This window comes from Somniosus microcephalus, unplaced genomic scaffold (genome assembly GCF_052327205.1).
Source record: "Somniosus microcephalus isolate GS21.2 unplaced genomic scaffold, FLI_Smic_1.0 unresolved_chr1, whole genome shotgun sequence".
NCBI classification, from domain to species: domain Eukaryota; kingdom Metazoa; phylum Chordata; class Chondrichthyes; order Squaliformes; family Somniosidae; genus Somniosus; species Somniosus microcephalus.
The window spans coordinates 22,756,153-22,899,202 of NW_028225179.1; the positions used below are offsets into that span (position 1 = coordinate 22,756,153).

Consider the following 143,050-nt stretch of genomic DNA (forward strand, 5'->3'; position numbering starts at 1 on the left):
TGAAAGAAAGTCCACTTCACCTCTTATCCTGCCCATGCACACAGATCTACAATGTTGAAAATGTACAATCAGCTTAATGTAAGCAAAAGGCCTTCCGCTGCTTCAGTTGAGGGACTGTCAAAAATGGTCGGTTTGAAGCCAGATTCAGAACAGAAAAAGTGTCGCCGAGTTAATTGAACGACCGCGGCAGGACTCGAACCTGCAATCGTCTGATAACTGAAATACCTCGTAACCGAAGTCAGACGCCTTATCCATTAAGGCCACGCGGCCACTGATGCGGCTGTATCTCTTTTTATGGGGAGAATTGTGATCAGATTCAATTAAAATGCTCGCCAAAAAGAAACGGATTGAGGAAAAGATAAACATATTTTAACTGAATGAACAGGACTTCTGCGAGCTGGGTTTGCACCAGCGCAGGGAATCGCAATGCAACTTGAAACATAACATCGGCGGCTCGTTGGTCTATGGGTATGATTCTCGCTTAGGGAATTTCTGTGGCTTAAAATGCGAGAGGTCCCGGGTTCAAATCCCGGACGAGCCCCTGACACATTTAGTTAAACTCAACACCTCAGTGATGAAAGCTGAAATCGCTCTACGTTAAAAAAAACGGAATGATCCGGGACTGTGAGCTCTGCCATTTTAAACAGACACAGAATGATCCGGGACTGTGAGCACTCCCGGTTTAAACAGACCCAGAGTGATTAACAACTGATCACGACCCATTCCATTAAAGACAGGCCTGATTTTCAATGCTTATGAAATCGATGGCAACATAAATCGGACTGTTTCTATAATAGGCGGCCGATTACAATGCCCGCTCTTCTGCTGGACGACAAATTGAAGGTTTACTCCATTATAATTTTTCCATTTATCTCCGTCATTTCTCTCCAGCCAAATGAACTGAGTGTAGGTGTCAGCCGTGGCTCAGCGGCAGCAAAGTCAATCAGCACTCCAGAGACTTGAGCACATAATCCAGGCTGACACTCCAGTGCAGTACTGAGGTAGTGCTGCACTGTTGGTGCCCCCGTCTTGCTGGTAAGACGTTAAACCGGGCCCTCCGATCCCATGAGAGTATGCCGAAAAGAACGAGGACTTCTCGCCCATTATTTAGCTCTCAACCAAAGACACTAAAACAGAAAATCTCTTCATTCAGGTTGATAAATATTTTTGAAATTACATTGCCTCCTAAAGGAGAAATTTATGTTTCTGCTCCCTAAACATTTGCCTCTGGTCCCGCTAATCTTTCATTCGGTGACAATCTCAGCAGAAGAAAGGAGGAGTTCGACAATCTCCGAATCACGATCACTGCTCCACATTCATTCAAGATGTTGAAGAATTGCAGTGGTCTCTTTTAATATTAACAAGATATGAGTAATGCATGGGGCACAGACCAGGAGCACCAGGGCGATTCTGACGAAATTGCATTTGAAAGTTTATTTTAGGCAATTTTCAGTTAAAAGCTCGGAAAGGGGACCAGTATCAAACGTAATAACGACGAGGATGGGATCCGCATTCTCGATTAACAGTCCATCGCCTCAACCTCTCGGCCACCTCGTCTCAACCATGCACTGCTCTCAGCCATTCCATTTCCTGGTTTTTGCATCTAAGCAGAAATACCCTGAAAGAAAGTCCACTTCACCTCTTATCCTGCCCATGCACACAGATCTACAATGTTGAAAATGTACAATCAGCATAATGTAAGCAAAAGGCCTTCCGCTGCTTCAGTTGAGGGACTGTCAAAAATAGTCGGTTTGAAGCCAGATTCAGAACAGAAAAAGTGTCGCCGAGTTAATTGAACGACCGCGGCAGGACCCGAACCTGCAATCGTCTGATAACTGAAATACCTCGACAAACGAAGTCAGACGCTTTATCCATTAGGCCACGCGGCCACTGATGCAGCTACACCTCTTTTTATGGGGAGAATTGTGATCAGATTCAATTAAAATGCTGGCCAAAAAGAAACGGATTGAGGAAAAGATAAACATATTTTAACTGAATGAACAGGACTTCTGCGAGCTTTGTTTGCACCAGCGCAGGGAATCGCAATGCAACTTGAAACATAACATCGGCGGCTCGTTGGTCTAGGGGTATGATTCTCACTTCGGGAATTTCTATGGCTTAAAATGCGAGAGGTCCCGGGTTCAAATCCCGGACGAGCCCCGACACATTTAGTTAAACTCAACACCTCAGTGATGAAAGCTTGAAATCGCTCTACGTTAAAAAAAACGGAATGATCCGGGACTGTGAGCTCTGCCATTTTAAACAGACACAGAATGATCCGGGACTGTGAGCACTCCCGGTGTAAACAGACCCAGAGTGATTAACAACTGACCACGACCCATTCCATTAAAGACAGGCCTGATTTTCAATGCTTATGAAATCGATGGCAACATAAATCGGACTGTTTCTATAATAGGCGGCCGATTACAATGCCCGCTCTTCTGCTGGACGACAAATTGAAGGTTTACTCCATTATAATTTTTCCATTTCTCTCCAGCCAAATGAACTGAGTGTAGGTGTCAGCCGTGGCTCAGCGGCAGCAAAGTCAAGCAGCACTCCAGAGACTTGAGCACATAATCCAGGCTGACACTCCAGTGCAGTACTGAGGTAGTGCTGCACTGTTGGTGCCCCCGTCTTGCAGGTAAGACGTTAAGCCGGGCCCTCCGATCCCATGAGAGTATGCCGAAAAGAACGAGGATTTCTCGCCCATTATTTCGCTCTCAACCAAAGACACTAAAACAGAAAATCTCTTCATTAAGGTTGATAAATATTTTTGAAATTACATTGCCTCCTAAAGGAGAAATTTATGTTTCTGCTCCCTAAACATTTGCCTCTGGCCCCGCTAATCTTTCAATCGGTGACAATCTCAGCAGAAGAAAGGAGGAGTTCGACAATCTCCGAATCACGATCACTGCTCCACATTCATTCAAGATGTTGAAGAATTGCAGTGGTCTCTTTTAATTTTAACAAGATATGAGTAATGCATGGGGCACAGACCAGGAGCACCAGGGCGATTCTGACGAAATTGCATTTGAAAGTTTATTTTAGGCAATTTTCAGTTAAAAGCTCGGAAAGGGGACCAGTATCAAACGTAATAACGACGAGGATGGGATCCGCATTCTCGATTAACAGTCCATCGCCTCAACCTCTCGGCCACCTCGTCTCAACCATGCACTGCTCTCAGCCATTCCATTTCCTGTTATATGCATCTAAGCAGAAATACCCTGAAAGAAAGTCCACTTCACCTCTTATCCTGCCCATGCACACAGATCTACAATGTTGAAAATGTACAATCAGCATAATGTAAGCAAAAGGCCTTCCGCTGCTTCAGTTGAGGGACTGTCAAAAATGGTCGGTTTGAAGCCAGATTCAGAACAGAAAAAGTGTCGCCGAGTTAATTGAACGACCGCGGCAAGGCTCGAACCTGCAATCGTCTGATAACTGAAATACCTCGTAACCGAAGTCAGACGCCTTATCCATTAGGCCACGCGACCACTGATGCGGCTGTACCTCTTTTTATGGGGAGAATTGTGATCAGATTCAATTAAAATGCTCGCCAAAAAGAAACGGATTGAGGATAAGATAAACATATTTAACTGAATGAACAGGACTTCTGCGAGCTGGGTTTGCACCAGCGCAGGGAATCGCAATGCAACTTGAAGCATAACATCGGCGGCTCGTTGATCTAGGGGTATGATTCTCGCTTAGGGAATTTCTGTGGCTTAAAATGCGAGAGGTCCCGGGTTCAAATCCCGGACGAGCCCCGACACATTTAGTTAAACTCAACACCTCAGTGATGAAAGCTGAAATCGCTCTACGTTAAAAAAAACGGAATGATCCGGGACTGTGAGCTCTGCCATTTTAAACAGACACAGAATGATCCGGGACTGTGAGCACTCCCGGTGTCAACAGACCCAGAGTGATTAACAACTGACCACGACCCATTCCATTAAAGACAGGCCTGATTTTCAATGCTTATGAAATCGATGGCAACATAAATCGGACTGTTTCTATAATAGGCGGCCGATTACAATGCCCGCTCTTCTGCTGGACGACAAATTGAAGGTTTACTCCATTATAATTTTTCCATTTTTCTCCGTCATTTCTCTCCAGCCAAATGAACTGAGTGTAGGTGTCAGCCGTGGCTCAGCGGCAGCAAAGTCAAGCAGCACTCCAGAGACTTGAGCACATAATCCAGGCTGACACTCCAGTGCAGTACTGAGGTAGTGCTGCATTGTTGTTGCCCCCGTCTTGCTGGTAAGACGTTAAACCGGGCCCTCCGATCCCATGAGAGTATGCCGAAAAGAACGAGGATTTCTCGCCCATTATTTAGCTCTCAACCAAAGACACTAAAACAGAAAATCTCTTCATTAAGGTTGATAAATATTTTTGAAATTACATTGCCTCCTAAAGGAGAACTTTATGTTTCTGCCCCTAAACATTTGCCTCTGGTCCCGCTAATCTTTCATTCGGTGACAATCTCAGCAGAAGAAAGGAGGAGTTCGACAATCTCCGAATCACGATCACTGCTCCACATTCATTCAAGATGTTGAAGAATTGCAGTGGTCTCTTTTAATTTTAACAAGATATGAGTAATGCATGGGGCACAGACCAGGAGCACCAGGGCGATTCTGACGAAATTGCATTTGAAAGTTTATTTTAGGCAATTTTCAGTTAAAAGCTCGGAAAGGGGACCAGTATCAAACGTTATAACGACGAGGATGGGATCCGCATTCTCGATTAACAGTCCATCGCCTCAACCTCTCGGCCACCTCGTCTCAACCATGCACTGCTCTCAGCCATTCCATTTCCTGGTTTTTGCATCTAAGCAGAAATACCCTGAAAGAAAGTCCACTTCACCTCTTATCCTGCCCATGCACACAGATCCACAATGTTGAAAATGTATAATCAGCTTAATGTAAGCAAAAGGCCTTCCGCTGCTTCAGTTGAGGGACTGTCAAAAATGGTCGGTTTGAAGCCAGATTCAGAACAGAAAAAGTGTCGCCGAGTTAATTGAACGACCGCGGCAGGACTCGAACCGGCAATCGTCTGATAACTGAAATACCTCGAAACCGAAGTCAGACGCCTTATCCATTAGGCCACGCGGCCACTGATGCGGCTGGATCTCTTTTTATGGGGAGAATTGTGATCAGATTCAATTAAAATGCTCGCCAAAAAGAAACGGATTGAGGAAAAGATAAACATATTTTAACTGAATGAACAGGACTTCTGCGAGCTGGGTTTGCACCAGCGCAGGGAATCGCAATGCAACTTGAAGCATAACATCGGCGGCTCGTTGATCTAGGGGTATGATTCTCGCTTAGGGAATTTCTGTGGCTTAAAATGCGAGAGGTCCCGGGTTCAAATCCCGGACGAGCCCCGACACATTTAGTTAAACTCAACACCTCAGTGATGAAAGCTGAAATCGCTCTACGTTAAAAAAAACGGAATGATCCGGGACTGTGAGCTCTGCCATTTTAAACAGACACAGAATGATCCGGGACTGTGAGCACTCCCGGTGTAAACAGACCCAGAGTGATTAACAACTGACCACGACCCATTCCATTAAAGACAGGCCTGATTTTCAATGCTTATGAAATCGATGGCAACATAAATCGGACTGTTTCTATAATAGGCGGCCGATTACAATGCCCGCTCTTCTGCTGGACGACAAATTGAAGGTTTACTCCATTATAATTTTTCCATTTCTCTCCAGCCAAATGAACTGAGTGTAGGTGTCAGCCGTGGCTCAGCGGCAGCAAAGTCAAGCAGCACTCCAGAGACTTGAGCACATAATCCAGGCTGACACTCCAGTGCATTACTGAGGTAGTGCTGCACTGTTGGTGCCCCCGTCTTGCAGGTAAGACGTTAAGCCGGGCCCTCCGATCCCATGAGAGTATACCGAAAAGAACGAGGATTTCTCGCCCATTATTTCGCTCTCAACCAAAGACACTAAAACAGAAAATCTCTTCATTAAGGTTGATAAATATTTTTGAAATTACATTGCCTCCTAAAGGAGAAATTTATGTTTCTGCTCCCTAAACATTTGCCTCTGGCCCCGCTAATCTTTCAATCGGTGACAATCTCAGCAGAAGAAAGGAGGAGTTCGACAATCTCCGAATCACGATCACTGCTCCACATTCATTCAAGATGTTGAAGAATTGCAGTGGTCTCTTTTAATTTTAACAAGATATGAGTAATGCATGGGGCACAGACCAGGAGCACCAGGGCGATTCTGACGAAATTGCATTTGAAAGTTTATTTTAGGCAATTTTCAGTTAAAAGCTCGGAAAGGGGACCAGTATCAAACGTTATAACGACGAGGATGGGATCCGCATTCTCGATTAACAGTCCATCGCCTCAACCTCTCGGCCACCTCGTCTCAACCATGCACTGCTCTCAGCCATTCCATTTCCTGGTTTTTGCATCTAAGCAGAAATACCCTGAAAGAAAGTCCACTTCACCTCTTATCCTGCCCATGCACACAGATCTACAATGTTGAAAATGTACAATCAGCATAATGTAAGCAAAAGGCCTTCCGCTGCTTCAGTTGAGGGACTGTCAAAAATGGTCGGTTTGAAGCCAGATTCAGAACAGAAAAAGTGTCGCCGAGTTAATTGAACGACCGCGGCAGGACTCGAACCTGTAATCGTCTAGATAACTGAAATACCTCGTAACCGAAGTCAGACGCCTTATCCATTAGGCCACGCGACCACTGATGCGGCTGTACCTCTTTTTATGGGGAGAATTGTGATCAGATTCAATTAAAATGCTCGCCAAAAAGAAACGGATTGAGGATAAGATAAACATATTTAACTGAATGAACAGGACTTCTGCGAGCTGGGTTTGCACCAGCGCAGGGAATCGCAATGCAACTTGAAATATAACATCGGCGGCTGGTTGGTCTAGGGGTATGATTCTCGCTTAGGGAATTTCTGTGGCTTAAAATGCGAGAGATCCCGGGTTCAAATCCCGGACGAGCCCCGATACATTTAGTTAAACTCAACACCTCAGTGATGAAAGCTGAAATCGCTCTACGTTAAAAAAAACGGAATGATCCGGGACTGTGAGCTCTGCCATTTTAAACAGACACAGAATGATCCGGGACTGTGAGCACTCCCGGTGTCAACAGACCCAGAGTGATTAACAACTGACCACGACCCATTCCATTAAAGACAGGCCTGATTTTCAATGCTTATGAAATCGATGGCAACATAAATCGGACTGTTTCTATAATAGGCGGCCGATTACAATGCCCGCTCTTCTGCTGGACGACAAATTGAAGGTTTACTCCATTATAATTTTTCCATTTTTCTCCGTCATTTCTCTCCAGCCAAATGAACTGAGTGTAGGTGTCAGCCGTGGCTCAGCGGCAGCAAAGTCAAGCAGCACTCCAGAGACTTGAGCACATAATCCAGGCTGACACTCCAGTGCAGTACTGAGGTAGTGCTGCATTGTTGTTGCCCCCGTCTTGCTGGTAAGACGTTAAACCGGGCCCTCCGATCCCATGAGAGTATGCCGAAAAGAACGAGGATTTCTCGCCCATTATTTAGCTCTCAACCAAAGACACTAAAACAGAAAATCTCTTCATTAAGGTTGATAAATATTTTTGAAATTACATTGCCTCCTAAAGGAGAATTTTATGTTTCTGCCCCTAAACATTTGCCTCTGGTCCCGCTAATCTTTCATTCGGTGACAATCTCAGCAGAAGAAAGGAGGAGTTCGACAATCTCCGAATCACGATCACTGCTCCACATTCATTCAAGATGTTGAAGAATTGCAGTGGTCTCTTTTAATTTTAACAAGATATGAGTAATGCATGGGGCACAGACCAGGAGCACCAGGGCGATTCTGACGAAATTGCATTTGAAAGTTTATTTTAGGCAATTTTCAGTTAAAAGCTCGGAAAGGGGACCAGTATCAAACGTTATAACGACGAGGATGGGATCCGCATTCTCGATTAACAGTCCATCGCCTCAACCTCTCGGCCACCTCGTCTCAACCATGCACTGCTCTCAGCCATTCCATTTCCTGGTTTTTGCATCTAAGCAGAAATACCCTGAAAGAAAGTCCACTTCACCTCTTATCCTGCCCATGCACACAGATCCACAATGTTGAAAATGTATAATCAGCTTAATGTAAGCAAAAGGCCTTCCGCTGCTTCAGTTGAGGGACTGTCAAAAATGGTCGGTTTGAAGCCAGATTCAGAACAGAAAAAGTGTCGCCGAGTTAATTGAACGACCGCGGCAGGACTCGAACCTGCAATCGTCTGATAACTGAAATACCTCGAAACCGAAGTCAGACGCCTTATCCATTAGGCCACGCGGCCACTGATGCGGCTGGATCTCTTTTTATGGGGAGAATTGTGATCAGATTCAATTAAAATGCTCGCCAAAAAGAAACGGATTGAGGAAAAGATAAACATATTTTAACTGAATGAACAGGACTTCTGCGAGCTGGGTTTGCACCAGCGCAGGGAATCGCAATGCAACTTGAAGCATAACATCGGCGGCTCGTTGATCTAGGGGTATGATTCTCGCTTAGGGAATTTCTGTGGCTTAAAATGCGAGAGGTCCCGGGTTCAAATCCCGGACGAGCCCCGACACATTTAGTTAAACTCAACACCTCAGTGATGAAAGCTGAAATCGCTCTACGTTAAAAAAAACGGAATGATCCGGGACTGTGAGCTCTGCCATTTTAAACAGACACAGAATGATCCGGGACTGTGAGCACTCCCGGTGTAAACAGACCCAGAGTGATTAACAACTGACCACGACCCATTCCATTAAAGACAGGCCTGATTTTCAATGCTTATGAAATCGATGGCAACATAAATCGGACTGTTTCTATAATAGGCGGCCGATTACAATGCCCGCTCTTCTGCTGGACGACAAATTGAAGGTTTACTCCATTTTAATTTTTCCATTTCTCTCCAGCCAAATGAACTGAGTGTAGGTGTCAGCCGTGGCTCAGCGGCAGCAAAGTCAAGCAGCACTCCAGAGACTTGAGCACATAATCCAGGCTGACACTCCAGTGCAGTACTGAGGTAGTGCTGCATTGTTGTTGCCCCCGTCTTGCTGGTAAGACGTTAAACCGGGCCCTCCGATCCCATGAGAGTATGCCGAAAAGAACGAGGATTTCTCGCCCATTATTTAGCTCTCAACCAAAGACACTAAAACAGAAAATCTCTTCATTAAGGTTGATAAATATTTTTGAAATTACATTGCCTCCTAAAGGAGAATTTTATGTTTCTGCCCCTAAACATTTGCCTCTGGTCCCGCTAATCTTTCATTCGGTGACAATTTCAGCAGAAGAAAGGAGGAGTTCGACAATCTCCGAATCACGATCACTGCTCCACATTCATTCAAGATGTTGAAGAATTGCAGTGGTCTCTTTTAATTTTAACAAGATATGAGTAATGCATGGGGCACAGACCAGGAGCACCAGGGCGATTCTGACGAAATTGCATTTGAAAGTTTATTTTAGGCAATTTTCAGTTAAAAGCTCGGAAAGGGGACCAGTATCAAACGTTATAACGACGAGGATGGGATCCGCATTCTCGATTAACAGTCCATCGCCTCAACCTCTCGGCCACCTCGTCTCAACCATGCACTGCTCTCAGCCATTCCATTTCCTGGTTTTTGCATCTAAGCAGAAATACCCTGAAAGAAAGTCCACTTCACCTCTTATCCTGCCCATGCACACAGATCCACAATGTTGAAAATGTATAATCAGCTTAATGTAAGCAAAAGGCCTTCCGCTGCTTCAGTTGAGGGACTGTCAAAAATGGTCGGTTTGAAGCCAGATTCAGAACAGAAAAAGTGTCGCCGAGTTAATTGAACGACCGCGGCAGGACTCGAACCTGCAATCGTCTGATAACTGAAATACCTCGAAACCGAAGTCAGACGCCTTATCCATTAGGCCACGCGGCCACTGATGCGGCTGGATCTCTTTTTATGGGGAGAATTGTGATTAGATTCAATTAAAATGCTCGCCAAAAAGAAACGGATTGAGGAAAAGATAAACATATTTTAACTGAATGAACAGGACTTCTGCGAGCTGGGTTTGCACCAGCGCAGGGAATCGCAATGCAACTTGAAGCATAACATCGGCGGCTCGTTGATCTAGGGGTATGATTCTCGCTTAGGGAATTTCTGTGGCTTAAAATGCGAGAGGTCCCGGGTTCAAATCCCGGACGAGCCCCGACACATTTAGTTAAACTCAACACCTCAGTGATGAAAGCTGAAATCGCTCTACGTTAAAAAAAACGGAATGATCCGGGACTGTGAGCTCTGCCATTTTAAACAGACACAGAATGATCCGGGACTGTGAGCACTCCCGGTGTAAACAGACCCAGAGTGATTAACAACTGACCACGACCCATTCCATTAAAGACAGGCCTGATTTTCAATGCTTATGAAATCGATGGCAACATAAATCGGACTGTTTCTATAATAGGCGGCCGATTACAATGCCCGCTCTTCTGCTGGACGACAAATTGAAGGTTTACTCCATTTTAATTTTTCCATTTCTCTCCAGCCAAATGAACTGAGTGTAGGTGTCAGCCGTGGCTCAGCGGCAGCAAAGTCAAGCAGCACTCCAGAGACTTGAGCACATAATCCAGGCTGACACTCCAGTGCAGTACTGAGGTAGTGCTGCACTGTTGGTGCCCCCGTCTTGCAGGTAAGACGTTAAGCCGGGCCCTCCGATCCCATGAGAGTATGCCGAAAAGAACGAGGATTTCTCGCCCATTATTTAGCTCTCAACCAAAGACACTAAAACAGAAAATCTCTTCATTAAGGTTGATAAATATTTTTGAAATTACATTGCCTCCTAAAGGAGAAATTTATGTTTCTGCTCACTAAACATTTGCCTCTGGTCCCGCTAATCTTGCAATCGGTGACAATCTCAGCAGAAGAAAGGAGGAGTTCGACAATCTCCGAATCACGACCACTGCTCCACATTCATTCAAGATGTTGAAGAATTGCAGTGGTCTCTTTTAATTTTAACAAGATATGAGTAATGCATGGGGCACAGACCAGGAGCACCAGGGCGATTCTGACGAAATTGCATTTGAATGTTTATTTTAGGCAATTTTCAATTAAAAGCTCGGAAAGGGGACCAGTATCAAACGTAATAACGACGAGGATGGGATCCGCATTCTCGATTAACAGTCCATCGCCTCAACCTCTCGGCCACCTCGTCTCAACCATGCACTGCTCTCAGCCATTCCATTTCCTGGTTTTTGCATCTAAGCAGAAATACCCTGAAAGAAAGTCCACTTCACCTCTTATCCTGCCCATGCACACAGATCCACAATGTTGAAAATGTATAATCAGCTTAATGTAAGCAAAAGGCCTTCCGCTGCTTCAGTTGAGGGACTGTCAAAAATGGTCGGTTTGAAGCCAGATTCAGAACAGAAAAAGTGTCGCCGAGTTAATTGAACGACCGCGGCAGGACTCGAACCTGCAATCGTCTGATAACTGAAATACCTCGAAACCGAAGTCAGACGCCTTATCCATTAGGCCACGCGGCCACTGATGCGGCTGGATCTCTTTTTATGGGGAGAATTGTGATCAGATTCAATTAAAATGCTCGCCAAAAAGAAACGGATTGAGGAAAAGATAAACATATTTTAACTGAATGAACAGGACTTCTGCGAGCTGGGTTTGCACCAGCGCAGGGAATCGCAATGCAACTTGAAGCATAACATCGGCGGCTCGTTGATCTAGGGGTATGATTCTCGCTTAGGGAATTTCTGTGGCTTAAAATGCGAGAGGTCCCGGGTTCAAATCCCGGACGAGCCCCGACACATTTAGTTAAACTCAACACCTCAGTGATGAAAGCTGAAATCGCTCTACGTTAAAAAAAACGGAATGATCCGGGACTGTGAGCTCTGCCATTTTAAACATACACAGAATGATCCGGGACTGTGAGCACTCCCGGTGTAAACAGACCCAGAGTGATTAACAACTGACCACGACCCATTCCATTAAAGACAGGCCTGATTTTCAATGCTTATGAAATCGATGGCAACATAAATCGGACTGTTTCTATAATAGGCGGCCGATTACAATGCCCGCTCTTCTGCTGGACGACAAATTGAAGGTTTACTCCATTTTAATTTTTCCATTTCTCTCCAGCCAAATGAACTGAGTGTAGGTGTCAGCCGTGGCTCAGCGGCAGCAAAGTCAAGCAGCACTCCAGAGACTTGAGCACATAATCCAGGCTGACACTCCAGTGCAGTACTGAGGTAGTGCTGCATTGTTGTTGCCCCCGTCTTGCTGGTAAGACGTTAAACCGGGCCCTCCGATCCCATGAGAGTATGCCGAAAAGAACGAGGATTTCTCGCCCATTATTTAGCTCTCAACCAAAGACACTAAAACAGAAAATCTCTTCATTAAGGTTGATAAATATTTTTGAAATTACATTGCCTCCTAAAGGAGAATTTTATGTTTCTGCCCCTAAACATTTGCCTCTGGTCCCGCTAATCTTTCATTCGGTGACAATTTCAGCAGAAGAAAGGAGGAGTTCGACAATCTCCGAATCACGATCACTGCTCCACATTCATTCAAGATGTTGAAGAATTGCAGTGGTCTCTTTTAATTTTAACAAGATATGAGTAATGCATGGGGCACAGACCAGGAGCACCAGGGCGATTCTGACGAAATTGCATTTGAAAGTTTATTTTAGGCAATTTTCAGTTAAAAGCTCGGAAAGGGGACCAGTATCAAACGTTATAACGACGAGGATGGGATCCGCATTCTCGATTAACAGTCCATCGCCTCAACCTCTCGGCCACCTCGTCTCAACCATGCACTGCTCTCAGCCATTCCATTTCCTGGTTTTTGCATCTAAGCAGAAATACCCTGAAAGAAAGTCCACTTCACCTCTTATCCTGCCCATGCACACAGATCCACAATGTTGAAAATGTATAATCAGCTTAATGTAAGCAAAAGGCCTTCCGCTGCTTCAGTTGAGGGACTGTCAAAAATGGTCGGTTTGAAGCCAGATTCAGAACAGAAAAAGTGTCGCCGAGTTAATTGAACGACCGCGGCAGGACTCGAACCTGCAATCGTCTGATAACTGAAATACCTCGAAACCGAAGTCAGACGCCTTATCCATTAGGCCACGCGGCCACTGATGCGGCTGGATCTCTTTTTATGGGGAGAATTGTGATTAGATTCAATTAAAATGCTCGCCAAAAAGAAACGGATTGAGGAAAAGATAAACATATTTTAACTGAATGAACAGGACTTCTGCGAGCTGGGTTTGCACCAGCGCAGGGAATCGCAATGCAACTTGAAGCATAACATCGGCGGCTCGTTGATCTAGGGGTATGATTCTCGCTTAGGGAATTTCTGTGGCTTAAAATGCGAGAGGTCCCGGGTTCAAATCCCGGACGAGCCCCGACACATTTAGTTAAACTCAACACCTCAGTGATGAAAGCTGAAATCGCTCTACGTTAAAAAAAACGGAATGATCCGGGACTGTGAGCTCTGCCATTTTAAACAGACACAGAATGATCCGGGACTGTGAGCACTCCCGGTGTAAACAGACCCAGAGTGATTAACAACTGACCACGACCCATTCCATTAAAGACAGGCCTGATTTTCAATGCTTATGAAATCGATGGCAACATAAATCGGACTGTTTCTATAATAGGCGGCCGATTACAATGCCCGCTCTTCTGCTGGACGACAAATTGAAGGTTTACTCCATTTTAATTTTTCCATTTCTCTCCAGCCAAATGAACTGAGTGTAGGTGTCAGCCGTGGCTCAGCGGCAGCAAAGTCAAGCAGCACTCCAGAGACTTGAGCACATAATCCAGGCTGACACTCCAGTGCAGTACTGAGGTAGTGCTGCACTGTTGGTGCCCCCGTCTTGCAGGTAAGACGTTAAGCCGGGCCCTCCGATCCCATGAGAGTATGCCGAAAAGAACGAGGATTTCTCGCCCATTATTTAGCTCTCAACCAAAGACACTAAAACAGAAAATCTCTTCATTAAGGTTGATAAATATTTTTGAAATTACATTGCCTCCTAAAGGAGAAATTTATGTTTCTGCTCACTAAACATTTGCCTCTGGTCCCGCTAATCTTGCAATCGGTGACAATCTCAGCAGAAGAAAGGAGGAGTTCGACAATCTCCGAATCACGACCACTGCTCCACATTCATTCAAGATGTTGAAGAATTGCAGTGGTCTCTTTTAATTTTAACAAGATATGAGTAATGCATGGGGCACAGACCAGGAGCACCAGGGCGATTCTGACGAAATTGCATTTGAATGTTTATTTTAGGCAATTTTCAATTAAAAGCTCGGAAAGGGGACCAGTATCAAACGTAATAACGACGAGGATGGGATCCGCATTCTCGATTAACAGTCCATCGCCTCAACCTCTCGGCCACCTCGTCTCAACCATGCACTGCTCTCAGCCATTCCATTTCCTGTTATTTGCATCTAAGCAGAAATACCCTGAAAGAAAGTCCACTTCACCTCTTATCCTGCCCATGCACACAGATCTACAATGTTGAAAATGTACAATCAGCATAATGTAAGCAAAAGGCCTTCCGCTGCTTCAGTTGAGGGACTGTCAAAAATGGTCGGTTTGAAGCCAGATTCAGAACAGAAAAAGTGTCGCCGAGTTAATTGAACGACCGCGGCAGGACTCGAACCTGTAATCATCTAGATAACTGAAATACCTCGCAACCGAAGTCAGACGCCTTATCCATTAGGCCACGCGGCCACTGATGCGGCTGGATCTCTTTTTATGGGGAGAATTGTGAGAAGATTCAATTAAAATGCTCGCCAAAAAGAAACGGATTGAGGAAAAGATAAACATATTTTAACTGAATGAACAGGACTTCTGCGAGCTGGGTTTGCACCAGCGCAGGGAATCGCAATGCAACTTGAAGCATAACATCGGCGGCTCGTTGATCTAGGGGTATGATTCTCGCTTAGGGAATTTCTGTGGCTTAAAATGCGAGAGGTCCCGGGTTCAAATCCCGGACGAGCCCCGACACATTTAGTTAAACTCAACACCTCAGTGATGAAAGCTGAAATCGCTCTACGTTAAAAAAAACGGAATGATCCGGGACTGTGAGCTCTGCCATTTTAAACAGACACAGAATGATCCGGGACTGTGAGCACACCCGGTGTAAACAGACCCAGAGTGATTAACAACTGACCACGACCCATTCCATTAAAGACAGGCCTGATTTTCAATGGTTATGAAATCGATGGCAGCATAAATCGGACTGTTTCTATAATAGGCGGCCGATTACAATGCCCGCTCTTCTGCTGGACGACAAATTGAAGGTTTACTCCATTATAATTTTTCCATTTATCTCCGTCATTTCTCTCCAGCCAAATGAACTGAGTGTAGGTGTCAGCAGTGGCTCAGCGGCAGCAAAGTCAAGCAGCACTCCAGAGACTTGAGCACATAATCCAGGCTGACACTCCAGTGCAGTACTGAGGTAGTGCTGCACTGTTGGTGCCCCCGTCTTGCTGGTAAGACGTTAAACCGGGCCCTCCGATCCCATGAGAGTATGCCGAAAAGAACGAGGATTTCTCGCCCTTTATTTAGCTCTCAACCAAAGACACTAAAACAGAAAATCTCTTCATTAAGGTTGATAAATATTTTTGAAATTACATTGCCTCCTAAAGGAGAAATTTATGTTTCTGCTCCCTAAACATTTGCCTCTGGTCCCGCTAATCTTTCATTCGGTGACAATCTCAGCAGAAGAAAGGAGGAGTTCGACAATCTCCGAATCACGATCACTGCTCCACATTCATTCAAGATGTTGAAGAATTGCAGTCTTCTCTTTTAATTTTAACAAGATATGAGTAATGCATGGGGCACAGACCAGGAGCACCAGGGCGATTCTGACGAAATTGCATTTGAAAGTTTATTTTAGGCAATTTTCAGTTAAAAGCTCGGAAAGGGGACCAGTATCAAACGTAATAACGACGAGGATGGGATCCGCATTCTCGATTAACAGTCCATCGCCTCAACCTCTCGGCCACCTCGTCTCAACCATGCACTGCTCTCAGTCATTCCATTTCCTGGTTTTTGCATCTAAGCAGAAATACCCTGAAAGAAAGTCCACTTCACCTCTTATCCTGCCCATGCACACAGATCTACAATGTTGAAAATGTACAATCAGCATAATGTAAGCAAAAGGCCTTCCGCTGCTTCAGTTGAGGGACTGTCAAAAATGGTCGGTTTGAAGCCAGATTCAGAACAGAAAAAGTGTCGCCGAGTTAATTGAACGACCGCGGCAGGACTCGAACCTGCAATCGTCTGATAATTGAAATACCACGCAACCGAGGTCAGACGCCTTATCCATTAGGCCACGCGGCCACTGATGCGTCTCTACCTCTTTTTATGGGGAGAATTGTGATCAGGTTCAATTAAAATGCTCGCCAAAAAGAAACGGATTGAGGAAAAGATAAACATATTTTAACTGAATGAACAGGACTTCTGCGAGCTGGGTTTGCACCAGCGCAGGGAATCGCAATGCAACTTGAAACATAACATCGGCGGCTCGTTGGTCTAGGGGTATGATTCTCGCTTCGGGAATTTCTGTGGCTTAAAGATGCGAGAGGTCCCGGGTTCAAATCCCGGATGAGCCCCGACACATTTAGTTAAACTCAACATCTCAGTGATGAAAGCTGAAATCGCTCTACGTTAAAAAAAACGGAATGATCCGGGACTGTGAGCTCTGCCATTTTAAACAGACACAGAATGATCCGGGACTGTGAGCACTCCCGATGTAAACAGACCCAGAGTGATTAACAACTGACCACGACTCATTCCATTAAAGACAGGCCTGATTTTCAATGCTGATGAAATCGATGGCAACATAAATCGGACTGTTTCTATAATAGGCGGCCGATTACAATGCCCGCTCTTCTGCTGGACGACAAATTGAAGGTTTACTCCATTATAATTTTTGCATTTATCTCCGTCATTTCTCTCCAGCCAAATGAACTGAGTGTAGGTGTCAGCCGTGGCTCAGCGGCAGCAAAGTCAATCACCACTCCAGAGACTTGAGCACATAATCCAGGCTGACACTCCAGTGCAGTACTGAGGTAGTGCTGCACTGTTGGTGCCCCCGTCTTGCTGGTAAGACGTTAAACCGGGCCCTCCGATCCCATGAGAGTATGCCGAAAAGAACGAGGATTTCTCGCCCATTATTTAGCTCTCAACCAAAGACACTAAAACAGAAAATCTCTTCATTAAGGTTGATAAATATTTTTGAAATTACATTGCCTCCTAAAGGAGATATTTATGTTTCTGCTCCCTAAACATTTGCCTCTGGTCCCGCTAATCTTTCATTCGGTGACAATCTCAGCAGAAGAAAGGAGGAGTTCGACAATCTCCGAATCACGATCACTGCTCCACATTCATTCAAGATGTTGAAGAATTGCAGTGGTCTCTTTTAATTTTAACAAGATATGAGTAATGCATGGGGCACAGACCAGGAGCACCAGGGCGATTCTGACGAAATTGCATTTGAAAGTTTATTTTAGGCAATTTTCAGTTAAAAGCTCGGAAAGGGGACCAGTATCAAACGTAATAACGACGAGGATGGGATCCGCATTCTCGATTAACAGTCCATCGCCTCAACCTCTCGGCCACCTCGTCTCAACCATGCACTGCTCTCAGCCATTCCATTTCCTGGTTTTTGCATCTAAGCAGAAATACCCTGAAAGAAAGTCCACTTCACCTCTTATCCTGCCCATGCACACGGATCTACAATGTTGAAAATGTACAATCAGCATAATGTAAGCAAAAGGCCTTCCGCTGCTTCAGTTGAGGGACTGTCAAAAATGGTCGGTTTGAAGCCAGATTCAGAACAGAAAAAGAGTCGCCGAGTTAATTGAACGACCGCGGCAGGACTCGAACCTGCAATCGTCTAATAACTGAAATACCTCGCAACCGAAGTCAAACGCCTTATCCATTAGGCCACGCGGCCACTGATGCGGCTGTACCTCTTTTTATGGGGAGAATTGTGATCAGATTCAATTAAAATGCTCGCCAAAAAGAAACGGATTGAGGAAAAGATAAACATATTTTAACTGAATGAACAGGACTTCTGCGAGCTGGGTTTGCACCAGCGCAGGGAATCGCAATGCAACTTGCAACATAACATCGGCGGCTCGTTGGTCTAGGGGTATGATTCTCGCTTAGGGAATTTCTGTGGCTTAAAATGCGAGAGGTCCCGGGTTCAAATCCCGGACGAGCCCCGACACATTTAGTTAAACTCAACACCTCAGTGATGAAAGCTGAAATCGCTCTACGTTAAAAAAAAACGGAATGATCCGGGACTGTGAGCTCTGCCATTTTAAACAGACACAGAATGATCCGGGACTGTGAGCACTCCCGGTGTAAACAGACCCAGAGTGATTAACAACTGACCACGACCCATTCCATTAAAGACAGGCCTGATTTTCAATGCTTATGAAATCGATGGCAACATAAATCGGACTGTTTCTATAATAGGCGGCCGATTACAATGCCCGCTCTTCTGCTGGACGACAAATTGAAGGTTTACTCCATTATAATTTTTCCATTTATCTCCGTCATTTCTCTCCAGCCAAATGAACTGAGTGTAGGTGTCAGCCGTGGCTCAGCGGCAGCAAAGTCAAGCAGCACTCCAGAGACTTGAGCACATAATCCAGGCTGACACTCCAGTGCATTACTGAGGTAGTGCTGCACTGTTGGTGCCCCCGTCTTGCTGGTAAGACGTTAAACCGGGCCCTCCGATCCCATGAGAGTATGGCGAAAAGAACGAGGATTTCTCGCCCATTATTTAGCTCTCAACCAAAGACACTAAAACAGAAAATCTCTTCATTAAGGTTGATAAATATTTTTGAAATTACATTGCCTCCTAAAGGAGAAATTTATGTTTCTGCTCCCTAAACATTTGCCTCTGGTCCCGCTAATCTTTCATTCGGTGACAATCTCAGCAGAAGAAAGGAGGAGTTCGACAATCTCCGAATCACGATCACTGCTCCACATTCATTCAAGATGTTGAAGAATTGCAGTGGTCTCTTTTAATTTTAACAAGATATGAGTAATGCATGGGGCCCAGACCAGGAGCACCAGGGCGATTCTGACGAAATTGCATTTGAAAGTTTATTTTCGGCAATTTTCAGTTAAAAGCTCGGAAAGCGGACCAGTATCAAACGTAATAACGACGAGGATGGGATCCGCATTCTCGATTAACAGTCCATCGCCTCAACCTCTCGGCCACCTCGTCTCAACCATGCACTGCTCTCAGCCATTCCATTTCCTGGTTTTTGCATCTAAGCAGAAATACCCTGAAAGAAAGTCCACTTCACCTCTTATCCTGCCCATGCACACGGATCTACAATGTTGAAAATGTACAATCAGCATAATGTAAGCAAAAGGCCTTCCGCTGCTTCAGTTGAGGGACTGTCAAAAATGGTCGGTTTGAAGCCAGATTCAGAACAGAAAAAGTGTCGCCGAGTTAATTGAACGACCGCGGCAGGACTCGAACCTGCAATCGTCTGATAACTGAAATACCTCGCAACCGAAGTCAGACGCCTTATCCATTAGGCCACGCGGCCACTGATGCGGCTGTACCTCTTTTTATGGGGAGAATTGTGATCAGATTCAATTAAAATGCTCGCCAAAAAGAAACGGATTGAGGAAAAGATAAACATATTTTAACTGAATGAACAGGACTTCTGCGAGCTGGGTTTGCACCAGCGCAGGGAATCGCAATGCAACTTGAAACATAACATCGGCGGCTCGTTGGTCTAAGGGTATGATTCTCGCTTCGGGAATTTCTGTGGCTTAAAATGCGAGAGGTCCCGGTTCAAATCCCGAACGAGCCCCGACACATTTAGTTAAACTCAACACCTCAGTGATGAAAGCTGAAATCGCTCTACGTTAAAAAAAACGGAATGATCCGGGACTGTGAGCTCTGCCATTTTAAACAGACACAGAATGATCCGTGACTGTGAGCACTCCCGGTGTAAACAGACCCAGAGTGATTAACAACTGACCACGACCCATTCCATTAAAGACAGGCCTGATTTTCAATGCTTATGAAATCGATGGCAACATAAATCGGACTGTTTCTATAATAGGCGGCCGATTACAGTGCCCGCTCTTCTGCTGGACGACAAATTAAAGGTTTACTCCATTATAATTTTTCCATTTATCTCCGTCATTTCTCTCCAGCCAAATGAACTGAGTGTTGGTGTCAGCCGTGGCTCAGCGGCAGCAAAGTCAAGCAGCACTCCAGAGACTTGAGCACATAATCCAGGCTGACACTCCAGTGCAGTACTGAGGTAGTGCTGCACTGTTGGTGCCCCCGTCTTGCTGGTAAGACGTTAAACCGGGCCCTCCGATCCCATGAGAGTATGCCGAAAAGAACGAGGATTTCTCGCCCATTATTTAGCTCTCAACCAAAGACACTAAAACAGAAAATCTCTTCATTAAGGTTGATAAATATTTTTGAAATTACATTGCCTCCTAAAGGAGAAATTTATGTTTCTGCTCCCTAAACATTTGCCTCTGGTCCCGCTAATCTTTCATTCGGTGACAATCTCAGCAGAAGAAAGGAGGAGTTCGACAATCTCCGAATCACGATCACTGCTCCACATTCATTCAAGATGTTGAAGAATTGCAGTGGTCTCTTTTAATTTTAACAAGATATGAGTAATGCATGGGGCACAGACCAGGAGCACCAGGGCGATTCTGACGAAATTGCATTTGAAAGTTTATTTTAGGCAATTTTCAGTTAAAAGCTCGGAAAGGGGACCAGTATCAAACGTAATAACGACGAGGATGGGATCCGCATTCTCGATTAACAGTCCATCGCCTCAACCTCTCGGCCACCTCGTCTCAACCATGCACTGCTCTCAGCCATTCCATTTCCTGGTTTTTGCATCTAAGCAGAAATACCCTGAAAGAAAGTCCACTTCACCTCTTATCCTGCCCATGCACACAGATCTACAATGTTGAAAATGTACAATCAGCATAGTGTAAGCAAAAGGCCTTCCGCTGCTTCAGTTGAGGGACTGTCAAAAATGGTCGGTTTGAAGCCAGATTCAGAACAGAAAAAGTGTCGTCGAGTTAATTGAACGACCGCGGCAGGACTCGAACCTGCAATCGTCTGATAACTGAAATACCTCGCAAGCCGAAGTCAGACGCCTTATCCATTAGGCCACGCGGCCACTGATGCGACTGTACCTCTTTTTATGGGGAGAATTGTGATCAGATTCAATTAAAATGCTCGCCAAAAAGAAACGGATTGAGGAAAAGATAAACATACTTTAACTGAATGAACAGGACTTCTGCGAGCTGGGTTTGCACCAGCGCAGGGAATCGCAATGCAACTTGAAACATAACATCGGCGGCTCGTTGGTCTAGGGGTATGATTCTCGCTTCGGGAATTTCTGTGGCTTAAAATGCGAGAGGTCCCGGGTTCAAATCCCGGACGAGCCCCGACACATTTAGTTAAACTCAACACCTCAGTGATGAAAGCTGAAATCGCTCTACGTTAAAAAAAACGGAATGATCCGGGACTGTGAGCTCTGCCATTTTAAACAGACACAGAATGATCCGGGACTGTGAGCACTCCCGGTGTAAACAGACCCAGAGTGATTAACAACTGACCACGACCCATTCCATTAAAGACAGGCCTGATTTTCAATGATTATGAAATCGATGGCAACATAAATCGGACTGTTTCTATAATAGGCGGCCGATTACAATGCCCGCTCTTCTGCTGGACGACAAATTGAAGGTTTACTCCATTATAATTTTTCCATTTATCTCCGTCATTTCTCTCCAGCCAAATGAACTGAGTGTAGATGTCAGCCGTGGCTCAGCGGCAGCAAAGTCAAGCAGCACTCCAGAGACTTGAGCACATAATCCAGGCTGACACTCCAGTGCAGTACTGAGGTAGTGCTGCACTGTTGGTGCCCCCGTCTTGCTGGTAAGACGTTAAACCGGGCCCTCCGATCCCATGAGAGTATGCCGAAAAGAACGAGGATTTCTCGCCCATTATTTAGCTCTCAACCAAAGACACTAAAACAGAAAATCTCTTCATTAAGGTTGATAAATATTTTTGAAATTACATTGCCTCCTAAAGGAGAAATTTATGTTTCTGCTCCCTAAACATTTGCCTCTGGTCCCGCTAATCTTTCATTCGGTGACAATCTCAGCAGAAGAAAGGAGGAGTTCGACAATTTCCGAATCACGATCACTGCTCCACATTCATTCAAGATGTTGAAGAATTGCAGTGGTCTCTTTTAATTTTAAGAAGATATGAGTAATGCATGGGGCACAGACCAGGAACACCAGGGCGATTCTGACGAAATTGCATTTGAAAGTTTATTTTCGGCAATTTTCAGTTAAAAGCTCGGAAAGGGGACCAGTATCAAACGTAATAACGACGAGGATGGGATCCGCATTCTCGATTAACAGTCCATCGCCTCAACCTCTCGGCCACCTCGTCTCAACCATGCACTGCTCTCAGCCATTCCATTTCCTGGTTTTTGCATCTAAGCAGAAATACCCTGAAAGAAAGTCCACTTCACCTCTTATCCTGCCCATGCACACAGATCTACAATGTTGAAAATGTACAATCAGCATAATGTAAGCAAAAGGCCTTCCGCTGCTTCAGTTGAGGGACTGTCAAAAATGGTCGGTTTGAAGCCAGATTCAGAACAGAAAAATTGTCGCCGAGTTAATTGAACGACCGCGGCAGGACTCGAACCTGCAATCGTCTGATAACTGAAATACCTCACAACCGCAGTCAGACGCCTTATCCATTAGGCCACGCGTCCACTGATGCGGCTGTACCTCTTTTTATGGGGACAATTGTGATCAGATTCAATTAAAATGCTCGCCAAAAAGAAACGGATTGAGGAAAAGATAAACATATTTTAACTGAATGAACAGGACTTCTGCGAGCTGGGTTTGCACCAGCGCAGGGAATCGCAATGCAACTTGAAACATAACATCGGCGGCTCGTTGGTCTAGGGGTATGATTCTCGCTTCGGGAATTTCTGTGGCTTAAAATGCGAGAGATCCCGGACGAGCCCCGACACATTTAGTTAAACTCAACACCTCAGTGATGAAAGCTGAAATCGCTCTACGTTAAAAAAAACGGAATGATCCGGGACTGTGAGCTCTGCCATTTTAAACAGACACAGAATGATCCGGGACTGTGAGCACTCCCGGTGTAAACAGACCCAGAGTGATTAACAACTGACCACGACCCATTCCATTAAAGACAGGCCTGATTTTCAATGCTTATGAAATCGATGGCAACATAAATCGGACTGTTTCTAAAATAGGCGGCCGATTACAATGCCCGCTCTTCTGCTGGACGACAAATTGAAGGTTTACTCCATTATAATTTTTCCATTTATCTCCGTCATTTCTCTCCAGCCAAATGAACTGAGTGTAGGTGTCAGCCGTGGCTCAGCGGCAGCAAAGTCAAGCAGCACTCCAGAGACTTGAGCACATAATCCAGGCTGACACTCCAGTGCAGTACTGAGGTAGTGCTGCACTGTTGGTGCCCCCGTCTTGCTGGTAAGACGTTAAACCGGGCCCTCTGATCCCATGAGAGTATGCCGAAAAGAACGAGGATTTCTCGCCCATTATTTAGCTCTCAACCAAAGACACTAAAACAGAAAATCTCTTCATTAAGGTTGATAAATATTTTTGAAATTACATTGCCTCCTAAAGGAGAAATTTATGTTTCTGCTCCCTAAACATTTGCCTCTGGTCCCGCTAATCTTTCATTCGGTGACAATCTCAGCAGAAGAAAGGAGGAGTTCGACAATCTCCGAATCACGATCACTGCTCCACATTCATTCAAGATGTTGAAGAATTGCAGTGGTCTCTTTTAATTTTAACAAGATATGAGTAATGCATGGGGCACAGACCAGGAGCACCAGGGCGATTCTGACGAAATTGCATTTGAAAGTTTATTTTAGGGAATTTTCAGTTAAAAGCTCGGAAAGGGGACCAGTATCAAACGTAATAACGATGAGGATGGGATCCGCATTCTCGATTAACAGTCCATCGCCTCAACCTCTCGGCCACCTCGTCTCAACCATGCACTGCTCTCAGCCATTCCATTTCCTGGTTTTTGCATCTAAGCAGAAATACCCTGAAAGAAAGTCCACTTCACCTCTTATCCTGCCCATGCACACAGATCTACAATGTTGAAAATGTACAATCAGCATAATGTAAGCAAAAGGCCTTCCGCTGCTTCAGTTGAGGGACTGTCAAAAATGGTCGGTTTGAAGCCAGATTCAGAACAGAAAAAGTGTCGCCGAGTTAATTGAACGACCGCGGCAAGGCTCGAACCTGCAATCGTCTGATAACTGAAATACCTCGCAACCAAAGTCAGACGCCTTATCCATTACGCCACGCGGCCACTGATGCGGTTGTACCTCTTTTTATGGGGAGAATTGTGATCAGATTCAATTAAAATGCTCGCCAAAAAGAAACGGATTGAGGAAAAGATAAACATATTTTAACTGAATGAACAGGACTTCTGCGAGCTGGGTTTGCACCAGCGCAGGGAATCGCAATGCAACTTGAAACATAACATCGGCGGCTCGTTGGTCTAGGGGTATGATTCTCGCTTAGGGAATTTCTGTGGCTTATAAATGCGACCGAGACTCCAGGATGGTATGTTGCCTCCCTGGTGCAAGGGTCAAGGATGTCTCGGCGCGGGTGCAGAACATTCTGGAGGGGGAGGGGGAACAGCCAGTTGTCGTGATACATGTTGGTACCAACGACGTAGCTAAAAAAAGGGAAGAGGTCCTACAAGTAGAATTTAGGGAGTTAGGAGCCAAGCTAAAAAGTAGGACCTCGAAGGTAGTAATCTCTGGATTACTACCAGTGCCACGTGCTAGTAAGAGTACAGAGAACAGGATAGTTAGGCTAAATACGTGGCTTGAGCAGTGGTGTAAGAGGGAGGGTTTTATATTTTTGAGGCATTGGAACCAGTTTTGTGGTAGGTGTGACCTATACAAAAGGGACGGTCTACACCTGTGCAGAGATGGAACTGATGTTCTCGGGGTAATTTTTGATAAAGCAGTTCGGGAGCATTTAAACTAGTATGGCAGGGGGCTAGAAACCTATGTAGTGAAATAGAGGAAAGTGAAAGGCAGACAGAAATAAATGGTAAAAGGGTGAGGAACAAAAAACAAAGGGCCAAACTAATTCATAAAAAATGTGAGCATAAAAAAAGCCTGAGGGTTTTATACCTTAATGCGAGAAGCATCAGGAACAAGGTAGATGAATTAGCTGTGGAAATAGAGGTTAATAATTATGATCTAATTGGGATTACGGAAACATGGTTGCAGGGTGAGCAGGGCTGGGAGCTTAACATACAGGGGTATTCAGTATTTAGGAAGGATCGACAAAAAAGAAAGGGAGGAGGGGTAGCATTGCTAGTAAAAGAGGGGATAAATGCAATTGAAAAGAAGGATATTAACTCAGTTAATACAGAATCTATATGGGTGGAGCTAAGAAATAGCGAGGGGCGAAAAACATTAATAGGAGTGGTATATAGGCCTCCAAATAGTAAAATAGAGGTTAGGGAGGGCATCACGAGGGAAATTAGAGAAGCGTGCAATAAGAGCACAGCTGTCATCATAGGTGACTTTAACTTACATATAGATTGGACTAGCCTAATCAGTAAAAATAATGAGGAGGAGGAATTCCTTGAGTGTTTAAGGGATGGTTATCTGGATCAATATGTCGAGGAACCAACTCGGGAACAGGCTATATTGGACTGGGTACTGTGCAATGAGAAGGGACTAATCAGTAATCTTGTTGTACGGGGACCCTTGGGTCAGAGCGATCATAACATGATCGATTTCTCACTCGAAATGGAGAGCGAAGAAATTGACTCAGAGACTAAGGTCCTGAATTTAAACAAGGGGAATTATGATGCCATGAGACGGGAACTGAGTAGGTCTGATTGGACAACGTTCCTGGGAGGACTGGAGGTAGATAAACAATGGCAAACATTTAAAGATAGAATGACAAAATTGCAAAAATTGTTTATACCAATCTGGCATAAAAGGAAATCTAAAAGGGTGACTCAACCGTGGATAACAGGGGAAATTAGAGACAGCATAAAATCCAAAGATAGGGCGTATAAAATAGCCAAAAAAAGCGCCAGAGCGGAAGATTGGGAACAGTTTAAGATAGAGCAAAGGAGGGCAAAGGGCATGATCAAGAGGGGCAAAATAGCTTACGAAAACAAGCTGGCGGAAAATATAAAAACTAACTCCAAAAGCTTTTATAAATATATCAAAAGGAAAAGACTGGTGAAAACCAAAGTTGGTCCATTGCAGTCAGATACGGGGGAATATATAATGGGAAATAAGGAAATGGCAGATCAACTAAATGCATACTTTGGGTCAGTCTTTACGAAGGAAGACACAAAAAACCTCCCTGGGATATCGGGAAAAATAGGGACATTGGCAAAGGAGGAACTGACGCAAATCAATATCTCTAAGGATATGGTGTTAAGGAAGCTAAAGGGATTGAAGGTGGACAAATCCCCAGGGCCTGATAACATGCATCCTAGGGTACTGAAGGAGGTGGCCCTAGAGATAGCGGATGCACTAAGGATGATTTTTCAGAATTCATTAGACTCGGGAACAGTGCCGATGGATTGGAGGGTAGCTAACGTTACCCCACTATTCAAAAAGGGGGGTAGGGAAAAAGCAGGTAATTACAGACCTGTAAGCCTTACATCAGTTGTGGGCAAAATGCTGGAGTCCATCATTAAGGATGAAATAGCGGAGCACTTAGCAAATGGGGACAGGATAGGACAGAGTCAACATGGATTTACAAAGGGTAAATCGTGCTTGACTAATCTATTGGAATTTTTTGAGGGAGTAACTGGTAGAATAGATGGGGGAGAGCCAGTAGATGTGGTGTACCTGGACTTCCAAAAGGCCTTCGATAAGGTCCCACATAAAAGATTAGCATGGAAAATTGAGGCTCATGGGATAAAGGGGAAAGTTTTGGCGTGGATAGGGAACTGGCTGTCAGATAGAAAACAGAGAGTTGGAATAAACGGCTCATTTTCTGAATGGCAGGCAGTAACAAGTGGGGTACCACAGGGATCTGTCCTGGGCCCCCAGCTGTTCACAATTTACATTAATGACCTGGATCAGGGAGTCGGATGCAGCATTTCCAAATTTGCAGACGACACTAAACTAGGAGGGGGGGGTGGGCTCAGAGGAAGAGACCAGGAAGCTCCAGAGCGATTTGGACAGACTGGGCGATTGGGCGGATAAATGGCAGATGCACTATAATGTGGACAAGTGCGAAGTTATCCACCTTGGGTGCAGGAACGGGAGGGCAAATTATTATTTAAATGGCAATAGATTGGGAGAGGGGGAAGTACAGAGAGACCTGGGTGTTCTTGTACACCAGTCACTGAAGGCGAGCATGCAGGTGCAACAGGCGGTCAAGAAGGCAAACGGTATGCTGGCCTTCATAGCAAAAGGGTTAGAATACAGGAACAGGGATACCTTGCTGCAGCTGTACAGGGCACTGGTGAGACCACACCTCGAGTACTGTGTACAGTTTTGGTCGCCTCATCTGAGGAAGGATGTTCTTGCCATGGAGGGGGTGCAGCGGCGATTCACCAGGCTGATACCAGGAATGGCGGGAATGACCTATGAGGAGAGACTATGTAGTTTAGGGATGTACACACTGGAGTTTAGAAGATTGAGAGGGGATCTCATGGAAGTGTATAAAATTCTGACAGGTCTAGACAGACTGGATGCAGAAGGAATGTTTCCCTTGGCGGGTGAGAACAGAACTAGAGGACATAATTTAAGGATAAGGGCTAAACCATTTAGGACAGAGATGAGGGGGAATTTCTTCACTCAGAGAGTGGTGAACCTGTGGAACTCATTGCCACAGAGGGCAGTGTACGCCAGCTCATTAAATATATTTAAGAGGGAATTAGATATATTTCTACGGGCAAAAGGGGTTAAGGGTTACGGAGAGAAGGCGGGGACGGGATACTGAATTAAAGGATCAGCCATGATCTCATCGAATGGCGGAGCAGGCACGAAGGGCCGAATGGCCTACTCCTGCTCCTATCTTCTATGTATCTATGAGAGGTCCCGGGTTCAAATCCCGGACGAGCCCCGACACATTTAGTTAAACTCAACACCTCAGTGATGAAAGCTGAAATCGCTCTACGTTAAACAAAACGGAATGATCCGGGACTGTGAGCTCTGCCATTTTAAACAGACACAGAATGATCCGGGACTGTGAGCACTCCCGGTGTAAACAGACCCAGAGTGATTAACAACTGACCACGACCCATTCCATTAAAGACAGGCCTGATTTTCAATGCTTATGAAATCGATGGCAACATAAATCGGACTGTTTCTATAATAGGCGGCCGATTACAATGCCCGCTCTTCTGCTGGACGACAAATTGAAGGTTTACTCCATTATAATTTTTCCATTTATCTCCGTCATTTCTCTCCAGCCAAATGAACTGAGTGTAGGTGTCAGCCGTGGCTCAGCGGCAGCAAAGTCAAGCAGCACTCCAGAGACTTGAGCACATAATCCAGGCTGACACTCCAGTGCAGTACTGAGGTAGTGCTGCACTGTTGGTGCCCCCGTCTTGCTGGTAAGACGTTAAACCGGGCCCTCCGATCCCATGAGAGTATGCCGAAAAGAACGAGGATTTCTCGCCCATTATTTAGCTCTCAACCAAAGACACTAAAACAGAAAATCTCTTCATTAAGGTTGATAAATATTTTTGAAATTACATTGCCTCCTAAAGGAGAAATTTATGTTTCTGCTCCCTAAACATTTGCCTCTGGTCCCGCTAATCTTTCATTCGGTGACAATCTCAGCAGAAGAAAGGAGGAGTTCGACAATCTCCGAATCACGATCACTGCTCCACATTCATTCAAGATGTTGAAGAATTGCAGTGGTCTCTTTTAATTTTAACAAGATATGAGTAATGCATGGGGCACAGACCAGGAGCACCAGGGCGATTCTGACGAAATTGCATTTGAAAGTTTATTTTAGGCAATTTTCAGTTAAAAGCTCGGAAAGGGGACCAGTATCAAACGTAATAACGACGAGGATGGGATCCGCATTCTCGATTAACAGTCCATCGCCTCAACCTCTCGGCCACCTCGTCTCAACCATGCACTGCTCTCAGCCATTCCATTTCCTGGTTTTTGCATCTAAGCAGAAATACCCTGAAAGAAAGTCCACTTCACCTCTTATCCTGCCCATGCACACAGATCTACAATGTTGAAAATGTACAATCAGCATAATGTAAGCAAAAGGCCTTCCGCTGCTTCAGTTGAGGGACTGTCAAAAATGGTCGGTTTGAAGCCAGATTCAGAACAGAAAAAGTGTCGCCGAGTTAATTGAACGACCGCGGCAAGGCTCGAACCTGCAATCGTCTGATAACTGAAATACCTCGCAAGCGAAGTCAGACGCCTTATCCATTAGGCCACGCGGCCACTGATGCGGCTGTACCTCTTTTTATGGGGAGAATTGTGATCAGATTCAATTAAAATGCTCGCCAAAAAGAAACGGATTGAGGAAAAGATAAACATATTTTAACTGAATGAACAGGACTTCTGCGAGCTGGGTTTGCACCAGCGCAGGGAATCGCAATGCAACTTGAAACATAACATCGGCGGCTCGTTGGTCTAGGGGTATGATTCTCGCTTCGGGAATTTCTGTGGCTTAAAATGCGAGAGGTCCCGGGTTCAAATCCCGGACGAGCCCCGACAGATTTAGTTAAACTCAACACCTCAGTGATGAAAGCTGAAATCGCTCTACGTTAAAAAAAACGGAATGATCCGGGACTGTGAGCTCTGCCATTTTAAACAGACACAGAATGATCCGGGACTGTGAGCACTCCCGGTGTAAACAGACCCAGAGTGATTAACAACTGACCACGACCCATTCCATTAAAGACAGGCCTGATTTTCAATGCTTATGAAATCGATGGCAACATAAATCGGACTGTTTCTATAATAGGCGGCCGATTACAATGCCCGCTCTTCTGCTGGACGACAAATTGAAGGTTTACTCCATTATAATTTTTCCATTTATCTCCGTCATTTCTCTCCAGCCAAATGAACTGAGTGTAGATGTCAGCCGTGGCTCAGCGGCAGCAAAGTCAAGCAGCACTCCAGAGACTTGAGCACATAATCCAGGCTGACACTCCAGTGCAGTACTGAGGTAGTGCTGCACTGTTGGTGCCCCCGTCTTGCTGGTAAGACGTTAAACCGGGCCCTCCGATCCCATGAGAGTATGCCGAAAAGACGAGGATTTCTCGCCCATTATTTAGCTCTCAACCAAAGACACTAAAACAGAAAATCTCTTCATTAAGGTTGATAAATATTTTTGAAATTACATTGCCTCCTAAAGGAGAAATTTATGTTTCTGCTCCCTAAACATTTGCCTCTGGTCCCGCTAATCTTTCATTCGGTGACAATCTCAGCAGAAGAAAGGAGGAGTTCGACAATCTCCGAATCACGATCACTGCTCCACATTCATTCAAGATGTTGAAGAATAGCAGTGGTCTCTTTTAATTTTAACAAGATATGAGTAATGCATGGGGCACAGACCAGGAGCACCAGGGCGATTCTGACGAAATTGCATTTGAAAGTTTATTTTAGGCAATTTTCAGTTAAAAGCTCGGAAAGGGGACCAGTATCAAACGTAATAACGACGAGGTTGGGATCCGCATTCTCGATTAACAGTCCATCGCCTCAACCTCTCGGCCACCTCGTCTCAACCATGCACTGCTCTCAGCCATTCCATTTCCTGGTTTTTGCATCTAAGCAGAAATACCCTGAAAGAAAGTCCACTTCACCTCTTATCCTGCCCATGCACACAGATCAAAAATGTTGAAAATGTACAATCAGCATAATGTAAGCAAAAGGCCTTCCGCTGCTTCAGTTGAGGGACTGTCAAAAATGGTCGGTTTGAAGCCAGATTCAGAACAGAAAAAGTGTCGCCGAGTTAATTGAACGACCGCGGCAAGGCTCGAACCTGCAATCGTCTGATAACTGAAATACCTCGCAACCGAAGTCAGACGCCTTATCCATTACGCCACGCGGCCACTGATGCGGTTGTACCTCTTTTTATGGGGAGAATTGTGATCAGATTCAATTAAAATGCTCGCCAAAAAGAAACGGATTGAGGAAAAGATAAACATATTTTAACTGAATGAACAGGACTTCTGCGAGCTGGGTTTGCACCAGCGCAGGGAATCGCAATGCAACTTGAAACATAACATCGGCGGCTCGTTGGTCTAGGGGTATGATTCTCGCTTAGGGAATTTCTGTGGCTTATAAATGCGAGAGGTCCCGGGTTCAAATCCCGGACGAGCCCCGACACATTTAGTTAAACTCAACACCTCAGTGATGAAAGCTGAAATCGCTCTACGTTAAACAAAACGGAATGATCCGGGACTGTGAGCTCTGCCATTTTAAACAGACACAGAATGATCCGGGACTGTGAGCACTCCCGGTGTAAACAGACCCAGAGTGATTAACAACTGACCACGACCCATTCCATTAAAGACAGGCCTGATTTTCAATGCTTATGAAATCGATGGCAACATAAATCGGACTGTTTCTAAAATAGGCGGCCGATTACAATGCCCGCTCTTCTGCTGGACGACAAATTGAAGGTTTACTCCATTATAATTTTTCCATTTATCTCCGTCATTTCTCTCCAGCCAAATGAACTGAGTGTAGGTGTCAGCCGTGGCTCAGCTGCAGCAAAGTCAAGCAGCACTCCAGAGACTTGAGCACATAATCCAGGCTGACACTCCAGTGCAGTACTGAGGTAGTGCTGCACTGTTGGTGCCCCCGTCTTGCTGGTAAGACGTTAAACCGGGCCCTCCGATCCCATGAGAGTATGCCGAAAAGAACGAGGATTTCTCGCCCATTATTTAGCTCTCAACCAAAGACACTAAAACAGAAAATCTCTTCATTAAGGTTGATAAATATTTTTGAAATTACATTGCCTCCTAAAGGAGAAATTTATGTTTCTGCTCCCTAAACATTTGCCTCTGGTCCCGCTAATCTTTCATTCGGTGACAATCTCAGCAGAAGAAAGGAGGAGTTCGACAATCTCCGAATCACGATCACTGCTCCACATTCATTCAAGATGTTGAAGAATTGCAGTGGTCTCTTTTAATTTTAACAGGATATGAGTAATGCATGGGGCACAGACCAGGAGCACCAGGGCGATTCTGACGAAATTGCATTTGAAAGTTTATTTTAGGCAATTTTCAGTTAAATGCTCGGAAAGGGGACCAGTATCAAACGTAATAACGACGAGGATGGGATCCGCATTCTCGATTAACAGTCCATCGCCTCAACCTCTCGGCCACCTCGTCTCAACCATGCACTGCTCTCAGCCATTCCATTTCCTGGTTTTTGCATCTAAGCAGAAATACCCTGAAAGAAAGTCCACTTCACCTCTTATCCTGCCCATGCACACAGATCTACAATGTTGAAAATGTACAATCAGCATAATGTAAGCAAAAGGCCTTCCGCTGCTTCAGTTGAGGGACTGTCAAAAATGGTCGGTTTGAAGCCAGATTCAGAACAGAAAAAGTGTCGCCGAGTTAATTGAACGACCGCGGCAGGACTCGAACCTGCAATCGTCTGATAACTGAAATACCTCGCAACCGAAGTCAGACGCCTTATCCATTAGGCCACGCGGCCACTGATGCGGTTGTACCTCTTTTTATGGGGACAATTGTGATCAGATTCAATTAAAATGCTCGCCAAAAAGAAACGGATTGAGGAAAAGATAAACATATTTTAACTGAATGAACAGGACTTCTGCGAGCTGGGTTTGCACCAGCGCAGGGAATCGCAATGCAACTTGAAACATAACATCGGCGGCTCGTTGGTCTAGGGGTATGATTCTCGCTTCGGGAATTTCTGTGGCTTAAAATGCGAGAGGTCCCGGGTTCAAATCCCGGACGAGCCCTGCCACATTTAGTTAAACTCAACACCTCAGTGATGAAAGCTGAAATCGCTCTACGTTAAAAAAAACGGAATGATCCGGGACTGTGAGCTCTGCGATTTTAAACAGACACAGAATGATCCGGGACTGTGAGCACTCCCGGTGTAAACAGACCCAGAGTGATTAACAACTGACCACGACCCATTCCATTAAAGACAGGCCTGATTTTCAATGCTTATGAAATCGATGGCAACATAAATCGGACTGTTTCTATAATAGGCGGCCGATTACAATGCCCGCTCTTCTGCTGGACGACAAATTGAAGGTTTACTCCATTATAATTTTTCCATTTATCTCCGTCATTTCTCTCCAGCCAAATGAACTGAGTGTAGATGTCAGCCGTGGCTCAGCGGCAGCAAAGTCAAGCAGCACTCCAGAGACTTGAGCACATAATCCAGGCTGACACTCCAGTGCAGTACTGAGGTAGTGCTGCACTGTTGGTGCCCCCGTCTTGCTGGTAAGACGTTAAACCGGGCCCTCCGATCCCATGAGAGTATGCCGAAAAGACGAGGATTTCTCGCCCATTATTTAGCTCTCAACCAAAGACACTAAAACAGAAAATCTCTTCATTAAGGTTGATAAATATTTTTGAAATTACATTGCCTCCTAAAGGAGAAATTTATGTTTCTGCTCCCTAAACATTTGCCTCTGGTCCCGCTAATCTTTCATTCGGTGACAATCTCAGCAGAAGAAAGGAGGAGTTCGACAATCTCCGAATCACGATCACTGCTCCACATTCATTCAAGATGTTGAAGAATAGCAGTGGTCTCTTTTAATTTTAACAAGATATGAGTAATGCATGGGGCACAGACCAGGAGCACCAGGGCGATTCTGACGAAATTGCATTTGAAAGTTTATTTTAGGCAATTTTCAGTGAATAGCTCGGAAAGGGGACCAGTATCAAACGTAATAACGACGAGGTTGGGATCCGCATTCTCGATTAACAGTCCATCGCCTCAACCTCTCGGCCACCTCGTCTCAACCATGCACTGCTCTCAGCCATTCCATTTCCTGGTTTTTGCATCTAAGCAGAAATACCCTGAAAGAAAGTCCACTTCACCTCTTATCCTGCCCATGCACACAGATCAAAAATGTTGAAAATGTACAATCAGCATAATGTAAGCAAAAGGCCTTCCGCTGCTTCAGTTGAGGGACTGTCAAAAATGGTCGGTTTGAAGCCAGATTCAGAACAGAAAAAGTGTCGCCGAGTTAATTGAACGACCGCGGCAAGGCTCGAACCTGCAATCGTCTGATAACTGAAATACCTCGCAACCGAAGTCAGACGCCTTATCCATTACGCCACGCGGCCACTGATGCGGTTGTACCTCTTTTTATGGGGAGAATTGTGATCAGATTCAATTAAAATGCTCGCCAAAAAGAAACGGATTGAGGAAAAGATAAACATATTTTAACTGAATGAACAGGACTTCTGCGAGCTGGGTTTGCACCAGCGCAGGGAATCGCAATGCAACTTGAAACATAACATCGGCGGCTCGTTGGTCTAGGGGTATGATTCTCGCTTAGGGAATTTCTGTGGCTTATAAATGCGAGAGGTCCCGGGTTCAAATCCCGGACGAGCCCCGACACATTTAGTTAAACTCAACACCTCAGTGATGAAAGCTGAAATCGCTCTACGTTAAACAAAACGGAATGATCCGGGACTGTGAGCTCTGCCATTTTAAACAGACACAGAATGATCCGGGACTGTGAGCACTCCCGGTGTAAACAGACCCAGAGTGATTAACAACTGACCACGACCCATTCCATTAAAGACAGGCCTGATTTTCAATGCTTATGAAATCGATGGCAACATAAATCGGACTGTTTCTAAAATAGGCGGCCGATTACAATGCCCGCTCTTCTGCTGGACGACAAATTGAAGGTTTACTCCATTATAATTTTTCCATTTATCTCCGTCATTTCTCTCCAGCCAAATGAACTGAGTGTAGATGTCAGCCGTGGCTCAGCGGCAGCAAAGTCAAGCAGCACTCCAGAGACTTGAGCACATAATCCAGGCTGACACTCCAGTGCAGTACTGAGGTAGTGCTGCACTGTTGGTGCCCCCGTCTTGCTGGTAAGACGTTAAACCGGGCCCTCCGATCCCATGAGAGTATGCCGAAAAGACGAGGATTTCTCGCCCATTATTTAGCTCTCAACCAAAGACACTAAAACAGAAAATCTCTTCATTAAGGTTGATAAATATTTTTGAAATTACATTGCCTCCTAAAGGAGAAATTTATGTTTCTGCTCCCTAAACATTTGCCTCTGGTCCCGCTAATCTTTCATTCGGTGACAATCTCAGCAGAAGAAAGGAGGAGTTCGACAATCTCCGAATCACGATCACTGCTCCACATTCATTCAAGATGTTGAAGAATTGCAGTGGTCTCTTTTAATTTTAACAAGATATGAGTAATGCATGGGGCACAGACCAGGAGCACCAGGGCGATTCTGACGAAATTGCATTTGAAAGTTTATTTTAGGCAATTTTCAGTTAAAAGCTCGGAAAGGGGACCAGTATCAAACGTAATAACGACGAGGATGGGATCCGCATTCTCGATTAACAGTCCATCGCCTCAACCTCTCGGCCACCTCGTCTCAACCATGCACTGCTCTCAGCCATTCCATTTCCTGGTTTTTGCATCTAAGCAGAAATACCCTGAAAGAAAGTCCACTTCACCTCTTATCCTGCCCATGCACACAGATCTACAATGTTGAAAATGTACAATCAGCATAATGTAAGCAAAAGGCCTTCCGCTGCTTCAGTTGAGGGACTGTCAAAAATGGTCGGTTTGAAGCCAGATTCAGAACAGAAAAAGTGTCGCCGAGTTAATTGAACGACCGCGGCAGGACTCGAACCTGCAATCGTCTGATAACTGAAATACCTCGCCTTATCCATTAGGCCACGCGGCCACTGATGCGGCTGTACCTCTTTTTATGGGGAGAATTGTGATCAGATTCAATTAAAATGCTCGCCAAAAAGAAACGGATTGAGGAAAAGATAAACATATTTTAACTGAATGAACAGGACTTCTGCGAGCTGGGTTTGCACCAGCGCAGGGAATCGCAATGCAACTTGAAACATAACATCGGCGGCTCGTTGGTCTAGGGGTATGATTCTCGCTTCGGGAATTTCTGTGGCTTAAAATGCGAGAGATCCCGGACGAGCCCCGACACATTTAGTTAAACTCAACACCTCAGTGATGAAAGCTGAAATCGCTCTACGTTAAAAAAAACGGAATGATCCGGGACTGTGAGCTCTGCCATTTTAAACAGACACAGAATGATCCGGGACTGTGAGCACTCCCGGTGTAAACAGACCCAGAGTGATTAACAACTGACCACGACCCATTCCATTAAAGACAGGCCTGATTTTCAATGCTTATGAAATCGATGGCAACATAAATCGGACTGTTTCTAAAATAGGCGGCCGATTACAATGCCCGCTCTTCTGCTGGACGACAAATTGAAGGTTTACTCCATTATAATTTTTCCATTTATCTCCGTCATTTCTCTCCAGCCAAATGAACTGAGTGTAGATGTCAGCCGTGGCTCAGCGGCAGCAAAGTCAAGCAGCACTCCAGAGACTTGAGCACATAATCCAGGCTGACACTCCAGTGCAGTACTGAGGTAGTGCTGCACTGTTGGTGCCCCCGTCTTGCTGGTAAGACGTTAAACCGGGCCCTCCGATCCCATGAGAGTATGCCGAAAAGAACGAGGATTTCTCGCCCATTATTTAGCTCTCAACCAAAGACACTAAAACAGAAAATCTCTTCATTAAGGTTGATAAATATTTTTGAAGTTACATTGCCTCCTAAAGGAGAAATTTATGTTTCTGCTCCCTAAACATTTGCCTCTCGTCCCGCTAATCTTTCATTCGGTGACAATCTCAGCAGAAGAAAGGAGGAGTTCGACAATCTCCGAATCACGATCACTGCTCCACATTCATTCAAGATGTTGAAGAATTGCAGTGGTCTCTTTTAATTTTAACAAGATATGAGTAATGCATGGGGCACAGACCAGGAGCACCAGGGCGATTCTGACGAAATTGCATTTGAAAGTTTATTTTAGGCAATTTTCAGTTAAAAGCTCGGAAAGGGGACCAGTATCAAACGTAATAACGACGAGGATGGGATCCGCATTCTCGATTAACAGTCCATCGCCTCAACCTCTCGGCCACCTCGTCTCAACCATGCACTGCTCTCAGCCATTCCATTTCCTGGTTTTTGCATCTAAGCAGAAATACCCTGAAAGAAAGTCCACTTCACCTCTTATCCTGCCCATGCACACAGATCTACAATGTTGAAAATGTACAATCAGCATAATGTAAGCAAAAGGCCTTCCGCTGCTTCAGTTGAGGGACTGTCAAAAATGGTCGGTTTGAAGCCAGATTCAGAACAGAAAAAGTGTCGCCGAGTTAATTGAACGACCGCGGCAAGGCTCGAACCTGCAATCGTCTGATAACTGAAATACCTCGCAACCGAAGTCAGACGCCTTATCCATTAGGCCACGCGGCCACTGATGCGGCTGTACCTCTTTTTATGGGGAGAATTGTGATCAGATTCAATTAAAATGCTGGCCAAAAAGAAACGGATTGAGGAAAAGATAAACATATTTTAACTGAATGAACAGGACTTCTGCGAGCTGGGTTTGCACCAGCGCAGGGAATCGCAATGCAACTTGAAACATAACATCGGCGGCTCGTTGGTCCAGGGGTATGATTCTCGCTGCGGGAATTTCTGTGGCTTAAAATGCGAGAGGTCCCGGGTTCAAATCCCGAACGAGCCCCGACACATTTAGTTAAACTCAACACCTCAGTGATGAAAGCTGAAATCGCTCTACGTTAAAAAAAACGGAATGATCCGGGACTGTGAGCTCTGCCATTTTAAACAGACACAGAATGATCCGGGACTGTGAGCACTCCCGGTGTAAACAGACCCAGAGTGATTAACAACTGACCACGACCCATTCCATTAAAGACAGGCCTGATTTTCAATGCTTATGAAATCGATGGCAACATAAATCGGACTGTTTCTATAATAGGCGGCCGATTACAATGCCCGCTCTTCTGCTGGACGACAAATTGAAGGTTTACTCCATTATAATTTTTCCATTTATCTCCGTCATTTCTCTCCAGCCAAATGAACTGAGTGTAGATGTCAGCCGTGGCTCAGCGGCAGCCAAGTCAAGCAGCACTCCAGAGACTTGAGCACATAATCCAGGCTGACACTCCAGTGCAGTACTGAGGTAGTGCTGCACTGTTGGTGCCCCCGTGTTGCTGGTAAGACGTTCAACCGGGCCCTCCGATCCCATGAGAGTATGCCGAAAAGAACGAGGATTTCTCGCCCATTATTGAGCTCTCAACCAAAGACACTAAAACAGAAAATCTCTTCATTAAGGTTGATAAATATTTTTGAAATTACATTGCCTCCTAAAGGAGAAATTTATGTTTCTGCTCCCTAAACATTTGCCTCTGGTCCCGCTAATCTTTCATTCGGTGACAATCTCAGCAGAAGAAAGGAGGAGTTCGACAATCTCCGAATCACGATCACTGCTCCACATTCATTCAAGATGTTGAAGAATTGCAGTGGTCTCTTTTAATTTTAACAAGATATGAGTAATGCATGGGGCACAGACCAGGAGCACCAGGGCGATTCTGACGAAATTGCATTTGAAAGTTTATTTTAGGCAATTTTCAGTTAAAAGCTCGGAAAGGGGACCAGTATCAAACGTAATAACGACGAGGATGGGATCCGCATTCTCGATTAACAGTCCATCGCCTCAACCTCTCGGCCACCTCGTCTCAACCATGCACTGTTCTCAGCCATTCCATTTCCTGGTTTTTGCATCTAAGCAGAAATACCCTGAAAGAAAGTCCACTTCACCTCTTATCCTGCCCATGCACACAGATCAAAAATGTTGAAAATGTACAATCAGCATAATGTAAGCAAAAGGCCTTCCGCTGCTTCAGTTGAGGGACTGTCAAAAATGGTCGGTTTGAAGCCAGATTCAGAACAGAAAAAGTGTCGCCGAGTTAATTGAACGACCGCGGCAAGGCTCGAACTTGCAATCGTCTGATAACTGAAATACCTCGCAACCGAAGTCAGACGCCTTATCCATTAGGCCACGCGGCCACTGATGCGGCTGTACCTTTTTATATGGGGAGAATTGTGATCATATTCAATTAAAATGCTCGCCAAAAAGAAACGGATTGAGGAAAAGATAAACATATTTTAACTGAATGAACAGGACTTCTGCGAGCTGGGTTTGCACCAGCGCAGGGAATCGCAATGCAACTTGAAACATAACATCGGCGGCTCGTTGGTCTAGGGGTATGATTCTCGCTTCGGGAATTTCTGTGGCTTAAAATGCGAGAGGTCCCGGGTTCAAATCCCGGACGAGCCCCGACACATTTAGTTAAACTTCAACACCTCAGTGATGAAAGCTGAAATAGCTCTACGTTAAAAAAAACGGAATGATCCGGGACTGTGAGCTCTGCCATTTTAAACAGACACAGAATGATCCGGGACTGTGAGCACTCCCGGTGTAAACAGACCCAGAGTGATTAACAACTGACCACGACCCATTCCATTAAAGACAGGCCTGATTTTCAATGCTTATGAAATCGATGGCAACATAAATCGGACTGTTTCTATAATAGGCGGCCGATTACAATGCCCGCATCTTCTGCTGGACGACAAATTGAAGGTTTACTCCATTATAATTTTTCCATTTATCTCCGTCATTTCTCTCCAGCCAAATGAACTGAGTGTAGGTGTCAGCCGTGGCTCAGCGGCAGCAAAGTCAAGCAGCACTCCAGAGACTTGAGCACATAATCCAGGCTGACACTCCAGTGCAGTACTGAGGTAGTGCTGCACTGTTGGTGCCCCCGTCTTGCTGGTAAGTCGTTAATCCGGGCCCTCCGATCCCATGAGAGTATGCCGAAAAGAACGAGGATTTCTCGCCCATTATTTAGCTCTCAACCAAAGACACTAAAACAGAAAATCTCTTCATTAAGGTTGATAAATATTTTTGAAATTACATTGCCTCCTAAAGGAGAAATTTATGTTTCTGCTCCCTAAACATTTGCCTCTGGTCCCGCTAATCTTTCATTCGGTGACAATCTCAGCAGAAGAAAGGAGGAGTTCGACAATCTCCGAATCACGATCACTGCTCCACATTCATTCAAGATGTTGAAGAATTGCAGTGGTCTCTTTTAATTTTAACAAGATATGAGTAATGCATGGGGCACAGACCAGGAGCACCAGGGCGATTCTGACGAAATTGCATTTGAAAGTTTATTTTAGGCAATTTTCAGTTAAAAGCTCGGAAAGGGGACCAGTATCAAACGTAATAACGACGAGGATGGGATCCGCATTCTCGATTAACAGTCCATCGCCTCAACCTCTCGGCCACCTCGTCTCAACCATGCACTGCTCTCAGCCATTCCATTTCCTGGTTTTTGCATCTAAGCAGAAATACCCTGAAAGAAAGTCCACTTCACCTCTTATCCTGCCCATGCACACAGATCTACAATGTTGAAAATGTACAATCAGCATAATGTAAGCAAAAGGCCTTCCGCTGCTTCAGTTGAGGGACTGTCAAAAATGGTCGGTTTGAAGCCAGATTCAGAACAGAAAAAGTGTCGCCGAGTTAATTGAACGACCGCTGCAAAGCTCGAACCTGCAATCGTCTGATAACTGAAATACCTCGCAACCGAAGTCAGACGCCTTATCCATTAGGCCACGCGGCCACTAATGCGGCTGTACCTCTTTATATGGGGAGAATTGTGATCATATTCAATTAAAATGCTCGCCAAAAAGAAACGGATTGAGGAAAAGATAAACATATTTTAACTGAATGAACAGGACTTCTGCGAGCTGGGTTTGCACCAGCGCAGGGAATCGCAATGCAACTTGAAACATAACATCGGCGGCTCGTTGGTCTAGGGGTATGATTCTCGCTTCGGGAATTTCTGTGGCTTAAAATGCGAGAGGTCCCGGGTTCAAATCCCGGACGAGCCCCGACACATTTAGTTAAACTTCAACACCTCAGTGATGAAAGCTGAAATAGCTCTACGTTAAAAAAAACGGAATGATCCGGGACTGTGAGCTCTGCCATTTTAAACAGACACAGAATGAGCCGGGACTGTGAGCACTCCCGGTGTAAACAGACCCAGAGTGATTAACAACTGACCACGACCCATTCCATTAAAGACAGGCCTGATTTTCAATGCTTATGAAATCGATGGCAACATAAATCGGACTGTTTCTATAATAGGCGGCCGATTACAATGCCCGCTCTTCTGCTGGACGACAAATTGAAGGTTTACTCCATTATAATTTTTCCATTTATCTCCGTCATTTCTCTCCAGCCAAATGAACTGAGTGCAGGTGTCAGCCGTGGCTCAGCGGCAGCAAAGTCAAGCAGCACTCCAGAGACTTGAGCACATAATCCAGGCTGACACTCCAGTGCAGTACTGAGGTAGTGCTGCACTGTTGGTGCCCCCGTCTTGCTGGTAAGACGTTAATCCGGGCCCTCCGATCCCATGAGAGTATGCCGAAAAGAACGAGGATTTCTCGCCCATTATTTAGCTCTCAACCAAAGACACTAAAACAGAAAATCTCTTCATTAAGGTTGATAAATATTTTTGAAATTACCTTGCCTCCTAAAGGAGAAATTTATGTTTCTGCTCCCTAAACATTTGCCTCTGGTCCCGCTAATCTTTCATTCGGTGACAATCTCAGCAGAAGAAAGGAGGAGTTCGACAATCTCCGAATCACGATCACTGCTCCACATTCATTCAAGATGTTGAAGAATTGCAGTGGTCTCTTTTAATTTTAACAAGATATGAGTAATGCATGGGGCACAGACCAGGAGCACCAGGGCGATTCTGACGAAATTGCATTTGAAAGTTTATTTTAGGCAATTTTCAGTTAAAAGCTCGGAAAGGGGACCAGTATCAAACGTAATAACGACGAGGATGGGATCCGCATTCTCGATTAACAGTCCATCGCCTCAACCTCTCGGCCACCTCGTCTCAAGCATGCACTGCTCTCAGCCATTCCATTTCCTGGTTTTTGCATCTAAGCAGAAATACCCTGAAAGAAAGTCCACTTCACCTCTTATCCTGCCCATGCACACAGATCTACAATGTTGAAAATGTACAATCAGCATAATGTAAGCAAAAGGCCTTCCGCTGCTTCAGTTGAGGGACTGTCAAAAATGGTCGGTTTGAAGCCAGATTCAGAACAGAAAAAGTGTCGCCGAGTTAATTGAACGACCGCGGCAGGACTCGAACCTGCAATCGTCTGATAATTGAAATACCTCGCAACCGAAGTCAGACGCCTTATCCATTAGGCCACGCGGCCACTGATGCGGCTATACCTCTTTTTATGGGGAGAATTGTGATCAGGTTCAATTAAAATGCTCGCCAAAAAGAAACGGATTGAGGAAAAGATAAACATATTTTCACTGAATGAACAGGACTTCTGCGAGCTGGGTTTGCACCAGCGCAGGGAATCGCAATGCAACTTGAAACATAACATCGGCGGCTCGTTGGTCTAGGGGTATGATTCTCGCTTAGGGAATTTCTGTGGCTTAAAATGCGAGAGGTCCCGGGTTCAAATCCCGGACGGGCCCCGACGCATTTAGTTAAACTCAACACCTCAGTGATGAAAGCTGAAATCGCTCTACGTTAAAAAAAACGGAATGATCCGGGACTGTGAGCTCTGCCATTTTAAACAGACACAGAATGATCCGGGACTGTGAGCACTCCCGGTGTAAACAGACCCAGAGTGATTAACAACTGACCACGACCCATTCCATTAAAGACAGGCCTGATTTTCAATGCTTAAGAAAGCGATGCCAACATAAATCGGACTGTTTCTATAATAGGCGGCCGATTACAATGCCCGCTCTTCTGTTGGACGACAAATTGAAGGTTTCCTCCAAGATTGAGAGGGGACCTCATAGAAGTGTATAAAATTCTGACAGGTCTAGACAGACTGGATGCAGAAGGAATGTTTCCCTTGGCGGGTGAGAACAGAACTAGAGGACATAATTTAAGGATAAGGGCTAAACCATTTAGGACAGAGATGAGGGGGAATTTCTTCACTCAGAGAGTGGTGAACCTGTGGAACTCATTGCCACAGAGGGCAGTGTACGCCAGCTCATTAAATATATTTAAGAGGGAATTAGATATATTTCTACGGGCAAAAGGGGTTAAGGGTTACGGAGAGAAGGCGGGGACGGGATACTGAATTAAAGGATCAGCCATGATCTCATCGAATGGCGGAGCAGGCACGAAGGGCCGAATGGCCTACTCCTGCTCCTATCTTCTATGTATCTATGTATTATAGTTTCCCAGAGTGATGAACAACTGACCACGACCCATTCCATTATAGACAGGCCTGATTTTCAATGCTTATGAAATCGATGGCAATATCAAACGGACTGATTCTATAATAGGCGGCCGATTACGATGCCCGATTTTCTGTTGGACAACAAATGGAAGGTTTTTCCATTTTAATTTTTCCCTTTATCTCCGTCATTTCTCTCCAGCCAAATGAACTGAGTGTTGGTGTCAGCCGTGGCTCAGCGGCAGCAAATTCAAGCACCGCTCCAGGGACTTGAGCGCATAATCCTGGCTGACACTCCAGTGCTGCACTGTTGGTGCCTCCGCCTTTCTCGTAAGACGTTAAATCGGGCCCTCCGATTCCATGAGAGTATACCGAAAAGAACGAGGATTTCTCACCCATTATATATCTCTCAACCAAAGACGCTAAAGCAGAAAATCTCGTCATTAAGGTTGATAAATATTTTTGAAATTACATTGCCTCCTAAAGGAGAAATATAATTTCTGCTCCCTAATCATTTGCCTCTGTGCCCGCTACTCTTTCATTCGGTGACAATCTCAGCAGAAGAAAGGAGGAGTTCGACAATCTCCGAATCGCTATCTCCGCTCCACCTTCATTCAAGAAGTTGAAGAATTGCAGTGGTCTCTTTTAATTTTAACAAGATATGAGTAATGCATGGTGCACAGTCCAGGAGCACCAGGGCGGTTCTGACGAAATTGCATTTCAAAGCTTATTTTAGGCAAGGTTCAGTTAAATGCTCGGAAAGTGTACCAGCATCAAACGTAAAAACGACGAGGATGGGATCCAAACCCTCGCGTACAGAGCACAATGGATTAACAGTCCATCGCCTTAACCTCTCGGCCACCTCGTCTCAAACATACACTGCTCTCAGCCAATCCATTTCCTCCCTTTTGCATCTAAGCAGAAATACCCTGAAAGAAAGTCCACTTCACCGCTTATCCTGCCCGTGCACACAGATCTACAATGTTGAAAATGAACAATCAGCTTAATGTAAGCAAAAGTCCTTCCGCTGCTTCAGTTGAGGGACTGTCAAAGATGGTCGGTTTGAAGCCAGATTCAGAACAGATAAAGTGTCGCCCACTTAATTAAACGACCGCGGCAAGACTCAAACCTGCAATCTTCTGATAACTGTAAAACTCACAATTGACGTCAGACGCCTTATCCATTAGGCCACGCGGCCGCTGATGATACTGCGCCTCTTTTTAAGGGGAGAATTGTGAGCAGATTCAAAGAAACTGCTCGCAAAAAGAAGTCATTAACAACTGACCACTCATAACTCTTGTGCCAAAGCCTATTGCATTTAAAACAGACATTTTTTTTTTTATTCATTGATGGGATGTGGGCGTCGCTAGCTGGTTGGCCTGCATTTAGTGCTTATCCCTAATTGCCCTTGAGAAGATGGTGGTGAGCCGCATTCTTGAACCGGTACAGTCCATATGGTGTAGGTACTCCCACAATGCTGTTCGGAAGGGAGTTCCAGGATTTTGGCCCAGCGGCAGTGAAGGACCAGCGATACAGGTCCAAGTCCGGATGGTGTGTGGCTTGGTGGGGAACTTGTAGGTGGTGATGTTCCGATGTGTCTGCTGCCCTTGTCCTTCTAAGTGGTAGAGGTCGCGGGTTTGGAAGGTGCTGTTGAAGGAGCTTTGGCGAGTTGCTGCAGTGCATCTTGTAGATGGTACACACTGCAGCCACAGTGCGCTGGTGGTGGAGGGAGTGAATGTTGAAGGTGGTGGATGGAGTGCCAATCAAGCGGGCTGCCTTATCTTGAATTGTGTCGAGCTTCTTGAGTGTTGTTGGAGCTGCACTCATCCAGGCAAGTGGAGAGTATTCCATCACACTCCCGACTTGTGCCTTACAGATGGTGGAAAGGCTTTGGGGAGTCAGGAGGTGAGACACTCGCCGCAGAATTCCCAGCCTCTGGCCTGCTCTTGTAGCCACAGTATTTACATGGCTGGTCCAGTTCAGTTTCTGATCAATGGTAACCCCTAGAATGTTGATAGTGGGGGATTCAGCGATGGTAATGCCATTGAATGTCAAGGGGAGATGGTTAGAGTCTCGCTTGTTGGAGATGGTCATTGCGTGGCAGTTGTGTGGTGCGAATGTTACTTGCCAGCCCAAGTCTGAATGTTGTCCAGGTCTTGCTGCATATGGACACGGACTGTGTCAGTATCTGACGAGTCTCGAATGGTGCTGAACAGTGTGCAATCATCAGCGAACATCATCACTTCTGACCTTATGATGGAGGGAAGGTCATTGATGAAACAGCTGAAGATGGTTGGGCCTAGGACACTGCCCTGAGGAACTCCTGCAGTGATGCCATGTGATTGAGATGAATGACCTCCAAGAACCACAGCCAACTTCCTTTGTGCTAAGTATGATTCTAACCAATGGGGAGTTTTCCCCTTGATTCCCATTGACTTCAGTTTTGCTAGGGCTCCTTGATGCCACACTCGATCAAATGCTGCCTTGATGTCAAGGGCAGTCACTCTCACGTCACCTCTTGAGTTCAGCTCTTTTGTCCATGTTTGGACCAAGGCTGTAATGAGGTCAGGAGCTGAGTGGCCCTGGAGGAACCCAAACTGGGTGTCAGTTAGTAGGTTATTGCTGAGTAAGTGCCGCTTGATGGCACTGTCAAGGACACCTTCCATCACTTTGCTGATGATTGAGAGTAGACTGATGGGACGGTAATTGGCTGGGTCGGATTTGTCCTGCTTTTTGTAGACAGGACATACTTGGGCAATTTTCCACATTGCCGGGTAGATGCCAGTGTTGTAGCTGTACTGGAACAGCTTGGCTCGGGGCGCAGCTTGTTCTGGAGCACAAGTCTTTTGTACTATTGCCGGAATGTTATCAGGGCCCATAGCCTTTGCAGTATCCAGTGTCTTCAGCCGTTTCTTGACATCACGTGGAGTGTATTGAATGGGCTGAAGACTGGCATCTGTGATGCTGGGGACCTCAGGAGGAGGCCGAGATGAATCATCCACTCGGCACTTCTGGCTGAAGATAGTTGCAAATGCTTCAGCCATGTCTTTTGCACTCACGTGCTGGGCTCCACCATCATTGTGGATGGGGATATGTTTGGAGCCTCCTCCTCCTGTTAACTGTTTAATTGTCCACCACCACTCACGACTGGATGTGGCAGGGCTGCAGAGCTTTGATTTGATCCGATGGTTGTGAGATCGCTTAGCTCTGCCATCTCCTATACTGCAGCTATATGTTCCTCCAAGGCAGCCACTTTAACTTTCTGCTGGTTGTCTACCTCGGTCGCCCATCTGATCAGTTCATCAAAGGTCTGCATGGTGACCAATCCAGTTTTCAGTGTGGCCTGATGGGCACCACACAGCCCTTCCTTGTACATTTAACAACATGCCAAATTGTCTTGTTGTGGTGCTATTATGCCTGAGTGGGCTACAAAACTAGTCCACTTCCGTTCTCCATAGTCATGGGCGGACTCCCCTTTCCCCTGACTAATTCCAATGACTTGTCCCTAGTTTACTGGTACTAATCCTAAAACGTGCGTAACAGCGGTCCTAAATGCTGTATAATCCATATCTCGTTGCTGCTTTGTAGGGGCTACATTTTGATACCATGTTCCGTCCCTATATTGTTGAGTTAATTGACCCCACATATCTTCACTCATTTTTGCCCTCACTACTCCATCAGCATCCCGGTTTTGGAAGTTCTGACCTATTCTCATTTCTCTTAGTTTCTGTCAGAATATGGCATTACTCTGTCGGGGTTTAGTTCCGGCAGTATTTGAAGCAACTTTAATTTATCTCCTGGGGAGAAAGGTACGTAAGTGTTTTTTATCTGAACTGGTACTGCTGGGATGGTAATGGTGCCTGTGGATGCCCCTACCAGTGTAGGCACCGCCGGGGTGCCCGGAATAAATTCCACCTTAATAGGTGCCGTTTTTACGTCGTCATATGGGGGCGGGATATCCTCATCATTACAGTCGAGGTCATGTTCAGCCCCTTTTTGGCTTAGCGCATCCCAGTCTATCCTGTCCTTGAATACTCTTTTCACCTCTGATGGCGCTACAGGATCTGGTGCCATTACTGGTACTTCGGTACAATTTTCGCGCCCGTTTTTGGTCCAAATTCGAGCACGGCTACTCAACTCATAATATGCGTGAGCCACTAAAATGATGGCCTTTTCTTCATTTAATTTTGTTTCTTTAGCTTACCATTCTCTTTGTTTCGCCGGTGGGTCATTCGGTTGCCAATCCTTATTAACAATTTTGTCAATTAATCTTTTATATTTGTCCGCTAAATAGCGTGTCAGAGACCCCACCGGTCCCCACTCGAGTTTTTCACTTTCCATGGTTAATTGTTGTCAGCAGTACGTCCCGTACTTTACTCTCGCAGAGTGAGACAGTACTTGCAACCACAGTTGTCAGAGTTACCATCTTTGCTTTACTCTCGCAGAGTGAGATGTTACTTGCAACCGCAGTTCTCAGAGGTATCTCCCTTATTTACTCCCACAGAGTGAGTCCATCCTGGCAACAATTTTGTTCGGGTAATTTGTTGTCAGATGTATTCTGAGCACTACTTTCAACTGGAGTTGTCAGAGGTATGTTTTAGACTTTTTCTCCAAAGTTAACGCACTACTTGCAACACATACCACGCCTACACTTCCGCGCATTTCACCTGCACCCCAAGACCGCTTGACTTATCGATTCAAATATTTTATTTCTTTGATTCAAAAGGGGGCGGTGGACATGAGACGGTGTTGCCTTGCCCTAACTGTATGTGGCTTTTTAAAGTACTCACGTTTTTGGCTCAGCTTCACTCGCCCATGCTTCCCGTCCGTGAGGATCCTGTTCGTGATGCCAATTGATGTGGAGCATTTTAAACAAACACTTGACACAAGGTTTTCGGATCGATAATCAAGTCTTCTTTATTACACTGGTGGGGAGACAATCTGCTCTGTCTTAGCCAGACTTCACCAAATTGGTACAGCAAACACTACATTTTTATACATTAAAACACATATGTCCTGCTCGCTCAGAATTCATTCCTGCCACCTGATTGGACCTTGGCCATATGCATCTTCACTGATTGGTTGCCTATGCTGCATAACATTAAAGTACCACTTTTATTATCGTAAACCTTTATGTCCGTTATCCCCCACGCTGTTGTTGCACCTATGATCTTTGCTTATGCCAGATAGGGCCTCATCAACATTGTACTTCTGACTCATTGTCCTCCTTTCCTGCCTCTCTAGGCCTCTTTAATTCCAACTCATTGTTTTACTTTCCTGCTAGAACAGAACTTACATCCTCTAGGCCTCTTATGGTTTCCACATCTGACTATTTGCAATTGTCTGTAAGTGACACAGTCTGCAGTTCTAACACTGCCGCTTAGGTTATCTCAACTGCCAGTTCAGCAATTTAGAAAAAGCTTACTACTGCAAAGACTTATTAGATTATTTTCTTTATTACACCATTCAGTGAAACTGCCAGCGAAGTCACTTTTACTCTTTCCCCACTGCAGAAGGAACCATTTATTTAATATCAACATTTATAAACGGGCCATGCTGGGACACCCTGGCAGGATCTGTGGGGAGAGGAAGGCAGAGTTAAGGTTTCAGCTCGATGACCATCTGTTCCTACAAATAAACATCATGCATATGTTAGTAGTTTTTAAACAGTAAAAAAGAGAACTTGCACTCCTATAGCACCTTTCACGACCGTCGGACGTCCCAGTTGCTCACCAATGCTCAGTTTGAGTCCCGACAGGACCACTAGGTTCCAGACCACATTACAGCCTTGATTCTAACATGGACAAAGGAGCTGAATTCTAAAGGCGAGGTGAGAGTGATTGCTCTTAGCAGCAAAACAGCATTAGACCAAGTGTTGCACCAATGAGCCCGAGTAAAATTGAAGTCAATGGAACTTGTGGGTGGACACAGGGGAAAGTCGACTGTTGGAGACATACCTAGCATAAAGGAAGATGCTTGTGGATGTTGGAGGCGAATCATGTCAGCACCGGGACATCACTGCAGGAGTTAATCTTCACCTGCTTCATCAATGACCTTCCCTCTATCATAAGGTCTGACCTGGGGATGTTCAGTGATGATTGCACAATGTTCAGTTCCATTCTCTTCTCATCAGATAATGAATCAATCCTGGCCTGCATGCAGCAAGACCTGCACAACATTCAGGCTTGGGCTGATATGTGGTAAGCAACCATCGCGCTACACAAGTGCCGAAGCTTCTTCCACAGCACCTCCCAAAACCGCGACCTGTACCTCCTAGAAGGACAAGAGCAGTTAGCGCATGGGAACACCACCAGCTGCAAGTTCCCCTCCAAGGCATGCACCATCCTGACTTGGAAATATATCATCCTTCCTTCATTGTCGCTGGGTCAAAATCCGGGATCTCCATCCCTAAAAGCAACGTGGGTATCTTCACCTCACGGACTGCAGTGTTTCGAAAAGGCGCTCATCACCACCTTTTCAAGGGCAATTAGGGATGTGCAATAAATTCTGATATTGCCAGCGACACCCACATCCCATCAATGGTGATTTTTTTTAAATTGCTTTACAGAAAATGAAATACTTTTTGAAGCATAGTCACTGCTTATAATATAGGAAAACACGGCAGCCGATTTCTGCACAGCAAGATCCCACTGTGATGTTGGCTGTCGGACACAGCTATGCCCAGGACACCTAGGAGAACTCAGTACCTCTTAGACTCAAAGAACATTAGAAATTTACAGCACAGAAGGAGGGTGATAGGCTCTGGCTGAAAGACCGACCCAGCCTAATCCCACTTTCCAGCTATTGGTCCGTAGCCTTGCAGTTTACGGCACATCAAGTGAATATCCAAGTACTTTTCAAATATGACGTGGGTTCCTGTTCTACCACCATTTCAGGTAGAGAGTTACAGACCCCCACCACCCTTTGGGTGAAAAAAATTCTCCCCAACTTCCCTCTAATTCTTCTACCAATTACTTTAAATCTATTCCTCCTTGTTATTAACCTCTCTGCTAACTGAAATGGATGCTTCCTATCCACTCTAGCTTGGCCCCTCATTATTTTATACACCTGAATTAAGTCTCAACACCGCCTCCTCTGTTCCAAAGAAAACAACTCCAGCCTATCCAATCTTTCCTCAGAGCCAAAATTCTCCAGTCCTGGCAACACCCAGAGGACAACAGTCGAAATGTAATTGGCAAAAGAACCAGAGGGGAGATGAGGAGTTTTTCTTTTTTACATTACGAGTTATTATAATCTGTAATGCTCTGCCTGAAATGGTGGTGGATGCAGCTTCAATAGTAAGTTTCAAAAGGGAATTGGATAAATACTTGAATTGGAACATTGTGCAGGGGTATGGGGAAAGAGCTGGGAATAATTGGATTGCTCTTTCAAGAGCACGACGGGGCAAATGGCCTCATTCTGTGATGTATGATTCTGTGATTCTCTGAAAGGTTTTATTAAAGGATTCATCTAAATGAGGCGGTTATTTGCCGGCTCCACTATCTCATTTTATTGCTGTATACAAGTATCTGTTCTGTTTTCCCTCAACCTCAACTCAAGCTCTGAGTACTGCGCGGTGGTCAAGTGGTAAGGCGTCCGTCTCATAAACCAAATATCACCCCCAACTGTGCCTGGGAGAGTTTTATCATATTTAATTTGACATTTTTAAGGTTTCTCCTTTTTTATCTCTATCAAAACCATTCTTAATTTTGAACATATCTATCAACAATCTTCTTGACATTCACTGCTCTAAGGAGAAAAATCCCAGCTTCTCCAGTCTCTTCGCATAAATGAGGTCCCCCATCCCTGGTACCATTCCAGTAACTCTATTCTGGACTCTCTACAAGGCCTTGAGTTCTTTCCTAAAGTGTGCTGCCCAGAATTGAACCCAATACTCCAGCTGAGGCTTCACCAGTGCTTTATACATGTTTAGCATAATTTCCTTGCTTTTATGCTCTATTCATCTATTAATAAAAGAAAGGACCCTAATCATTTCTACCATCCTTCTCGCCTTGTCCTGCCACCTTCAAAGGTTTGTGTGCACACACCCAATGTCTCCCTGTTCCTGCACCCTCTTTATAATTGTACCATTTAGAGCTGGTTAATACATTGCAGGGGAGAGCATTCTGAGCAATTTAGGGGCCAGTGATCTCCAGAGGGAGCCGATAAAAGGAAATAATCGGCCCCATTAAATTAGTACCATTTAATTTATATTGCCTCTCCTCATTCTTCCGACCAAAATATATCCATTTGCACTTACCTACATTAACTTTCATCTGCCATGTGTCTGCCCATTTCACCAGTCTCTTTCTGTTCATACTCCCTCTTTGTAGCTCTTACTATCTGCTCTTACTATCTGTGCTTTGTATCTTTCCCATTCGTCAGGATCTGTGCTATGTTTAGCTTTTTTGTATGCTTTTTATTTTATTTTACCGCTGTCTATCTCTTACCTCTTTCGTCGTCCATGCCTGTTTTTTTGTCCAGTAGAGTTCTTGCCCCTCAGGGGTATAAACTGATTCTGTACCATGTTAAATTTATTTTGAACACCTCCCACTGATCTTCTGTCATTTTACCTATTAACAGATTTGCCCAGTTTAATGTGGACAGTCTCTCCCTCATCCCGTTGAAGTCGGCCCCACCCAAATCTAGAATCTTAGCAGTTGTTTCGCGTTTCTTCCTTTCAAACACTATGTTGAACTCGATCATGTTATGATCACTATTAAATAAATGTTCATGCGCCTTTAGTCTGTTGAATAAATGTGACTCATTACTCATTGCTAAATCAAATATGGCCTGCCCGCGTGTTTTTTCTAAGGCATATTGTTGTAGAAAACTATTCCGGACGCACTCAATAAATTAATTAACTATCTGACAGGTGCTAGTCTGCTTATCGCTATCTATAGGAAAATTTAAATCCTCCATTAAAACCACTCTGCTTTTCCTACACGCTTGTCTAATTTCTGCATTTATAAAATCTAACATTTCACAGCTGCGACCAGGGGGCCTCTACCCAACTTCCACTACAGTCTTAAATCATTTCCTAGCTCTTAATTCTACCCATAAAGTCTCCATAGCCTACTTATCTCTCATTATGTCCTCTCTTAGCATTGTAGTGATTTCATGCTTAATCACGAAGACTACGACTCCCCCTGTACCATTTCCCTATCTTTCCTGTTGACTTCCAGCAGAACTTCCACCACTCTGTATTACCGCCAACTTGATATGAAGGCTACAATTCCATGAACATTTCATTTTATGTTGTACCTGTCCAGTAGTTTAAAGGAATTACTCTACGTTAAGTTTTAATATTTTCTGCTCCTCCAGAGTTCCTAACTCCTCACCTTTTTGAATAGACTCTGATTTGTATTACTCAGGTCTAAAGTGGATGATCTCACAGTTCTCCACGTTGAACTCCATCGGCCACAGTTTTGCCCACTCACTTAATCTATCAATGTTCCTTTGGAACTTTCTGCTCTCACCTACACTACTTACTGTGCCACCTAACTTAATGCCATCAGCAAACTTGGTTATAGGATGGACCTCATCGAAATGTGAAAGAGGTCTGGGAATGGGAATAGATCTGCGGGCTGAGCAGACAGGACATTGGAATTCAGAATGTATAAAGTGCAGTCTCCAATGCTCCACTTATCTAAATCAGACTGAAAGTAATTTGTAATACATCATCGATCCATATTGGTCGCTGTAACCTGAGGTTGTAGCTCGGTGTTTCAGTTTGGAAAGGGTTGTCTCTGTGGCACAATCGGTTGACAAGGTCAGCTGTCAGCTCAAATAATTGATGGTTCCATTAACGATCGAGTAATCTTTATCTTATTGTCTCATAGTTTCAGTTTTCAACGAATGAACACAAATGTGATGCAAACATTGCCAGCTGGGACCGGTTGATATTCCCAACATTTACCCTGCGGTCGGATAGCACGCACATCAAAAATATATAGAAGCCTGAGACTGGCTTCACGGAAATCAGAATTCATCTCAGCAGACTAGGCCCCGAAAGGACGGATGGGAGGCCGCACTGGTTGCAGGAGAGCTGGTTCGCTGTGACATGGATGTTTCCGCAGTGAGCCACACCAGACTCTCGCCATGTTTCTACAATGAATGTCACACAGTTTATTTTGGAAAAGCAAAATGATATTCACATTCTCACTGGTTTCAGTTGATTTGTGAGAGATCATTATAAGATCCTGCAGGGCTGCCTCGGTTAATAATAACTGTTTTAAGCTGAATTTGAGACACGGCAGCAAATCTATCATTTTGTTGCTGTTTTCCAGAGCCCAGAATGAGTGAGGCCGTGAAAAGCAGCTCTCTTCAATAACCCGCTGCTGGCAAATAGCAGCGAATGTGGCATCAGACAGCGCATTACAGCCCATCTCTGGGGAACAAGATACCGCTGAAGCAGAGTTGTGCAGAGCTTTACATCTCACGCCTATAGATGACGCCATGGAGATCGATATCATAGAATCATAGAATGATAGAATATTACAGCACAGTAGGGGGCATTCGGCCCATCGAGCCTTTGAAAGAGTGAACCACTCCCCTGCGGGTTCCCCATAGCCCAGCATATTTTTTTATTTCCAAGTGTTTATCTAATTACCTTTTAAATGTTAGTATTGAATCTGCTTCCACTACCCCTTCAGGCAGTGCATTACAGATCATAAAAATTCACTGTATTAATGTTTCCTCCTGTCACTTCTTTTTCCGTTCCAAATACCGTAAATCTGTGAATTCAGGTAACTCACCCTCTGGTCACTGGAAACAGATTGTTCTTCTTAACTCTCCCCAAATCCTTCAAGTTTTTAATCACCTCCCTCAAATCTCCCCTTAAGCTTCTCTGCTCTAACGAGAACAACCCAGCTTCTTTAGTCTCTGCACATAACTGAAGCCTTTGATCACTGGTACCATTCTAGTAAATCTCCACTGCACACTCTCTGAGGGCTTGACATCCTTCCTCATGGTGCTGCCCAGAATTGGCCACAATACTCCAGCTTGGGCCTAATTAGGTTTTTATGAAGTTTGAACATAAATTCCTTGCTTTTTTGCTCTATTCCCCGATTTATAAAGTCAAGGACCGCGATGCCCTCCTTGCAGCCTTCTCAACTTGTTCTACCACCCCCAAATACTTGTGACCGTACACCCCCAGGTCGTTCTGTTCCTGCACCCACTTTAAACGTAACACGTGGTTTATTTTCACTCTCCTGATACTTCCTACCAAAATTAATTCGTCAAATTTCATCTGCCATGACCATTTCGCCGGTCTGTCTATGTCCTCCTGAAATCTGCCAATAACATTCTTGTGGCGGTTCCACCGGGTGTCCCTTACCTATATTATACATAATTCACTTTAACATACTTATGTATGTATATAACTTACCTCTTTGGGCCGTTACCCCTTTAACATACCTGTTTGGGCCGTTGCCACTTTAAGGATGCGACATAATGCACTGACGTTACATCCCGCAGCACGTGACACACCTAAACGCGTCGGCCGCCGGCCTAGTTCGGCCGTCCGCTCCCTCGACGGTCACAACAGCCGGCAACAGTGCCGGGTGCCTCTCGCGCTCGGACTTCGGCCGCAACGGCCAGACTCAGTGCTGGGTAAACGCGCCGACGTATCGGCGCAGATCATGTGACCGCCCCAAGCGCGGGCGAACGCTCTGACGTCACGACGCGGTCCCGTGACGCCCGAACCGCGGGAAAACACTGCCGAGCGTGATGACATCATCACGCAACCCACAGGACTGCGGACTTAGTCCTCGTGGTGTCCCCGCTGGGTTAAGACCTACCTACCGGCTCCCCTGCATCCAACTCCATTGTCTGCTGTATAACATCTGTTTCCTGCATTAAATAACTTATTGATTGTTCTCCTGGCGTCCAACTCGATTATTTAGCAGTCATTCATTCAATACCTACCTAGGTGAACACGAACTGCTGCATTGGTGACCCCAACCACGAAGACCCGTTCCCTGCCGACGATTCACCAGCCCGTCAGCCTGCTGGTTGTGTGACCTACCACACTTTTCAGCGAGGCGGAGAAGCGTGCCGCCCTCTCGGCAGTTTTTCCACAAAGTCAACAACAAAAAGCGTTGCCATCCTCCAGGCAGTTTACCGCTACCGAAATTCACAACAACCCGGACTGTTGCCGTCCTTTCTCCAGTTTTCTCCTTAACAAACGCAAACAGCTACTGACGCTGCAAACATCGAGGACTGGTCCAACGGGCATCCCGCGGCCATGATCTGCCATGGGAAAGTTGCTGTTTTCACCGATCACTGATCAACGCAGCAACTTTTCACCCTCCGTTGTGTTATCGTCGTAGCACTATGGCACGCACCGTTCTGTGTGTTCCAGCCTCCCGAACGATACGCTCCCCTGTCGGCGAGTTCACCGACCTCGCCTGTCAAGTCCTTCTGGATCGATCATTTGGCGTTCCTGCAGAGTTTGTCAGAACAAGGACTTGTTTCAACATCAACGGAGACATCGCCCACGTCCGCCCAACCTGCCCGTCACTCTGATAAGGCCGGCTGTTTCGCACGTCTCCATGGTCCTTCGCCTGATGGATATGTTTTATTTGCGACAACATGCGTAAGGATCAGCTTATGACCAGCATCTTCAAACCTGGCCTGCCAAGTCGAGACAGCATGCCCGCCGAGACCACTAGCTCATCAGACCATCTCATCCTTCGGCTTTCGTTAAAGTGAATTCTGGTGGGGGTGCATGTGGCGGTTCCAGCGGGTGTCCCTTACTATGTATATACATAATTCCCTTTAACTTACCTTTGTATGTGCATAACTTACCTGTTTGGGCTGTTGCCCCTTTAACGTACCTGTTTGGGCCGTTGCCCCTTTAAGGACGCGTCCTAATGCGCTGCCGTCACGTCACGCATCACGTGACGCATGCGCGGCAGCCGCCAACCCGGCTCGGCCTCCCGTGACGGCAGCCGGCACAGCTCGGCCTACCGCGCCCGCGACTTCGGCCGCATCGGCCAGTTGCAGCGCCGGGTGTCACAGAGTCATAGAGTTTTACCCCACAGAAAGAGGCCCTTCGGCCTATCGTGTCTGCGCCGTCCATCAATCCCTGTCCAGTCTAATCCCATTTTCCAGCATTTGGTCCATAGCCTTGTAGCAATGGCATTTCAAGTGCTCATCCAAATGCTTCTTGAATGTTGTGAGGGTTCCTGCCTCTACCACCCTTTCAGGCAGTGAGTTCCAGATTCCAACCACTCTCTGGGTGAAAAAGTTCCTCCTCAAATCCCCCCTAAATCTCCTGCCACTTACCCTGAATCTATGCCCCCTTGTTATTGACCCCCCTAATAAGGGGAAAAGTTCCTCTTTATCTACCCTATCTATGCCCCTCATCATTTTGTACACCTCAATCAGGTCCCCCCTCAGCCTTCTTTGCTCCAAGGAAAACAACCCCAGCCTGTTTCGCCTTTCTTCATAGCTGAGGCGCTCCATGCCAGGTAACATCCTGGTGAATCTTCTCTGCACCCTCTCCAAAGCAATCACATCCTTCCTATAGTGAGGCGACCAGAACTGCACACAGTACTCCAGCTGTGGCCTCAACAGCGTTTTGTACAGCTCCATCATAACCTCCCTGCTCTTATATTCTATGCCTCGGCTAATGAAGGCAAGTATCCCATATGCCTTTTTAACCACCTTATCTGCCTGTTCCGCTGCCTTCAGGGATCTATGTACATGTACACCAAGGTCCCTCTGACCCTCTGTACTTCCTAGGGTCCTACCACTCATTGTGTATTCCCTTGCCTTATTTGTCCATCCAAAATGCATCACCTCGCACTTTTCAGGGTTAAATTCCATTTGCCACTTTTCGGCCCATCTGACCAACCCGTTTATATCGTCCTGTAGCCTGAGGCTTTCCTCCTCGCAATTTACCACACCACCAATTTTCGTGTCATCTGCGAATTTAGTGATCATACCTGTTACATTCTCATCCAAATCATTTATGTAGATCACAAACAGCAAGGGACCCAGCACCGATCCCTGAGGTACCCCACTGGACACAGGCTTCCAGTCACAAAAGCAACCTTCGACCATCACCCTCTGCCTCCTGCCACTCAGCCAGTTTAGGATCCAATGCGCCAAGGCACCCTGGATCCCATGGGCTCTTACCTTCTTGACCAGTCTCCTATGCGGGACTTTGTCAAAAGCTTTACTGAAGTCCATGTAAACCACATCCACAGCATTCCCCTCATCCACACACCTAGTCACCCCCTCGAAAAATTCAATCAGATTGGTCAGACATGATTTACCCTTGACAAAGCCATGCTGACTATCCCCAATTAATCCTTGCCTCTCCAAGTGGTGACTAATTTTGTCCCTCAGAATTTTTTCCAATAATTTCCCTACCACAGATGTTAGGCTCACTGGCCTGTAATTCCCTGGTTTATCCCTGCTACCCTTCTTGAATAATGGTACTATGTTAGCTGTTCTCCAGTCCTCTGGTGCATCCCCTGTGGCCAGAGAGGTTCTGAAAATTTGTGTCAGAGCCCCTGCAATCTCCTCCTTTGCCTTACAAAACAGCCTGGGATACATCTCGTCCGGGCCTGGGGATTTATCCACTTTTTGGCCTGCTAAAAACGCTAGTACCTCCTCCCTCTCGATGCTAATATGTTCAAGTATGTCACAGTCCCCTTGCCCGATTTCTATGCCTACATCGTCTTTCTCCATATTGAACACAGATGCAAAACATTCATTTAAAACCCCGCCTGCATCATCTGGCTCCACACACAGATTGCCACTTTGGCCCCTAATCGGCCCTACCCTTTCCCTGGTTATCCTCTTGCCTTTAATAAACTTATAAAACATCTTAGGATTTTCCTTTATTTTGCTCGCCAGTGTTATTTCACGGCCCCTCCTCGCCCTCCTAATTTCTCTTTTAAGTATGCCCCTGCACTTTTTATACTCTGTCTTTAGTCTTTTGTAACTGCCAAATGCCCCACTTTTTTTGCTAATGCATTTTTTTATATCCCTTGTCATCCAAGGTTCCCTTTGCTTGTTGGTCCCACCCTTGACCTTTACAGGAACATGTTGGCGTTGTACTCTCTCTATTTCCCTTCTGAAAGTCTCTCACTGTTTTGACGTGGATTTTCCTATAAGTAGCTGCTCCCAGTCCACTTTGGCCAGATCCTGCCTTATCATATTAAAATCGGCCTTCCCCCAATTTAGAACCCTTATTTCCGGGCCGTCTTTGTCTTTTTCCATGACCACCTTAAATCTCACCGAATTATGGTCACTGTCGCCAAAATGCTCTCCTACTGACACTTCCACCACTTGCCCGGCTACATTCCCTAGAATTAGGTCCATTACCGCCCCCTCTCTTGTAGGACTTTCCACATGTTGGCTCAAAAAGCTCTCCTGGATGCACTTTAAGAATTCTGCACCCTCTAACCCTTTCACACTCTGACTATCCCAATTAATATTGGTGAAGTTGAAATCCCCCACTATTATTACCCTATTATTTTCGCACTTCTCTGAGATTTGCCTACATATCTGTTCCTCTATCTCCCCCTGACTGTTTGGGGGCCTATAGTACACTCCCAGCAAAGTGCTTGCCCCCTTTTTGTTTTTAATTCTACCCATATGGCCTCATTAGAGGAACCCGCTAATTTATCGTCCCTCCTTACAGCAGTAATTGACTCCTTAATTAATATTGCAACACCCCCTCCCCTTTTACACCCCCCTCTGTCTCGCCTGAAGATTCTATACACCGGAATATTGAGCTGCCAGTCCTGACCCTCCCTCAACCATGTCTCCGTGATAGCAACAATATCGTACTCCCATGTTTTCAACAACAACTTCAGTTCATCCACCTTATTTGCAAGACTCCTTGCATTAAAATAAATGCCTTCCAGCCCTGCCATATTCCCTTTTGCCTTTACATATTTGCTCTGCCTTCCCAGCTGACTTGTTTTTTCCTCCGTATTTGGCTGTAAATCACCCCCTACTATAGCTCCACTCTGTATCCCATCCCCCTGCCAAGTTAGTTTAAACCCCCCCCAGCAGTGCTAGCAAACCTCCCAGCAAGGATATTGGTTCCCCTCTGGTTTGGGTGTAAACCGTCCGACTTGTACAAGTCCCACCTTTCCCAGAAGCAGACCCAGTGATCCAGGAAACTAAAGCCCTCCCTCCTGCACCATCCCTTTAGCCACGCATTCATCTGTTCTATCTTCCTATTCCTATACTCACTAGCACGTGGCATCGGGAGTAATCCTGAGATTACAACCTTTGAGGTCCTGCTCTTTAATCTTCCACCTAGCTCCCTAAATTCTTGCTGCAGGACCTCATCCCTCTTTTTACCTATGTCGTTGGTACCAATGTGGACCACGACCTCTGGCTGTTCACCCTCCCCCTCCAGAATGCCCTGCAGCCGCTCAGTGACATATTTGACCCTGGCACCAGGGAGGCAACAAACCATCCTGGATTCACGTCTACGGCCACAGAAACGCCTATCTGTTCCCCTTACTATAGAATCCCCTACCACTATTGCTCTCCCACTCTTTTTCCTCCCTTCCTGGGCAGCAGGAGCACCCCCAGTGCCAGGAAGTTGGCTGCTGCTGCCTTCCCCTGGTGAGTCATCCCCCTCAACAGTATCCAAATCGGTATACCTGTTTGAGAGGGGAATGGTCACAGGGGTCTCCTGCACTACCTGCCTGCTTCTATTGCTCCGCCTGGTGGTCACCCATTTCCTATCTTCCTGTGCAGTCCTTACCTGTGGTGTGACCAACTCACTAAACGTGTTATCCACGACCCTCTCAGCATCGTGAATGCTCAACAACCCATCCACCCGCAGCTCCAGTGCCTCAATGCGGTCTGCTAGTAGCTGCAGATGGATGCATCTCCGGCACACGTGGTCATCAGGGGCACCGGCAGTGTCCCTGAATACCCACATAGAGCAAGAGGAGCATATCACGGGGCTGGGCTCTCCTGGCATGTCCTTCCCTTTAATTAATTTAAATTAATTTACTATCACCAATTAAAGATATCTCTAAGGCGCTTGTATAGTCTACCAACAGTCCCTGCTATACCAGAAAAGAACCTAGTAACTATAAACTACAGAGTTAAAGTTTAAAAAAGAGAAATACTCACCAACCAATCACTTACCTGCTCCCTGGTGACGTCACACTCTGATTACTTTTTACCTCTCTCCCCCGCTGCTGAGTTGGTATGCCTCAACTCCCTGTTCCGTGCTCCGAATGGTCTCGGGCCTCGCTGGTCGCTGGTTTTTATACCGGGCTCCGCACCTCCCTGCTCTATGTTCCGACTGGTCTCGGGCCTCACTGGTCGCCGGTTTTTATTCCGGGCTCCTCACCTCCCTGCTCCGTGCTCCGACTGGTCTCGGGCCTCGCTGGTCGCCGGTTTTTATACCGGGCTCTCAAGGGACCGAAGGACCCGGTTTAATGTCTTACTAGAAAGACGGAGGCACCAACAGTGCAGCACAACCTCAGTACCGCACTGCAGTGTCAGCCTGGATTATGTGTTCAAGTCTCTGGAGTGGTGCTTGACTTTGCTGCCGCTGACCCACGGCTGACACCTACACTCAGTTCATTTGGCTGGAGAGAAATGACGGAGATAAAGGGAAAAATTATAATGGAGTAAACCTTCAATTTGTCGTCCAACAGAAAAGCGGGCATCGTAATCCGCCGCCTGTTATAGAAACAGTCCGATTTATGTTGCCATCGATTTCATAAGCATTGAACATCAGGCCTTTCTATAATGGAATGGGTCGTGGTCAGTTGTTAATCACTCTGGGTCTGTTTAAACCGGGAGTGCTTACAGTCCCGGATCATTCTGTGTCTGTTTAAAATGGCAGAGCTCAGAGGCCCTGATCATTCCGTTTTTTTAAAAGTAGAGCGATTTCAGCTTTCATGACGGAGGTGTTGAGTTTAACTAAATGCAGAAGGGCTCGTCCGGGATTTGACCCCAAACTTCTCGCACTTTAAACCACGGAATTCACTAAGCGAGAATCATACCCCTAGACCAAGGAGCCGCTGATGTTTTGCTTCCAGTTGCATTGCGATTCCCTGCGCTGGTGCAAACCCAGCTCGCAGAAGTCCTGTTCATTCAGTTATAATGTTTATCTTCTCCTCAATCCGCTTGTTTTTGCGAACAGTTTCCTTGAATCTGCTCACAATTCTCCACATAAAAAGGAGCTTACCACTATCAGCGGCCGCGTGGCCTAATGGATAAGGCGTCTAACTTCGGCTGCGAGTGTTTTAGTTATCAGAAGATTGCAGGTTCGAATCCTGCCGCGGTCGTTTAATTAACTGGGCGACAATTTTTATGTTTTGAATCTAGCTTCAATCCGACCATTTTTGACAGTCCCTCAACTGAAGCAGCGGAAGGCCTTTTGCTTACATTAAGCTGATTGTACATTTTCAACATTGTAGATCTGTGTGCACGGGCAGGATAAGCGGTGAAGTGGACTTTCTTTCAGGATATTTCTGCTTAGATGCAAAAAGCAGGAAATGGAATGGCTGAGAGCAGTGTATGGTGGAGACGAGGTGGCCGACAAGCTAAGGCGATGGACTGTTTATCCATTGCCGATCTGTATGTGAGGGTTCGGATCCCACACTCGTCGTTAATTACGTTTGAAATTGCTGTACTTTCCGAGCATTTAACTGAATTTTGCCTAAAATAAGCTTTCAAATGCAATTTCGTCAGAATCGCCCTGGTGCTCCTGGTCTGTGCCACATGCATTACTCATAACTTTGTTAAAATTAAAAGAGACCACTGCAATTCTTCAAATTCTTGAATGAAGGTGGAGCAGTGATCGGGTTTCGGAGATTGTCGAACTCCTCCTTTCTTCTGCTGAGATTGTCACCGAATGAAAGAGTAGCGGGACCAGAGGCAAATGATTAGGGAGCAGAAACATAAATTTCTCCTTTAGGAGGCAATGTAATTTAAAAAATATTTATCAAACCTAATGAAGAGATTTTCTGTTTTAGTGTCTTTGGTTGAGAGATAAATAATGGGCGAGAAATCCTCGTTCTTTCCGGCATACTCTCAAGGGATCGGAGGACCCGGTTTAACGTCTTACTAGAAAGACGGAGGCACCAACAGTGCAGCACTACCTCAGTAGCGCACTGGAGTGTCAGCCTGGATTATGTGCTCAAGTCTCTGGAGTGGTGCTTGACTTTGCTGCCGCTGAGCCACGGCTGACACCTACACTCAGTTCATTTGGCTGGAGTGAAATGACGGAGATAAAGGGAAAAATTATAATGGAGTAAACCTTCAATTTGTCATCCACCAGAAAAGCGGGCATCGTAATCGGCCGCCTGTTATAGAAACAGTCCGATTTATGTTGCCATCGATTTCATAAGCATTGAAAATCAGGCCTGTCTATAATGGAATGGGTCGTGGTCAGTTGTTAATCACTCTGGGTCTGTTTAAACCGGGAGTGCTCACAGTCCCGGATCATTCTGTGTCTGTTTAAAATGGCAGAGCTCAGAGGCCCGGGTCATTCTATTTTTTTAAAAGTAGAGCGATTTCAGCTTTCATGACGGAGGTCATATAGTCATAGAGTCATAGATTTATACAGCACAGAAAGAGGCCCTTCGGCCCATCGTGTCTGCGCCGTCCATCAATCCCTGTCCAGTCTAATCCCATTTTCCAGCATTTTGCCCATAGCCTTGTATGCAATGGCATTTCAAGTGCTCATCCAAATGCTTCTTGAATGTTATGAGGGTTCCTGCCTCTACCACCCTTTCAGGCAGTGAGTTACAGATTCCAACCACCCTCTGGCTGAAAAAGTTCCTCCTCAAATCCCCTCTAAACCTCCTGCCCCTTACTTTGAATCTATACCCCCTTGTTATTGACCCCCCTACTAAGGGGAAAAGATTCGCTTTATCTACCCTATCTATGCCCCTCATCATTTTGTACACCTCAATCAGGTCCCCCCTCAGCCTTCTTTGCTCCAAGGAAAACAACCCCAGCCTGTTTAGTCTTTCTTCATAGCTGAGGTGCTCCATCCCAGGTAACATCCTGGTGAATCTTCTGTGCACCCTCTCCAAAGCAATCACATCCTTCCTATAGTGAGGCAACCAGAACTGCACGCAGTAATCCAGCTGTGGCCTCACCAGCGTTTTGTACAGCTCCATCATAACCTCCCTGCTCTATGCCACGCTAATGAAGGCAAGTATCCCATATGCCTTTTTAATCATCTTATCTGCCTGTTCCGCTGCCTTCAGGGATCTATGTACATGTACACCAAGGTCCCTCTGACCCTCTGTACTTCCTAGGGTCCTACCACTCATTCTGTATTCCCTTGCCTTATTTGTCCGTCCAAAATGCATCACCTCGCACTTTTCAGGGTTAAATTCCATTTGCCACATTTCCGCCCATCTGACCAACCCGTTTATATCGTCCTGTAGCCTGAGGCTTTCCTCCTTGCAATTTAACACCCCACGAATTTTCGTGTCATCTGCGAACTTACTGATCATACCTTTTACATTCTCATCCAAATCATATTTATGTAGATCACAAACAGCAAGGGACCCAGCACCGATCCCTGAGGTATCCCACTGGACACAGGCTTCCAGTCACAAAAGCAACCTTTGACCATCAAACCGCGAGTACCTCCTTCCTCTCGATGCTAATTTTTTCAAGTATGTCACAGTCCCGTTGCCCGATTTCTATGTCTACATCGTCTTTCTCCATAGTGAACACAGATGCAAAAAATTCATTTAAAACCCCGCCTACATCATCTGGCTCTACACACAGATTGCCACTTTGGTCCCTAATGGGCCCTACCCTTTCCCTGGTTATCCTCTTGCCCTTAATATACTTATAAAACATCTTAGGATTTTCCTTTATTTTGCTCGCCAGTGTTATTTCATGGCCCCTCCTCGCCCTCCTAATTTCTTTTTTAAGTATGCCCCTGCACTTTTTATACGCCTCTAGGGCTTCCTCCGTCTTTAGTCTTTTGTAACAGCCAGAAGCCCCCCTTTTTTTCCTAATGCATTTTTGTATATCCCTTGTCATCCAAGGTTCGTTTTGAATCTAGCTTCAATACGACCATTTTTGACAGTCCCTCAACTGAAGCAGCGGAAGGCCTTTTGCTTACATTAAGCTGATTGTACATTTTCAACATTGCAGATCTGTGTGCACGGGCAGGATAAGCGGTGAAGTGGACTTTCTTTCAGGGTATTTCTGCTTAGATGCAAAAAGCAGGAAATGGAATGGCTGAGAGCAGTGTATGGTGGAGACGAGGTGGCCGACAGGCTAAGGCGATGGACTGTTTACCCATTGCTCATCTGTACATGAGGATTCGGATCCCATCCTCGTCGTTACTTACGTTTGAAACTGGTATACTTTCCGAGCATTTAACTGAATCTTGCCTAAAATAAGCTTTCAAATGCAATTTCGTCAGAATCCTCCTGGTCTGTGCCCCATGCATTACTCATATCTTGTTAAAATTAAAAGAGACCACTGCAATTCTTCAAATTTCTTGAATGAAGTTGGAGCAGTGATCGCGATTCGGAGATTGTCGAACTCCTCCTTTCTTCTGCTGAGATTGTCACCGAATGAAAGAGTGGAGGGACCAGAGGCAAATGATTAGGGCGCAGAAACATAAATTTCTCCTTTAGGAGGCAATGTAATTTCAAAAATATTTATCAACCCTAATGAAGAGATTTTCTGCTTTAGTGTCTTTGGTTGAGAGATAAATAATGGGCGAGAAATCCTCGTTCTTTCCGTCATACTCTCAAGGGATTGGAGGACCCGGTTTAACGTCTTACTAGAAAGTCGGAGGCACCAACAGTGCAGCACTACCTCAGTACCGCACTGGAGTGTCAGCCTGGATTATGTGCTCAAGTCTGTGGAGTGGTGCTTGACTTTGCTGCCGCTGAGCCACGGCTGACACCTACACTCAGTTCATTTGGCTGGAGAGAAATGACGGAGATAAATGGAAAAATTATAATGGAGTAAACTTTCAATTTGTCGTCCAACAGAAAAGCGGATATCGTAATCGGCCGCCTGTTATAGAAACAGTCCGATTTATGTTGCCATCGATTTCATAAGCATTGAAAATCAAGCCTGTCTATAATGGAATGGGTCGTGGCCAGTTGTTAATCACTCTGGGTCTATTTAAAACGGGAGTACTCACAATCCCGGATCATTCTGTGTCTGCTTAAAATGGCAGAGCTCACAGCCCCGGATCATTCCATTTCTTTTGAAGTAGAGTGATTTCAGCTTTTATGACCGAGGTGTTGAGTTTAACTAAATGCGGCGGGGCTCGTCAGGGATTTGAACCCGGGACCTCTTGCATTTTAAGCCACAGAAATTTCCTAAGCGAGAATCATACCCCTAGACCAACGAGCCGCTGATGCTTTGCTGCAAGTTGCATTGCGATTCCCTGCGCTGGTGCAAACCCAGCTCGCAGAAGTCCTGTTCATTCAGTGAAAATGCTTATCTTCTCCTCAATCCGCTTCTTTTTGCGAACAGCTTCCTTGAATCTGCTCACAATTCTCCCCATAAAAAGAGGCGCAGCGATATCGGCGGCCGCGTGGCCTAATGGATAAGGCATCTGACTTCGGTTGCAAGTTTCTCAGTTATCAGAAGATTGCAGGTTCGAGTCCTACCGCGGTCGTTTAATTAACTGGGCAACAATTTTTATGTTTTGAAGCTAGCTTCAATCCGACCATTTTTGACAGTCCCTCAACTGAAGCAGCGGAAGGCATTTTGCTTACATTAAGCTGATTGTACATTTTCAACATTGTAGATCTGTGTGCACGGGCAGGATAAGCGGGAAGTGGACTTTCCTTCAGGGTATTTCTGCTTAGATGCAAAGAGCAGGAAATGGAATGGCTGAGAGCAGTGTGTGGTTGAGACGAGGTGGCCGAGAGGTTAAGGCGATGGACCCTTAATCTATTGCCGATCCATACGCGAGAGTTCAGATCCCATCTTCGTCGTTATTACGTTTGATACTGGTACACTTTCCGAGAATTTAACTGAATCTTGCCTAAAATAAGCTTTCAAATGCAATTTCGTCAGAATCGCCCTGGTGCTCCTGGTCTGTGCCCCATGCATTGATCATGTCTGGTTAAAATTAAAAGAGACCACTGCAATTCTTCAACTTCTTGAATGAAGGTGGAGCAGTGATCGCGATTCGGAGATTGTCCAACTCCTCCTTTCTTCTGCTAAGATTGTCACCGAATGAAAGAGTAGCGGGACCAGAGGCAAATGGTTAGGGAGCAGAAACATAAATTTCTCCTTTAGGAGGCAATGTAATTTCAAAAATATTTATCAACCTTAATGACGAGATTTTCTGTTTTAGTGTCTTTGGTTGAGATATAAATAATGGGCGAGATATCCTCGTTCTTTTCGGCATACTCTCATGGGATCGGACGGCCCGGTTTAACGTCTTACTAGAAAGACAGAGGCACCAACAGTGCAGCACTTCCTCAGTACTGCACTGGAGTGTCAGCCTGGATTATGTGCTCAGGTCTCTGGAGTGGTGCTTGACTTTGCTGCCGCTGAGCCACGGCTGACACCTACACTCAGTTCATTTGGCTGGAGAGAAATGACGGAGATAAAGGGAAAAATTTTAATGGAGTAAACCTTCAATTTGTCGTCCAACAGAAAAGCGGATATCATAATCGGCCGCCTGTTATAGAAACAGTCCGATTTATGTTGCCATCGATTTCATAAGCATTGAAAATCAGGCCAGTCTATAATGGAATGAGTCGTGGTCAGTTGTTAATCACTCTGGGTCTATTTAAAACGGGAGTGCTCACAATCTCGGATCATTCTGTGTCTGTTTAAAATGGCAGAGCTCACAGCCCCTGTGGTGTATGTGCCTTTAAGAGCAATTATGGTGTTTGTGCCTTTAAGAGCCCCAGGTGTGCGTAATGCCGGTAATTGCCACTTGGGCTATATAAGCCTGTGTATTGTGTATATCCTTTAGAAACACCCCCCCCCAGACTTGCTTAGTAAATACCTGTGAACCAACTCCTGTCTTCAGTGTCTTTATCTACACACGGACACTACAATGGTGACGAAGTGGAAACGGACTTACCTGCAATTCGGCAGCACCTCAAGGACATCGATTCCTCCAGCGTCCAGAAGACTCAAGGAAGTAAGAGAAACTGTGGTTTCACCAGCTGGCCAAGCTGGTGACAGGTACTGTGCTAATCCTTCCTGGGCGTCCGGCTGGAGTTCCAGCGGCGGGCTCTACAGCTGAGACAGGCAGCGAAAGCGGAGGCAAGCAATAACGGACTGGGAGGGTGCACTCGCGAGACGGCCGGCGCGGCAAGCAGGTCAGCGTTTAGACCTCCGTCGGGAACGAGTCTCCAACAGTGAATAAACGGAAACCACAGTAAAACAGCGTTGTTATCGGTAGCAGCGGCGGGAAAGCGCGGGAAGCGCCATATCGTTGCTACAGAGAGAAAAAAAAAGCGCGGGAAGCGCCATATCTTTTCTGAAATGCCTAAATCTGGTAATATTGAGGCTTTTGATGGCGAAATAGAAGATTGGACCACATAACTGGAAAAAGTAGAGGTTTATTGCACTGCAAATGGAATAACAGATGAAAAAAAAGCTTCAGTACTTCTGAACTTAATGGGCGCGAAGACATACAGGCTGTTACGAAATTTAATCACTCCAGCCAAACCAAAGGACAAGACTTTTAAAGAAATTGTTGATACCCTGCAGGAGCATTTAAACCCAACACCGCTGCTGATAGCGGAACGATTCAAGTTCTTCAAGAGAAATCAACACAAAAATGAAAGTAATGCTGATTACCTAACCGAATTAAGAAAGCTATCAAAGTACTGCCAATTCGGAGCAGGACTATCAGATTATCTTCGAGGCAAATTCGTTTGCGGTCTCTTAAGTGAAGGAACACAAAAAAGGCTGCTTTCTGAAAAAGATTTAACATTGGACAAAGCTTCCAGTATGGCTGTATCATATGAAGCAGCAGCAAAAGGAGCTGCAGAGATACAACAAGAGACACAGGACTTCGGCACCCATAAAATGACACAGGAGTTCGGAAGATGTTATCGCTGCGGCAGATCCACCCATAACCAGAGGGACTGCTGGTTCAAGGGCAAAGCATGCAGGCAATGTGGTAAGATTGGACACATTGCACGGGTATGCCAATCTGGACAAAAAAGATCCACTGACAGAAAACAAAAAATCAATAAAGAAAAGTACAGGAAGGTACAAATGATGACGGACAATAGCTCCGAAGACCAGAATAGCGATAGCGACTCCAGAAACAAGAGACTAAGTTGTCTCAAATTACATAATGTACTTGCCAAAGAGGATTACCAAACCATTTGGGTTACCCTCACAATAGCAGGGTCCCCAGTTAAAATGGAGCTAGATACAGGATCAGCTCTAACCGTAATAAATCGATGAGATTACGAGAGGATATTTTTGCATATACCTCTAAAAGACACATCCATTATCTTAAAAACATATACGGGGCAGAAAGTCTACCCCAAAGGAAAAATTAGGGTGCCTGTGGTATACAACGGCAAAGAAATACAAAAGTTGTATTTATACATTCTACAAGATGGTGGTCCACCGTTGTTGGGACGTGAATGGATAAGGAAGATACGTTTAGACTGGCACTCCATTCAGGCACTGACGGTGACCAGTAAGGAAAAAAACAATGATGACATCATACCTGAACGATTAAAAGACATCTTGGCCAACGCCAAAGAAGTGTTTCAAGAGAAACTAGGAACCTTGAAAGGCATCACCGCCTCAATAAAAGTGGAAGATACAGCAATTCCAAAATTTTATAAGGCAAGACCGGTGCCATAAGCAATACGTCCGGCAGTCGAGGCAGAGCTGAAGAATTTGGAAAAGGCAGGCGTATTATCCAGAATAGATTGGAGCGAATGGGCAACACCCATCGTTCCAGTCATGAAAAAAACATTGAAAAATAACTCTGAGGAACAGAAAAAAATTCGCATCTGTGGGGGCTTTAAGGTGACTGTAAACCCGGTCCTTCACACGGTACAGTATCCTCTTCCGAGGATAGAAGATATTTTCGCCTCACTATCCGGAGGGAAACGTTTCAGAAAAATTGACTTGGCACAGGCATATCTACAGATGGAGGTTGAGGAGACCGCTAAAAAATATCTCACAATAAACACACACAAAGGCCTGTACCAGTACAATCGACTGGTTTTTGGAATAGCATCAGCTCCAGCTATCTGGCAAAGAGCTATGGAGCAAGTCCTGCAAGGGATTCCGGGGACTCAATGCTACCTAGACGACATCCTTATAACAGGAGAAAACGACAACGAGCACCTTGCCAATTTGGAGCAGGTGCTCACTAGGCTGAAAGAACGGGGCCTACGAGCAAATCGCCCCAAGTGCGAATTTTTCCAAAATCAGATATCATATTGTGGCCACATAATTAATAAGGAAGGGTTGCATAAGTCACCTGAAAAAATTGAAGCAGTTATAAAAGCCCCAGCACCTGAAAATGTTTCACAATTAAGGTCATTCCTGGGATTAATAAATTACTATCATAAATTTTTACCGAACTTATCAACTATTCTATACCCTCTTAATGATCTTCTACAGACAGGAGTGATTTGGAAATGGAACGAAGACTGTAAACGTGCCTTCCATAAATGTAAAGACTTAATCACATCCGAGAAAATTTTGGCTCATTGCAACACATCACTACCAATCAGATTGGCGTGCGATGCATCCCCTTATGGCACAGGAGCGGTATTGTCCCATAGATTCCCTGATGGCTCGGAACGGCCGATAGCTTTTGCGTCACGCTCATTGAACTCAGCTGAGCGTAACTATGCCCAGATGGACAGGGAAGCACTCAGCCTGGTATGGGGAGTGAAGAAATTCAACCATTACCTACACGGACAAAAATTTACCTTGCTGACTGACCATCGACCCCTCATCTCCATATTCAACCATAAAAAAGGTGTCCCCATTATGACGGCACAAAGACTACAGAGGTGGTCCCTTTTCTAGGGGCACACCAATACAACATTGAATACAAAGGGTCAAAACAGCATGGGAATGCTGACGGTTTATCACGCCTACCGTTGCCAACGATAGAAGAGGCACCTACAGTAGACCCAGTAGAGATATTCCACTCTACCATCTTGGAATGTCTACCGGTGACAAATTCTGCCATTGAAAGGGAGACAAGAAATGACCCTACTCTCTCACGGGTCTACGATTTATCAGTGAAGGGATGGCCAGCACATGGCGAACCACTGTTGCCAGCATTCTCGCAAAGAAGAGTACAGCTGTCAGTGTGCCGAGGAACCTTGATGTGTGGATCCAGAGTGGTGATTCCACCCAAACTCCAGGATAAAGCGCTAAACGAGCTTCACGAGGGGCATCTGGGTGGAGTGAAAATGAAGAACCTAGCTAGGGCGTTTGTATGGTGGCCAGGTATCGATGGAGACATCGAAGACATGACCAAGAGCTGCCTAGGATGCCAGAAGGTCCAAAATGCTCTGCCACAGGCCCCTCTACATCCATGGGAGTGGCCCTCATCTCCCTGGCAAAGGGTGCACATCGACTTTGCTGGTCCATTTATGGACTCAATGTTCTTAATCGCAGTTGATGCACACTCCAAGTGGCCGGAGGTAATAAAGATGTCCTCCACCACCACGGAAAAAACCATCACAGTATTAAGGACCTTATTTGCCAGGAATAGGCTGCCGGAGCAGATTTGTTCTGATAATGGACCGCAATTTGTGTCCGAAGAATTCAGAAAGTCTTAAAGAACAATGGGGTAAAGCACTACACGTCCGCCCCATACCATCCCGCCACCAATGGATTGGCTGAAAGGTTTGTCCAGACCTTCAACAAGGCCATCAAGGCCATGGGTAATGAAGACATAAAACTTCAGCACAAGGTGGATAACTTCTTATTTGCATATAGGAACGCAACGCATATGGTTACTAACCAAACTCCCGCCATGATGTTCTACAATAGAAACCTAAGATGCCGGCTGAATTTGGTCAAGCCCAACATCCGAAGGGACGTGGAGAACCGGCAGTTTCAGGGAATGAATGAAAGGCCAACTAGGGCCTTCCAGATAGGCTAACCGGTTTTGGCCCGGGACTACCGTACCGAGAAATGGCAGCCTGGAACTATCTGCACACGATTAGGACCACTGATGTATACCGTGGACATCGGAGGCAGCATAATAAGGCGCCATGCTGACCAAATCATCAAGTCATCCGAAAAGGGACAACCTACACCACCACTCTATACATCTAACGATGAAGTAGAAATACCCATATCTACCTCCGATCAGGTGATACTGGAGCCCGATGAACCCGACACTGGCCTTCAAGCCGAATCAGCCTTGCCAGAAGAACCTACGACACCACCAGAAACTACTAAACCCCCGAGGCATTATCCGGACCGAGTCAGGAAGCCTCCTGAGAGACTAACTTATAATTAATTAATACAGCAATGTATATTATTTTGCATATAACATGTAATTACTTAAAATATGATGTACTAGTTAGCTGGAAGGGGAGGAATTGTGGTGTATGTGCCTTTAAGAGCAATTATGGTATATGTGCCTCTAAGAGCCCCAGGTGTGCATAATGCCAGTAATTGCCACTTGGGCTATATAAGCCTGTGTATTGTGTATATCCTTTAGAACCCCCCCCCAGACTTGCTTAGTAAATACCTATGTACCAACTCCTGTCTTCTGTGTCTTTATCTACACACGGACACTGCAGCCCCGGATCATTCCGTTTATTTTTGAAGAAGAGCGATTTCAGTTTTCATGACCAAGGTGTTGAGTTTAACTAAATGCGGCGGGGCTCGTCTGGGATTTGAACCCGGGACCTCTCGCATTTTAAGCCACAGAAATTTCCGAAGCGAGAATCATACCCCTAGACCAACGAGCCGCCGATGCTTTGCTGCAAGTTGCATTGTGATTCCCTGCGCTGGTACAAACCCAGCTCACAGAAATCCTGTTCATTCAGTTAAAATGTTTATCTTTTCCTCAATCCGCTTCTTTTTGCGAGCAGTTTCCTTGAATCTGCTCACAATTCTCCCCATAAAAAAAGGCTCAACACTATCGGCGGCCGCGTGGCATAATGGATAAGGCGTCTGAATTCGGTTGCGAGTTTTTCACTTATCAGAAAATTGCAGGTTCGAGTTCTGCCGCGGTCGTTTAATTAACTGGGCGGCACTTTTTCTGTTCCGAATCTAGCTTCAATCCGACCGTTTTTGACAGTCCCTCAACTGAAGCAGCGGAAGGCCTTTTGCTTACATTAAGCTGATTGTACATTTTCAACATTGTAGATCTGTGTGCACGGGCAGGATAAGCGGTGAAGTGGACTTTCTTTCAGGGTATTTCTGCTTAGATGCAAAAAGCAGGAAATGGCATGGCTGAGAGCAGTGCATGGTGGAGACGAGGTGGCCGACAGGCTAAGGCGATAGACTGTTTGCCCATTTGCCGATCTGTACGTGAGGGTTCGGATCCCATCCTCGTCGTTATTACGTTTGATGCTGGTACACTTTCCGAGCTTTTAACTGAAACTTGCCTAAATTAAGCTTTCAAATGCAATTTCGTCAGAATCGCCCTGGTGCTCCTGGGCTGTGCCCCATGCATTACTCATATCTTGTTAAAATTAAAAGAGACCACTGCAATTCTTCAAATTCTTGAATGAAGGTGGAGCAGTGATCGCGATTCAGAGATTGTCGAACTCCTCCTTTCTTCTGTTGAGATTGTCACAGAATGAAAGAGTAGCGGGACCAGAGGCAAATGATTAGGGAGCAGAAACATAAATTTCTCCTTTAGGAGGCAATGCATTTTCAAAAATATTGATCAACCCTAATGAAGAGATTTTCTGTTTTAGTGTCTTTGGTTGAGAGATAAATAATGGGCGAGACATCCTCGTTCTTTTCGGCATACTCTCATGGGATCGCAGGGCCCGGTTTAACGTCTTATTAGAAAGACGGAGGCACCAACAGTGCAGCACTGCCTCAATACTGCACTGGGGTGTCAGCCTGGATTATGTGCTCAAGTCTCTGGAGTGGTGCTTGACTTTGCTGCCGCTGAGCCACGGCTGACACCTACACTCAGTTCATTTGGCTGGAGAGAAATGACGGAGATAAAGGGAAAAATTATAATGGAGTAAACCTTCAATTTGTCGTCCAACAGAAAAGCGGGCATTGTAATCGGCCGCCTGTTATAGAAACAGTCCGATTTATGTTGCCATCAATTACATAAGCATTGAAAATCAGGCCTGTCTATAATGGAATGGGTCGTGGTCAGTTGTTAATCACTCTGGGTCTGTTTAAACATGGAGTGCTCACAGTCCCGGATCATTCTGTGTCTGTTTAAAATGGCAGAGCTCACAGGCCCGGATCATTCCGTTTTTTTAAAAGTAGAGCGATTTCAGCTTTCATGACCAATGCGGCGGGTCTCGTCCGGGATTTTAACCCGGGACCTCTTTCATTTTAAGCCACAAAATTACCCTAAGCGAAAATCATACCCCTACACCAACAAGCCGCCAATGTTCTGCTTCATGTTGCATTGCGATTCCCTGCGCTGGTTCAAACCCAGCTCGCAGAAGTCCTGTTCATTCAGTTAAAATGTTTATCTTCTCCTCAATCCGCTTCTTTTTCCGAACAGTTTCCTTGAATCTGCTCACAATTCTCCCCATAAAAAGAGGCTCAGCAATATCAGTGGCCGCGTGGCCTAATGGATAAGGCGTCTGACTTCGGTTGCGAGTTTTTCAGTTATCAGAAGAATGTAGGTCCGAGTCCTGCCGCGGTCGTTTAATTAACTGGGCGGCAATTTTTATGTTTTGAATCTAGCTTCAATCCGACCGTTTTTGACTAGTCCCTCAACTGAAGCAGCGGAAGGCCTTTTGCTTTCCAAGCATTAACGCTGAATCTTACGTGAAATGCAATTTCGTGAAAACTGCACTGGTGTTGCTGGTCTGTGCCCCTGCATTGCTCATATCTAGTTAAAATTGAAACATTCCACTGGAATTCCTCAACTACCTTGAACGAAGGTGGAGCAGAGACCGCGAATCGGAGAATGAGAACCCTCCCTTCCTTCTTCTGAGATTGGCACCGAATGAAAGACTAGCGGCAACAGAGGCAAATGATTAGGGAGCAGAAACATAAATATCTCCTTTGGGGGCAATTTAATTTCAAAAATATTTATCAAACTTAATGACGAGATTTTCTGTTTTACTCTCTTTGGTTGAGATATAAATAATGCGCGAGAAATCCTCGTTCTTTTCAGCATTCTCTCATGGGATCTGAAGCCCCAGTTTAACGTCTTCCTAGAAAGACGACACTGCAGCACTACCTCAGTACTGCACTGGAGTGTCAGCCTGGATTATGTGCTCAAGTCTCTGGAGTGAGGCTTGAGTATGCTACCGCTGAGCCACGGCTGACACCTAAACTCAGTTCATTTGGCTTGAGTAAAATGACGGAGATAAAGGGAAAAATGATAATGGAGTAAACTTTCAACTTGGCGTCCAAGAATAAACCTGGCATTGTTATAGAAACAGCGAGATTAATGTTGACATCGATTTCATAAGCATTGCAAATCAGGCCTGTCAAAAATGAGCGGCGTCGTTATCAGTTGCGAATCATTCTGGGTCTGTTTAAACCGGGAGTGCTCACAGTCCCGGATCATTCTGTGTCTGTTTGAAATGGCAGAGCTCACAATCCTGGATCACGCCTTTTTTTTTTAGAAATGGAGCGATTTCAGCTTTGATGACCGAGTTGTTGAGTTTAACTAAATGTGGCAGGGCTCGTGGGGGATTTGAACACAGGCCCTCTCGCATTTTAAATCGTCAAATGCTTAAAGCGAGAATCATACTCCTAGACCAACAAGCCGCTGATGGGCATTTCTACTTAGATGCAAAAAGCAGGAAATGGAATGTCTGAGAACAATGCGTCAGCGAGACGAGGTGGCCGAGAGGTTAAGGCGATGGACTGCTAATCCATTGCGTGCTACACGTGTGGGTTTGAATCCCATCATCGTCATTACTGTGTTACATGTTTGTTGCTGATGCACTTTGCTGATGCACTTTGCTGGTGCAGTGCATCTTGCAGATGGTACACACTGCAGCCACAGTGCACCGGTGATGGAGGGATTGAATGTTGAAGGTGGTGGATGGAGTGCCAATCAAACGGGCTGCTTTATCCTGCATGGTGTCGAGCTTCTTGAGTGTTGTCGGAGCTGCACTCATCCAGGCAACTGGAGAGTATTCCATCACACTCCTGACTTGTGCCTTGTAGATGGTGGAAAGGCTTTGGGGAGTCAGGAGGTGAGACACTCGCCGCAGAATTCCCAGCCTCTGGCCTGCTCTTGTAGCCACAGTATTTATATGGCTGGTCCAGTTCAGTTTCTGATCAATGGTAACCCCCAGGATGTTCATAGTAGGGGATTCAGCGATGGTAATGCCATTGAATGTCAAGGGGAGATGGTTAGAGTCACGCTTGTTGGAGATGGTCATTGCCTGGCATTTGTGTGGTGCGAATGTTACTTGCCACTTGTCAGCCCAAGTCTGAATGTTGTCCAGGTCTTGCTGCATATGGACACGGACTGCATCAGTATCTGACGAGTCTCGAATGGTGCTGAACAGTGTGCAATCATCAGCGAACATCCCCACTTCTGACCTTATGATGGAGGGAAGGTCATGATGAAACAGCTGAAGATGGTTGGGCCTAGGACACTGCCCCGAGGAACTCCTGCAGTGATGTCATGTGATTGAGATGAATGACCTCCAACAACCACAGCCAACTTCCTTTGTGCTAGGTATGATTCCAAACAATGGGGAGTTTTCCCCTTGATTCCCATTGACTACAGTTTTGCTAGGGCTCCTTGATGCCACACTCGATCAAATGCTGCCTTGATGTCAAGGACAGTCACTCTCACCTCACCTCTTGAGTTTAGCTCTTTTGTCCATGTTTGGACCAAGGCTGTAATGAGGTCAGGAGCCGAGTGGCCCTGGTGGAACCAAAACTGGGCGTCAGTTAGCAGGGTATTGCTGAGTAAGTGCCGCTTGATAGCACTGTCGACGACACCTTCCATCACTTTGCTGATGATTGAGTGTAGACTGATGGGATGGTAATTGGCCGGGTCGGATTTGTCCTGCTTTTTGTAGACAGGACATACTTGGGCAATTTTCCACATTGCCGGGTAGATGCCAGTGTCATAGCTGTACTGGAACTGCTTGGCTAGGGGTGCAGCTAATTCTGGAGCACAAGTCTTCCGTACTATTGCCGGAATGTTGTCAGGGCCCATAGCCTTTGCAGTATCCAGTATCTTCAGCCGTTTCTTGACATCACGTGGAGTGAATTGAATGGGCTGAAGACTGGCATCTGTGATGCTGAGGCCCTCAGGAGGAGGCCGAGATGAATCATCCACTCGGCACTTCTGGCTGAAGATAGTTGCAAATGCTACAGCCTTGTCTTTTGCACTCACGTGCTGGGCTCCACCATCATTGAGGATGGGAATATTTTTGCAGCCTCCTCCTCCTGTTAACTGTTTGATGCTGCTGCACTTTCCAAGCATTTCACTGAATATTACTTGAAATGCAATTTCGTGAAAGCTGCACTGGTGTTGCTGGTCTGTGTCCCTGCATTGCTCATGTCTTGTTAAGATTAAAACATTCCACTGGAATTCCTCAACCACCTTGAATGAAGGTGGAGCAGAGATCGCAAATCGGAGATTGAGAACCCTCTCTTCCTTCTTCTGAGATTGGCATCGAATGAAAGACTAGCGGCAACAGAGGCAAATGATTAGGGAGCAGAAAAATAAATTTCTCCTTTGGGGGCAATTCAATTTCAAAAATATTTATCAAACTTAAAGACGAGATTTTCTGTTTTACTGTCTTTGGTTGAGAGATAAATAATGCGTGAGAAATCCTCGTTCTTTTCAGCATTCTCTCATGGGATCTGAAGGCCCAGTTTAATGTCTTAATAGAAAGACGGCACTGCTGACAGTGCAGCGCTTCCTCGGTACTGCACTGGAGTGTCAGCCTGGATTATGTGCTCAAGTCTCTGGAGTGGGGCTTGAGTTTGCTGCCACTGAGCCATGGCTGTCAACTAAACTCAGTTAATTTGGCTGCAGTAAAATGACGGAGATAAAGGGAAAAATGATAATGCAGTAAACTTTCAACTTGGCATCCAAGAGTAAACCGGGTATCGTTATAGAAACAGCACGATTTATTTTGCCATCAATTTCATAAGCATTGCAAATCAGGCCTGTCTATAATGGGCGGGGTCGCGGTCAGTTGCGAATCATTCTGGGTCTGTTTAAACCGGGAGTGCTCACAGTCCCGGATCATTCTGTGTCTGTTTGAAATGGCAGAGCTCACAGTCCCGGATCATGCCGTTTTTTTTTAGAAGTAGAGCGATTTCAGCTTTGATGACCGAGTTTTTGAGTTTAACAAAATGTGTCAGGGCTCGTCTGGGATTTGAACCCGGGACTTCTCGCATTTTAAATCGTTAAATGCCCAAAGTGACAATCATACCCCTAGACCAATAAGCCGCCGATATCATCCTCTCATTTGCATTGAGTTTCACTGCGCTGGTACGAATCCAGTTCGCAGAGGACCTGTTTATTCAGTTGAAAAATTATTATCTTTTCCTCAATCCACTTCTTTTTTCGAGCAGTTGCCTTGAACCTGCTCACAATTCGCCCCATGTAAAGAGGTTCAGCAACATCAGCGGCCGCATAGACTAATGGATAATGCTTCTGACTTCCGTTGCGAATTTCTTCAGTTATCAGAAAAGTGCAGGTTCGCGTCCTGCCACGGTTGTTCAGTTATCTGGGTGACACTTTTTCTGTTCTGAACCTGGCTTCAAACTGACCATTATTGACAGTCCATCACCTCAAGCAACGGAAGGCCTTTTGCTTACATTAAGCTGATTGTACATTTTCAGCATTGTAGATCTGTGTGCACGGGCAGGATAAGCGGTGAAGTTGACTTTCTTTCAGGGTATTGCTACTTAGATGCAAAAAGCAGGAAATGGAATGTCTGAGAGCAGTGCATCGGTGAGACGAGGTGGCCGAGAGGTTAAGGTGATGGACTGCTAATCCATTTTGTGCTGCAAGCGTGGGTTGGGATGCCATCCTTCTCGTTACTGTTAAATGTTTAAAAAAAAAAAAAATTAAATCATTGATGGGATGTGGACGTCGCTGGCTGGCTAGGCCTGCATTTAGTGCCCATCCCTACTTGCCCTTGAGGAGATGGTGGTGAGCCGCCTTCTTGAACCGCTGCAGTTCATATGGTGTAGGTACTCCCACAATGCTGTTAGGAAGGGAGTTTCAGGATTTTGGCCCAGCGACAGTGAAGGAACGGCGATACAGTTCCAAGTCAGTATGGTGTGTGGCTTGAAGGGGAACTTGTAGGTGGTGATGTTCCCATGCGTCTGCTACCCTTGTCCTTCTAAGTGGTAGAGGTCGCGGGTTTGGAAGGAGCTGTTGAAGGAGCTTTGGCGAGTTGCTGCAGTGCACCTTGTAGATGGTACGCACTGCAGCCAAAGTGCGCCGGTGGTGGAGGGAGTGAATGTTGAAGGTGGTGGATGGAGTGCCAATCAAGCAGGCTGCTTTATCCTGAATGGTGTTCAGCTTCTTGAGTGTTGTTGGAGCTGCACTCATCCAGGCAAGTGGAGAGTATTCCATCACACTCCTGACTTGTGCCTTGTAGATGGTGGAAAGGCTTTGCGGAGTCAGGAGGTGACACACTCGCCGCAGAATTGCCAGCCTCTGGCCTGCTCTTGTAGCCACAGTATTTATATGGCTGGTCCAATTCAGTTTCTGATCAATGGTAACCCCCAGGATGTTGATAGTGGGGGATTAAGCGATGGTAATGCCATTGAATGTCAAGGGGAGATGGTTAGAGTCTCGCTTGTTGGAGATGGTCATTGTCTGGCACTTGTGTGGTGCGAATGTTACTTGCCACTTGTCAGCCCAAGTCTGAATGTTGTCCAGGTCTTGCTGCATATGGACACAGACTGCATCAGCATCTGACGAGTCTCGAATGGTGCTGAACAGTGTGCAATCATCCCCACTTCTGACCTTATGATGGAGGGAAGGTCATTGATGAAACCGCTGAAGATATTTTGGCCGAGGACACTGCCCTGAGGAACTCCTGCAGTGATGTCATGTGATTGAGATGAATGACCTCCAACAACCACAGTCAACTTCCTTTGTGCTAGGTATGATCCCAACCAATGGAGTGTTTTCCCCTTGATTCCCATTGACTTCAGTTTTGCAGGTTTCTCTAGTTGTGTTTATCTTTCATTCTTCATCTATGAGCTGTTTCTAAATCCGTGAGTTTGTGCTGCTTTGTGGGTGAGCAGCAGACTTGTAGATATGTGCTGTTCGCTCTCCCAGATTGAGAATGTGGAAAATGTGGAGCAGTCTTCTGTAAACAAGCGGATTTACATATTTACCTCACAGTTTCCACACATCTGGAACTGAATTCCCGCTTTTAATTATAAAATCGCGGAATTTTTGACAGTTATTGTTTTAAATCTTCTGCAATGTCGCCAAACTGAGGGAATTGGGGATTTTAGATTAAAGAGCGGGGGCTCATCCGGGATTTGGGTCCTCGCCTCTCGCTTTTAAATCAATGGATTTTTCTGTGCGAGAATCATACCGCTAGACGCCATCTTTCAATGTCTCACGTCTCTGTGTCTTGTCTCTCTGTGTTTTCCACTGATGGACGTCTCAGGCTTCCTTCAACTGCCAAGTCTGATCTAACCTGCCGCACCAGCAGGAAAGGGTAAAGAAAGAAACAATGACTGAGACGGCAGGGAACGTCTTTAAAAAGTGAAATTCGAATTTTCAGACCGAACCCGGTGAAGTCAGGATGATATTGTTGACTTGAAATATTTCGGGTACCACTTGATATTGCTGTACATTTTATAGGAACTCGAGGTTGTAAGGACAGAAGCAGTCTGAAAGAAATCATACACCTTCGTTTACCAGCGGCTTGTTTGTCTCGGAGTTTGAATCTCGCTCGAGGGATTTCATTGGTTGCTATGGGAGAGGTTCCCAGATTCAAACGCTGTTTTTGTACAGTTGCAGAATGTGCGCAGATTGAAGCTGACATGATAATTGTTTACAACTCAACTGACCTCATTGGCGATTCTCAGTCCTTGAAGGACATCAATGTGGTTTTGCTTTAAAAGTTCATCACCGAAACCTGACTGAACAGCGACTTCTGGTGGGACTCAAACCCACAACATTTGAATGATCTTTCCAGCCATTACACTAGAAAGGCCAATGCGCTACCCATTGCGCCACAGAGCCGATTACGGCAGATGACGCTGAATCGATGAGATTGAGCTTCTTTGTGGGTGACCGGGAGACTTGACGATATGTTCAGATGATTTCCCTGTAAATAATTGCCAGCTCCGTCTTTTCCCAAAGTTTGTACAAACGTATTAATGAGAGGATCAGATACATCGCTTGGGGAAAATCGTCCACTAAACATTGAATGTTAACAGTATTTATTGTGAGCGGTTTAGATTTATTCTGGTATAAAAGTCGCCGCGATCTGGGCCTGATTCGAGCAGGCGGTCTTATGATCTGGAGTCAGACGGGTTCCCGAAATCCTATTGCATCTCAAATACCCTCATATACAGGCTCTTCCATTATAGGGTGGTACTTTGAGATACCACGCCATCAATTCTAACTGTGTGACACATGAAGGCTTTCCGACCCCCGCCAGCTCCCGCGGGGTGTGAGACAGCCTTGCGAAGCAGCATTCCCTGTCAGCGCCCATATCCCGCTTGCTTCTGCCGACTGCTGCCAGTGATCTGCAACAAATACATTTGCAGGTACAGGGCACAAAGAATCATCAGGGAAAGAGGCATGAACTCAAAATCCAAATTAGAGCGACAGGATCAGAGGGTCAGTTAATGTCCTGGGGTGTGCACTTCCGTCAGAGCGGCAAACAAATAGGTTTAAGAGAGAGAGAATCTATTTCCTCTGTTGGGAGGGTCCAGCACAATGGGGCACAACCGTAAAATCAGAGCTACCCCGTTCAGGGATGATGTAAGGAAGCGTTTCTTCACACAGACGGTAGTAGGAAACTTGAACTCTCTTCCCGAAACAGTTGTTCAGGCTGGGGATCAATTGACAATTTCAAAATGAGATCGATCGGTTTGTGTTCGGCGAGGATGTGAAAGTTTATGGAATCATCGAAGGTAGCTGGAGTTCAGATGCAGATCTGCCATGATCTAATTGAATAGCGAGCAGGCTCGAGGGCCTGAATGGCCTCCTGCTGTTTCTATGTTCCTATGACAGTAACAGGACAGAAACGTCAACAGCTGCAAACATACATCGCATTTTATTCATATTAAACAGCAAAAATATCCAGGCCGTGCGCAACTACGCTGTGGTCAGAAGAATTAAGTGAAGCCGACGTGTGGCGCTGTGATGGTCTCATGGTTAGTGCCCTGCATTGTGGCCGCAGTAACCTCGGTTCAAACTTAAATCACGTCACAGCTCGCTTTGCATCTTCTGTCCTCTGCGGAACCTGCTAATGGAACAGACTGAAAAATCAATCTTTACGACATTAAAAATGATGTTTTGTTGGCGGTGAAAAGCTATTTACTCCTTTTAAACCCCGCGCTCTCACATGCCTGACCTTGATGCTTCATAATTCAAACCCGCCTCTTCTCCCAGCTTTTTCTTCTTCAACAATCAGTAGCCATTCTTTACTTGCCTCCTTACATTTCATTGTCACTTGCCTGCGGCATTACCTTAATCTAACATTCACTTTCATGTGCTTACGTGGTTAATTTCTCTCTGCTACCACCGCGGTTCATGGTGGCACATGTCCCATTCGCAGCAATGTACAACCAGTCGATACATTTAGATCTGTGTGACCACTTGACAGATAAGCACTGCAAAAGCAGCACTGGACTTTAGAAGGACAGCGGCGGGATTGTTCACGAAATTTCCTTGGAGAATCTTGTGATATCTTGTTAACTGAAGAAGTGGGTTCTGTATTGATGCTGGCTGGCGCTTTTCCCAAAACTTTTGCAGTGCGTGAGCGACAGGCAGCGTTACCTAGCTGCCAACGAGGGGTGAAATCTGAGCTATTGGCCCGCTGTTATGTTGCAGTTAGATCGGAAGTGTTCCGTCTTAATCTTAACAAGTCTTTTGAAGTGTGTGATTGAAATAAATCTATATATATAAATCGGTACATCTCTCTGTCTGTCTCTCTGTCTGCCTCTTTGTCTTTCTGTCTGTCCGGCTATACAATCAAAAGTTATAGAGCGTACCTACACGTATGTTGTATTGAAAGAAACCTTATTGTTAGGGGACTCTGGTAGGTGTATTTACTTTTTTGTCAGACAAAAATTGTTTGGACAGTATACATAAAATTTTAAAAATCCTCAAAAATCCACTCATTAGCTGTTGACCAATCCTACCTCTCATTAGCGTTAAGTGATGTGCTGCTTGACCAATTCTACAGTTCACTCATCTGATGGTTGACCAATCAGTGCAGCACGGGCGGATCCTAATCCTCCAGTCTCGCTAAATTTCGCCGCCATTTTTCCCATCCCCACAGGGACAGCAGCAGCAAAAGAAACCCCCACATTGCGGCTCCCGATCCCGCTCCCGCCCCACCGGAGCGGCAGGTAAGTTGGGCTCACTGGGGCCGTGCCTCGCAACTGCTGGGCGCGACACACACCGTGGTCCAGCGAGCGGCAGCGGCCGGCCGTCCTCGGCCCTGAAGCGCTAGGCCCCTCATGGCCGCTATCACAACGGCTCCGGGCCTCAGGCACTAGGCAGGGAGAGGGGAGGGAGGGGGAGGGGAGGGAGGGGGAGGACAGCACAGGGGGAGAGGGGGAGAGGGGGGTGACAGACGGGGGCAGGGAGACCGCGCAGCCCAAAATTGCCCTGGCAACGCCGGGCACCCCAAGTTGTAGATGATAAATGGAAAGAGCACTCGTGGGTGAATGCAGCGATTACAGGAGGTTGGCCATAATTGAAATGTTTTTGAATGCCCGTGGCACGGGACCCTGTGTTCTTTATGAAGAGTGGGAGCAGGGATAAAGATTAACAGAAATAAAATGTACTGACTTGTTGCGAATCAGAAAACTGCACTGGTCTGTGATCAGCGAAAGTTTGAAATTAAATTCATTTCCAAAGGATAAAGTTAACCCTTTCTTCCAGCTCCCTCATCATTTGCTGTTTCCGTTAATCTTTCAAGCGGTGTAAGAACATAAGAAGATAAGAAATAGGAACAGGAGTAGGCCATTCGGCCTTTCGAGCCTGCCCTGCCATTCATTGAGATCATGGCTGATTTCTGCCTCAACTCCATTCACCGGCCCTATCGGCATATCCCTTAACGCCCTTACTAGTCAGAAAACTATCGACTTCTGTTTTGAATATACCCAATGAAAGAGCCTCCACAGCCAACTGGGCTAGAGAATTCCAAATATTCACCACCCTCTGTGTGAAGAAATGTCTTCTTATCTCATTCCTAAATGGCCTACCCTTTAACCTGAGACAGTGGCCCCTGGTTCTAGACTACCGAGCCTTGGAAAACATTCTCCCAGCATCCACACTATTATAATATTGCATGCTTCAATGCGATCCTCTCTCATTGTTCTGAATTCAAGAGAATATAGGCCAAGTTTACTCAATCTCTTCTCATAGGATGGTCCCGCCATCTGAGGAATCAATCTCGTGACTCCTCGATGCAGCCCCTCTATGGCAAGTATATCCTTCCATAGGAAAGGAGATCAAAATTGTACACAGTACTCCAGGTGTGGCCTCACCAATGCCCTGTATATTTGGAGTAAGACTTCTTCACTCCTGTAACCAAATCATCTTGTAATGAAGGCCCGCATACCAATTGCCTTCCTAATGACTTGCTGCACCTGCACATTCACTTTCAGTGACTGATATACAAGGACAGCCAGGTCCCTTTGCTCATCTGCATTCCCCAATTGTTCACCATTTAGGAAGTACTCTGCCTTTCTGTTTTTTCTAACAAAGTGGATACCCTCACATTTATCCACATTATCTTCCATCTGCCATGTTCGAGCCCACTACTGAGCCTGTCGAGATCCCCTTGAAGCCTCCTCACTTCCTTTTCACAACGGACCCTGCCACCTAGCTTTGTATCATCAGTTAATTTGGAAATGTTACATTTAGTCCCCTCATCCAAATCATTGATATAGATTGTGAATCGGTGGGGCCCAAGCACCAATCCTTGCGGTACCCCACTAGTCAATGCCTGCCATCCTGAAAAAGACCCGTTTATCCCTCCTCTTTGTTTTATGTCTGTTAACCTGTGTAAAGCCCGTGTGGGTTGGAGTTCACTCTCAGCTATTCCCAGCGACGTGAAAATGAAACACGAGGAGATGAGGATTACCCCGAACAGCAGAACTGGGCACTGACTTTATTTCGATTGCTGAGTGAGTTGTTCTGGTCCTTTAATATTTCCTTCACCACGAAAACGCCTGTTTTAACTCACAGGCATTAATGGGCGGTTTTATTAAATGGTGGATAGTTTCCATCAAATAGATTTGAATAAATCGGCAAAAAGACGAGGTTCGGACTGGAACTCATAAGATATCGATCACAGCGTTAAAATCAAAGTCAGCCTCATTGTCCAATGAGGCAGGGAAGCACGAACAAAGAGGAAGGGAATGAAGCAAGGAGGGAAGGAAGGGAAGATGGAGGAAGGCGCTCTCGATTCCAGCTTCTTTCCATTAGAGCTGGGTGAAATATTAGGTGGAGAAATTGGGAGAATTTTACCAATCAGGGAGAGAAAATATCGTCTAACTTGGGGACTGTAACATTTTCAATCTACGTATCTTCCAACTCGATTAACAGTCCTGAGACTTTAACCTCTCACCAACCTCGAACTAACATTATTATCCAAAAGGAATCATCCAAAAATCCCTTTTATTTCAGTATTTCTGTTTCCAAACGGTAGAAACAATCTGCCCGTGCTCCCAGATTGACAATGTGGAAAATATGGAGAAGGCTTCTGGAAACAAATGGATTTAAATATTTACCTCACAGTTTCGGCACTTCTGGGACTGAATTCCTGCTTTAAATAATAAAATTGCCGTTTTCTTGCAATGTACTGAACACATGCTGATTTTCTGGCAGTTATTATTTGAAGACTTGTTGAATGTCTCCTGGCCGAGGAAAGTGCTTCTATTAAAATATTGGGGCGTGTCCGGGATTTGAACCAGGCACCTCTTGCATTTTAATTGATGTGAATTCCCAAAGCGTGAAACACACCGCTAGAAGAAAGAGCCGCCAACCCTGCACAGACAGTTTAAACTCAGCACTTAACATTTCACATACATAAAGCAGATATTGTAGATCAGAGACAGCATTAAGGGAAATTAGAGAAGCGTGCAGTAAGGGCACAGTAGACATCATGGGCGACATTAATCTACATAGAGATTGGGCTAAGGAAATTAGTAACAATACTGTGGAGGAGGAATTCCTGGAGTGTTTACGGGGTGATTTCCTGGACCAATATGTCGAGGAACCAACCAGAGGTCAGGCCATCTTAGACTGGGCATTAGGTAACGAGAAAGGATTAATTAGCAATCTTGTTGTACGAGGCCCCTTGCGTCGGAGCGATCATTATATGATAGAATTCTTCATTAAATGGAGAATGAAGTAGTTGACTCAGAAACTAAGGTCCTGAATTTAAATAAAGGAAACTACGATGGGCTGAGGCACGAATTGGGTAAGATTGATTAGGGCATGTCACTCAAAGTGGATATGCAATGGCAAACATTCAAAGACGGCATGGAAGAACTATTGTATTTGTTCATCCCAGTTTGGCATAAAAATAAAACAAAAATGGTGACGCAACCGTGGCTAACAAGGGAAATTAGGGATAGCATAAGATCCAAGGAGAGGACATATAAATTGGCCAGAAAAAGCATTAAACCTGAGGTTTCGGAGCAGTTTAGAATTCAACAAAGGAGGACAAAGGGATTAATTAAGAAGGGGAAATTAGAATATGAGAGTAAGCTTGCTGGGAACATAAAAACTGACTGTAAAAGCTTTAATAGATATGTGAAGAGGAAAAGATTGGTGAAGTCAAGCGTAGGTCCCTTGCAGTCAAAATCAGGGGAATTTATAATGGGGAACAAAGAAATGGCAGACCAATTAAATACATATTTTGGTTCTGTCTTCACAAAGGAGGACACAATAACATCCCAGAGATGTCGGGGAACATAGGGTCTGACGAAAGGGAGGAACTGAAAGAAATCAGTATTTGTAGGGAAATTGTGTTAGGGAAATTGATGGGATTGAAGGCCGGCAAATTCCCAGGGCCTGATAATCTACATCCTAGGGTACTTAAGGAAGTGGCGCTAGAAATAGTGAATGCATTGCTTATCATCTTCCAACATTCGATGGAATCTGGAACAGTACCCATGGATTGGAGGGATGCTAATGTTAACCCACTATACAAAAATGGTGGTAGAGAGAAAACGGGTAATTATAGACCGGTAAGCCTGACATCGGTAGTGGAGAAAATGCTAGAGCCCATTATAAAAGATTTAATAGCAGAGCACTTGGAAAACAGTGACAGGATCGGACAAAGTCAACATGGATTTATAAAAGCTTAATCGTGCTTGACTAATCTACTGGAATTCTTTGAGGATGCAACTTGTAAAATAGATAAGGGAGAACCAGTGGATCTGGTGTATTTGGACTTTCAGAAGGCTTTCGATAAGATCCCACATAAGAGATTAGCGTGTAAAGTTAAGGCACATGGGATTGGGGGCAAGGTATTGACTTGGATAGAGAACTGGTAGGCAGACAGAAAGCAAAGAGTTGGATTAAATGGGTCTTTTTCCACGTGGCAGGCAGTGACTAGTGGTGTACCGCAGGGTTCAGTCCTTGGACCCCAGCTATTCACAATATATATTAATGATCTAGACAAGGGAACTAGATGTATTATCTCCAAATTTGCAGATGACACAAAGCTGGGTGTGCGTGTGTGCTGTGAAGAGGGTGCCGAGATACTCCAGGATGATTTGGACAGGTTGGGTGATTGGGCAGAAGCATGGCAGATGCAATATAACGTGGATAAATGCGAGGTTATCCACTTTGGTGGCAAAAACAGGAAGGCAGATTATTATCTGAATGGCAATAGATCGGGAGAAGGGGAAGTGCAACGAGACCTGGGTGTCCTTGTGCACCAATCGCTGAAGGTAAGCATGCAGGTGCAGCAGGCAGGTAAGAAGGCAATTGGTATGTTGGCCTACGTAGCGAGAGGGTTTGATTACAGGAACAAGGATGCCTTGCTGCAGTTGTACAGGGCCTTGGTGAGACCACATCTTGAGTATTCTGTGCAGTTTTGGTCGCCTTATCTGAGGAAGGATGTTCTTGCCATGGAAGGAATTCAGCGAAGATTCACCAGGCTGATACCTGCGATGGCAGGAATGACGTATGAGGAGAGATTGGGTCGATTGGGCTTGTACTCCCTGGAATTTAGAAGAATGAGATGGGATCTCATTGAAACTTATAAAATTCTGACAAGACTGGACAGACTAGATGCAGGAAGGATGTTCCCGATAGTCAGGGAGTCCAGAACCAGGTGTCACAGTCTAAGGATAAGGGGTAATCCATTTATGAGAGAAATGAGGAGGAATTTCTTCACCCAGAGAGTGGTGAACCTGTGGAATTTTCTACCACAGAAGGCAGTAGAGGCCAATTCATCAAGTATATTCAAGAAGGAGTTGGATATATTTCTTAAGCCTAAAGGGATCAAGGGGTATGGGGAGAAAGCAGGGACCGGAAACTGAATTTCGATGATCAGTCATGATCGCATTGAATGGCGGAGCAGGCTTGAGGGACCGGATGGCCTACTCCTGCTCCTATCTTCTATGTTTCTATGTTTCTCTTTTAAATCTCAAATATTGCTCAAATGCTTCAAAATGTGAATATGACATTAAATGTGTTTCAATACAGTGGGGGGATTTAAAGCAGATTCGGTGCCAATAGATTCCAAGGTGATCTTCCCTGTACGATAACAACTTGTCCTTTGACTTCACTCATTTCCTCCAAATGAAAGATGTTGCTATGGGTACCCACATGTATCCTCGCTATGCCTGCCTTTTCGTGGGATATGTGGAACAATCTTTTTTCCAGTCCTACTCACGTCCCCTCCTGATGCGCTATCAATAACTCAAAAGACTGAGATTAAGCGAGTAATTAACAGGCTTTCATTAGCAAGAGAATGAATATGTGCCTCGAGTGGTCGACCGGTCCAGAATAGAGAGGGACTGTGGAGCAGTCACCTTTATACCTGGATTCGTGGGAGGAGTCAGCCGAGGCATGTACAGGCATGTACACAGTGGAATACAAACAGTGCTTTATCACATTCATCCCTTGCTTAAAAATGAGTCTGGCGGGGTGAAGTGTATTAAAAGTTAGTCTATTGGAGTCTCTCCAGAGGTCTTGTCTGCCGCTGTGATCGACGTGGTGACGGCAGGGGTAGTGAAGCTTCTGGCGTCGAGTCCCGCGTAGGCTGGGGCACTGGTGTGTAGTCCTCGTAGGTGTCGAGCGGGTTGCAGGGCCCAGTCCTGCCATCTGCTCGGGCTGGATATCGGATCGTGGGGGGCGGTGGTAGTGGGTAGTGGGTTACTGCGGCCCCCGAGGGTGCGAGGTCTCGTATGGAGACTGTGTCCTCCCGCCCGTCCGGGTACGCAATGTAAGCGTACTGGCGGTTGGCGTGGAGGAGGTCGACCCTCTCGACCAGATGGTCCATTTTATGGGTCCTCACGTGTCTTCTCAGTAGGACCGGCCCTGCAGACGTCAGCCATGGCGGTTGTGATGTCCCTGATGTGGACTTCCTTGGGAAGACAAACATTTTCTGATGAGGGGTGGCGTTAGTGGCAGTGCAGAGCAGTGACCGAATAGAGTGGAGTGCATCGGGGAGCACATCCTTCCAGCGGGAGGTCGGAAGGCCCCCAGACTTCAAGGCTAGCAGGGCGGCCTTCCAAACTGTCGCATTCTCTCTTTCCACCTGTCCATTCCCCCGGGGGTTGTAACTGGTGGTCCTGCTTGAGGCAATACCCCTAGTTAGCAGGTACTGATGGAGTTCGTCGCTCATAAACGATGAGCCCCGGTCGCTATGGATATAGCTGGGGAAACCGAACAGGGTGAAGAGGTCGTTCAGACATTTAATGCCCATGGCACTGGTCATGTCCGGGCAGGGGATGGCGAATGGGAAACGGGAGAACTCATCAATAATGTTGAGGAAGTGCACATTGCGGTCGGAGGAGGGGAGAGGCCCTTTATAAATCAACGCTCAGGCGCTCGAAGGGGCGAGTGGCTTTTATCAGGTGAGCCCTGTCTGGTCTATAAAAGTGCGGTTTGCACTCAGCGCAGACTTGGCAGTTCCTGGTCATCGTCCTCACCTCCTCAATGGAGTAAGGCAGGTTGCGGGCCTTGATGAAGTGGAAGACCCTGGTGACCCCCGGGTGGCAGAGGTCATTGTGGAGGGCCCGCAGCCTATCGATCTGTGCGCTGGCGCAGGTGCCAAGCGATAGAGCATCCGGGGGTTCATTGAGCTTCCCGGGCCGGTACAAGATCTCGTAATTGTAGGTGGAAAGTTCGATTCTCCACCTCAAGATCTTGTCGTTTTTGATTTTGCCCCTCTACTTGTTGTTAAACATAAAAGCAAATGAACGCTGGTCAGTGAGCATGGTAAATCGTTTTCCGGCCAGGTAGTGCCTCCAATGACGCACAGCCTCCACAATAGCCTGGGCCTCCTTCTCAACAGCGGAGTGTCTGGTCTCCGAGCCCTGGAGGGTTCGTGAAAAGAAGGCCACTAGTCTCTCCGCCTGATTGAGGGTAGCGGCCAGGGCAAAGTCGGATGCGTCGCTTTCCACCTGGAAGGGGATGGATTCGTCCACTGCATGCATGGTGGTTTTGGCAATGTCTTCCTTGATACGGTGGAAGGCTAAGCGGGCCTCTGCCGTCACGGGAAAAGAGGTGGACTTGATCAGCGGATGGGCCTTGTCCGCATAGTAGGGGACCCACTGGGCGTAATAAGAGAAGAACCCTAGCCACCTCTTCAGGGCCTTGAGGCAGTGGGGCAGTGGGAGTTCCATAAGGGGACGCATCCGGTCGGGATCGGGGCCGATGACTCCGTGTTCCACAATGCAGCCAAGGATGGCGAGGCGGGTTGTGCGGAATATGCACTTCTCCTTGTTATACGTCAGGTTGAGAAGTTTGGTGGTGCAGAGGAATTTTTCGAGGTTTGCGTCATGGTCCTGCAAGTCATGGCCGCAGATGGTCACATTGTCCAGATATGGGAAAGTGGCCTGCAACGCATTTTGATCGACCATCCGGTCCATCTCCCTTTGGAAGACGGAGACCCCGTTGGTGACGCCAAAGGGAACCCTAAGGAAGTGATAGAGGCGGCCGCTTGCCTCAAAGGCAGTATATTGGCTGTCCTCAGGGCGGATAGGAAGCTGGTGGTACGCTGATTTCAGGTCAATGGTCGAGAAGACGTAGTACTGCGCGATCTGGTTGACCATATCAGCTATGCGGGGGAGTGGGTAAGCGTCCAGCAGGGTGTAGTGATTTATTGTCTGGCTGTCGTCGATGACCAGGCGCTGCTTCTCGCCGGTCTTAACGGCCACAACCTGGGCTCGCCAGGGGCTGGTGCTGCCCCCAATAATCCCTTCCTTCAGGAGACGCTCCACTTTGGTTTTAATGAAAACCCTGTCCCCGGCACTGTATCGCCTGCTCTTTGTGGCGATGGGCCTAGAGACGGGGGTGAAGTTAGCGAACAGTTGGGGGGTGGGTTGACTCTGAGTGTGGAGAGGTTGCACCTGGTGCACGGCTGGCAATTTGGAAGCTGCTGGCTGCGGACTGTGAGTGGGGGGAGGGGTCCACCGTACGCCATCGTAACACTTTTCAGGTGGCACTGAAAATCTAACCCCAGTAGAACGGCAGTGCAGAGGTGGGGCAGGACCAGAAGTTTAAAATTATCATACACAGTCCCGTCGACTACGAGTGTCACCACGCAGTAGCCGCCAATGTCTGCCGACTGGGACTCGGAGGCCATAGAAATCTGCTGGTGCGCAGGCAGGACTGGGAGAGGGCAACGCCGCACTGTATCGGGGTGGATGAAGCTCTTCGTGCTCCCAGAGTCAAAAAGGCAGATTGTTTCGTGACCATTTACCTTCATGTCCATTGTGGACTGGGCCAGCTGGTGCGGTCTCGCTTGGTCCAGCGTAACGGAGGCCAGCATAGAGGTCGGTGTGTCGCTGCGGGTATCAGATGAGGCGCTGTCAGTGGCCTGCTGCGTCCCGGCTGTCGTCCAAGATGGCGGCGTCCATGATCCCCATGTGGCTGGAGGCGTCCAAAATGGCTGCTGTTCCGGTGGTTCGCACATGGCAGGGGAGGCCCAAGATGGCGGCCCGCACGGCCCACACGCGGCGCTGCTGGGGTTCGGGGTGGCTTTGGTCCTGCCGACACTGGCGTAGTGTCCCTTCTTCCTGCAGCCCGAGCGGATCGCATTTTTCGCCGGGCAGCGTGCTCTGGGGTGTTTGGCCTGGCCACAGAAGTAGCATTTCTGGCCTTGGGGCATTGCTGTCTGGCCTTGGGACACTGCTGCGGTAGTTGGGCCGTTGCTGGGATGTGGCTGGGGTGGCACGGCGCTATGAGACGGTCCTACCGTGTCCCAGGCTGTCGTTACCCGCAGCGTCCACGGTGCAGAGGAGTAGGCATCCATGCCCCGGTAGGCTGCGTCCAATGATAGTGCGAGTTCAGAGGCCTTGTTGAGATCGAGGTCACTCTGCTCCAACAGTCGCTGTCGGGTGTAATTGGACCTGTGGCCCGCTACAAAAGCATCCCGGATAAGTTCCGCTGTGTACATGGCGGCCTTTACATCCTTACAACCACAGGCCCGGCCAAGCACAGACAGTGCCTGAAGGTATACCTCGGTCAATTCCCCAGGTTGTTGTTTACGACTCCCCAGAAGGTGCCTGGCGTACACTTCATTCACTGGGCGCGTGTACTGGTCCTTGAGGAGCTTGATAGCATCCGCGTACGAGATCGCATCCTGGATGACCGAGTACACTCGGTGGTTCACTTTGGAGGTCAGGACATCCAGTTTGTCCTCGACCGATTTGACCATTGCAGCGGAGGTGATCAGGAATTTTTCAAAGCACCTCAGCCAGTGAGTAAACTTGCTGGATATGTCCGCCTCCCGATGGTCTAAGTCTAGGCATGCTGGTGTGAGGATCTTCTCCATTATAAAATCTTGTTAATAAAATTGATGCGCTATCAATAACTCAAAAGACTGAGATTAAGTGAGTAATTAACAGGCTTTTATTAACAAGAGAATGAAGGTGTGCCTCGAGTGGTCGACCGGTCCAGAATAGAAAGGGACTGTGGAGCAGTCACCTTTATACCTGGACTCGTGGAAGGAGTCAGCCGAGACATGTACAGGCATGTACACAGTGGAATACAAACAGTGGTTTACCACACCTCCCTCACCTCTTTTTCTGGTACATTGATGACTGTATGGGTGCCGTTTCCAGTCTCGCCCTGAACTAGACATTTCATTCACTTTGCCTCCAATTTCGACCCTTCCCTCACCCCCAAATGGTCCATCTCCGAATCTCCACTTCCCTTCCTCGACTTCTCCGTCTCCATCTCTGGGGATAGGTTATTGACCAAAATTCACTACAAGCCCACTGACTCCCACAGCTACCTGGACTACACTTCCTCCTCACCCCGCCTCCTGTAAGGACTCTATTCCATTCTCCCAGTTTCTCCATCTCTGCCGCATCTGCTCCGAGGATGTCGCCTTCCACACCAGTACTTCTGACACGTCTTCCCTTTTCCGCAACCGATGAATCCCCTCTACCATGGTTGACACGGCCCTCAACCATGTCCGTTCTATCTCCCGCACTTCTGCCCTCACCACTGCCCCTCCCTCCCAGAACCACGATAGGGTTCCACTTGTCCTTATCTTTCACCCCACCAGCCTCCACTTTCAACGGATCATCCTCCACCACTTCCGCCACCTCCAATTTGAACCCACCACCAAACGCATCTTCCCTTCACCTCCCCTTTCAGCATTCCCTAGGGAACGCTCCCTCCATGATACCCTTGTCCACTCCTCTATAACCACAACACCCCCTCCCCTTCACCTGGCACCTTCCCGTGCCAGTGCAGGAGGTGCAATACCTGCCCTCCTTCCCACTGTCCAGGACCACAAACACCCCTTCCAGGTGAAACAGCGATTTACTTGCACTTCTTGCAATCTAGTATACTGTATTCGATGCTCACGATGTGGCCTCCTCTACATTGGGGAGACCAAACGCAGATTGGGTGACTGCTTTGCGGAACTGCTCTGTTCAGTCCATAAGGATGACCCTGAACTTCCGGTCGCCTGTCACTTTAATTCACCGCCCCATTCCCACTCAGACCTCACCATCTTCGGCCTCTTGCATTGTTCCATGGAAGCTCAGCGTAAGATCGAGGAACAGCACTTCATCTTCCGATTAGGCACTTTACAGCCTTCTGGACTCAACATAGAGTTCAAAATTTTCAAATTATAACCTCGGCCCCCATTACATTTTTACTTATATTTTTTATCCACACCTTTGTTTTTGCGCTCCCCCTTTTTTTCTCTCCCACATGCCAGCTGTCTCCAATTCTGCCAGCGCATTTCACACCTAATCTAGAGCCATCTTTTGTCTCCACTACTCCTATCACCATCCTGTCTCAATTTGAATATCCCTTAATGTCTCTTCACTTCTCTTTTGTTCTCTCCTAGCCTGGCATTTTAATCTGTTTCATTTCCTGTGCTTTTTCAGTCTTGGGAAAGTGTTTTGACCTGAAACTTTTAGTCTATTTCTCTCTCCACGGATGTTGCCTGGCCTGCTGAGTTTTTCCAGCATTTTCTGTTGTGATCTTCTGTGGATGCCTTGCCTCCCTCTCCCCTTCCTCCCACACGCAGCCGGTTTTTAAACCTTGTTTTAAATCTGCTGCTCTGCTGGGCCAGTGCATTCCACAGTCTCACAACCCTTTCTACAAATACACTTTCACTGCATGACTTCTCTGTTTCTTAGATATTAATCACCTTGAGGTGCAATGATGGCGTTTGTGACGTCAAATTAAAACGCGGCCAATTGCAAACACGTTGGGGTCAAAGTTTCTTTTGCATAGAATTGAACCTGAATCTTTCAAGATGGAATATTGTGTTTGCTGCATCACAATAAACAATATCTTATTATAAATGTTGGCTCATTAGTTACCCAGTGTCAGAAGAAGTATTGTCTGATCCCCTCATTTATTTCATATAAGACACAAACATAGGGTAATCATTCAGAATCACCTCACAGATTGACACTGAGGTAAATTAAGTGGGAGATACAGACAGCATCGGGACACGTGGAGGAATAGACAAGAGAGTTGGAGAAATAAAAAACGGCCTGAGAGTCCAGAAGACAGTGAATGGTAGCTGATAGATATCAATGAGTGGAGGCAAGAAATTGTATTGGGATTCGGCACCGTGGCTTAGCTGGTCCAAGCGTTTGTCTACTTAAACAGGAGATCCTGGGTTCGACTCCCAGCAGGGTAATTTTTTTTAATGAATCTCTAGGGATGAGCTTCTTCTCGTGTGAAAAGGCTAAAATTCTTTTAAATGTAACTGCGGCTGCACTAGTTCCCATTCTGGATGAAGGCTCCAGTCGCTGCGGGGCCTGGGTCGAATTTCACCACTTCCTAATTTCTGGCGGTGCTGATTTTTAACTCTTCACCTATTCTCCATCTTTTCTAAGCAGTGCCGTGTGTTACTTTGTTGTGGTCAGAGCAGAGCTCCAGTAGTTGATGTGTGGCGCCATGATCATATAGTGGTTATTACTCTGCGTTGTGGCCGCAGCAACCTCGGTCCGAATCCGAGTCACGGCACAGATTTCCCTTCCTTCCACATTCAATAGCCGTCCTTTATTTCCCTCCTTCAATGTCATTGTAACTTTCCTGCGGTATTACCTTAATCTAACATTCACTTTCTCCTACTTAAACCGCTACGTGTGCTCTGCTCCCACCGCTGATCCTGGGGCACATATCCCATTCGCCCCAATCTGAATTGGTGCATTGAAACAAGTCGATAGATTTAGACCTGCGGGACCTCTCGACAGACAAGCTCTGCGAAAGCAGGGCCGGCCTTTGGAAACAAAGCAGCCCGATTGTACAAGAACATTCCTTGGGAAATGAAGTGCACTGGGGAGGCTAACTGAAGAATTGGATTTGTTCACCTGGTAGTTGATGCTTTTCCCTAAACAGTTGATCAGCGTGAGCGACGGGAAGCGCTACATTGCTGCGGATGAAGGGTGAAATATGCAATTTTGGCAAACTGGTTGTCAAAAAGGAAAATCCATGCTCAGGATTTATGAAGGAGAGTAAGGGACGCTCCGGACGTAATAGACAGGGGAAGGGACGCTCCGGATATACCAAACTGTTTCAGGGACGCTCCAGATTTACCAGACAGTGTAAGGGAGGCTGCTGTTGTACTAGACAGGGTAAGGGACACTGCGGATGTAACAGACAGTGTAAGGGACGCTCCGGATGTACCAGGCAGTTTCAGGGACGCTCCGAATTTGCCATACATGGTAAGGGACGTTCCTGTTTTACCAGACAGGGTAAGGGACGCTCCGGATATACCAGACAGGTTAAGGCACAGTCTAGATGTACCAAAAAGGGTAAGGGACGCTCCGAAAATATCTCACAGGGTACGGGACGCTCCGGCTGTATCAGACAGGGTAATGGACGCTCCGGATGAATCGGATAGTGTAAGACACGCTCCGGATGTACCAGACTGGGTAATGTACGCCCCCGATGTACCAGACAGTGTAAGGGACGCTCCGGATGTTTCAGAAAAGGTGAGGGACGCTCCCGATGTACCAGACAGGGTAAAGGACCCTCCGGATGTAGTTGACAGGGTAAGGGATGCTCAAGAGGTTCTGGAGCGGGTAAGGGACGCTCAGAGCCTATCAGACAGGGTAAGGGGTGCTGAGGAGGTATCAGAGAGGCTGTTGGATGCAGGGTTATTACTTTCTAAACGTCACATTTTCTAAGTATCAATAAAAGCAAAAGTTAAATCCGAATGTAACAGATGTTCTGCCGTGTCGCACGTGGGGGCAATGAGAAGGTAGAATGGGGCCGGACTGGACATTTACAGAGCTCAGCAATACATTTATAACTGACACAGATCCCCCCACTCAATACAATAATAAATAATACAGATACATCTAAATATATTTGTAACGAACAGTGGTGCAAAAGCATTTACATCTAACACAATAGCAACTCACAAATACATTTAAGAACATAAGAGCATAAGAAATAGGAGCAGGAGTCGGCCAATCGGCCCCTCGAGCCTGCTCCGCCATTGAATAAGATCATGGCTGATCTGATCCTGACCGCCAATCCACTATCACAGAACCATCTCCTGAATCTAGCAGAATTAGACAAACGAAATAGGAGCAGGATCAAGCTACACGGCACCTGGGCCCGCTCCGCTACCCACACGGACATGACCGATCCGAAACTAGACTCATGTCCAAATTCCTGCCCGCTCCCCGTAACCTTTAATTCCCTTTACTTCTCGGGAACTGTCTATTTCTGTTTTAAATTTATGTAATGATGTAGCTTCTACAGCTTTTTGGGGCAGCATACTCCATGGACCTACCACCCTCTGAGTGAAGTAGTTCCTCCTCATCTCAGTTTTGAAAGAGCAGCCCCTTATTCTAAGACTATGCCCCCTAGTTCTAGTTTCACCCATCATCGGGAACATCTTCCCCGCATCCACCCGATCCAACCCCTTCACAATCTTATATGTTTCAATAAGATCGCCTCTCATTCTTCTGAACTCCAATGAGTAGAGTCCCAATCTACTCAACCTCTCCTCATATGTCCATCCCCTCATCCCCGGGATTAACAGAGTGAAACTTCTTTGTACTGACTCGAGAGCAAGTATGTCCTTTCTTAAGTATGGACACCAAAACTGTATGCAGTATTCCAGATGCGGTCTCACCAAATACCTTGTACAACTGAAGCAATACCTCCCTATTTTTATATTCTATCCCCCTAACAATGAAAGCCAACATTCCATTGGCCTTCTTAATCACTTGCTGCACCTGCATACTAACCTTTTGAGCTTCGTGCACCAGGACCCCCAGATCCCTTTGTACTTCAGTACTTTCCAGTTTCTTGCCATTAAGATAATAACTTGCTCTACGATTTTTCCTGCCAAAGTGCATAACCTCACACTTTCCAGTATTGTATTCCATCTGCCAAACCTCTGCCCACTTAATTAGCCTGTCGATGTCCCCTTGCAGGTTTTTTTATGTCCTCCTCACTCACTACTTTCCCTCCAATCTTCGTATCATCTGCAAACTTTGATATGTTACACTTGGTCCCCTCCTCCAAATCGTTAATATAGATTGTAAAGAGTTGGGGACCCAGCACTGACCCCTGCGGAACACCACTAGTTACTGATTGGCAGTCTGGGAATGAACCATTTATCCCAACTCTCTGCCTTCTGTTAGATAGCCAATCCTCTATCCATGCCAGAATATTACCCCCAATCCCGTGATTTTTTATCTTAAGCAATAATCTTTTGTGTGGCACCTTGTCAAATGCCTTTTGGAAGTCTAAATACACTACGTCCACTGGTTCCCCTTTATCCACCCTATACGTTACTTCCTCAAAGAACTCCAGCAAATTTGTCAAACATGACTTCCCCTTCATAAAACCATGCTGACTTTGTCCTATTAAATTATGATTATCCAAATGTCCTGTTACTGTCTCCTTAATAATGGACTCCAAAATTTTACCTACCACAGATGTTAGGCTAACCGGTCTATAGTTTCCAGCCTTCTGTCTACTGCCCTTTCTAAAAAGGATGTTACATTTGCAGTTTTCCAGTCTGCCGGGACCTATCTAATTTGTATCTAATATGGACACATCACTCGTGATTGTTTGCTGAAAAGATACCTTAATTGTTTGTCTTTAAAGCCATGATATTTACATGGCAGCTGCATTGACGTTCCTCCTGAGCTGCTGGAGATTGATAGAGAATGATTTGGGTCCTGAACGATCATTTTTTAGGCGGATTAAAACAAGTTTGAGTGCAAGTCCAATATTAGAAGTCGAAATTAAAAAGGGGCTCATGTGGGACCTTTCGCAAATCGCAATCTACCGTCCCGAAAGCGAGATTCTTACACCTAGGTTAAATAGTCACTCTGTCTAGAATACAGGCCCCATCAACTGGTTATCAAACGTAAAATCAAATGGATTTGTCATGTATTGTCCATTGCATTTTGACTGAGACGTGTGCCCGCAGTTCCATTCCGGTTCCAAGCCCTCTATTTACTGTCGATGACTTGCCCAGAATGTGCTTGGAGAAGTGTTAGAATCGCAGTACAGCCCTTCCCACTGTCGCTTCCTCTAAATCTCCATCCAGAATTTTCACCAGTGCAAGGTTCATCAACCTGAGCTACTGTTTAATTTGTTCTCGGCATTAACTGTGCTGATCCTTTAACTTGTTCCACTACACCGCATCTCCAAATTTGTCGATTGCACCTCGAGGGCACATTTCAAACGTAAACCTGCAACATCTGCCAGAGAAAGATTCAATTTCAGCGGTTCCAACAACAATGAGTCGATCGATATCAACCTCGACCATCCTTAACTACGATATAGATGCAAATTTCTGCGCTCCTCTGCTTCAGTGACATTTTGTTTCGCAGCGATGGGCAGATTATGCTCTCTGAGGCTGCAATTGCTGCTTTCCGCTGGCAGAGGGTGCTTGGCGAGAGCGGGACCGGACAGACGGCCTGAACTTCGCTGCTGTCGCGGCCTCACGGACTCCGGGAGCTGGGGAACAGCAAACCAATTCATGGGTTTGTTGCGGCACCTGAAATGCGGCTCTGAACTGTTGCTATTGACCGAGGAAGCGCTGCAGGGTCCTGTAATGATCTCTCACACAGTCGGTATCTCTGTAGCGTTTGAGTGTGTACAGAACTGTATAGATTAACGGCTGTTAATGTATTTTATTAATCTCTACCTACAAAAATGATTTAACCAGGGACCTGTTGTACTTTAGATGGAAGTGATAACCGCTACACTTCGGAAACCGCTGCTCTTGGAATAATTAGAGAAACAGCTCAGAACAGCAATTGTAATCTACAAATACTCTTACCCTACGACGGATTCCATTCCAGTCGAGGAGTTAGCTTTAAGAAAACTGTTCTATTACATAAAAATCATTAGACTGTGTGAAAACGTTATTGTAATCGTCATTAATCAACCGGTAACTCACATTGTTAACGAATCATGGACAAAATTTTAAAACGTTTTTTGTGTTTTGGAAATGATGAATTTTCATCGGTTCTCATTTTGCAGACTGTATTTTAGGAGTTGGGTAAAACTGTTCAGTGCTTATGACACCAGGATCTGGTGCAGCCTTTGGTAAATTCACCAGCTCGCTAACACATGAGAGTAACTCCTGCTTCACTCTTTCATATAAACCCAGGCAATGTGCCTTAATTGAACAACATTGCGCCCCCGCACGATTAGACAACCTGAGATGTGCAAGTAAATGAGCATGGATAAGTAGCACAGGTCAAGCACAGCTCTAGTTGCGCAATCGGTTAGCGTGCGGTACTGATCGTAAGAGTAACTCAAGCTTGGAGAAATGCCGAGGTTGTGAGTTTCGAGCCTCATTTAGAGCAGCTAATGTTTTTGCGGTGTGATATTCCGCAAACTGCCTAGTTATTAGTTGTTCCAGGTCGGCGCTTAGGATCCTCAGGCCCACCGTGTTGCAATAATTGATGGGAGCTTTAAAGGAGCCCTTCAGTGTTACTTATTGACAGGAGGGAAGGTGGGGCCAGTTTTAACTGTTAAACCAGCAACTGTCAGGCAAACAATAACGTGCTGGAAAGAGTTTCGATTTCAACACAGTGACTGAGACTTTGGCACCAACGAGATGATGTGTAAACTCACGAGTTATCTGTACATGTTTCCGACATCATGTTGAACACAAACAATGATTCACCTGAACATGATGTTGAGAAATACAAGGACGGAAGTTACGTACAGACAATCGCCCAAACACCATATCCACAATTAGGTTGTCGCCGACATTCTTGTTATGGGGAGATTTGTGAAAAAATTCAGGGAAACTGCTCATATAAAGAAGTGGATTTAAGAAATGATAAACATATTTCAAATTAATGATCAGGTCCTCTGCGAACTGGGGTCCCACCAGCGCAGGGAAACCTAAGGCAAGCTCACACACAAAATCGGCAGCTTGTTGGTCTAGCGGTATGATTCTCACTTTGGGAACTTCGCTGTTTAAAATGCCACAGGTGCCGGGTCCAAATCCCGGACGAGCCCCGCCACATTTAGTTAAACCTCACCAACTCGGTCATTACAGCTGGAATCGCTTTTCTTTAAAAAAGACTAACACATTGAATGATCCGGGACTGTGAGCACACGCGGCTTAAAACAAACACAGGGTGATCCTTGACTGACCACGACCCCGCCCAATATAGACAGTCCTGATTATTATTGCTTATGAAATCGAGGGAAACATAAATCAGGCTGTTTCTATAACGGGCGGCCGAATAGGATGCGCGAATTTTCTAGGGCGCCAAGTTGAAAGTTTACTCCATTATCATTTTTCCCTCTATCTCCGTCATTTCACTCCAGCCAAATGAACTGAGTGTAGGTGTCAGCCGTGGTTCAGCGGCAGCATACTCAAGCCCCACTCCAGAGAATTGAGCACATAATCCAGGCTGACACTCCAGTGCAGTACTGAGGTAGTGCTGCACTGTCGGCGGTGTCGTCTTTCCTTTATGACGTTCAACCGAGGCCTCAGATCCCATGAGAGTATGCCGAAAAGAATGAGGATTTCTGCCCATTATTTATCTCTCATCCAAAGACACGAAAGCAGAAAGTCTCGTCATTAAGGTTGATAAATATGTTTGAAGTTATATTGCCTCCTAAACGATAAAGTTATCTTTCTGCTCTCTATTCATTTGGCTTTGTTCCCACTAGTATTTCATTTGGTGCCAATCGCAGAGGAACGAAGACAGGTAGAGATGGTTCTTAATCTCCGATTCCCGCTCTACCTTCATTCAAGAACTCCAGTGCTCTGTTTTAATTTTAACAAGATATGAAGAGTGCAGGGGCACAGATTGAATCAGCAGTGCGATTTTGATGAGATTGCGATCACAAAGGCTGTATGAGGCAGAATTCAGTGAAATGCTCGGAAGGTTTATCTGCATCACACTTGCAACGCAATAAAGACGAGGATGGCTCTCGTAATCACACGTGCAAAGCACAACCGATTAACAGCCCATGGCCTTAACCCCTCGGCCACCTCATCTCACGGATACACTGCGCTCAGCCGCACCATTTCCTGCTATTTGCATCTAAGCAGAAATATTCTGAAAGAAATTCCCCTTCCCCACTTGGCCTGCCCGTGCACACAGATCTACTATGTCGAAAATGTGCAATTAGCTTCATGAAAGCAAAAGGCCCTCCGTTATCTGCAGGTGAGAGACTGTCAAAACTGGTCGGTTTGAAGCCAGATTCAGAACAGGGAAGAAAAAGTTTCGCCCAGTTATTTAAACGACCGCGGCAGGACACGTACATGCAATCTTCTGACAACTGATGAATTCGCATCAAAGTCAAATGCATTATCCATTAGGCCACGCGGCCACTACTGCCGGCAAACTTCTTGTTATGGGAGAATTGTAAGCAGATTCAGGGAAACTGCTGATAAAATAATTGGATTAAGGAAAATATAAGCATATTTCAAATTAATGAACATGTCCTCTGTGAACTGGGTTCGCAGCAGCGCAATGAAACCTAATGCAACCTCGAGCCCAAAATCGGTGGCTCGTTGGTCTAAGGGTATGATTCTCGCTTAGGGAATTTCACTACTTAAAAATCCCGGACTGAACCCTGCCAACCTTAACAGCTGGATCATCACAGCTAAAATCACGCTCCATGTTAAAAGACTTATACAATTGATGATGCTGACTGTGCGCCCACCCAGTTTAATCATACAGTCTTAATGGCACAAACGGAGGCGATTCGGCATATCGAGCCAGTGCCATCTCTCTGTAGAGCAATCAAGTCAGTACCATTCCCTTGCACTATCCCCCTATTCCTGCAAGTTTATTTCTCTCAAGTTCCTATCACGTCTCCCCTTGAAAACATTGAGTGAATTCGGCAGCGGATTCCAGGTCATCATCACTCACTGCGTAATTTTTGGTCTTCACACACCCCTCTGAATCTCTTGCCTAAAATCTTCAATCTGTGGCCCCTCGTCCTTGTACCATCAACTCGTGGGAAATGCCGTTCCCCGTCTAGCCTGTCGAAACCTGTCATTATCTTGTACACCTCTATCAAATCACTCCTCAACCTCCTTTACTCTAATGAAAACAAATCCAGCTTCTCCAACCTGTCCTTGTAGCTAAGATCCCCCTCCCCGGAGCCATTCTGGTAAATCTCCTCTGCACCCTCTCAAGGGCCTTCACATCCTTCCAAATGTGTGGTGACCAGATGTGACGCAATACTCAGTTGTCACCAACCAGCGCTCTATAAAGACTCAGTATAACTTCTCTACTTTTCGACTCAATGCCTCTATTTATGAAGCCCAAGGTCACAAATGGTTTGCTAACCACTCTCTCAATATGTCCTGCCACTTCCAGGGACCTATGCATATTAACTCCCAGGTCCCTCTGTCCCTGCACACTATTTCAAACTGTGCCTTTAAGTGTATATTGTATATGTATATTGTAAGTGTATATTTTCCATCTGCAAAAAGGTATCGACTGACACTTCTCTGCACTAAATCCCATCTGCAACTTGTCTGCCCATTATGCCAAAAAGTTAAAGTTATGTTTCTGCTCTCTAATCATTTGTTTTCCCGTTAGTCTTTCATTGGGTTTCAATCTCAGAGGAAGGAAGAGAGAGGAAAAGGTGTAACTGTTATTTGCGATCTTTGTTCTACGTTTATGCAATGAGCCCATGTTTATTTTAGTATTTGCATGAACAGCGCAGAGGCACAGACTGGAAAGCCCACTGTGCCCAGTAATGATGAGGATGGGATTCAAGCCCACGCGGCCAGTGCACAATGGATCAGTAAGAATGACCATCGGTTTTAATGGTCTCTTTTGAGCTGGATTCAGAGCAGAGAAGAAAATGTTTCGCCCAGTGAGTTAACAGACGGCGCACCACTCCGCTGCACTCCTCCATAGTCCGATAATATTTTCCATTCAGCCTATATATCAGTAATTTGAGCCTTGCCATGAGCTAAGTGTTGCATGCTTGGGAGGAAAATGTGACTTTGGACAGAAGGATCTGTAGGGTTTTTGTTTTAGCTCTCTTCACTCTTCAGGGTAATCAGAGCTAAGATCCACAAAGAACTTTAAACTTTTAAAACAAATCGTTTTATTAACATAATAATACAAGTTTTACACAGAGAGATTTGTACAACCTTTAACTCAGTGATGCAACTCAAAACTCAGAACAGCCAATTCTTCTGCTTCGGGAGACGGAGAGATGAATTATGTGTTGGTGTCCCCCTTGGTGTTTTTCTGGTCAGTCTTCCAGATCTCCACTCCGTTTGTCTGTCTCCTGGACTGCATTCTGCTTTTCACTTTAGAATGGCTGCTCTTATACCATTGCTGCTGACAGAAACAAGCCTTCCAGTGACTTTCTATTCTCTCTCTCCCATGGATACACAGACTGACGCTACCGGACAGCACCGAGTGTATGTGAAGGTTCCTCAGAGACTCTCGAGACCACCTTACCTGGAGCTTCCAGACAATCTGCAGAACACTTTTGGAATTCAGTCAGCAAACCTTCTTGAAGTGAGGAAGTGATCCGGGTCTCTCGGCAACCCTTTAGTTTCCTTAAAACCGGCATTGAGAATTCCAAAATCCTTCCAGAGGGAGCAGATTGAAGAAAATAAAGTCTTTTAAGTAATTAATTGCAATTATGAGAGAATCCGCTGCGAGCAGGGCTCGACTCTCCGCAAGGACACCCCGTTGGATTTCAATCCAACGCCTTAACCACTCGGCCATCGCAGCTGCGGAAACGCCATCTCCAACAAATTAAATTCTCAAATCGCTGACCCTGTTTATTATTGGCGATGATGGTTTCGAAATATTTAATTTGCTGCAAATTCAGCGAGTCCAGAAGAATCGCATTGATCATCATTACAATAAAAGAAAACTTCCGATATTTAACGGTATGTAAGATGTTGAGAACAGTATGGAATATTCTGCAGGGTAATGAAAATAAACAGCAGGAACTTTGTGTCCTGCTTCCACATGACACAGATCAGCGTCAGCCTCTGCTCCCTGCCCGCCGGCTACAGAAACCTTGTCTCCAGATTAGAAACTGATTTTATGTTGGAGATGAATATTCAGGGTAGAGCCTGAATGCAGGGGGTGGGGTCAAATATATAAAGCAGTTATTTTAGATGAGAGACAGCGATAAATTACATATATTGCTCAAATGCATCAATGTATGAATATGACATTAAATGTGTTTAAATACAGTGGGGGATTTAAAGTAGATTCGGGGCCAGTAGTTTCCAAGGTGACATTTCCTGTATCTCTCTTGCCTCTCTCTCCCCTTCCTCCCCCACGCTGCCGGTTTTTAAACCTTGTTTTAAATCTGCTGCTCTGGGTCAGTGCATTCCACAGTCTCACAACCCATTCTGCAAATACCATTTCACTGCTTGACTTCTCTGTTTATTAGTTATGGATCGCCTTGAGGTGCAATGGTGGTGTCTGTGACGTCAAATTATAAAGCGGCCTTTTGGAAAAACGTTGGGTTCAAAGATGGATTTTGCACAGGATTGAAACTATATAATGCAAGATGGAATCTTGTATTTGCTGCATCACAATAATCAAAATCTTGTTAGAAATATTGGCTCATTATTTCCCCAGTGTCAGAGGAAGGATTGTCTGACCAATCAATTATTTAATGTAAGACACAAACACAGGTATTCATTTAGAATCAACCCACAGATTGAAACTGAGCTAAGCACAGTGAGATACAGACAGCATCGGGATAAATGGCAGAATAGACAAGAGAGATGGATCAGTAAAAAAACGGCCTCAGACTCCAACAGGCAGTGACAGGTAGCTGATAGATATCAGTGAGTGGAGGCGAGGTAGTTGTGACATGATTTGGCTCCGTGGCTTAGCTGGTTTAAGTGCCTGTCCAGTAAACAGGGTGGTCCCGGGTTTGACTCCCAAATGAATCTCCAGGGTTGAGTTTCTTCTCATGTGAAAGGGATGCAATCCTTTTAATTGTAACTGCGACTGCAGTGGTTACCATAATTGATTACGGCTCCAGTCGCTGCGGGTCGTGGGTCGTATTCCACCGCTCTCAAAATATCTGGCGGTGCTGATTTTGGCATCTTCACCAAAAACCTATCTTTTCTAAGAAGTGCCGTGCATGATTTTGCTGTGGTTAGGGCAGCGCTGGATCAGCTGATGTGTGGCACTGTGATCATATAATGGACAGTACTCTGCGTTGTGGCCGCAGCAACCTCAGTGCGAATCCGAATTATGGTATAGCTCGCTTTATATCTTCTCTGCGGCACCTGCTGATAGAACACAGCGAGAAATCAATCTTCACTACATCAAACAGCATTTTTTTTATTGATGGTGAAAACCTATTTACTCCTTCAAACCTCGTGCTCCCACATGCCTGAGCTTGATGCTTCATAATTCAAAGCAGCATCTTCTCCCAGCTTTTTCTTCCGTTCACAATCTATAGCCCTCCTTTACTTTCCTCCTTCCAGTTCATTGTCACTTTCCTGCGGCATTACCTTAATCTCACATTCACTTTCACCTACTTACACAGTTAAGTTTGCTCTGCACCCACCGCTGTTCCTGGCGGCACATGTCCCATTCGCAGCAATCTGAATTGATGCTTTGAAACCAGTCGATACATTTAGAGCTGCGGGACCGCTCGACAGACAAGCGCTGCGAAAGCAGGGCTGGCCTTTGGAAGCAAAGTACCCGGATTGCAGAAGAAATGTTCTTGGCCTAATGGATAAGGCGTCTGAAGTTGTTGCTCATCGTAATCAGGATTGCTGTCAGTCACGGATCATTCCATGTCTGTCTAAAACGGGTTTGCTCACAATCTTGCTTTGGTATTTCACAGTTGCGAGAATTCCCGGGTTCAAATCCCGAACGAGCCCCGCAAAATTTTAGTCAAATCTCAGCTTCTTACAGCCGATCGACATTGCAGAAAACATAAATACTTTCCATTACAAACATCAGATTTCGTGTCATTTTGCCCATATATTTCGAAATCACAGAGCTTCACTGAAGCAACTGAAAACCCAACAACTGAGAAAAGTTAAAGTCTCCCAGGTGTATTCTGCTCGGTGTCTCATTGGACGCCTTGCAGCCGTGTTCGATTCCGGCCAATGCAGGAACTTTACATTTTGCTTTCTGCACCCATGGGCTCGCCTGAATTGGGATAAACTTACATTCAGCGTCAATCTTCTTGAAACACCCTCTTCCCTGAATATTAGTCAGTCCTGCTTCCACTAGCGCTGAAAGGATGTGAGAAGCTGCCTTGTGAATTGGTCCTATGGGTGCCGAATTCAAACTGTACAGGGTTCTGTACTGACCGGGAATCAACCCGGTGTGACCAGCCTGCCTGGTCTGATTAAAAGGGGTGCACAGCTCATCTTTCGATCAGGCACATTACTGCCTTCCTGAATTAATGGAATGCCTTTTGCTTACAGAAGCTGATTCTATATTTTCAGCATTGTCGATCTGGGTACATGGGCAGGACAAGCTCTAAAGGGGACTTTCTTGCAGAGTATTTCTGTTTAGATGCAAAAAGCAGGAAATGGAATGGTTGAGTTGCCGTAGACGGGAGACGAGAGGTTAAGAGGATGGAATGTTAATCCATTGTGCTTATTTATTGTGTTGAATGTTTGGTGCTGATAAACCTTCCCAGCATTTGACTGAATCTTACATAAAATTAGCTTTAAATTCTAATCTCGTCCAAACCACTGGTCTTGGCCACTTCATTGTTCATATCTTGTTTAAATTAACACGGACCATTGCAAGTCTTCACCTTCTCCAATGAAGGTGAAACAGAGATCGCGAATCGGAGAGAGAACTTTCTTCCTTCTTCCTTCAGTTCGTTCGGCTGGAGTGAAATGATGGAGACAAAAAAAAGATGGTATCCAAACAGAAACAATTTGCACGAAAGTCCTCTTCACCACAAGTCCTGCCCGTTACACCCGGATCCACAACATTGAAAATGTACAGTCAGCTTCTGTAAACAAAAGGAATTTAGATGTTTCCGTTACATGAGGTCAGTGCTTGTTAGAAATGGTCCGGTGTAAATCAGGTCCGATCCAGGTTGGAACCCAATGTGCAAACCGACCACGGCAGGCTGGAAACTACAATTGTCTGATAACATTATAATACACCAGCAAGTTAAACAGCTTATCCATTATGTGATCTGGTTATTACTGAATAATTTCTAATTGATTTTGAAATTCCACTGAATTAACTGAGGGCGGAATCGCTTTAACTCCACATGATCGTCTCGGCTCATCCTTTGGCCGAGTGGCGAGTGCTGCAAACAAATTTTGCAACTGAATCATTAATGTTCTTCAAAGATGGGAAACTGCTCTCTACACTTCCTGTCACACAAGTGGCCCCAGTCCCATTCCACATTCATGATGCTTAATCCCCTCTGAGGTGGACTGACGAACCATTTTCAAGAAGGAGGCTCATCGTCTGCTCAGCCGAAAACTCAATCTGCTGGATGTCCAGCTCTGCCAGACTGCATGTTCTTTCAGACAGCTTTCCAACTGGACACAGGCATCCAAGTGCCGTGCGGACATTGCTGACTAGTTCAAGTCAACAATATTAGACTCTCTTTACAAGACTAGTTTTGAATCTACGACTTGTATTATCAAATAAGATTTTGCAGATTTAATAGCTCAACTTTGTCGTCTGTCTCAGCATCCTCATATAATACACTCTAGAATAGTCAACTGTACTGAAAATGTTGCGTTATTACACTGTGACAGCGAAGAAGCATTTGAGTACAGACATTGGCCATGAAGTTTCACCATTTCTTGTCCTCAATGCATGGCTGGAGAGATGGTGCAGGAGGGAGGGCGTTAGATTCCTGAGGCATTGTGACCAATTCTGGGGAAGGTGGGACCTTTACAAGCTGAAAGTGTTACACCTCAAGAGAGCAAATACCAATATTCTCGTGGGGAGGTTTGATAGTGGTGTTGGGGAGTGTTTAATCTAGCTTGGCAGGGGGATGGTCACCAGAATATAGGGGTACAAAAGAGGAATAAGGTGCATAAAAGAGTGAGTGTGTTGGATAGTACTAGAGAAGAAAGTAGTACTAGAGGAGGAAGTAGTACAATATTAGATAGGAGCAGACTCATTCAACATAACAAAAAATATCAGATGATCTGGTCATTGTCAATTGGTTTAGAATGCATGTACGGAAAAGCACAAAGTGTGGTGAATAAGGTTAGTGAGTACAAGCACAATTAGCTGTGTAGCAATATGATCTTTTGGCAACATACGAAACGCGTCTTTAAAACGTAAGGACTTGCCATTTAACATGCAAGGGAACAAAATGTTCAGAACGGATATGGAAGAAAAAATGGGAGATGGGGTGACAGTTCGGATTAAGGAAGACATCGTAGTCTTGGAAAGGGAAGATGTTCTTGAGGGGAAAAGGACATAATCCATTTGGTTAAAGTTGAGGAGCAGAAAGGGTGTGATCACGGTATTGGGGTATTCTACAGGCCCCCAAATAGTGAGAGGGAGACAGAGGAGCAAATCTGCAGGGAAATCGTAGAGATATGCAAGAGCAAAAGAGTGGTGATATTGGGGGCCTTTAATTACCCAAATATCGATTGGGAAATTGCTAGAGTAAAGGGAAAGGAGGAGGAGGAAGTTCTGAAATGGGTTCTGAAGTTCTGAAGAAGGGTTACGACCTGAAACGTTAAATCTGTTTCTCTCTCCACGGATGTTGCCTGGCCTGCTGAGTTTTTCCAGCGTTTTCTGTTGTTATTGCGGAATTCCAGCATCCACAGTATTTTGCTATCGTATAAGTTCTGAAATGTGTTCAGGAGAATGTCTTTGGCCTGCATGTTCTTGGCCCAAGTAGGAAAGAGGCATTGCTGGATCTGGTGCTGGAGAATGTGGTGTGCCAGGTCGACCAAGTGTCTGTGGGAGAACACATGCATACGAGTGATCATTGTATCATAAGATTTAGATTAGCAATGGAGAGGGGCAAGGAACAATCTAGAGTGGAACACCTAAACTGGAATAGGGTTAACTTCAATGGGAAGCAAAAGGATCGAGCCAGATTAAGATGGAACCAAAGGATGACAGGAAAACTGTAACGGAACAATGAGTGATCGTTAAGGAGGAGATGTTCCAAGTACAGGCGAGATACATTCCAACAAGAGGGAAGGGTAAGGGAATCAAAGCAAGTGCTCCTTGGACGAAGAGGGAGATAGAGAAGATGATGAAACAAAAAGAGGGTGTATGATAAATGTCAGGTGAATTCTTCAACGGTGAACCGGACCAAATACAAAAGGTTGAGAGGGGAAGTGAAGAAGAAAATAAGATTGGCAAAGAGAGAATATGAGAGTAGAATGGCGGTTAACAAAAATGGGAAACCCAAAATTCACCTACCTGCATGTAAACAGTAAGCGGGTAATAAGAGGCGGGATGGGGCCTATTAGGGACAAAGACGGTGATATGTTTAGAGGCGCAGGGCAAGGCTACAATACTCAATGACTGCATTGTGTCTGTGTTTACTAAGGAGGTGGATGCTGACAAAATATCAGAAGAAGCTGAAAAGTTAGAAGCAATGGAATGGGTGAACATTGATAAACATGATGTACTAGATAGGCTGGGTATTCCTAGAGTGGATAAGTCGCCTCATCCAGATGGCTTGCATGTCAGGTTGCTATCGGAATTGGGGGAGGAGATAGCGGAAGTGCATGCCATTATTTTCCAATCTTCCCTAGATGCGGGGGAGGTGCCAGAGGATTGGATATTAACAAATGTGACAACATTGTTCAAGAAAACGTCCAAGTCAAGCCTAATAAGTACAGGCCGGTCAGTTTAACATCAGTGGTGGGTAAGGTTTTAGAAACAATAATGAAGTCTAAAATTAACGGGGAATTGGAGAGGTTTAAGCTAAATAAGGACAGCCAGCACGGATTTGTAAAGGGCAGATCGTGTTTGCGTAATCTAATTGAATGTTTTGATGAAGTAACAGGGAGGATTGATGAAGGGAATGCAATGGATGTTGTCTGCATGGATTTATGGAAGGCGATTGACAAAGTACCACATAGAAGGCTAGTTGACAAAATTGAGGCTCATGGAATAGTTTGGATCAGTGGCAGCTTGGATAAGAAATTGGCTTAAGGACAGAAAAGATCTGCAGTTCTCTTCCATTTTTCTTTTTTCCTCCATATAACTCGATTCCCTTACCTAACAACATCGTGTAGATCTCAGTCTTGGAAGCAAAAATTGACCCCCAGCATCCAAAGCCTTTTCCAATACAGATTCTGGATTTCTACAAACCTTTGAGAGCAAAGTTGCTTTCGGTTTAAATTTCTAAATGGCCCAGCTCTAATTTTGATGGAATGACACTTGTCTTTGATTCCCCAAACAGAGGAAATAGTTCATCTCTATCTATCCTAATAATCCATTTAACACGTTAAACACCACAATCCGACCCCCCTCAATCTTTTAAACTCACGTGAACAGGAGGCAACTTTATACAATCAATCCTCATAATTTAACACTGTGAGTCTCGGTGTTAATCTAGTAACTCTGCACTGCACAACTCCAAGGCCAATATATCCTTCCTGAATGCCATGCCCAGAACAGAACGCATGGGTGTGGTCCGACTAGAGCTTTGTAAACCGGAGAATATCTTCCTACTCTTTAGTATTTAAGCCCTCTTGAGGTAAAGGTCAACCTGCTTTGGAAAGGGTGCAGAGGAGAACCTCTAGACTAATTCCCAGTATAAAGCAGCTTAGTTGGCAAGATCGGCTGAACGAGTTGCGTGTCGACACTTTACAGAATCCTAGACTGAGGGTTGATCTGATCGATGTTTATAAGATGATGAAAAGTAGATTCTGTTCCAGTTCACAATTTGTTCCAATTAAATATTTGAGGGAGGACCAGGGGTGACAATTTTAAGTTGTATAAGGCCAGATCTTGCTCAGATGTCAGGAGGTGGTTCTTTTCCAAGAGAATAGTAGAACTCTGGAACAATCTGCCGGCTCGGGCAGTGGACACCGATTCACTGAATTTCTTCATGTGAGAGCTGGACCTGTTCCTGAAAGGGGCACCTCGTACAACAGCTCGGCACTGCGAGGATTACAGGGCCAGGGTGACTTCCTGCACTCTTTCCGCTCACCTAGAGGGGTCAGAGAGGAATTTCCCCGAATAGAAACCGAGATGTAATGGACACAAGCTGTCTGAAAGGCTGGCTGATGGGGTGTTGGTGGCAGATAAATTATATACTGGCTGAATGTCTACGTTGCAAGCAGCTCGTTGTTTTGGTGGTGTGATTCTCGCTAAAGTGTTTCACTGATTGATATGTGAGAGGTCTCATGTACAAATCCTGGACAAGTGCAATATTTTCCCAATTTGTAGTGAGAAACCATAAGTTTATGGCGCAGCGCAACCCATCTCGTCTCGCGCTTGCTGCAATATTTAACTATTAATAATGATACACGCCTTTAATGCATCATTATTATGATTCGAGTTCCCTGCAATGTCAGGCTCCATAAATATAATTGCTCAGAAGCTGCCATTCAGCGATTCTGGTTTGTCTAAAGTTAAACTCAAAATGAAAAAGTCCTGGTTCGCTTCGCGTTTCAATAGCCTCCCACATCCCTATAATATCCGATTCGCCCAGATATTCACACAGAAATTGTTGCCGTGCCAATCCAGGTCAGTAAGCACAGGGGTGATGGCTGGATGGGACTTGGTGCGAGTAAGGACATGGGCAGGCAGGATTACCTCAATTTTCCGAAGGATAGAACGTAGGAGGCCGGCCAGTCGTGCATTGGAACAGTCAAGTCTGTTGTGTTCTGTTCTGGGCACCGCACGCAGGGAGGATATATTGTCCTTGGAGTGGTGCAGCGCAGATTTACCAGATTAATACCGAGGCTTACAGGGTTAAATTATGAAGATTAATTGTATAAAATTGGCTTCTGTTCTCTTAAATTTAGAAGGCTGATGGGTGATCTGACCATGGTGTTTAAAGTGCTAAAAGTTTAATAGTGTAGTTAGAGTTAAACTAGTTCCTCTGACTGGGGAATCAAGTTCAAGGGGGAAAAACTTAAATCTACAGCCGCTTCTTTCAAAAGTCAAATCAGAAAGTATCTTTTCACATCTGGAACACTCTGCTTGCTAAGTCATTGGATGCTGAGGATCAATTGTTGCTTCCAAGACTGTGTTCGACATATTGTTGTTAGTTAAGGGGTTCAAGTTATATGGAGCAACGGCAGAAAAATGTAGGTGAGGTGCAGATCAGCCATGGTCTAATGTAATGTCAGAGCAGGTAGAAGGTTGAAAGGACGACTCCCGCTCTAAGTTCGTGAATTCTGTTCTCTTGCTTGTCAGGTAACTTTACCTTACATTAGGTGTCAGCAGACTGGATCAAGAAAACGTCTTTTCACTCCTTCTGTTCTGTAAGGTCGCTTCTCACGAAGCAACTCCACTTTCATTCTCCTCTTCCAGTTCTGGCACAGCTCGAAGCAGAGGAGGTCGAAGTTGTACCAGGTTCAACAAAACACAGCAGCATTGCGCAGCAGCCAGCAGAGGGAGCAGGTGCTGCAAAGCTGCACAGCGGCCAGAGGAGGGAGCAGCAGCAGGTGGTGCAATGCTGCACAGCGGCCAGAGGAGGGAGCAGCAGCAGGTGGTGCAATGCTGCACAGCGGCCAGAGGAGGGAGCAGCAGTACCAGACACACCTCGATCCTGTGGAACAATCTTACACGGGGGGAGGGATTTTACCCCTACCATTTGTGAGATAAGATCGACATTTTCAGCCTAGACCGGAGGCATGTGCGACATGGTAATGCAGAGATCTACAAGAAAGTAACTCGTGTGGAATACCAAATTACATTGTGGGAGAAATAACTAGAAGAATCAGCCTCAAAAGTAAAAGTGAACTCTTTAGGACTGATATCAGGAGAATGATCAACATTTAGAATGGACTCCACGAAGAGCACTGGTGGTGAAAGCCCCGGAATGATTTAGGAAAAAACTTGCTTAAACAATGAGGTGAAGACTACGGATGCTCTGGAGGGCTGTATTAGAATGGGCTGAATGTCCTTCCTCACGGGTAAGGATCTTGTGATCATTGTGGGTAGGTGTGAAAACTGTGTCCTTCCCAGTCTCAATCATTATTTATCTTAATGACTGTCTGTATACTGAATAAATATGGGACATCAATCATTCTGGCCAATATTTATACCTCAATCAACATAACAAAAAATACCAGATGATCTGGTCATCATCACATTGCTGTTTGTGGCAGCTTGCTGTGCGCAAATAGGCTGCCACTTTCCCTATATTACAACAGCGATGTACAACAGTACTTCATTGGCTGTAAAGTGCGGTGGAACGTCCGGTGGTGGTAAAAGGCGCCCAGTAATGCAAGTCTTTCGTTCATTTATCTACTTCCGTGAGCTGAAAATCCAGAACTGGTTGAATATCGCATTCAACTTCCCGAAAAAACTCGTTGATAGAAAGTGTAGGCCGTAGAGATTGCCTTTGATCCGGAATATGTGCACTGACCTTCTTCCCAAAGCGGTTGAGATTCACGTGGATTGATTTGGAAACTTCTCTTTTATCTTTCCAAATGTTTCAAAGGGAATTCAAGGTCAAAAGTCGCGAGCAAAATGAGGACTCGTCCAGGATTCGAACCCGGGCCCTCCCGCATATTTTATATTGATTAACCCGAAGCGAGAATCATGCACCTACACCAACGAACCTCGGTTGAATGCCACGACACTTAAAGCGATTCCATAATTAAGCCATGTGTTGGCCGATCTTGATCAGCGGAGCACTTGAGACCGAGACATATCTGACTTTGCCTCCTCTACCTGTCCTCTGAAGCGCCACTCAGACAGTTAATGAGCTGTGAGGACAGTAATGTATCGAGGCAGCAGGTGCCCATCCCGAGAGCAGCAGCAGAGTTTCTGCATTAATTTGGAGCGAGGACTCAGATTTGGACAATGTAACAACAAAGGCAGTGAGAAGATATGGAGGCAGCAATTGATGCGACAAACGCTCCAGAACTGACCATCTGGTTCTGTGATTGTGGCAAGTTTTGTTTGGGCAGGGGGTTCACTTCATAGCCCCACCCATCTCTTCCCCCGCCCATCGTGACTTCTGCCACATTTGCACATTCAGGACCGGGCCTGGGCAGCTTCACCCCTGACTCACCCGGGGACTCTGTGGCTCGTTCCACCACTGATTATCCCATCTGTTAATTAAAAGCTAAAAAAAACTGCATTACAAAGCACAGGTGTGGACAGAGACGCTATGACCTTCTGACCAAATCTCAGCCGCATCAGACAGATTTTTCTCTCTATAAAGATCAAAGCAGCTCCCATGTAGTCCCAGACAGCTTCGATTCAGACCAATACGCGTAGTCAGACCCGGACCTGACACAGGGAGCACCATCACAGGCACAGAATTTCCTAGACGGGCCCAGGCAGCTCCTACCCTGACACAGGGAGCACCGTCGCAGGCACAGACCTTCCTAAACAGACCCAGATAGCTCCTCCCCTGATCCACGGAGCACCTGTAGAGACACAAGAGCTCCTGTACCGATCCATTCGCTCCTTACTACACCCAGACACTTCCGACAATGACTCAGCCAGCACCCATACAAGAGCCCCTACACTGACATGGACACTTCCTAGACGGGCACGGACAGTTCCAAGAAAGGCACAGAATGTTCCTACTAGGACCCAGACATTCCTTCGCAGAACCAGATAGCTCCTACACCGACCCAGACATTCCAACACAGATCCAGAGAGCTCCTACACAGACCCAGACAGCTCCTATACAGACCCAGACATTCATACACAAATCCAGACAGCCCCTGTACAGACCCAGACATTCCTACACAGACCCAGACAGCTCCTACACAGACCCAGACATTCATACACAAATCCAGACAGCCCCTGTACAGACCCAGACATTCCTACACAAACCCAGACAGCTCTTACACAGACCCAGTCATTCATACACAAATCCAGACATCTCCTGCACAGACCAAGACGTTCCTACACAGACCCAGACAGCTCCGACTCAGACCCAGGCATTCATACACAAATCCAGACAGCTTCTGTACAGACCCAGACATTCCTACACAGACCCAGACATCTTCTTAATAGAAACCAATGCAAAATGCTGCTGATGCTGGAAATCTGATATAAAAGCAGTAAATGCTGGATTATACTGAGCTGGTCTGACAGTATCTTTGGAGAGAGAAACAGTTAATGTTGCAGGTTGATTGCCTTTCGTCAGCTTCTTCATATACCCTGGTTGCTCCTACACAAATCTAGAAAGAACCTACACTGACTCAGATATAACATACAGAGCCAGACCATTCCTGTAGTGATCAATAACATGTCATTCTGTAGTGGACACTAGGTGGAGCCATAGAGCTGCGTAGAGCTGCATATAGCTGTATGTATAAGACTACACTACCCAGCTGTATATATATTAAGACTACATTACCCATGAGGCACTAGGCTACCCCCAAGGCAGCAGTCAAGATAGCAGCCTGCACACAGGAGCACACATGCTGCATCTCTCCAGATACTGTACCTAGAGAACATGTACTGAATAAATAACTAGCTAGAAACTAGCTTTGTTCAGAATAAGAATGTCTAGTTATTAATGAACATAAGAATTCCTACCCTGACACAGAGAGCTCTTACACACACACAGGTATAAAATACAGACCCAGACAGCTCCTACCCTGAAACAGACAGCCCTTACACAGGCCCAGGTATAACATACAGAGGCAGACAGCTCCTACCCTGAAACAGACAGCTCTTACACAGATCCTGATATAACATACAGAGCCAGACAGCTCCTACCCTGACACAGACAGCTCTTACACAGACCTGAATAAACATAAAGAGCCAGACAGTACCTAACCTGAAACAAACAGCTCTTACACAGTCCCAGATATAACATACAGGACCAAACAGCTCCTACGCTGACACAGACAGCTCGTACACTGACCCAGATATAACATACAGGCTCAGACAGCTCCTACGCTGACACATACAGCACTTACACAGACCCAGTAGCTCCAACAGAGAACCAATAAGTTCTTACACAGACCCAGGAAGCTCCTACAAAGACCTGAACAACTCCTGCGCAGACCATGACCTACTACTCGGACAGTTGCTACAAGGACCCAGATATGCCCAACAAAGGCCCAGACAGCAGGTGAGGTCAGAGGATTCAGCTTAGCCCAGAGATGACGCCTGGACCTTTCCTGTTCTTTAGGCTCAGCAACTCGCCAAATAAGATCAGCGAACACACCACAAGCCGCGGAATGATCCTGGGCCCAAGCTGCTCTGTATGGGGCTCAGTACCACACCGGGTGATATCTGCTAACTCAATACAAACCGGGGATGAATACAGAGAGTTTACTGATTTGTATGGCTCAGTAGCACACATCATGCGATGATCTAACACACCACAGGCCGGTGATGAAGCCTGGGCCCTTCCTGCTTTGTGCAGCTCAGTATCATGCCGGGTGAGATCAGCTGATGAAGCACAGGCCAGTGTAGGAACCTCGGCCCTTCCTACTTTCTGTGGAGCCGGGCAGCACACTGGGTGAGATAATCGATCTCAGTGCAGGCAGAAATGAAGCCTGGGACTTTCCATCGCGCCTGTGCTGCCTCTTTGTTAATACTCTCCATTAGTTCCAATACCCTGATGTTTTTCTATTGCCATGTAAAGATTTCCCTTCCAGTATTAATCCAATTCCCTTTTGAAAGTTATTATTGAATCTGCTCCCACCATCATTTCAGGCAGTGCATTCCAGATCACAACAACTCCCCGTATGAAACAATGGTCCCTTATGTCGCCTCTGGTTCTATTGCCAATCAGATTCAATTAGTGGTTTCTGGTTACCTGCCCTTCTGCCGCTGGAAAGAGTTTCTCCTTATTTACGATGTCAAAACCGTTCATGATTTTGAACACCTCAGTCAAATCTCCTCTTAGCCGTCTCTGCTGTAAACAACCCCATCTTCTCCAGTCTCTCCACTTAACGGAAGTCCCTCATCCCTGGTACCATTCCAGTACATCTCCTCTGTTCATGTCTTCCCTCTCATAAATAATCACAATGAAATGTTTACAAAGAAAAGCACGAACATAATAAAAAGGAAAGCGAAATAAATACTGAGCAAAATGATGTGAAAGTTCAGAAGGTGAAAAGAGCAGAACATCTGAGTTTTACTATCGATCAGCGAGAGGAATCCAGCGCTCTCTTGTGCTTGTGTGTTTCGGTTTACTGACAAAGCCTGCAATTGAGAAGAAGAAGAAGTTTGGTTTGCAGAACAAGACGGGCCCCTGGGGCGGAGCCAACAGCTGTTGCTCTGCAATAACAGACAGAGAGTGCGCGGTGCGGTGGGTCCCGTTAGCTCAGTCGGTAGATCATAAAACTCTTAATTTCAGCGTCGTAGGTTCGAGCCCCACCTTAAGCAGTTGTATTATTTTATTTTAAGTCTTATTTCACAGGCGGTCCCCAGCTCGGAATTCCTGCAGTGCTTCAGTGAGTGTTTGATATAAATGTAATTCAACAGCGGTTTCAGGAAATCTCTCCCTGATTCGGGACTCTTATCTCTCCAGCATCTCGCTGCAGAACATTGAACTTCATATAATTTCCCCTGCAGCTCGGGGTTAGTGTGCTCTGTAAATGTTACAACAAAAACCTTCAGTGTATTTCGCTCCGTGTCCAAACCAATGAGGTCTCCCCTGGTGTGTCAGCTTTCTGTGTTTATAAACACTTCAACAGATCATTAACATAACCTGAGCTCCGAGATCTGGTCGGGTCCCATTCCCACGGAGTGAGGAATGAGCGGAGTCCACCCGGGGTTACATTTTCTTCCAAAAGAGAGACACGAAACATCATTAACTGGAGGCCAGAATAGCTCAGTTGGGAGAGCGCTCGACTGAAATCGGAAGGTCCCTGGTTTCGGCAGTTTTAAGTTATTTTGTGTCTCTTTCCTTGGTCCGATTCTCGAACAGAACGATGTACACTGAAGTTATTTATCCGTCACTGAATTATTGGGTTGGAATCGAGAGAAATCAAGGATAGGAAATATTTATATTTTCTGTATTTAGATTTGTTTCCCTATCTCCTTCTACACTTTTCTCTGTTTTTTCTTTTCTGTCTCTCGGGTGAACATTTGATTTGATGCATTTGTCCTAAACTGATGTTATAGAGCTATAAAGTGGTGATATTGGGGGGATTTAATTACCCAAATATCGATTGGGATAATGCTAGGGCAAAGGGAAACGAGGGGGAGGAATTTCTGAAATGTGATCAGGAGGATTTTCATGACCAATATGTTCTTGGCTCAACTAGGAAGGAAGTGTTTCTGAATCTGGTGCTGGGGAATGAGTTGGGGCAGTTCGACCAGGTGTCTGTGGGAGAACACTTGGGTATGAGTGATCATCGTATCATAAGATTTAGATTAGCAATGGAGAGGAGCAAGGAACAATCTAGAGTGGAGCATCTAAAGTGGAATAGGGCTAAATTCAAGGGGATATGAAAGGATCCAGCCAGGATATAATGGTACCAAACACATACAGGAGAAACAGTAACAGATCAATGGGTGATCTTTAAGGAGGAGATGTTCCAAGTACAGGCTAGATACATTCTAACAAGTGGGAAAATTAATGGAACCAAAGCAAGGGCTCCAGGGATGATGAGGCAGATAGAGAAGATGATGAAACAAAAAGGTTAATGATGAATGACAGGTGAATACTTCAAGGAAGAACCAGAACAAATACAATAAGTTGAGAGGGGAAGTGAAGATGAAAATAAGATTGGCACAGAGAATATAAGAGTAGAATAGTGGTTAACAAAAAAGGGAACTCAAAAATCTTCCACCGGCATGTAAACAGTAAGCGGGTTGTAAGAGGCAGGGTGGGGCCTGTTAGGGGAAAAGAAGGTGATATATGCTTAGAGGTGCAGGGCAAAGCTAGAATACTCAGTGAGCACTTTGTATCGGTGTTTACTAAGGAGGTGGATGCTGACAACATGTCGGTAGAGGCGGAAAACTTTTTTACACAGCGAGTGGTGATGGCCTGGAATTCGCTTCCGATGCAAGTGGTGGAAGCGGAGACAATCAATGTTTTCAAGGTGAGACTGGATAGGCACTTGAAGGGAAATAAACTTGCAGGGCTACGTAGATAGAGAGGGGGAATGGGACTGACTGGATTGCTCTACACAGAGAGCCGGCATCAACTCGATGGGCCGAATGGCCTGCTGCTGTGCCGATGTCCTAGGGGAAGTGTTTGCTAGTGCTGTTGGGGAGGGTTTAAATTAAAAATGTAGAGGGTTGGGAACCTGTGCAGGGAGGCAGAGGAAAGGGAAGCAAGGATAGAAGCAAAAGACAGGAAGGAGAAAAGCAAAAGTGGCAGGCAGAGAAATCAAGGGTTTAAATCAATCATGGCCACAGTAAGTAATAATTCTAAAAGGTCTAAGAGTGTTAAAAAAATAAGCCTGAAAGCTTTGTGTCTTAATGCGAGGAGCATTCGTAGTAAGCTGAATGATTAAGTTGTGCAAATAGATGCAAACGGATATGATATAATTGGGATTACGGAGATATGGCTCCAGGGTGACCAAGCCTAGGAATTCAACATCCAGGGGTATTCAATATTCAGGAAAGACAGGCAAAAAGGAAATGGAGGTGGGGTAGCATTGCTGGTTAAAGTGGAGATGAACGCAATAGTAAGGAAGGATATTAGCTCTGATGATGTGGAATCTGTATGGGTAGAGCTGAGAAATTCCAAGGGGCAGAAACCATTAGTGGGAGTTGTATACAGACCTTCCAATCAGTAATGCTGACATTGGGGATGGCATTAAACGGGAAATTAGAGATGCGTGCAATAAGGGCACAGCAGGAATCATGGGTGACTATAATCTACATATAGATTGGGCTAATCAAATTAGTAACAATACTGTGGAGGAGGAATTCCTGGAGTGTATACGGGATGGTTTACTGGACCAGTAAGTCGAGGAACCAACTAGAGATCAGGCAATTTTAGACTGGGTATTGTTAAGGAGAATTTCAGTATTAAGGACTTTGCAAAAACTGTCGGGATACTTGACATTAAAACTGGCTAACAAGGGGCCCCCGAGCTTGCACGTAGGCAGGGGTGAGGTAATTGTCAGCTGCAGTTTTATTACTGAACATTTGTGGTCACCTTGCAACGATGAACAGTCTGGAACCATTGTTTACTTCTGCTTGTCTCGTCTGTGGCCAGAGGTCCCAAAAGGTTTTAACCTATGGCCATTGCTTGCTTAAGAATAGATAACCGTTTGCTCAAGAATAGATAACCGTTTTAGATGTCACGGCGGATCGCTGTGATTATGTAATCAACCGTCTAAGTTGTTTTGACTCCTGTATAAATGTAGGAGCCTTGTGTGTGTAAAACGAGAGACTTGGTGATCACACAAGGCGTGTGTAACGGTTTCTCCCAGAGCTCTGCAATAAAGCATTCTTTTACTTTGCTATCCAACTCGTAGTCGGAGTTTTATTGACTCTAAAAAGCTCCTGTTGGGTATCGCGTCGACCTCGAATATCACCTGGCCCGCTTAGCCTCAAATTAGCTACAACAAATTGGCGCTGCGAGCAGGGTCACCGCGTGACTGGCCGCCCTAATCAAGCGGACACACGCTCGAGTGATTCAAAAAGAACAAGAGAGAGGTGAGATGGCATATGTAAAATTGTGCTAGGATACTAACAACTGTGAGACTGCATTAATTTATGTGATTCCAGGGAACCTAGGTATAGCCTAGGAGGAGAACTGGAGGAGAAGTAAAGGAGCCGGACCAACCTTTACATTACATGTGACGGGACCCCGAGAGAAAGGTATTTGTGTTCTCAGATTTACGGGGACCGGAGATAGTGACCAAGGGACATAATGTCGAGTAAGGATCTGAAGCGGGGGCCCCCGAGCTCCCTTATCGATACTTATGTGAGAGATAGATGTTCCCTAATTGAGAAAATGCAGAAAGACGGGTGGGATGTATCAAAAAGTTTGGACCAACAGCGGTCATGGTGGGGCACACAGAAAAAGGAAAGGACTAAGAAAGCAGGTGTACTGTTGGTTCATCAATTGGCAGGATTGATAGAACAGGCAGAAAAGGTGGCGGTAAGCCTTAAGGGAAAACAATTCCAGATAGATAACCTCCGGACGGAGTGTGAGGGATGTAAGTGGGAAAACCCAAGGGGGACGAATATATGTGTCTGCACTAATAGGGGGCCGACAGTGTGAGATGTTAGTGGACACTGGAGCAGCAATATCTATAACCGACCTCCCCCTTCCCACCACAAAGAAAAGTGCAGTAATAATAGGGGTAGGCGGTGAAAACTTCACCGCCTTCCGCAGTATTCCACAAATTGTAGAAATAAATGGACGACATATTCCCATGAGATTTTATGTATGTAAGAATAATGAAGGTCAGCCCCAAAAAGGCACAGATAGGAAAAACCCAGGTCTAATATTTATTTAGGGCACCTTATCTCACAAGGGGTAAAAGAGATGCCCGCAGATAGAAAAGGGGCAATACAAACTATGCCAAGACCTGTAACAGTAAGAGGAGCACGGAAAGTACTGGGGCTTTTTAATTACAGCCAAAACTTCATCCCGGGGTTCGCTAAAACAGCGGAACCCATACAGCGATTGGTAAAAGGGGGTAAGCCCGCCCTGGAACCCATCGGATGGGGTCCTGAGCAGGAACAAGCTTATACCCAACTTAAATGAGATCTGATTTCAGCCCCAGGACTAGGACTCCCGGATATGAATAAACCCTTCCACATACACTGTGATAATGAGGAAGGATTTTATTCAGCCGTAGTCACCCAGGAGCATGGAGATAAATGTAGACCCAAAGCATACTATTCCACTGCAGAATGGCCAGTAGTATCGGGGACTCTCACGCTGCATAGCCGCTCTAGATTGTGCAGCTTGGGCCGTAAAAATTAGCGAGCCCGTTGTAATGACAGGAGATATCGTTCTCCACACAAAGCATACTCTAGTAGAAATGTTAAACACTAGAAAATTGCGATCAGTCTCACACTTGAGACGAGCGAAATGGGAGGCTGTCCTCCTCCCTCCCAGTAAAGCAGTAACAATAGTCAGAGACGCAGGGGAAAACCCAGCTGAAGGAGTATTGGGCTCGGGAGTGTCCCATGATTGTGGAGATGTAGATGCTGGCTTAGAGGGAGACAAAATAAAAGACACTCCGTTACCAGGGGCTGAAGAGACACTGTACGTGGATGGGTCCCGAAAATATATAGACGGACAGCCTCGCATGGGCTGGGCTGTGGTAAATTATCAGATGAGGACTGTACGATCAGGGAGGCTTGAAGGAGGCTTGTCAGCCCAAGTGGCAGAACTAGTGGCACTGACAGTAGCACTAGAAGAGTCCGAGAATAAAATGGTAAATATATATACGGACAGCCGATATGCGTTCGGAGTAGTCCATGACTACATGACTGCATGGGGCAGATGGGGATTTGTAACTACTGGGGGAACCCGCATAAGACATCAGGAAAGCATCGAAGCCCTCCTGGAAGCTAGTAATAAGCCTAAACAGGTCGCAGTAATAAAGATTAAAGCGCACCAAAAAGAACCAGCCAGAGACAGCCCGGAATGGAAGGGTTATATGGGCAACCAGGCAGCTGACAGGGCAGTTCAGGCAGCCCTGGTCTTGGAACGGAAAGAAGCAAACCTGGAACGGAAGGAGGGAAAGCAGATAGCGAAACAATCCGCGGAGTTAGCCTTAGAATGGGAACCCGAGGAACCTGTAGCCAGTGTCGTTAGCCTTAGAATGGGAACCCGAGGAACCTGTAGCCAGTGTAGATAGGACAGGAAATGAAATTAGTATTGCCGAGCTACATGAGGATATATTACCTAGTGAAAGGCAGAGATGGAAAGCACAAGGAGCCAGACCAAAAGCTGACGGAGTATGGCGAGTAAATAATAAGGTAATGGCCCCCGAGTGTATACAGAATACCCTACTCGAATTACACCATGGATTAAGCCACTCTGGAAAGGAGGCGAAGCAACAGACTTTAGGTAAGTAGTGGTGGTGGAAGGGTATAGGACGGGATATTGCTAAGCATTGTCAACGATGCATCGTGTGCGCTCAGCATAATCCAGGAAGACCAGTTAAAATTAGACGAGGGCACCAACCCAGGCCTCGAGGGCCATGGGAGCACTTGCAAATTGATTTTACGGGGCCCCTACCCATGTCAAAGGGTAAGACGTATTGCTTGGTAATTATTGACCAGTTTGCAAGATGGGTGGAGGCATTTCCCACCAGTAATTGTACTGCTACTACTGTCGCTAGAATCTTGGCAGGAGAGGTATTCCCCCGTTTGGGAATGCCACTTCAGATAGATTCCGATCAAGGGACACACTTTACAGGAGGTGTGGGCAAACATATGTGCCAGTTAATGGGAATTAAGCAAAAGTTTCATATACCCTACCATCCCCAGAGCTCGGGAATGGTAGAAAGAATGAACCGAACATTAAAAAATGCGTTGGCTAAGGCCATGCAGGAATCGGGAAAAACATGGGTGGAAGTGTTACCTATCATTCTGATGAAATTACGAGCCACCTGCAATCGCACTACAGGCCTTGCCCCGTATGAACTTATGACAGGACGAGCAATGCAATTGCCAGAAGGCATAATTACGGGGGGGGTGGATGTAGGCCCCTTAAAGGACAAGCTACGGTGATATGTCCAAGAAATGAGTAAACAATTAAAAGAAATGCGGAAGCAAGTAAGGTACCACCAGAAGGAGCAGGACGAGAAGGAACTCCCCTTCCCGTTACAAGAAGTCCCTACAGCGGGAACTAGGGTAATGCTAAAGGTATTACCAATCAAATCAGGCTTTGCTCCCAGATGGACCGGGCCTTATGAAGTTATTATTAGTGGAGATACTTGCGCCTGTCTAGACATACGGGGAAAGGGAGTGTGGAAACATTGGACACAGCTAAAGATATATGAGCCCAAGTCATCCCTGGAGCCCCCTGAGAAGGAGACTACCGGGGAGAGTGTAACCACGAAAGAAAAGACTGACTAAATGAATGTAACCAGCATAAAATTAAGATTAAAGTTGTTAAGTTATTGTGTTAAGGACTCAATCTGTAGGGGCATAAAACGCAGATTGAAAATTGATAATGTTTAGTTAAAGCATAAGGATTACGTCTCGAGGTCACAGAACTCGTGCTCGGCCTTGGAAAGGTGACTGCAGTTTTACGAGGTCTGGTATGGTGTTTGGATTGTTCTGGCCTGCTGAAATCCCACACCCATTGTACTCTCAGCCTGTGCTGGCCTTGATTCTGCTAAATTTTTAAGTTTTAAGTTTAATCTAGTGTGAGGAAAAACAAACAAATAAACCTCAAAAAGGGTGTGCATAGAAGTTACTAATGATACACCCCTTGTATTATTTTCCAGGTCAACATCAGCTGATTAATGCCTGATACTTTGATCTGTTTGCCTTTGGGCATTTGTTTTGTGGCTTATTGCATCGGTTGTGCTTATATGCTTTTATCTTAATGCGTTAGTACAAGAGTGGTATCGGAAGGGCCAGAGAAAGAATAAGCCAGCTTCAGACAGGCAGTACCTACTTAAAATTGAAGATGAAGACCGTAATATGTTTAGTTGCAATAATATGCATTGTTACGGTAACCCGGGGCAGGCCGCGATGTAAGCGTGATTTACATGTAAATACCTTTGTTTATAGAGTATGCTAAGTAAAGGGGGCAGTCCAGCTGTTGGGTCTGTAGCCACATCCCGATACATAGTAGGGGTGGAATACCCATTCGTCCGGTGGCCTTTAATGTGACTCAAATGCTAACATGGATGCACCACCAGAACCAGACTAATGTGCCGTGTGAGGAGGCAGTTGGGAACAGTACTGCCACCAGGGGTGCGATCCGTCAGAACCCTTTTACTGGAATGAATTGTTTTGCCTTTAGGACGGCGGGTTATGAAATGACCGAGTTTGAGGGATGGTACTTTCCATCCGATAATATCAGTGTAAACCCCCCTTATCTGGTACTAACCAATACCAGTGGAATGGGAAACTCAAAGACGGGAATATGTATTATGCATAACATAAAGAAAGGTGGTGTCCCGGTAGGAAACAGTAGCTGCTATAAGATCATTAACTGTAGCACCGGGCCCAATGGGACGAACCAAGCGAACAGGTTTCTGATTCCCCCCCCCCGACCAGGGTACCAGGAATCCGTTATCGTAACGGGACCAGGCACATACAATTGGGAGCAGGATCCTGGTAACCCAAGCCCTGGGTTAGATAATTTAAAGGCATACAACGGCACATACTTTATATGTGGCCACAAAGCCTACCCGTGGCTGCCCCGGTCTTGGACCGGGTCTTGCTATTCGGGGTACGCGTGTTCACATATGTCTACCATCTGTCCTCCCTAAATGGACCACCATCAATACCGAGCCAAGCATGACATTACAGAGACCGAGAGGTATTTCGCCATTTTATTCCCTGGTTATGGGGTAGGCAGAGTCATAAAGGAAATCCAGCTTGTGGCGTCATTATTAGAGTCAGTAACAAATGACACCGAGGAGGCATTCACATTTATAAGTGATGAGATGACAGCCATACGAACCGTTGCCTTACAGAACCGAATGGCAGTGGATTACTTGCTAGCAGAGAGGGGTGGTACATGTGCCCTGATAGGGCAGGAGTGTTGTACTTACATCCCAGATAGTTCAGAGAATTTCACACACTTGGTAAACCATATGAGGGAGGAAGTGAAGAAACTCAATACTGATCCTGGAATAGGATGGTTGGAATGGCTAGGACTAACAGGTTGGGGTCCATGGATAATGCATACAATGGTAATTATAGTCGTGATATGCGTTGCTATATGCTGCCTGTTAACCATTGTAAACGACGCTTGTTGCAAAATGGCAATGACTGAACTATCGCTTATGGAAGAGGACAAGGCGGATGAACCTGAGCCGCCTGACATCCCCGGGATGAGGCAGTGGTTGTAAGAACAACACTGTGAAGAAAGAAGATTGATGGTCAGCTGGAACAAGAAGATCGTGATCCAGGAACAAAAGGAGGGATTGTTAAGGAGAATTTCAGTATTAAGGACTTTGCAAAGACTGTCGGGATACTTGACATTAAAACTGGCTAACAAGGGGCCCCCGAGCTCGCACGTGGGCAGGGGTGAGGTAATTGTCAGCTGCAGTTTTATTACTGAACATTTGTGGTCACCTTGCAACGATGAACAGTCTGGGACCATTGTTTACTTCTGCTTATCTCGCCTGCGGCCAGAGGTCCCAAAAGGTTTTAACCTATGGCCATCGCTTGCTTAAGAATAGATAACCGTTTGCTCAAGAATAGATAACCGTTTTAGATGTCACGGGGGATCGCTGTGATTATGTAATCAACCGTCTAAGTTGTTTTGACTCCTGTATAAAGGTAGGAACCTTGTGTGTGTAAAACGAGAGACTTGGTGATCACAAAGGCGTGTGTAACGGTTTCTCCCAGAGCTCTGCAATAAAGCATTCTTTTACTTTGCCATCCAACTCGTAGTCGGAGTTTTATTGACTCTAAAAAGCTTCTGTTGGGTATCGCGTCGACCTCGAATATCACCTGGCCCGCTTAGCCCCAAATTAGCTACAACAGTATTATGTAATGAGAAAGGATTAATTAGCAATCTTGTTGTGCGAGGTCCCTTGGGGCGGAGTGATCATAATATGATAGATTTCTTCAGTAAGATGGAGAGTGAAGTATTTGACTCAGAGACTAGGGTTCTGAATTTAAATAAATGAAACTACGATGGTATGAAGTGCGAGTTGGCTAGGATGGATTGGGGAATGTTACTTAAAGGGTCGACGGTGGATAGGCAATGGCAAACATTTAAACATCGCATGGATGAACTACAGAATTTGTTAATCATGTTTGGCAAACAAATAAAACAAAAAAGGTGACTCAACCATGGCTAACTAGGGAAATTAGGGATAGCATAATATCCAAGCAGGGGACATATAAACTGGCCAGAAAAGGCAGCAAACCTGAGGATTGGGATCTCTTTAGGATTCAGCAAAGGAGGACAAAGGGATTAATTAAGAGGGGGGAAATAGAGTATGAGAGTAAGCTTCAGGGAACATTATAACTGACTTTAAAAGCTTCTATAGATATGTGAAGAGAATAAGATTGCTGAAGTCAAGCGTAGGTTCCTTGCAGTCAGAATCAGCGGAATTTAAAATGGGGAGCAAAGAAATTGCAGACCATTTAAATACATACTTTGATTCTGTCTTCACAAAGGAGGCCACAGATAACCTCCCAGAGATGTCGGGGAACATAGGCTCTAATGAGAGGGAGGAACTGAATGAAATCAGTATTTGTAGGGAGATGGTGTTAGGAAAAATGACGTGATTGAAGGCCGATAAATCCCCAAGGCCTGATAATCTACATCCGAGGGTACTTAAGGAAGTGGCCCTAGAAATAGTAGATGCATTGCTGATCACCTTGCAAAATTATTTATAGACGCTGGAACAATTTCCATGGATTGGAGTGTATCTAATATAAACCCACTATTTAAAAACGGTGCTAGAGAGAAAACGGCGAACTTTAGACCAATGAGCCTGACATCGGTAATGGGGAAAATGCTGGAGTCCATTATAAAAGATGTAATAGCAGAGCACGTGGAAAACAGTGACAGGTTCGGACAAACTCATCATGGATTTACAAAAGGTAAATCGTGCATGACTAATCCACTGGAATATTTTGAGGATGCAACTGGTAGAATACATAAGGGAGAAACAGTGGGTGTGGTGTATTTGGCCCTTCAGAAGGCTTTCGATAAGGTCCCGCATAAGAGATTATTGTGTAAAGTTAAAGCACATGGGATTGGGGGTAAGGTACTGAATTGGATAGATAACAGGTTGACAGACAGGAAGCAAAGTGTTGGATTAAACGTGTCTTTTTCTGTGTGGCAGGCAGTGACAAGTGGGCTACCGCAGGGATCAGTCCTAGGACCCCAGCCAATCACAATATATATTAATGATCTAGACAAGGGAACTTGATGTAGTATCTCCAAGTTTGCAGACGACACAAAGCTGGGTGGGCGGGTGTGCTGTGAGGAGGATGCAGAGCAACTCCAGGTTGATTTGGACAGGTTGGGTGATTGGTCAGTAGCATGGCAGATGCACATTAACGTGGATAAATGCGAGGTTATCCACTTTGGTGTCAAAAACAGGAAGGCAGATTATTATCTGAATGGCAATAGACTGGGAGAAGGGGAAGTGCAGCGAGACCTGGGTTTCAGTGTGCACCAGTCGCTGAAAGTATGCAAGCAGGTGCAGCAGGTGGTTAAGAAGGCAAATGGTATGTTGGCCTTCGTAGCGAGAGGGTTTGAGTAGAGGAACAAGAATTTGTTGCTGCAGTTGTACAGGGCCTTGGTGAGACCTCATCTTGTGTATTGTGTGCAGTTTTGGTCGCCTTATCTGAGGAAGGATGTCATTGCCATGGAGGGAGTTCAGCGAAGATTCAACAGGCTGATACCTGGGATGGCAGGAATGACGTAAGAGGAGAGATTGGGTCGATTGGGCTTATACTCGCTGGAGTTTAGAAGAATTAGAGGGGATCTCATTGAAACTTATAAAATTCTGACAGGACTGGACAGACTAGATGCAGGAAGGATGTTCCCGATGGTCGGGGAGTCCATAACCAGGGGTCACAGTCTAAGGATAAGGGGTAAGCCATTTAGGACAGAAATGCAGAGGAATTTCTTCACCCAGAGAGTGGTGAACCTTTGAAATTCTCTTCCACAGAAGGCAGTGGATGCCAATTAATTAAATATATTCAAGAAGGAGTTGGATATATTTCTTAAGCCTAAAGGCATCAAGTAATATGGTGAGAAAGCAGTGATAGGGTACTGAATTTGGATGATCAGCCATGATCGCATTGAATGGCGGAGCAGACTCGACGGGCCGAATGGCCTATTCCTATCTTCTATGTTTCGATGTAAAGATCTGTTCCATTTCCTGCTTTTTTCCAGTTCTCACAAAAGATCAGTGACCTGAAATTTTAACTCTGTTTCTCTGTTCACAGATGCTGCCTGACCTGTTGAGTATTTCCAGCATTTTCTGTTTTTATTCCTGCAACATTATCCAGTGATTTCCTCACTGAGGCAAGTAAAACGTTTCATTTCATTCGGTCCTCGCCAACTGTTGCTGGAAGGACGAGTGACCTGGATTCAATCTCCACGGATTTTACTGTCGCTGTGCTCGGTGTATGAGGAGGCTTCGCCGGGCCATATTGTATCTTGCTTCCTAAGGATGGAGAGTAATGCGCTGCATTCACTGCACTGGGGTCCCCCAGGTGTGGGTATTGTCACCATCGCTTGTCATCATTTTATATAACTGACCTGGACTTGGGGATTGGGATTAAATTCCAAAGTGTGCTGATGGTTTGGCAACGTCGTAAATATTGAGCAGGACAGTATTCAGCTTCGGGATCTTTGATTTTATTAATAGGGAAATAGAGTACACAAGCAAGGGATCTACGCTCAAACTTCATAAAACACCATTTAGGCACAAGCTGGTGTATTTAAAACAGAAATACACAGTTTCCTAGAAGTAAAGGGAATTAGGGGTTATGGGGAGCGGGCAGTGAATTGGACATGAGTCTAGGTTCAGATCGGTCATGGCATTGTGGGTAGTGGAGCGGGCCCAGGGGCCGTGTAGCCTGGTCCTGCTCCTACTTCTTGTGTTCTAATTCTGTGTTAGATTTCAGGAGGTGGTTCTATTCACAGGGATTAGTGGAGACCTCGGGAACAGGCTGCCAGCTAGGAGTCCTTCAAGAGTAAATTGGGCCTTATCCTGGCTGGAGTGGGGATCACCTTTTACAGAAGGTATGTGCTAAGAACATAAGAACATAAGAAATAGGAGCAGGAGTAGGCCAATCGGCCCCTCGAGCCTGCTCCGCCATTCAATAAGATCATGGCTGATCTGATCCTAACCGCCAATCCACTATCACAGAACCATCTCCTGAATCTAACAGAATTAGACACACGAAATAGGAGCAGGATCAGGCTACACGGCCCTGGGCCCGCTCCGCTACCCACAGGGCCATGACCGATCCGAACCTAGACTCATGTCCAAATTCCTGCCCGCTCCCCGTAACCCTTAATTCCCTTTACTTCTAGGAAACTGTCTATTTCTGTTTTAAATTTATGTAATGATGTAGCTTCTACAGCTTTTTGGGGCAGCATATTCCATGGACCTACCACCATCTGAGTGAAGAAGTTCCTCCTCATCTCAGTTTTGAAAGAGCAGTCCCTTATTCTAAGACTATGCCCCCTAGTTCGAGTTGCACCCAGCATCGGGAACATCTTCCCCACATCCACCCGATCCAACCCCTTCACAATTTTATATGTTTCAATATGATCGCCTCTCATTCTTCTGAACTCCAATGAGTAGAGTCCCAATCTACTCAACCTCTCCTATGTCCATCCCCTCATCCCCGGGATTAACCGAGTGAACCTTCTTTGTACTGACTCGAGAGCAAGTATGTCCTTTCTTAAGTATGGACACCAAAACTGTACGCAGTATTCCAGGTGCGGTCTCCCCAATACCTTGTACAACTGAAGCAATACCTCCCTATTTTTATATTCTATCCCCCTAGCAATGAAATCCAACATTCCATTGGCCTTCTTAATCACTTGCTGCACCTGCATACTAACCTTTTGAGTTTCGTGCACCAGGACCCCCAGATCCCTTTGTACTTCAGTACTTTCAAGTTTCTTGCCATTAAGATAATAACTTGCTCTGCGATTTTTCCTGCCAAAGTGCATAACCTGACACTTTCCAGTATTGTATTCCATCTGCCAAATCTCTGCCCACTTACTTAGCCTGTCGATGTCCCCTTGCAAGTTTTTTATGTCCTCCTCACTCACTACTTTCCCTCCCATCTTAGTATCATCTGCAAACTTTGATATGTTACACTCGGTCCCCTCGCCCAAATCGTTAATATAGATTGTAAAGAGTTGGGGACCCAGCACTGACCCCTGTGAAACACCACTAGTTACTGTTTGCCAGTCTGAGAATGAACCATTTATCCCAACTCTCTGCCTTCTGTGAGATAGCCAATCCTCTATCCATGCCAGAATATTACCCCCAATCCGGTGATATTTTATCTTAAGCAATAATCTTTTGTGTGGCCCCTTGTCAAATGCCTTTTGGAAGTCTAAATATACTACGTCCACTGGTTCCCCTTTATCCACCCTATACGTTACTTCCTCAAAGAACTCCAGCAAATTTGTCAAACATGACTTCCCCTTCATAAAACCATGCTGACTTTGTCCTATTAAATTATGATTATCCAAATGTCCTGTTACTGTCTCCTTAATAATGGACTCCAAACTTTTACCTTCCACAGATGTTAAGCTAACCGGTCTATAGTTTCCAGCCTTCTGTCTACTGCCCTTTTTAAATAACGGTGTTACATTAGCAGTTTTCCAGTCTGCCGGGATCTTTGCTGAGTCCAGGGAGTTTTGGAGAATTATTACCAATGCATCCACAATCCCTACCGCCACTTCCCTCAAGACCCTTGGATGTACGCCATCAGGTCCAGGTGGTTTATCCACCTTGATTCCCATTATTTTACCGAGTACCACATCCTTAGTGATTTTGATCGTGTTAGCTCCTCCCCCCCTTTAGCCCCCTGTTTGTCCAGTGTTGGGATATTCTTAGTGTCTTTTACTGTAAAGACTGATGTAAAATATTCATTCAGTGTTTTTGCCATCTCCATATTTCCCACCATTAATATCGCGGTCTCATCCTCTAAGGGACCAAAATTTACTTTAGCCACCCTTTTCCTTTTTATATAACTATAAAAACTCTTACTATCTGTTTTTATATTTTTTGCTAATTTACTTTCATAATCCATCTTCCCTTTCTTAATCAATCTTTTTGTTATTTTTTGCTGTCTTTTAAAGTTTTCCCAATCCTCTATCCTCCCACTAGATTTGGCTACCTTATATGCCCTTGTTTTTAGTCGAATAATATCCTTAATTTCTTTACTTAGCCACGGATGGCTGTCTTTTCTTTTACACCCTTTTCTTCTCCGTGGAATATATATTTTTTGGAAGTTGTAAAATAACTCCTTAAATGTACACCATTGATCATGTATCGTCTTACCCTTTAATCTATTTTCCCAATCCACTCTACTCAATTCCGCTCTCATACCTTCATAGTCTCCTTTATTCAAGCTTAGCACGCTTGTTTGAGATCCAACCTTCTCACCCTGTAATTGAATATGGAATTCAACCATGTTATGGTCACTCATTCCAAGAGGATCCTTTACTAGGACATTTTTAATTAATCCCATCTCGTTACACAGGACCAGATCTGAGGTTGCTTGCCCCCTGGTCGGTTCAGTTACATACTGCTCAATAAACCCATCCCTAATAAACTCAATGAACTCATCCTCAAGGCTGCCCTGCCCAATTTGATTTGTCCAATTAATATGATAGTTAAAATCCCCCATAATTATAGATGTTCCCTTATTACAAGCCTCAACTATTTCCTGATTGATACTCCGTCCAACAGAGTTGCCACTGTTCGGAGGCCTATAGACTACGCCCACTATTGTTTTTTTCCCCTTATTATTCCTTACCTCCACCCAAACTGTTTCATTATACTGATCTTTTGACCCAATATCATTTCTCTGTATTACAGTGATTCCTTCCTTTATTAACATAGCCACCCCACCTCCCCTTCCTTCCTGCCTGTCCTTCCTGATCGTTAAATAACCTGGTATGTTTAATTCCCAGGCATTGTCACCCTGCAGCCATGTTTCTGTAATGGCCACAAGATCATACCCATATGTAGTTATTTGTGCCATTAACTCATCTATTTTGTTACAAATGCTACGTGCATTCAGATAGAGAACTTTCAAAGATGTTTTGTGACACTTAGTTCCTGCTTTTGCCCTTTTTATTACTTTACCTTTTACTCCATACATTCTGCCCCTTCCTGACACGCTCTGGTTTTTAATTTCCCCACTGCTACCTAAGTCTATGACCTTCTCTGTTGTCATTTTTATTATTTGCTCTCTAGGAACCTCCCCCCCCCCCACTAGTTAGTTTAAAGCCCTCTCTACAGCCCTAGTTATATGATCCGCCAGGACTCTAGTCCCAGCACTGGCCGAGTGTAGCCCGTCCCAGCGGAACAGCTCCCTCCTGCCCCAGTACTGGTGCCATTGTCCCAGGAAGCAAAACCCATTTCTCCCACACCAGTCTTTGAGCCATGCATTTAACTCACTAATTTTATTTGTCCTTGCCAAATTCGCTCGTGGCTCAGGTAATAATCCAGAGATTATTACCCTTGTGGTTCTGCTTTTTAATTTGGCCCCTAGCTGCTCAAACTCCCGCAGCAGAACCTCCTTCCTTGTCCTATCAATGTCGTTGGTACCAACATGGACCACGACAACTGGATCCTCCCCCTCCCACTCCAAGTTTCTCTCCAGTCCAGAGGAGATGTCCTTAACCCTGGCACCGGGCATGCAACACAGCCTTCGGGACTCTTGCTCTCGGCTGCAAAGTACTCTATCTATCCCCCTAATGATACTATCCCCTACCACTACAACATTTCTTTTAACTACCCCAACTTGAATGGCCCCCTGCTCCACGGTACTGTGGCCAGGTTGCTCATCCTCCCTGCAGTCCCTGCTCCTGTCCCCACAGGGAGTAAGAGCCTCGAACCTGTTGGACAAGTGCAAGGGCTGCGGCTCCTCCAACACTACCTCCTGGATCCCCGTACCTGCCTCAATTCTAGTCACACCATCCTGACCCTGGCCACGGACTACATCTGAATTAATTAATCTAATTGGTGTGACCAGCTCGTGATACACAGAGTCCAGGTAACTCTCCCACTCGATCTGTTCAGTACTTTATTTAAACAGATACTCTGAGCTCTGCTTCACAGGGTGCCGAATGTTTAAGTCATTCTCAGTCCCACTACTCCTATTAATAACACTTTTTGCTGTTAACTGCTGCTTGATACAAACTGACCGGGAAATAGGGAATTTCTCCTCGATGCTGGGGATCCGACTTGGATTCGGCTGTACCCGATAAATCCACAATGTTATTGTCACTGCCGCTGCACTGGATTAAAGGAAGGGACCGGACCAGAAATGATTTTAAATTGTTACTGACAAATCAGGGTAAAAAGGTAAAGGATACAACCTGCTTCTCTGCGGGGTTCACTCACAGCCAGCTCCAGTCTCTGTCTCTCACTTTGTCTCCCGCTTTATCCGTCTGATTGAGAGTCTGTCTTATTCCCCAGCCCTTCATTTGCTGAGTGCAGACCTTCCGACCCGCCTGACTGACTAACTACTGTGAATCAGGGTCAGCATATTTATGGGCCTGAATGGCCACATTTGTGAGTTGCTGCCATCGCTCTGTGTCACGGGGCTGTCGCTGTCTCTCAGGATGTCAATACACCCACACCCTCGACACACCGCCTTTGATGGTCGGACGCAGGTTTGGTCAGTTTGTACTCGCAACTCCCTCGGCAGTTTAATGAGGACTTTTTCCCTGTGTGACTTGTGTAGTTTTGATCAGTGAAATGTTTGTGAAAGGGGTCGGAGGAGAAGGATTGAGATTTTCAGTGTGGGACACAAGTGATGGTGTTTAATGGAGAAGTAACACAATCTCTGTCAGTGCAGAGAGAGGCGACTCAGCGATTCACCTTTTCCCTGAACACATCCTCTGACTTGCGGCTATTAAACCGGGCAGGGCTTTCCGTCGTGTAGTGGTTATCACGTTCACCACACACGAGAAATGTCCCTCGTTCAATCCCGGGCGTGAAACATTATCTGGGACTTGCTCTCGATGAATTTCTAGCAGCGAAGAATGAAGCCTTTGAATTCATCCCCACCACGAACTCTGTTCCTTAACACTAATTCCATCCCTCTCCCTAACATTTTTTGAGGCTGAACCACACTTTTCGCAACCTTTGTGTCATACTTGACCCTGAAATGAGCTGCCGACCACATATCCGCTGCATAACAGCGACTGCCTACTTCCACCTCCGTAACATTGCCCGTCTCCGCCCTTGCCTCGGCTCATCTACTGCATGAAACCCTCATCCATGACTTTGTTACCTCTAGACATGTCTATGTCAATGCACTCCTGGCCGGCCTCCCACATTCCACCCTATGACACTTGAGGACATCCAAAACTCGGCTGTCCGTGTTCTAATTCGCACCAAGTCCCGTTCGCCCATCAACACTTTGCTCGCTGACCTACATTGGCTCCCGGTTAAACAGCGCCTCGATTTCAAAAGTCTCATCCTCGTTTTCAAATCCCACCATGACATCGCCTCTTTCTATCTCTGTAATCACCTCCAGCCCCATAAATCCCCGCAATATCTGCGTTCCTCTAATTCTGCCCTCTTGAGTATCCCTGATCACAATCGCTCTGCCTTTAGTGGCCGTGCCTTCTGTTGCCTAGGCCCTAAGTGATGGAATTCCCTGTCTGAACCTGTTCACCTCGGTACCTCTCTTTCCCACTTGAAGACGATCCTTAAAATCTATCGCTTTGTGCATTCTTTGGGGCATGTGAACTAATTTACCCTTATGTGGATCGGTGTCAAATGTTTTGACTTAAAATACTCCTGTGCAGCGCCTTGGGACATTTAACTACGTCAAAGGCGCTGTATAAATACAAGTTGTTGTTGTTATTGTTGTTGAGAGCCACCGGGACCCGGATGTACTCTCCAGATAACGAAGCCCCTCGGTCCTGCTCCGAAATTTAGCTGATATTTTGTTGGAAGTTTGACGACAAGAATATGTGTGACACTGTCCATCAGGGCAATAGTAATTGAACATCCTTTATGGAAGATCTCACTCCTGCAGTGTTGAAGTTCGGCGGTTATATTATTCTATATCTTTGTGTGCTCGGTCAGGATTTGGTCAGTGTGCCAATTTCTGTGCGATCAGTAAGGTTTTGGTCAATGGATCAGTTTCGTTGTGTTCGGTCAGGTTGTGGTCAGTGGTGTCAGTTTCAGCGTGTTCAGTCAGTTTGTGGTCAGTGGACCTGTTTCTATAATTGTGGATATGATTGTCTGTACGTAATTCCCAACAACGTGTTCAGGTGCTTCCTTGTTTGTGTTCAAAAATGTAGGAAGCATGTGAGATTACACATCTTCTCGTTTGTGCCAAAGGCTTAGTCACTGCCTTGAAATCGAATCTATTTCCTGCACATTATTCTTTGCCTGACAGTTGCTGGTTTAACAGTTAAAACTGGACCCAACATCCCTCCTCTCAATAAGTAATACTGTAAAGGCTCTTTTAAAACTCTCACCTGTTCTTGCAACACGATGGCCCTGAGTGCCCACAGGTAACAGCTATTTAGAAGAAAATACCAATTATACCTTCTGCTTCGGTCGAAATATCACACTGCAAAGGCATTGGCTGTTTTAGGGGAGGTTGGAACTCACTACCTCGGCATTTCTCAAGCCTGCACTGTCATATAAGTACCTCATACTGACCGATTGCGCCACTGGAGTCGCACAAGTGCTCATTTACTTGCACATCTCCAGTTGTTTAATAGTGCGGGGGGCAGGAGCCCTGGTTAATGTTGTTTATTGGAGGAGCATTGGCTGGGGTTATATGATAGCGTGCAGCAGAAGTTACTCTCATGCATTCGCGAGCTTGTGAACTTACCAAAGGCTGCACCAGATTTCTGGCGCCATAAGCACAGAACATTTTTACCCAACTTCAGAAATACAGTCGGTAAAATGAGAACCGATGAAAATTTATCACATGCAAAACACAAAAAGCTTTTTAAAGATTTGCCTGTGACTCGGAGTATTTCGGTCAGTCCGAAACAGAAAGTTATCGCTTCATTAATGGCGATTACAACAAACTATTGCACGGTTTAATGAGCTTTGCGTATTTAATAGAATAAACAGTGTTCTAAAAGTTAATGGAACCAATGTCGCACGAATAAGAACATTTATAGATGACAGTTCTCTTCTGAGCTGTTTCTCTCCTTATTTAGAGAGCAACGGTTTCCGAAGTGAAGCGGTTATCACTTCCGTCTAAAGTACATCAGGTCCCCGGTTCAATCATTTCTTGCAGGCAGAGATCAATAAAATATATTAACAGCCGCGCGGTATTCTCCTTTTCTCTATACAGTTCTGTCCACACTCAAACCTTACAGAGACACCGAGAGTGTGAGAGATCATTGCAGGATCCTGCAGCGCTACCTCTGTTAATAGCAACAGTTTGGAGCCTCATTTCAGACGCGGCCACAATCCCATGATTTTGTTTGCTGTTCCCCAACTGCCGGAGTGACTGAGGCCGCGACAGCAGCGAAGTTCAGGCCGCCTGTCCGGCCCCGCTCTCACCCAGCGCCCGCTGCCAGCGAAAAGCAGCGATTGCAGCCTCAGAGAGCATAAACTGCCCATCGCTGCGAAACAAGATATCACTGAAGCAGAGGAGAGCAGAGATTTGCATCTGTAGCGTGTAGGTGAGGATGGTCGAGGTTGATATCGATCGACTCATTGGCCCAGAAATTCGGGTCAGGGGCTTCCCGCGGGTGTAAGCCCCCGACCTGCACTTACCTTGCACGCCGGCCGTGAAGCTGTGGGCCCCCGTGGAATTCCGATCCGGGGCCTGCTCCAGCTTCCGGCGCGCGGTGCTTGTGTATCCCATGGGCGCAGTTAGTTCGAAGCATCCCCTGGGATCACGTGGGCCATGGGGAGCAAATGGGAGCAGGGAATGCTCCATTCATAAGATTGACAGGAAGACCTGTCAAAAGTTATAAATACTATGGCCCCAAAACAGCACTAAATCGTCAAATAAATTTGAAAAATCTTCACATTTTTTAAATAAACTATAATTTACATGAAATAACTATTTTATACACTAATTTAAATTTTTGAAAAAAATAATTTCATTTTCTAACGGGGCTAAAAATAAACTTACCTTGCTTTAAAGTATTTAAAAAATAATAAACCTGTGGAAAATATGTTTCAATTTTAATTAGTTCACCACTTCCCTTGTAAAAAGCAGGCCTTGTGACTGCTTTTTAAATGTCTAACTTCTGCAGGCTTCCCCTCCCGGGAAAACCTGCAAAAAAAGTAACTTCGCTGCGCACGCGCAGCCGCTCCTGCGCACGCGTTCGACCACTGAACCTCTTCGTTCAGGGGAACGGAAGTGCCGGTTTCCCGGGCATGCAGGAAACCGGCACTTCCATTGGGCTTACAGGTGAGTGCCCCGTGCATACTCACCCGTGGAGACCCGAATTTCTGGGCCACTGTTGTTGGAACCGATGAAATTGAATCTCTTTCTCCGGCAGTTGTTGCAGGTTTACGTATGCAAAGTGTCCTCGAGGTGCAATCGACAAATTTGAAGATGCCGTGTAGGGCAACAAGTTGAAGCATCAGCACAGTAAATGCCGAGAACAAATTAAACAGTAGCTCAAGCTGATGAGCCTTGCACTGACGGAAATCCTGGACGGAGATTTAGAGGAAGCGACAGTATGAAGGGCTGTACTGCGATTCTAACACTTCTCCAAACACATTCCGGCAAGTCATCGACAGTCAAAAGAGGGCTTGGAACGGGAATGGAACTGCGGCCACATGTGACAGAGCATTGGGAATGTAAAACTGCTGTCTCCAATCGTCTGTTTACCTGAATCAGACAAAATGTAATGGACAATACATGACAAATCCATTTGAATTTATGTTTGATAACCAGTTGATTGGATCTGTATTCTAGACAGAGTGACACTTAAGTCTACGGGTATGAATCTCGCTTTGGGGATTGTAGATGGAAATTTGCGCAAGGTCCCGCGTGAGCCCCTTTTTAACGTCGCCTTCTAAAATTTGACTTGTGCCCAAAACTTGTTCTAATCCGCCTAAGAAATAATCGGTCAGGACACAAATCATTCTCCAACAATCTCCAGCGTCTTTGGTGGAAGTACAATGCAAGCTGCCATGGAAATATCATGGCTTTAAAGACAATCAATTAAAGTATTTTTTAGCAAACAATCACCTGTGATGGTTGTAGGTATATTGGTGTGTGATGATATTAGATACCAATGTATTTGTGAGTTTATATTGTGTTAGATGTAAATGGTTTTGCACCTCTGTTCGTTATAAATATATTTAGATGTATCTGTATTATTTATTAATGTATTGGGTGGGGGAATCTGTGTCAGTTATGAATTTATTTTTGAGCGCTGCAAATGTCCCGTCCGGCCCCATTCTACCTTCTCATTGCCCCAAGTGGGACACGGCAGAACATCTGTTAGATTCGGATTAAACTTTTCATTTTATTGATACTTAGAAAATTTGAGGTTTTGAAAGTAATAACTCTGCATCCATCAGCCTCTCGGATACCTCTGGAGCGTCCTTTATTCTGTCTGATAGGCCCTGAGCATCCCTAAACCGCTCTAGAAACTCCTAAGCATCCCTTACACTGTCTGTTACTTCCGGAGTGTCCCTTACCCTGCCTGGTACTTCCGGAGCGTCCCTTAACCTATCTGATATATCCGGAACGTCCATTAAACTCTCTGGTACTACTGGAGCGTACCTTACCCTGTCTGGTACATCCGGAGTGTTGCTTAGATATCTGATACATCCGGAGCCTCCCTTACCCTGTCTGGTACAACAGGAGAGTCCGTTACCCTCTCTGGTAAATCCGGAGTGTCCCTTAAACTGTCTGGTACATCCGGAGCGTCGCTTAGATATCTGATACACCCGGAGCGTCCCTTAGCCTGTCTGGTACAACTGCAGCGTACCTTACCCTGTCTGGTGATTCCGGAGCGTCCCTTAAACTGTCTGTTATATTCAGAGTCCCCCTTACCCTGTCTGTTACATCCGGAGCGTCCCTTACTCTCCTTCATAACTCCTGAGTTTCCATTATCCTTTTTGATAACTAGTTTGAAAACATTGCATATTTCACCCTTCATCCGCAGCTATGTAATGCTTCCCGTCGCTCATGCTCCTCAACTGTTTAGGGAAAAGCGCCGACTACCAGGTAAACAACCCGAGTTCTTCAGATAGCCTCCCCAGTGCACTTCATTTCCTTAGGAATGTTCTTGTATAATCGGGCTGCGTTGAATCCAAAGGCAGGCCCTGCTTTCGCAGAGCTTGACTGTCGAGCGGTCCCGCGGGTCTAAATGTATCGACTGGCTTCAAGGCACCAACTCAGGTTGGGGCGAATGGAACATGTGCCCCCTGGAACAGCGGTGGCAGCAGAGCACACTTGGCAGTGTAAGTTGGTGAAAGTGAATGTTAGATGCAGGTAATACCGCAGGAAACTTTCAATGAAATTGAAGGAGGAAAGTAAAGGAGAGGCTATTGATTGAGGAAGGAAGAAAAATCTGTGCCGTGTCTAGCAATCGAGCTGAAGTTGCTGCGGCCACAACGCAGAGTACTAACCAACTAAACGATCATTGCGCCACACATCAACCACTGCAACTCTGACCACAACAATGTAATGCACGGCACTGCTGAAAAAAGATGGATTGTTGGTGAAGGCCAAAATCAGCACCACCAGAAATTAGGACAGCGGTGAAATTCGACCCAGGCCCCGCAGCGACTGGAGCCTTCATCCAGATGGGAACTAGTGCAGACGCAGTGGCATTTAAAAGGATTTTAGCTTTTTCACACGAGCGTCTTAAATAAAACAAAGGCCCCGTTGGGAGTCGAACCCAGGGTTTCCTGTTTATTAGACAGACGCTTTGACCAGCTAAGCCACGTGACCGAATCCCGAGACCATGTCTCGCCTCCACTCACTGATGTTAATCAGCTACCGGTCACTGTCTTCTGGAGTCTCAGGCCGTTTTTGTATTTCACCAGCTCTCTTGTCTATTTGCCATGTCTCCCGATGCTGTCTGTATCTCCCGCTTTGTTTATCTCAGTGTCAATCTGTGAATTGATTCTGAATGAATACCTGTATTTCCGTCTTACATGAAATAAATGAGGGCATCAGTCAATTCCTCCTCTTACACTGGGGAACTAATGAGCCAACATTTATAACATGATATTGCTTATTGTGATGCAGCAAATAGAATATTCCAACGTGAAAGATTCAGGTTCAATTCTGTGCAAAAAGAAACTTTGACCCCAACGTGTTTGCAAAATGCCGCCTTTTAGTTTGACGTCACAAACGCCACCATTGCACCTCAAGGTGATTCATAACTAATAAACAGAGAAGTCAAGCAGTGAAACGGTATTTGTAAACAGGGTTGTGAGACTGTGGAAAGCACTGGCTCAGAGCAGCAGAAACCGGCAGCGTGTGGGCGGAAGGGGAGAGAGAGGCAAGAGAGCCACAAGTGTGATCACCTTGGAAACCATTGGCCCCGAATCTGCTTTAAATCCCCCCTCTGGATTTAAACACATTTAATGTCATATTCACAAATTGATGCATTTGAACAATATATGAGATTTAACACTGTCTCTGATGTAAAATAACTGCTTTATGCATGTGAAATTATCATTGCCGAGATTAAACACTCATTGCAGGGTTAGCGGCTCTTTGTTCTGGGGTGAGATTCTTGTTTTGGGAATTTACAAAAATTTTAAATGCAAAAGATCCCGGGTTCCAATCCCGGGCAGCGCCCTAACATTTTAATAGAACCAGTTCCCCCGGCCTGGAAACATTCCACAAGTCTTCAAATAATACCGGCCAGAAAATCAGCCTGTGTTCAGTACATCACAAGAAAACGGCAATATTATTCTTTAAAGCAGGAATTCAGTCCCAGAAGTGCCGAAACTGTGAGGTAAATATGTAAATCCGTTTATTTACAGAAGCCTAATCCGCATTTTCCACATTGTCAATCTGGGAGCTCGGCAGGACGTGCGGTAAAGGGGACTTTATTCAAGATTGGTTCTGCCGTTTGCAAACAGAAATACTGAAATAAAAGGGATTTTTGGATGACTCCTTTTGGATAATAATGTTAGATCGAGGTTAGTGAGTGGTTATATTCGCAGGACTGTTAATCTGTTTGGAAGATACGTGGCCTGAAAATATTACTTTCCCCAAATAAAAATCTTTTCTCTCCCTGTTTGTTAAAATTCCCCCACTTTCTCAAACTAATATATCACCCAGCTCTAATGGAACAAAGATCGAATCGAGAGCTAATTCCTCCTTCCTCCCTTCCTTCCCTCTGTCCTTCATTCCCTTCCTCCTTGTTCGCGGTTTCCTGCCTCATTG

The 143,050-nt window shown here is 45.6% G+C and overlaps 28 non-coding genes across 28 annotated transcripts; 18 read left to right on the top strand and 10 right to left on the bottom strand.

Moving 5' to 3' along the window:
- The first annotated feature begins 2,070 nt into the window (after positions 1–2,070).
- On the top strand, positions 2,071–2,160 carry trnap-cgg (transfer RNA proline (anticodon CGG)). Its single transcript is given in 2 exon segments — positions 2,071–2,106; positions 2,125–2,160. It is a non-coding gene; the product is annotated as a tRNA-Pro (tRNA).
- Positions 2,161–3,674: 1,514 nt separating this feature from the next.
- Positions 3,675–3,764, top strand: trnap-agg (transfer RNA proline (anticodon AGG)). Its single transcript is given in 2 exon segments — positions 3,675–3,710; positions 3,729–3,764. It is a non-coding gene; the product is annotated as a tRNA-Pro (tRNA).
- Positions 3,765–5,290: 1,526 nt separating this feature from the next.
- On the top strand, positions 5,291–5,380 carry trnap-agg (transfer RNA proline (anticodon AGG)). The gene is given in 2 exon segments: positions 5,291–5,326; positions 5,345–5,380. It is a non-coding gene; the product is annotated as a tRNA-Pro (tRNA).
- Positions 5,381–8,238: 2,858 nt separating this feature from the next.
- trnar-ucg (transfer RNA arginine (anticodon UCG)) lies at positions 8,239–8,329 on the bottom strand. Its single transcript is given in 2 exon segments — positions 8,239–8,274; positions 8,293–8,329. It is a non-coding gene; the product is annotated as a tRNA-Arg (tRNA).
- Positions 8,330–8,510: 181 nt separating this feature from the next.
- Positions 8,511–8,600, top strand: trnap-agg (transfer RNA proline (anticodon AGG)). The gene is given in 2 exon segments: positions 8,511–8,546; positions 8,565–8,600. It is a non-coding gene; the product is annotated as a tRNA-Pro (tRNA).
- Positions 8,601–9,841: 1,241 nt separating this feature from the next.
- Positions 9,842–9,932, bottom strand: trnar-ucg (transfer RNA arginine (anticodon UCG)). The gene is given in 2 exon segments: positions 9,842–9,877; positions 9,896–9,932. It is a non-coding gene; the product is annotated as a tRNA-Arg (tRNA).
- Positions 9,933–10,113: 181 nt separating this feature from the next.
- trnap-agg (transfer RNA proline (anticodon AGG)) lies at positions 10,114–10,203 on the top strand. Its single transcript is given in 2 exon segments — positions 10,114–10,149; positions 10,168–10,203. It is a non-coding gene; the product is annotated as a tRNA-Pro (tRNA).
- Positions 10,204–11,445: 1,242 nt separating this feature from the next.
- trnar-ucg (transfer RNA arginine (anticodon UCG)) lies at positions 11,446–11,536 on the bottom strand. Its single transcript is given in 2 exon segments — positions 11,446–11,481; positions 11,500–11,536. It is a non-coding gene; the product is annotated as a tRNA-Arg (tRNA).
- Positions 11,537–11,717: 181 nt separating this feature from the next.
- trnap-agg (transfer RNA proline (anticodon AGG)) lies at positions 11,718–11,807 on the top strand. Its single transcript is given in 2 exon segments — positions 11,718–11,753; positions 11,772–11,807. It is a non-coding gene; the product is annotated as a tRNA-Pro (tRNA).
- Positions 11,808–13,048: 1,241 nt separating this feature from the next.
- trnar-ucg (transfer RNA arginine (anticodon UCG)) lies at positions 13,049–13,139 on the bottom strand. Its single transcript is given in 2 exon segments — positions 13,049–13,084; positions 13,103–13,139. It is a non-coding gene; the product is annotated as a tRNA-Arg (tRNA).
- Positions 13,140–13,320: 181 nt separating this feature from the next.
- On the top strand, positions 13,321–13,410 carry trnap-agg (transfer RNA proline (anticodon AGG)). The gene is given in 2 exon segments: positions 13,321–13,356; positions 13,375–13,410. It is a non-coding gene; the product is annotated as a tRNA-Pro (tRNA).
- A 1,515-nt stretch (positions 13,411–14,925) lies between these two features.
- trnap-agg (transfer RNA proline (anticodon AGG)) lies at positions 14,926–15,015 on the top strand. The gene is given in 2 exon segments: positions 14,926–14,961; positions 14,980–15,015. It is a non-coding gene; the product is annotated as a tRNA-Pro (tRNA).
- A 1,527-nt stretch (positions 15,016–16,542) lies between these two features.
- On the top strand, positions 16,543–16,633 carry trnap-cgg (transfer RNA proline (anticodon CGG)). Its single transcript is given in 2 exon segments — positions 16,543–16,578; positions 16,598–16,633. It is a non-coding gene; the product is annotated as a tRNA-Pro (tRNA).
- A 1,527-nt stretch (positions 16,634–18,160) lies between these two features.
- On the top strand, positions 18,161–18,250 carry trnap-agg (transfer RNA proline (anticodon AGG)). The gene is given in 2 exon segments: positions 18,161–18,196; positions 18,215–18,250. It is a non-coding gene; the product is annotated as a tRNA-Pro (tRNA).
- Positions 18,251–19,506: 1,256 nt separating this feature from the next.
- trnar-ucg (transfer RNA arginine (anticodon UCG)) lies at positions 19,507–19,597 on the bottom strand. The gene is given in 2 exon segments: positions 19,507–19,542; positions 19,561–19,597. It is a non-coding gene; the product is annotated as a tRNA-Arg (tRNA).
- Positions 19,598–21,122: 1,525 nt separating this feature from the next.
- On the bottom strand, positions 21,123–21,214 carry trnar-ucg (transfer RNA arginine (anticodon UCG)). Its single transcript is given in 2 exon segments — positions 21,123–21,158; positions 21,178–21,214. It is a non-coding gene; the product is annotated as a tRNA-Arg (tRNA).
- Positions 21,215–21,395: 181 nt separating this feature from the next.
- Positions 21,396–21,485, top strand: trnap-cgg (transfer RNA proline (anticodon CGG)). The gene is given in 2 exon segments: positions 21,396–21,431; positions 21,450–21,485. It is a non-coding gene; the product is annotated as a tRNA-Pro (tRNA).
- A 1,255-nt stretch (positions 21,486–22,740) lies between these two features.
- trnar-gcg (transfer RNA arginine (anticodon GCG)) lies at positions 22,741–22,831 on the bottom strand. The gene is given in 2 exon segments: positions 22,741–22,776; positions 22,795–22,831. It is a non-coding gene; the product is annotated as a tRNA-Arg (tRNA).
- Positions 22,832–29,717: 6,886 nt separating this feature from the next.
- On the top strand, positions 29,718–29,807 carry trnap-cgg (transfer RNA proline (anticodon CGG)). The gene is given in 2 exon segments: positions 29,718–29,753; positions 29,772–29,807. It is a non-coding gene; the product is annotated as a tRNA-Pro (tRNA).
- Positions 29,808–31,333: 1,526 nt separating this feature from the next.
- trnap-agg (transfer RNA proline (anticodon AGG)) lies at positions 31,334–31,424 on the top strand. Its single transcript is given in 2 exon segments — positions 31,334–31,369; positions 31,389–31,424. It is a non-coding gene; the product is annotated as a tRNA-Pro (tRNA).
- A 1,255-nt stretch (positions 31,425–32,679) lies between these two features.
- trnar-ucg (transfer RNA arginine (anticodon UCG)) lies at positions 32,680–32,770 on the bottom strand. The gene is given in 2 exon segments: positions 32,680–32,715; positions 32,734–32,770. It is a non-coding gene; the product is annotated as a tRNA-Arg (tRNA).
- A 181-nt stretch (positions 32,771–32,951) lies between these two features.
- trnap-cgg (transfer RNA proline (anticodon CGG)) lies at positions 32,952–33,041 on the top strand. The gene is given in 2 exon segments: positions 32,952–32,987; positions 33,006–33,041. It is a non-coding gene; the product is annotated as a tRNA-Pro (tRNA).
- A 1,526-nt stretch (positions 33,042–34,567) lies between these two features.
- Positions 34,568–34,658, top strand: trnap-agg (transfer RNA proline (anticodon AGG)). Its single transcript is given in 2 exon segments — positions 34,568–34,603; positions 34,623–34,658. It is a non-coding gene; the product is annotated as a tRNA-Pro (tRNA).
- A 4,731-nt stretch (positions 34,659–39,389) lies between these two features.
- On the top strand, positions 39,390–39,479 carry trnap-cgg (transfer RNA proline (anticodon CGG)). The gene is given in 2 exon segments: positions 39,390–39,425; positions 39,444–39,479. It is a non-coding gene; the product is annotated as a tRNA-Pro (tRNA).
- Positions 39,480–41,008: 1,529 nt separating this feature from the next.
- On the top strand, positions 41,009–41,098 carry trnap-cgg (transfer RNA proline (anticodon CGG)). The gene is given in 2 exon segments: positions 41,009–41,044; positions 41,063–41,098. It is a non-coding gene; the product is annotated as a tRNA-Pro (tRNA).
- A 1,256-nt stretch (positions 41,099–42,354) lies between these two features.
- Positions 42,355–42,445, bottom strand: trnar-ucg (transfer RNA arginine (anticodon UCG)). Its single transcript is given in 2 exon segments — positions 42,355–42,390; positions 42,409–42,445. It is a non-coding gene; the product is annotated as a tRNA-Arg (tRNA).
- A 181-nt stretch (positions 42,446–42,626) lies between these two features.
- Positions 42,627–42,716, top strand: trnap-agg (transfer RNA proline (anticodon AGG)). Its single transcript is given in 2 exon segments — positions 42,627–42,662; positions 42,681–42,716. It is a non-coding gene; the product is annotated as a tRNA-Pro (tRNA).
- A 29,527-nt stretch (positions 42,717–72,243) lies between these two features.
- trnap-cgg (transfer RNA proline (anticodon CGG)) lies at positions 72,244–72,333 on the bottom strand. The gene is given in 2 exon segments: positions 72,244–72,279; positions 72,298–72,333. It is a non-coding gene; the product is annotated as a tRNA-Pro (tRNA).
- Between the last annotated feature and the right edge of the window lie 70,717 nt (positions 72,334–143,050).